This window comes from Spermophilus citellus, assembly GCF_964194105.1.
Source record: "Spermophilus citellus genome assembly, chromosome: 7".
NCBI classification, from domain to species: domain Eukaryota; kingdom Metazoa; phylum Chordata; class Mammalia; order Rodentia; family Sciuridae; genus Spermophilus; species Spermophilus citellus.
Genome location: NC_138188.1, coordinates 31409499 through 31531394, shown reverse-complemented (window position 1 = coordinate 31531394; position 121896 = coordinate 31409499). Strand labels below are relative to the sequence as shown.

Sequence of the window (121896 nt, the reverse complement as noted above, 5' to 3'; positions counted from 1 at the left end):
CTTTGCCATATGAACATTAGGTTCCATCCCCAAATCCCCCAATACACAGGCAGATGCAGATAAAGAGAATGGGGATATCCACTGAATGGGTCAAGAGGCAGAAACCAGCAGATCCCTAGGCATTAGCCCAGGCATTCAGGACATCCCGTTGACTTTCTTTCCTTCAGAACTGCTGGCTGTGATAGCCAGTGATAAGATTCATATATATATAATCTCTCTCTCTCTCTCTCTCTCTCTCTCTCTATATATATATATATATATATAACATATATTATATATAATCCACATATATAATATATATCATATATATGTATGTATGTGTATATATACATATACATATACATATATATATATATATATATATATATGTATGTATTTTCAGGTGGACCCAATATCTTTTATTTTTACGTGGTGCTGAGAATCAAACCCAGTGCCTCACACATGCCAGGCGAGGGCGCTACCACTTGAGCCCCATCCCCAGCCCACCACCCAGGCGGTGGAGTCTGGAAGCCCTGGATGCAAACTTAATTCTACCATTTACTAGCTGTTTGATCTTGAACAGATAGGAGGCAACTGACAGGTCTTTCTAGGAAGGGGTTGAAAGCAGATTAGCAGAGCCAGGCACCATGGCTTACACCTGGGATCCCAGACCCTGTGGAGGCTGACACAGATTTGCAAATTCAAGGCCAGCCTGGGCAACTTAGTGACACCCTGTCTCAAAATAATAAATAATAGTAATAATAAAAAGGATTGGCACTCAACTTCTCTTAGGCCTCGCTTTCGTACCTCTCTAAAGTGGAGATGGGACGACTTGCTTTGGTAAATTGAATTATCAAATCACACCAAACACGTTTTGGTTAATATAGGGTTTCTGCTACACTGCCTGCACCAGGAAGAGTAACTCCCTCTGCCCCTGGATTATTATTTTATTTATTTATTTATTTGAGAGAGAGAGAGAGAGAGAGAGAGAGAATTTTTAATATTTATTTTTTAGTTCTCGGCGGACACAACATCTTTGTTTGTATGTGGTGCTGAGGATCGAACCCCCATGCCAGGCGAGCGCAATACCGCTTAAGCCACATCTCCAGCCCCACCCTGGATTATTTTGAACGTGCAGGACCTTTCCTGGCCTGCGACTCCAGCCCAGGAGCCAGGTCGCCCCTCTAAGCCTTAATAAAACGCGAAACAGGCCCAACCTTCCCGCGAGCCGCTGGATCTGTGGACCGCCTACTCCCACCTCGCAGATCCCGCCCTCCGGTCCAGACGCCGATGGCGTCACTTCCGCCGGAAGAGGTAGCGCGTCCGCGCGGTTGGCGCGAAAGTCGGTTCCTAGTCTCTGCAATTTCCGGGTTCTCCAGCCTTTGCTTGGGCCTGGGGGCGCCGCCCGGTGGCGGTGGGGGCTGTGCGCCGGGCTGGCGCCCGACCCCAGCCGCTGTCCTGCGGGCTGCGCGCCCCCCAACTCACTTCCCGAAGACCCCCAGGCTCCATCAAGGTGAGTGAGGACCCAGCTCCTCCCTGCCGCAGCCGGGGGTCGCGACCTCTCCTGGGGCCTTCGTGGGGGACCGTGGTTTCCCGCCCTTGTAACCGGCCCTGGGACCCGCGGGTGGGCCTTTGACGCCAGAAAGAACGAGGCTACGGTGTTCCAGCAAGGCCTTTGTCTGGGAGCTGGGGAGCAGGAGCATCCAACCTTTTGGGAGGCACGACCTGTCAGCTGGCTGCCAGGTTTATATTTAAAAATCTATTTACTTAGGGGTGAACAAACCTCGCGGGCCGTGGGTATCAGCAGCCACAGATGCGATCTGTGTATCCTTAAGCCAAGTGCATTTGAATGTCCGCTGGCCCTGACTGTATTCAGTTCAGGGACATTAATTTCCTTCTCGGATTTGCAAGATTAGTGTGTCATCTTTTTCCTTGACTTCGCCCACATTCCAGGGTTTCTTGCAAACATCATGGACGAATTCATGAGCAAGGCCTGAATGTCTATCCTTAGGCATTCTTGTCTGCACAGAAAAAAAAAAATAGGTGCGTTGAACATTTTAACTTCTACACAATGCATTTTTGTTCTTGTTAATGGTTCCTTTATTTTGACAGTTCAAAAATGTCCAGAAATGACAAAGAACCGTTTTTTGTGAAGTTTTTAAAGTCTTCAGAAAATTCCGAATGTTTTTTTAAAGCTCTTGAGGTAAGAATAGTTGAAAAAAATTTGTCTGATGCTGTGAATTCATTTGCTTGTTTTTAAGTATTTTTGATCTGTTAGGCTTTATGTCTTAGAAATAATTTCTGCATAGTTTTGCTACAGTCTGTGCTACTATAGACAAATCATTGCTGTGTAATTTTGAATCGATGTAAGTATTATCTGTGCATTTTGGTGAGCTTGAAATATATTATGACATTTTGGTTTCATATGGCTAACCTGAAGTTCTTAAAAGTTAATAAGATTTCTTTTGTCTACTAATCAGAGCGGTCTCTTGCGTGTTGAAAAAAAATTGAGTCCTATACTGTTCACACTTCAGTAGTTTTGGTTGTTAAAAGTATGTTTCTTTGTGCACTGTATAAAATACGATGGTACAGAGCCTTGCTGCTCACAGATCCTAGCAGCATTGGCATTGGCCTAGGACTCTTTAGAAATGTAGAATCATAAAATGGATGTGGTAATGCACACCTATAATCCCAGCCACTTTAGAGGCTGAGTCAGCAGGATCACAAGTTCAAGGCTAGCCTAGGCAACTTAGTGCCATCCCATAATTAAAATTAAAATCTCAAAATTAAAAACCAAAAAGAGTTATGGATACAGCTTGGATATGGATATAGTTAAGACTACTTACCTAGCATGTGTGAGGTCCTGGGTCCAATTCCCCATACTGCAAAAAATAGGGGCCCCCAACCAGGACTTGAAATTAGAATTCACATTTTAAACAACATCCCTCAGTACACATTAAAGTTTGATAGGCAGTTGTACCAGGGTTTTCCATAAAGTACATTGATTCAGCAAATATTTATCAAGTGTCTATGATCTGATCTAGGAGTTGGAATACATCAGTGGTCAAGAGCAAGGAAAGATTTCTCCTCTCTCAGAGCTTACATTCTAGCAGCAGGAAATAAATATGAATCAGATGATAAATGAGAAAACTACATAATATATTATAAAATATTGATTGATATGGGAAGAGAAGAAAAGCAAAACAGGTTAAGGAGTTCTAGAGGATATTTTGGGGAGGAGAAGGAAATGAAAATGGGAAAGAGAGCTCAGAATATGGTGGCAACAAGATACGTCATGAAACTTACTTTCTTAAAAGCAAGACAAGAAATACATGCATTCATAAAATATCAATGTTATTTTTCTTCATAAAATAGACTAAAGGGATGGAGGAAGGATATTTTAAAAAGTATGATCAGGAGGCTGGGAATGTAACTCAATGGGTAGAGTGTTTTTGCCTAACATGTGCAAGGTTCTGGGTTCAATACTCAGCATCAAAAAGAAAAAGTATGATTAGGAAAGGCATCTCTAAGGAGGTGGCGTTTAAGCAGACCTGACTGAAGTGAGGAATCATGTCAGGTGAAGACCTGGCAGAAGAATATTCTCTGCTGCAGGTATAAGCTAAGTCTAAATGGGGTCATGCTTTGCCTTTTTTAGCTTAGCAAGGAAGTGGGTGTGCCAAGAGCAAGCCAGGGAGATTGGAGGTAGGAGATGAGTGTGGGGAGATAGACTAGGGCAGGATCAGGTGGTCCTGTAGGCTGTGGTAAGGAACGAGGATTTTATCCTGAGTATGATGGGAAGTTATTAGAGGGTTTTGAGCAGAACATAATATGATCTAATTTGTTTTTTTTAAAAGATTACTAATTGCTGTGTGCAGAGTAGATTTATACTGAAGGAAGGAGAGAAAAACCACTTGGGAGGCTTCTGCAGTGGTCTAGGTGAGAGATGATAGTTGCTGTCTATAAAGAAAAGGTAGTTTGAGGTGGATTTCAAAGACTTGGTAGGACTTAAATACAGGGGGCTGACTTGGGGTTTATTCTTTTTTACTTTTTTCTTTTAGTCTATAAAAGAATTCCAATCAGAAGAATATCTTCAGATTATTACAGAAGAAGAGGCATTGAAGATAAAGGAGAATGACAGATCACTTTATATTTGTGACCCTTTTAGTGGTGCTGTTTTCGATCACCTTAAAAAGGTTTGCTGACTTATATGGTAGATGGTTTTGGTTTGTTTTTGCTTCATAAATTCTTTACTGATTATGAAGTATTATGCAAATCATAAATACATTGGTATTATTTTGGTTTGGGAGACCAGAATAATGTTTTTTAAAGGCTAATTTTGTTATTGTAGGCTTTTATTGTATGTAGTTTTTGTTTTTAAGGGGAATATAGCTTCAGTTAGTATAAGCAAATCTAAAGTAATGAAGAATTTTAGTGATAGAGCTTATTGTGCTAAAAATTTAGGTTGCAAAACATTTAGGGGAAAATAGTAGAGTAGGAAAAGATCCCAATAGAATGTGTGGTAACTTCCTGTCTTTTCTGTGCGCTCGTGCACATAGAATTTTAGTACCTCTACTCTGTACTGAGTTTGATAAATTATCTTAGAAGGGAGCATTTTGGGTATTACTACTGCTAACATACCAATGAGCCATCTTATTTTTTTTCGTTGTTATTCTAAAGTCTACTGACTCATTACCTTTTGGTGTCTGGACAAGAGACAAGCATTGAAATAAAATTAAACTGGCTGTGATTTCATCCAGATTACAACGATATGATTTTTGTTTGAAGAAGAAAACATAGAAGAGTAGGTCGATGCAGTATCTGTACCATTTATGGAAGGTCAGTGCACATCTCGCCCAGAGCACTGTTGCTGTTAGTCTCCTTTGGAAAAAACACTATTCATCAGGTAGAAATTAGTAACATCAGCCAGGTGCCATGGCGCACACCTAATTTTAGCAACTCAGGAGGCTAAGGCAGGAGGATCATAAATTCAAAGCCAGCTTTGTCAACTTGGCAAGGCTCTGAGCAACTTAACGAGATCTTCTCAAAAAAATTATTTTAAAAAGGGCTGGGGATGTGGCTCAATGGTTAAGCACCTCTGGGTTCAATCTCTAGTACCCAAAGAAAAAAGATAGTGCTAATGCTTTTTCTGTAGATTTTTAAATCAGTCATGCAGTGATGACTTTGGCAACAGTAGGCTTTTTTAATGTGACTTGAGTATGTTGTTGAGCAAGACTTGTCAACTCTATGAACTCAATATCTTTGAAAAATGAAGTTTGTTTTTTTTTTTTTAAATTGTAAATCTTTGTGGTTCTTCCTTGAAAGGATGTTGAGGTACAAAGTATATAAAACCCAATGTAGAAATTGCCTAGTGTTGTTCATTTTTTGTGATAGTGGATTTCTTAGGATTATTATAGGCTCTTACACTCTGAAATTGCTTCATTGGCTTAGTGCTTCATTTGAAAAGCATATGTAGATGTTTCCTAGTTGTTATAAGATTATTGTATTAAGATTATATTTCAGAGATTAGAATTTTGATAGCAGTTTTGAGTGAAGGTCTCCTGGAGGCTTTTTCTTTTGACTTGTATTGTTTATTTGGGTTTTATATCTGCCTATTTACTTAATGTATAGTGTGTCTCAGAAATTATATAATGGTCATGATTTTTTTCTAAAATTTGGTGGTTTTTCTGCAATAGTCATCAACTTTTGTAAATAATTGGTAAATATTACCAAATGTAATTTTGTAAGATGGGTGGTCTTTTCCTTCTCAGCTCACAAAACCTTCTCTTTTTTTATAGCTTGGCTGCAGAATTGTTGGTCCTCAAGTAGTCATATTTTGCATGCATCACCAGCGATGTGTCCCAAGAGCTGAACATCCTGTTTATAATATGGTAATGTCTGATGTAACTGTATCTTGTACAAGCCTGGATAAAGAAAAAAGGGTAGGTGTCCATAATGTTCACAGATTTGTAGCAACTAAAATAAATCTCATTTTTTTCCTTAGTGAATTTCTTTACTAAGGAAACTAATGTTTACTTAATATTTTTTCATCATAGATGGATAATCTTTAAGGCAGGATTCTAAGAACTGTGTAAAATATTTTTTACATGGATATAATTTAGACTTTTAAAATGATGTGTATAAGCATGTAGAATGTAATGTTTATTATAGGAGCAATATAGTTTAATAAATTCATGGAGTTGAAAAGAGTAAATACAATCATTTGTTGCTTAACAGTGGGAATATAGTCCTAAATGTGTCCTTAGGTAATTATATCATTGGGAATACTTATACAAACTTAATGGCTATAATGTCATGAGGCAGTACAATCTTATAAGCCCACACTATTGAATATGTGTCTGTTGTTGACCAAAACATCATCATACAGTGTGTGACTGTTCACGGAAATAGAATTTTATTGTTTTTGTACTAGGCGTTGAACCCAGGGGTGCTCTACCATTAACCTTTTCTGAGACAGGGTCTCGCCGAGTTGCTGAGACTGGCCTTGAACTTGTGATCTTGCCTTGGCCTCCCAAGTAGCTAGAAGTATAGGTGTACATTACCACACCTAGTGAAAATGGTTATTTTAAATTTATAATTTGTATTCATCTTCTAAATGTAAGTTAATTATTTGACTTTATAAAGTAAGAAACACTTATGTATTCAGGTTATCGATAACAAAGGTATTTATGGTATATTGTATAAAAATGGAAGAGCTAATATTTGCTCTTATATTAACATATTTTCTTTTGGGGCTGCAGGATGAAGTTCATAAGTATGTACAAATGATGGGTGGACGAGTATACAGAGACCTTAATATATCAGTAACTCACCTTATTGCAGGAGAAGTTGGTAGCAAAAAATATTTAGTTGCTGCAAATCTGAAGAAACCTATTTTGCTTCCTTCTTGGATAAAAACACTTTGGGAAAAGTCACAAGAGAAGTAAGACAAGCACTATGTATTTTCAAGATTTTGAAAAACTGATGCATTCAATTATTTTGGGGTACTCTGTATTTTTAAAGAGAAGCTTTATGGCATCCTCTTTAGATTTGTTATGCAGGGAAATGGGGTCATTACTCTTTTCTCCAGTGGAAACTAGGAGAATCTACAGGGGATTGTTATCAGGGTATAAGTTGAGTAAAATGGGCTGTGGGTTTAACACTAGTAGAATGTAAATGCTTTGATACTAAAGTTGTTTTCCGCAGCAAATATTTCTAAACTGAGAAAATCAGTTTGGTAACTTTGTAGCTTTTTTGTTGCATTTTCCTTCATTACTGTGCCCATATGTTAAGACTGAGAATAAATGAAATATTTAGGTAGTTTTAGTCCCTCCTAAAGGAGGTATATGTAAGCCATCAGAAGGTGTGATCACTCAGTAAAGGTAAATTGATCCTTTGCACATCTGGCCTGCGTGAGACATTAGACTTCGGGAGCAGGATGTGTCCCTTCCCTTGGGGAGCTTAGAGCCAGTTTCAGGAAGCATGCAAGTTTTTCCTGAAATTAAATTAACAACTGTAAGCCCAGGCACCACAGAATTATATTGGCATTTTTCTGGGATTGTTTTCAACATCATCCAACACATCTAAATATGTCTCCATGTCAGTTCCTGCATTCCCAGTCCATCTGCCTGGCATGACAACAGAATAATAATGATGTTTTTGTTGCTATTCTGCCAAAAATAATTGTTTTACTTATATTGAATAATAGAATTTAAAAGTCCATTTTATCATAGGCAGCCAAATAACTTTAGGTTTGTTTTGGCTTTTTTTTTTTTAATTTTTAAATTTGTTTTAATTAGTTATACATGACAGTACAATGACTTTGATATATCATTCATTTGAATCAGATGGGATATAATTTCTCATTTTTCTGAGTGTACAGTTTGCAGAATCATATTGGTCATGCATTCACATATATACACACGGTAATAATAATGTCTATTTCATTCTATCTTTCCTATCCCCCCTCCCCTCCCTTCCCCTCCCCTCCCATCACTTCTCTCTACCTAATCTAAGGTAACACTATTTTTTTTTTTCCTCACATCTTCATACATGGCTTTTTTTGTATGTGTGTATGGTGCTGGGGATTGAACCCAGAGCCTTGTGCATGTGAGGCAAGCACTCAACCAGCTGAGCTATATCCCCATCCAAACTTTAGGGTTTTTAAGTAGTGTTTTTGGCATTTAATTTTGGAAAATGTACCACTTTGACTAGCAAGGGTTTAAGAGTACTGAAATACATATTTTTCTCTTATACAGACAGTAGCTAAAAACATCACTTTTTATTAGCAATATGTATGGAGCTAGATGAGCAGTTAGTATAATTCTAAAGTATTTGTCAGTTCTCCCTTTCTTAAAATGATTATAAATTCTAAAATGAGGAAAGGTGATATTTCTGTTTGTCGTTGTGCTCCTAGTAAATGTAAAACTACCTGGTATATTTAATATATTCATTTTTATTACTTTTTACCATTTAATTTCTCCAGAAAAATAACTAGATATACTGATGTGAACATGGAAGATTTCAAGTGCCCTATTTTTCTTGGTTGCATAATCTGTGTGACAGGCTTGTGTGGCTTAGACAGGAGGACAGTCCAGCAACTCACCATTAAGCATGGAGGCCAATACATGGGACAGTTGAAAATGAATGAGTGTACACACCTCATTGTGCAAGAACCGAAAGGTAAAACTTTTATAAATGGACAAATTCACAATTTTCTCTAATATCTCATGTTTTACAATCTTTTAGAACAGGCTTTGCTTCTGATGTCATTGATCTAGTTTGCTCCCCCTCATACTTTTATTTATTTTTTTAAATTTATTTTTATGTGGTGCTGAGGATCGAACCTAGTGCCTCACTTGTGCTAGGCAAGTGCTTTGCCATTGAGGTACAGCCCCAGGTATCTTAAATACCTGGTGGCTGAGTATGGTAATGTACACCTATATTTCTGGCTGCTCGGGAGACTAAGACAGGAGGATCTCAAGTTCAAATGGCAAGACGCCATCTCAAAATAAAAAATAAACAAAAATCTGAGAATGTAGCTTAGTGGCAGAGTGCCTGTGGGTTCAAGTCCCAGTATTGGGAAAAAAAAAAAGATATATCTTGCAGATGATGAGGCAGTTTAAAGAATAAAAAACATTACTTAATTACTTATAGGAAGAAATTTTTAAACTTACATTAAATTTTATATTCTGTAACCTTTATATTTATCCTGGAGAATTTTTTTTAACCCTCTTACCCTCCTACCTCCCCCCAATCTATTCTGGAGAACATTTTTTACTAGTACTTTAAAAATATGTACAAATGAATGGAGAAGAGTTTTGTTAATGTGTTTTTTGTTTGTTTATTTTTTTGTGGCACAAGGGATTTAACCCAGGAGTGATCTGCCACTGAGCTACATCCCCAGCCTGTTTTTATTTTTTATTTTGAGAATCTCACTAAGTTGCCCAGGCTAACCTCAAACGTGTGCTCTTCCTGCATCAGTCTGTTGAGATGGCTGGAATTACAGGTGTACACCACTGTACTCAGCTTTATCTCTTTATATTTGTACTCTGTTTAGACTAAATAGATAGGAAAAAAATTTGAGAAAAAGCATTAAGATTAATTGGTAGTTTTCAGAACTTTGGGTATGGCAGCTGTGGAGCGCTTGTGAGGAGAGTTGATGCTGCTGCCTCCTCATGAATTAGAAGGAAGTTCATGTGGTGACTCTAATGTTAGGTATTGACCTTAGTTTTTCTGGGATGCTGTTTTAAAATATATCGTGTTAAAGTTTTTTAAGGTAATAAAAAGGTATATACGTAACATGTATCTGCTTCTCCTTGACTTTAAGTAAAATCCTGTCAGTACTGGAATAGTCTATTCAATTCAAAGTTGGTATTTATTAATTCGCATACATTTGTAATTTTCCCAGTTGTCTGATACATTCTTGTTTAAAAAGCCACATAGTAATTCTTAGTATTCCCATTTTATAGATTAAGAAACTGGTTGAAGAAAATTGAGGGAGTCTGGAGCTGGAGTTGTAGCTCAATGGTAGAGTGCTTGCCTAGCACATGTGAGACCCTGGGTTCGATCCTCAGCACCACATAAAGATAACTAAATAAAATAAAGGTATTATGTCCATCTACAACTACAAAAAAAAAAAAAAAGAAATTGAGGGAGTCTCTATGCAAACAATTTAGTATTATCATTTGCCCCACAGTTATAATTGTTTTCATGCAATTTGTTTAAAAGATAAAGTCCTTCATGTAACACTTCTATTTATGTAACACCTAAAGAATATGTTTAGGTAATAACCTAAAATACTGCCCTTTTGGGGGGCGGAGTACCAGGGATTGAACTCCAGGGCACCTTGGACCATTGAGCCACAACCCCAGACCTATTTAGAGACAGGGTCTTGCTGAGTTGCTAAGTGCCTTGCTAAGTTGCTGAGGCTGGCTTTGAATTCATGATCCTCCTCCTTCAGCCTCCTGAGTTGCTGGGATTACAGGCATGCACCACAGTGCCCAGCTGAAATATTGCTTTTTAACACATTATTGGCATACTGAAAAGTAAGAGTAATTACTGGTAACCCTTAATTTTGTTTCAGGTACATTTTTGAATTACCTATTATAATTCGAAAATTTCTGCAAAAACGGATTTTAATGGTTTGCATTTCCCTACACAACAGGTCAGAAATATGAATGTGCCAAGAGATGGAATGTACATTGTGTCACCACACAATGGTTTTTTGACAGCATTGAGAAAGGTTTTTGTCAGGACGAATCTATATACAAGATGGAACCTAGACCAGAAACAAAGAGTATGCCTGACACTTCAACTCCCACTGGCCAAGTCCATACAATTGATAGTAAGTCTGATCATTTTTCCATGTGTGAATTGATATGTCATGCTGGGGATGTTGGTCAGTGGTAGGTTGCTTATGTAGTATGCAGGAGACCTGGGTTCAGTCCCCAACAAAGATTGGTTAATAGGATCCCTGAAATATGGTAGGAAATTTTTATATTTTCCCCTATGCACCTAGGCAAAAATGGTATAATAAAATAGCCAAATTATATAAAAAAATGAGTTCAGAACCACTCCTATTTCTTTTTAGAATGAATGATTGCTTTCTTCCGTATTCTAATATAATGCAAAAACATTAAGAACACAATGGATGGAGACTTAAAATAAGATAATTAAATTTTTTTTTTTACTGTGATTGTTATAGATTATTTATCTATCTATCTAAACCTTAAAACAACTCTTATTTTGTAAGCTCCATGTTGGCAAAATATTGTTATAAAGTTTTTTCAGATGTAAGCTGTTTGGACCTTAAGGCCAGCAGGTTCACATTTTCATGGGAAAGAAACCATGATTATGAACACATATTTAAATATTTTTTCATTTAAATAAAGTAGGAGACTTAATTTCATTTTTTTCTTTTCATATTTTGACACAAGATTTCAGTAAAAACCTGATTCTTTAGGAATTGTTAATAATCCTTTGATTATAGGAAAAAATAGTTTATAAGAAAATATTTAATCAATTATTTTATCTCCAGGAACTTATCTTTTCTTGTTGTTGTTGTTTTTTAATATGTAGGTCGTACTCTTTCAGATGTTAGCCATATTTCAAACATAAATGGAAGTTGCATAAATGAATCAATATGCAGTTCAGTTCTTAATAGCAAATTGGAGTCTTCGCTTGACAGTCTAGAAAATCTGGATGTCAGTGCATTTCAAGCACCTGAAGATTTATTAGATGGTTGCCGGGTACGTCTTTAGTATGTAATAAATGCAAAGTGATAACATACTTCTGCACTCCCTAGCCTGACTTTGATTTTTTGTTTTGTTTTGTTTTTGGTACCAGGGATTAAAACCAGGGCACTTAACCACTGAGCCACATTCCCAGCTCATTTTATTTTTTGAGACAGGGTCTCGCTAAGTTGCTTAGGGCCTCTGTAAGTGGGTGAAGCTGGTCTTGAACTTGTGATCCTCCTGCCTCAGCCTCCTGAATTTTCAGGGATTATAGGCATGCATCACTGTGCCTGGCTCTAGCTCAACTTTGAAGATCCCTCATAGTTGGGCTTGCTCTTTATCTGTATAAATGGTCTAGTAAACTCAGAAGATACACTTGCCATGCCCATTCCTTGGTTGTGAACATCCCCTCATCCCCTTGTCTGGGATGTACCTTTTTGCTTTTGTTTTTGTTTTTTGTGGTTCTGGGGATTGAACTCAGGCCTTGTACATGCGAGGCAAGCACTCTACCAGCTGAGCCATATCCCCAGCCCTGTACCTTCGTTCTTTATCCTTTGAAGTTCATTTCACTATTTTCTTTTTTAAATCTATTTTTAGTTGTGAATGGACCTTTATTTATTTATATGCTATGCTAAGAATTGAACCCAGTGCCTTACACATGCTAGGCAAGTGCTCTACCACTGAGTTACAATCCCAACCCTCATTTCACTTTTTTTTTCTTTTTCTTTTTTAATTACCCTCATTTCACTTTTTGAAGTTTATTTCATTTTTCGTCTCTGAACCCTTCCAGTTACATTTATCTTTGTGTTTACTGTATTTTGAGGCTTTATCTGAACTATTTACTTTTCATTTGTAACTCATTTGTTAAGTGTTTACAGTGTATTAATACTGCTAATCATTTTATATATGTTAATATGCTGTTTATACTCTCACTTAATTCTCATAAGTAACTCTTAAGGTGTATATTATGTTGAGCTTAATACTTAGAGTCTTAAAATTCTTGTTCAGAGTCACATACATGGATCATTAAAGCCACTACTTTGTTTAGTACTTCTTAGGTTATTTAATGTTTTAGTATATGAATAACTATCTTGTAAGTTCCTTGAGGGAAGCATTATATCATGTTTTACTTTTTCAGATTTTCTTGATCTGAATGCTTACTTAATGTATTTCTATTTGTAGAATGACTTGGCTCTGTGTTATTTCTCACAGAGTGGCAAAAATTTACCATATTTTATTGTTAAGAAGGGAAATTGGGCAAATTACCTTACCCTTCTATACTTTTAAAACTTACCAGCTTATTATGGGCACTGCAAAGAACAAGAAACTGCTAAGTCACAGTGTTCAGCTTTATAAAATGTTAATTTTTTTTTTTCAAAATGGTTGTAGTTATAGTAGTATGAAAGAAGAAACCTCAACATCATATGACAGGGCCAGGCCTCCTAATTTTTGTTTATAATTTGTGTATAAGATGACATTAAGCTTAGTTTGGATTCTTGTATTACTTGTGAGACTTAGTATTTTATTATGTCTGTATCACTGTTTTCCTTTCTTTCTGAAATGTTTGATAATGTCTATTGACCATTTTTCTGTGGTATTGGTTGTTTTTATTTTATTAACTTGAAAGTGTGATTAATATTCATATATCCTTGATAAGGTCCTTTGTTGGCTATTTATGTAACAAATATTATTTCTCATTTGGGAATGTGTCTTTTCTTTTTCTTCATGGCATATTTTATTAAACAGAAATTTTTACATTAAAAAAAAAAACTTACCAGCTTATTGGTGAACAGAAAGTTTTTTAGGTATTCTTTTAGCCTGTGTTATACTAAGTTAGATATGATTTACACATAGGAAGTATATATTTCTTGATTTTTGTTAAAATAGATTCTTGTAATGCAGCTGATTTAGTTTGTATATAAACACAGTTAGGAATAGATTTGTCATTTTTAATTTCTTAAGATATTTTATCCAGGCTTGCTGGCACACACCAATAATCTCAGCAACCCAGGAGGCTTAGGCAGGAGAATTGCAAATTCAAGACCAGCTTCAGCAACTTAGTGAGACCCTGTCACAAAATTAAAAATCTGGGGTTATAGCTCAGTGGTAAAATGCTCCTGACTTCAATCCCTTAAAATTTTAAATTAAGAAAGACATCTCTTATAAAATAGAGGTAGAAAAGATTTTTATATTGATTAAATAGGCTTAAATATATGAATATCCTAAAAATAAATTAGAATCAATTATCGCATACATAGTATCCTCAAAGCATTATATTCTGCTCTTTGACACTTATTTTTTGTTTAATCAATTCTATGTGGGGAGGGAGGACCTCAACTTTTATGTAAGTAAACTGACAAAACAGCTTAAGGAACTTTCCACAAGTCTATAATCAGTGGCATCTGAAAACAAGAATTTAAATCTAGATTTTCTGAATTTACAAGCAGTTACAGATTGTTTCTATAATTACTTTAAAACCTACATGTAGTGAGACCTTCACAATTTAAGAAGCTATCTGAATAGTAGAAATTTTTCTGCACTAATATAATAATACTGTGGGATTATAAAGAAATTATTTTAAAAATCAGTTTTATAATATACTTCATTTTTTAATGGATCCTAAAATGTACACAAGTTGTCTTATTTATACACTGTGAATTTAGATGTTTTTGAGAAGTTTTTTCCTCTTAAGAAATAAAGCATCTTGAATACATTAAAACAAATATTTTCTTTCTTTACAGATATATCTTTGTGGTTTTAGTGGAAGAAAGCTAGATAAACTGAGAAGACTTATTAACAGTGGAGGTGGAGTTCGTTTTAATCAACTTAATGAAGATGTAACTCATGTTATTGTGGGAGATTATGATGATGAATTGAAGCAGTTTTGGAATAAATCAGCCCACAGGTTTTGCCAATTTTTAATTCAAAACAATTTCTACTATGTAATGATTTTTGTTAAAATTGCATGTCTGAAACTGGGCATGGTGGTGCATACCTATAATCCCAGCGACTCAGGAAGCTGAGGCAGGAGGATTGCAAGTTCCAGGCCAGCCTGGGCAACTTAGCGAGACTCTGTCTCAAAATAAAATTAGGGGGAAAAAAAAATGCATGTCCATGCAACTATGGGAACTACGTGGCAAATGGGATGATGGTCTTCGTGGCTTAAACTAATATATAACTATGTGCTGTTTTTGTAGGCCGCATGTAGTGGGAGCAAAATGGTTGCTAGAGTGTTTTAGTAAAGGTTATATGCTTCCTGAAGAACCATATATTCATGCTAACTACCAGCCAGTAGAAATTCCAGTTTCAGATCAGCCTGAAAGCAAAACAGCTCTTTCAAAAAAGAACAACAGTAGCTTTTCCAAGAAAGACTCTGCTCCTAATGAAAAGCATGAACAAGCTGATGAAGATCTGCTTTCTCAATATGTAAATAATAACTCCTCAATAGGTAAGAACTTCTTGATTAGTGCTTGCAGTTAGTAAATATTTAGTAGCTGAATATATACATAAATGATTTCTATCAAATTTTATAGATTTTAAGTTTTTTTTAAATTTTTTATTCACTTAAAATTTTTTTTGTAACTTTTCTGAGCAAATGAGATCATCATTCTTTGAATCTTTGTTCTTTTTTTTTAATGTTTATTTTTTAGTTGTAATTGGGCACAATACCTTTATTTCACTTATTTATTTTTATGTGGTGCTGAGGATTGAACCCAGGGTCTCACACATGTGAGGTGAGCGCTCTACTGCTGAACCACAACCCCAGTCCCATGAGTCCTTTAATCTTCTCTTTTCACTAACTGGCTACATTTTTTTCTTTCTTAGTTATAGATGGACACGATACTTTTATTTTATTGATTTAGTTTTATGTGGTGCTGAGGATCGAACCCAGTGCCTCACACACGCTAGGCAAGTGCTCTACCACTGAGTCACAACCCCAGCCCTAACAGGCTCCATTTTGATGTGTTACATATGCTGGCATTGCTAGCTTTGTTTGTGAGTTAGTAATGGCATGGGCTTGGGTAGTGGGGGCGCTGGGGATTGAACTCGGGTACTCCCCTGCCCTATTTTATATTTAGAGACAGGGTCTCACTGAGTTGCTTAGCGCCTCACTTTTTGCTGAACTGCCTTTGAACTCAGAATCCTCCTGCCTCAGTCTCCTGAGCCGCTGGTATTACAGGCATGCACTGCCATGCGTGACTTGGCATGGGCTTTAACAAATACCTCTTATTGGGTCATTGATGTCTTTAATTAATGCATGCTGTGCTGTACTGTGAACCACCACTGCTGTGTAGTTTTGTTCATCTGGAGGTAAGGTAAACTACGAGTGAAGAATTAATGAACCCCCTTTCTTTTTTTAATCATGTGAAATATTTTATGTATCCAAAAAGACATAAAGAAAAATGCAATGAATAATCATGTATCTGGTTTTAGAAAATAGAACATGAGTTGGGCACAGTGGCACATACCTGTAATCCCAGCAACTTGGTAGGCTAAGGCAGGAGGATCACAAGTTTGAGGCCAGCCTAGACAACTTAGTGGGACCCTGTCTCAAAATAAAAAGGACTTTATATCTCATTGGTAGAGCACCTCTGGGTTCAATTCCCCAGTACAAAAAAGAGAGATAACATTACCACTATACCAAAAGCCTTCTGTGACTCCTCTTCATTTTCTTTGTAATTTGTATTAAGTGTGTCTATCTGTAAACAATATTTGTATTATTTTATAACTATTTTAATGTGTTTGAATGATATGTACTTTTATGCTGAGCCCCATACCCAATATGCAACATCATGTAATCCAAGTTATCTAGTTATGAATATAACACAGTGATACAAATATACTATGGTATAGAATACTATATACACAGAATAATATACTCTTGTCCTATAGTATTTTATTCTTTTTTTCACTGATAGACATTTTTGTCATGACTCTTTTTTGCCATTATAATCAGTATTGCTGAAGTTTTATTTTTCTTTTATATGAACCAAAAAATAAGATGGTTAATTCATGGGATATATACATCTTTAACCTTCTTAGGTAATGCAGATTGTTTTCAGAAGTGTTTGGCCTATTTTACTAATTTATACGTCATTAACAGTGAGAAAAGGTTCCTGTTGTTCCACATCCTTCCAGGGTATGGTATTATAATGCTTGTAATTTTTGCCCAATTGGTAGGTGTAAAGTAGGATCCTGTCATGGTTTTAATTTCATTTTATTGTTAGTAATACAGTAGAGCATTTTTATTTATTTATTTATTTATTTTAATTGTAGTTGGGCACAATACCTTTGTTTATTCATTTATTTCTATGCGTGCTGAGGATCGAACCCAGGGCCTCGCACGTGCTAGGTGAGTGCTCTACTGTTGAGCCACAACCCCATCCCCAGTAGAGCATTTTTTTAGTGTTATTTGATTATAATGTTAGTTGTAGTTGTATATATAGTTTTTCAGTGTATTCATTTGTGGTTTTTGCTTTTCTATTTTATATAAGAAGTTTCTCTACTCCATGGTCAAAAGTTATCTTGTATATGTTTTATTTAATTTGATTTTGGTACTGGGGATTGAACCTAGGGGCACTTAACCACTGAACCACATCCCCAGCCATTTTTATTTTTTATTTTGAGACAGGGTCTCACTATGTTACTTAGGACCTTGCTAAGTTGCTGATGCTGGCCTTGAACTTGCAATCCTCTTGGCTCAGCCTCTGGAATCGCTGGGATTACAGACATGCCCCAACATACCTGGCTGTATTTTTTAGAATCTTATTAAACTTTTGCTTTTTCACGTTAATCTATCCACCTGGAGTTCATTGTTGATGTTTGATATGAAATGTTCTAATTTTATTTTTTTAATCTCTGTGGATGTACAATCAATTCTCCTACAATTTTTATTGAGAAGTTCATTTTTTCTCCACTATGTTGCAATGCCATCTCTGTCATATGCTGTAGAGTGGGATCTGTATTTAGACTACAATTATGAATTTGTAATCTGGAGAATTGAGATCTTTACAATTAAAAAAAACAGAATACCTCCTTATCCACAGATATGCTATGTAGTTTTATCTTTTTCAATATCTTCCAATAACTATAATATATTCATAAAATCCAAGACATGCTATGTGAGATTTATTTATAATTTCTTGTGTTTTTCATTGTTTTAGCAATCTTAATTTATGTCTTTTCAAATTACATTTTTTAATAATAGGTATATAAGAACAAAAATTACATTTATTTATTTATTTTTATTATTAGTTGTTCAAAACCAAAATTGACATTTTGAATATTGATCTTAATTATGTTTGTGTAAACTTTTCTGAAGATTGCTTTAAGTATTGGATTTTAAAGAATATGTCCCATTTCAAGTATTAGAGTTTTTGTGTTTAGGTCTTTGAGCTGAGTGTTGAATTCTATTAAGTACTCTTCCCTGCACTTGACAGAATGATCATCTCTTTTCTCCTTTAATGTGATACATTATACTCATAGATTTTATACCACAAAATTAACTTTAAATTCTTCTAGATGTGGTGTATTCATCTTTGATACATTACTGTAGTTAGTTTACTCATTATGTAAGTTTTTATCTATTCAGTGTGAAACTGGCTATATATTTTCCTTTTCTGTTGTCTGTTATTCGTAAAATTGATTGGTAAGTCTTTCCCTTAACCTCAGAAAGAGTTAGTAATTATTCATTTTATATTTATTATTATTTTTTATGTATTTAGGTTATTTTGTACCATCTCATTTTGTGTTATTCTCCCCATATTCTATGCTCCCCTGCCTGTTTTGGGGGTAGGGGTACCGGGGATTGAACTCAGGGCCATTCGGACCACAGAGCCACATCAGCCCTATTTTGTGCTTTATTTAGAGACAGGGTCTCACTTAATTGCTTATTTTTTTGTTCCCCATTTATTTTTGCATCTGACATCTCTCTTCTGAAATAATTTTCTTTCTTCTTGCAATATTCTTTAGAAATTCCACTAGTTTCTATTCACCTGATAATGCCTTTGTTTTGCCTTTGTTCTTAAAAGACAATTCTGCTAGTTATGTAGTTCTAGACAATTGACTTTGTTTAAACACTTTAGCAATATGAATCAGATGTCTATATTCCTGTCATTCCCTCTTTTTTTTCTTTTTTGCTACTAAAGATTGAACCCAGGAGAGCTACATTCCCAGCCTTTTTTTTTTTCTTTTTTTTAAGAGACAGTGTCTTGCTGAGTTGCTAAGTGCCTCACTAAGTTGCTGAAGCTGGCTTTGAACTCAGGATTCTCCTGCCTCAGTCTCCCAAGCCGCTGGAATTACAGGCATGCGCCACCGCACCCGGCTCTGCCATTCCATTTTTTCCCCCTCAGTTTAATACCTTCCTTTTGTTTTTAATGTCTAGAGTTTTACCATTTATTTTTCCTACTTGTAATTTACTGTTTTTGAATCTGAGAATGAGTGGGGGTTTTGTTTTTTTCCTTTGTTCTAGAAATTTTTCGTCTATTATCTTTTTGAATATCATTTCGCCTCCATTCTCTTACTTGCTCTGTGCAAGGTCACTTAACCATCCTTATTTTCTGTATTTATCTTCCTTTGGTTCATTATATGTAATTCCATCAGATTTTTCTTCATGGTCACCAATTCTTTGTTCAGCTATTATGTAATCTGTTTAAACTGCTCATTAAATTTTCAGTTTTTAAAAAACGTTTATTTTTTAGTTGTAATTGGATGCAATATCATTATTTTATTTTTATGTGGTGTGAGGATCAAACCCAGGGCATCGTGTTTGCTATGCGAGCACTCTACCAGTGAGCCACATCCTAGCCCACATTTTCAGTTTTAATGATAAAATTTTCAATTCTATATAGTTGTTTTCATAGTCTTTTTTTAAATTAATTTTTTTAGTTGTAGATGAACACAATGTCTTTGTTTATTTTTAGGTGGTGCTGAGGATCGAATCCAGTGCCTCACACATACGAGGCAAGTGCTGTACCACTGAGCTACAGCCCCAGCCTCTCTTTTCATAGTCTTGTATTCTGTATTCATGTTTTTGTTTCTTTTTTTTTTTTTTTTTTGGTACCTGGGATTGAACTCCAGATCACTGAGCCACATTCCCAGCCTAACTTGTATTTTATTTAGAGGCAGAATCTCACTGAGTTGCTTAGCTCCTTGGTTTTGCTGAGGATGGCTTTGAACTTGTAATCCTCCTGCCTCAGCCTCCTTAGCTGCTGGGATTACACGTGTGCACCACCATGCCCTGCTGTATTCATGTTTGTTTTTGTTCTTTATTTCTTTTTTTTGTTTTTGTTTTTGTGGTGCTGGGGATTGAACCCAGGGCCTTGTGCATGCAAGGCGAGCACTCTACCAACTGAACTATATGCCCATCCCTGTTCTTTATTTCTTGAATCATTAAACCTGTTCCAACATCTGAGTAGGTAGGGGGTTAGTTGTGTTGTTTTTTATTCATGGTGGCTATTTTTCTCATGGATTTTAGATTTTTTTTAATTGTGAATCTCATTTTAGTAACAATAACAAACCTCAGTTAAAGGTTTGTTCTTTTAGAAAAGGATCATGGATAGGTCTCCTGAGTGCTCAGGAGTTTTCCAGCTCTTTACATCTCTAAATTTTATTGGCTGGAGATTTCTTGGACCATCAGGCAAGTGTAAATTTGTCCCCTAACCTAGTTGAGGACTAGCCTGTGATAACAAATTCTCAGGAGTGATGCTTTTGCCCTTGAACCAAAGCTGAGTGTACTTATCATCGCCCTTTGCAAATACATACATAGCTCGCTCGTTCTTTCTTTCCTTTCCTTCTTCCTTCCTTCCTTCTCACTTTCTTTTCTTTCTTTCTTTCTTTCCTTTCATCTCACTAAGTTGCTTAGGGCCCCCCTAAGTTGGTGAGGCTTGCCTTGAATTTTTGTCTTCCTGCCACAGTCTCCTGAGCTGCTGGGATTGTAGGCATGCACCACCATGCCTGACTGTTAAACCATTTTCAGTTACCTTGTAGAGAGGAGGTGATGAGCTTCTCAGAGCTTCCTGCAAGGCAGCTGCTGGTTTACTGATTTTATGAGGATTCGTGACAATAAATCTTCGTAGATCCTCAAGCACCTTTGAAATGATGTGATAGTGCACAATTAATTCTTAAAGCAAAATTGCTTTTGATTTAAGAGAGCTTTTTTTCAATAATAGGCTTATCAAGTATTGTCTGTTGGGCTTCAGGATGAGATCTATTTGAAAAAGGATTTCTACTGCTAAAGTAAATGGAAATCTCAAAATGCTTTTTAACTTACTGAGTCTTTTTAGGTTTTACCTATAATTTTTAAGAACTTAATTTTTATGGTTTATATATTTTTTTGAGGTAGATTGGAATTTCTTTTTTTTTATTTTTTATTTTTATTTTTTTTTATTTTTATTGTTGGTTGTTCAAAACATTACATACTTCTTAATATATCATATTTCACAGTTTGATTCAAGTGGGTTATGAACTCCCATTATTACCCCGTATACAGATTGCTGTATCACATCAGTTACACTTCCATTGATTTACATATTGCACTTCTAGTGTCTGGTGTATTCTGCTGTCTATCCGATTCTCTACTATCCCCCCTCCCCTCCCTCTCCCCTCCCCTCCCCATTTCTCTCTCTACCCCCTCTACTGTAAATCATTTCTTCCACTTGTATTATTCTTCTCTTACCCCTCATTTCCTCTTATATGTAATTTTGTAAAACCCTGAGGATCACCTTCCATTTCCATGCGATTTCCCTTCTCACTCCCTTTCCCTCCCACCTCTCATCCCTGTTTAATGTTAATCTTCTTCTCAAGCTCTTCGTCCCTACCCTGTCCTTGGTTACTCCCCTTATATCAAAGCAGTCATTTGGCATTTGTTTTTTAAGGATTGGCTAGCTTCACTTAGCATAATCTGCTCTAATGCCATCCATTTCCCTCCAAATTCTATGATTTTGTCATTTCTTAATGCAGAGTAATACTCCCTTGTGTATAAATGCCACATTTTTTTATCCATTCATCTATTGAAGGGCATCTAGGTTGGTTCCACAATCTTGCTATCATGAATTGTGCTGCTATGAACATCGATGTAGCAGTATCCCTGTAGCATGCTCTTATTAGGTCTTTAGGGAATAGACCGAGAAGGGGAATAGCTGGGTCAAATGGTGGTTCCATTCCCAGCTTTCCAAGAAATCTCCATACTGCTTTCCAAATTGGCTGCACCAATTTGCAGTCCCACCAACAATGAACAAGTGTACCCTTTTCCCTGCATCCTCTCCAGCACTTGTTGTTGTTGGACTTCATAATGGCTGCCAATCTTACTGGAGTGAGATGGTATCTTAGGGTGGTTTTGATTTGCATTTCTCTGACTGCTAGCGATGGTGAGCATTTTTTCATGTACTTATTGATTGATTGTATGACCTCCTCTGAGAAGTGTCTGTTCAGGTCCTTGGCCCATTTGTTGATTGGGTTATTTGTTATCTTATTGTCTAATTTTTTGAGTTCTTTGTATACTCTGGATATTAGGGCTCTATCTGAAGTGTATGGAGTAGATTTGTTCCCAGGATGTAGGCTCCCTGTTTACCTCTCTATTGTTTCTTTTGCTGAGAAAAAACTTTTTAGTTTGAGTAAGTCCCAATTGTTGATTCTAGTTGTTAACTCTTGCGCTATGGGTGTCCTATTGAGGAATTTGGAGCCCGACCCCACAGTATGTAGATCATAGCCAACTTTTTCTTCTATCAGACGCCGTGTCTCTGATTTAATATCAAGCTCCTTGATCCATTTTGAGTTAACTTTTGTGCATGGCGAGAGAAAGGGATTCAGTTTCATTTTGATGCAAATAGATTTCCAATTTTCCCAGCACCATTTGTTGAAGATGTTATCCTTCCTCCATTGCATGCTTTTAGCCCCTTTATCAAATATAAGATAGCTGTAGTTTTGTGGATTGGTTACTGTGTCCTCTATTCTGTACCATTGGTCCACCCACCTGTTTTGGTACCAGTACCATGCTGTTTTTGTTACTATTGCTCTGTAATATAGTTTGAAGTCTGGTATCGCTATACCACCTGATTCACACTTCCTGCTTAGCATTGTTTTTGCTATTCTGGGTCTTTTATTATTCCATATGAATTTCATGATTGTTTTATCTATTTCTACAAAAAATGCTGTTGGGATTTTGATTGGCATTGCATTGAACTTATAGAGAACTTTTGGTAATATCGCCATTTTGATGATGTTAGTTCTGCCTATCCATGAACAGGGTATATTTTTCCATCTTCTAAGGTCTTCTTCTATATCTCTCTTTAGGGTTCTGTAGTTTTCATTGTATAAGTCTTTCACCTCTTTTGTTAGGTTGATTCCCAAGTATTTTATTTTTGGGGGGCATATTGTGAATGGAGTAGTTGTCCTCATTTCGGTTTCAGAGGGTTTGTCGCTGATATACAGGAATGCATTTGATTTTGCGTGTTGATTTTATATCCTGCCACTTTGCTGAATTCATTTATTAGCTCTAATAGTTTCTTTGTAGACCCTTTTGGGTCTGCTAGGTATAGAATCATGTCATCTGCAAATAGTGATAATTTAAGTTCTTCTTTTCCTATTTTTATGCCTTTAATTTCTTTCGTCTAATTGCTCTGGCCAGTGTTTCGAGGACTATGTTGAACAGAAGTGGTGAGAGAGGGCATCCTTGTCTTGTACCAGATCTTAGAGGGAATGCCTTCAATTTTTCTCCATTCAGAATGATGCTGGCCTGTGGCTTATCATAGATTGCTTTTACAATGTTGAGGTATGATCCTGTTATCCCTAATTTTTCTAGAGTTTTGAACATAAAGGGATGCTGTACTTTGTCGAATGCTTTTTCTGCATCTATCAAGATGATCATATGGTTCTTATCTTTAAGTCTATTGATGTGGTGAATAACATTTGTTGATTTCCGTATATTGAACCAGCCTTGCATCCCAGGGATGAATCCTACTTGATCATGGTGTATAATTTTTTTGATGTGTTTTTGTATTCGATTCGCCAGAATTTTATTGAGGATTTTTGCATCTAGGTTCATTAGAGATATTGGTCTGTAGTTTTCTTTCTTTGAAGTGTCTCTGTCTGGTTTAGGCATCAGGGTGATGTTGGCCTCGTAGAATGTATTTGGAAGTTCTCCCTCTTTTTCTATTTCCTGAAATAGCTTGAAAAGTATTGGTGTTAGTTCCTCTTTAAAGGTTTTGTAAAACTCTGCTGTATACCCATCCGGTCCTGGGCTTTTCTTAGTTGGTAGTCTTTTGATGGTTTCTTCTATTTCCTCTATTGTTATTGGTCTGTTTAGGTTGTCTATATCCTCCTGACTCAATCTGGGCAGATCATATGACTTAAGAAATTTATCTATGCCTTCACTATCTTCTATTTTATTGGAGTATAAGGATTCAAAATAATTTCTGATTATCTTCTGTATTTCTGAAGTGTCTGTTGTGATATTGCCTTTTTCATCCCGTATGTTAGTAATTTGAGTTATCTCTCTTCTTCTCTTCGTTAGCATGGCTAAGGGTCTGTTGATTTTATTTATTTTTTCAAAGAACCAACTTTTAGTTTTGTCAATTTTTTCAATTGTTTCTTTTGTTTCGATTTCATTAATTTCAGCTCTGATTTTAATTATTTCTTGCCTTCTACTTCTTTTGCTGTTGTTTTGCTCTTCTTTTTCTAGGATTTTGAGATGAAGTATGAGATCATTTATTTGTTGGTTTTTTCTTTTTTTAAGGAATGAACTCCAAGCAATGAATTTTCCTCTTAGAACTGCTTTCAATGTGTCCCATAGATTCCGATATGTTGTGTCTGTGTTTTCATTTAACTCTAAGAAGTTTTTAATTTCCTCCTTGATGTCTTCTAAAACCCATTGATGATTCAGTAACCTATTGTTCATTCTCCAAGTGATGCATGATTTTTCCTTCCTTCTTTTATCGTTGATTTTCAGTTTCATTCCATTATGATCAGATAAGATGCATGGTATTATCTCTACTCCTTTATATTGTCTAAGAGTTGCCCTGTGACATAATATATGATCTATTTTTGAGAAGGATCCATGTGCTGCTGAGAAGAAAGTGTAACTGCTTGATGTTGGGTGGTATATTCTATATATGTCAATTAAGTCTAGGTTGTTAATTGTGTTATTGAGTTCTATAGTTTCCTTATTTAACTTTTGTTTGGAAGATCTGTCCAGTGGTGAGAGAGGTGTGTTGAAGTATCCCATGATTATTGTATGGTGGTCTGTTAGACTCTTGAACTTGAGAAGAGTTTGCTTGACGAACATAGCTGCACCATTGTTTGGGGCATATATATCTATGATTGTTATGTCTTGTTGGTGTATGGTTCCCTTGAGCAGTATGCAGTGTCCCTCTTTATCCCTTTTGATTAACTTTGGCTTGAAATCTATTTTATTAGATATGAGTATGGACACTCCTGCTTGTTTCCGCAGTCCATATGAGTGGTATGATTTTTCCCAACCTTTCACCTTCAGTCTATGTATATCTTTTCCTATCAAATGCGTCTCCTGTAGGCAGCATATTGTTGGGTCTTGTGAGTTTAAGCCATTAACATTTAGGGTTATTATTGAGATATGGTTTGTTCTTCCAGCCATATTTGTTTATTAATGTTACTAAACCTGATTTGTTTTCCTCTTTGATTACTTTCCCCCCTTTACTGTCCTACCTCCCACTGTTGGTTTTCATTGTTATTTTCCATTTCCTCTTCCTGTAATGTTTTGCCAAGGATTTTTTGAAGAGATGGTTTTCTAGCTGCAAATTCTTTTAACTTTTGTTTATCGTGGAAGGTTTTAATTTCATCTTCCATCCTGAAGCTTAATTTCGCCGGATACACGATTCTTGGTTGGAACCCATTTTCTTTCAGTGTTTGAAATATGTTATTCCAGGATCTTCTAGCTTTCAGAGTCTGTGTTGAAAGATCAGCTGTTACCCTGATTGGTTTACCCCTAAATGTAATCTGCTTCCTTTCTCTTGTAGCTTTTAAAATTCTCTCCTTATTCTGTATGTTGGGCATCTTCATTATAATGTGTCTAGGTGTGGATCTCTTATGATTTTGCACATTCGGCGTCCTGTAGGCTTCTAGGATTTGGGATTCTGTCTCATTCTTCAAGTCTGGGAAGTTTTCTCGTATTATTTCATTGAATAGATTGTTTATTCCTTTGGTTTGGAGCTCTGTGCCTTCCTGTATCCCAATGACTCTTAAGTTTGGTCTTTTAATGTTATCCCATATTTCTTGGATGTTCTGCTCATGGTTTCTTAGCAGTCTTGCTGAGCTGTCTATGTTCTTTTCAAGTTGAAATACTTTGTCTTCATTGTCTGATGTTCTATCTTCTAAGTGATCTACTCTGCTGGTAGTATTCTCAATTGAGTTTTTAAGTTGGTTTATTGCTTCCTGCATTTCTAGGATTTCTATTTGTTTGTTTTTTATTACCTCTATCTCCCTGTGTAATTGATCTTTTACTTCCTGGATTTGTTTCTGTAGTTCCTTGTCAAAGTGATCTTTCATTGTCTGATTTTACTGTCTCATGTCTTCCTTGAGACTCCAGATCATCTGAAGCATGTATATCCTGAACTCTTTATCTGACATTCCATCTGTTGCAGCTATTACCTCTTCTAAAGTTGAGTTGACCTGCATTGCTTGTGGTCCTTTGTTTCCTTGTCTTTTCATACTGCTCGCGTTTCTTTCTGCTTGGTGAAACTGTTGTGTTTTTGAAATTTTCCCCCTATTTATTTATATTGCTCTTGTATAGTTGGAAAATCTCCCTTGCAGGGCGGGTAGTGGCTGTGCTCCTCCTCTAATTAGGGTGTTCTGTCTACCACTCTGGTCGGTCGCAGGTCTGCCCACCCTGCAGGCGCGGGTGGCGGCTCTGCTCTGTCCGCATGCCAATTGTGGTGACGTAACTACCACGCCCTCGGGTCGTTGGTCCTGATCCCGATGTGGGCAGCGGCTCTGCTCGGCCCCTACTCCAATTTATGTGACGTGTCTACCACGCTGGCAGGCCTCTAGGCCTGTTCCGCCGGTGGGTCGCAGGTCTGTGTACCTTGCGGGCTCGGGCGGCAGTTCTGCTCAGCCCCCACTCCCAATGGGGGTACCTGACTGCCTCTCCAACGGGTCGCTGGGTGCTGGGCCTTTTCCGGACACGGGTGGCGGCTCTGTTCCATCCCTGCTCCAACCAGTGTGACGTGACTGCCTCGATGCTACGTGTCCACCACGCTGGCAGGCTACCAGGCCTGTCCTGCCAGTGGGACGCAGGTCTGCCTACATTGCAGGCTCAGACGGCGGCTCTGCACAGCCCCTACTCCAAATGGGGTGACTTGGCTACCACGCCATCGGGTCGCTGGTCCTGTTCTAGGTGTGGGCGGCTACTTTCTTCGGCCCCAGCTGCAGTTGGGGTGTCGTGATACCACGCCGGCGGGTCACTTGGCCTGCTCTGGGCGCAGGCGGCAGCTCCACTCTGCCCCCCTGGCCCCCACAGCACCCAGCAGGACCCGGACCGAGAAGCAGTCACCGCAGGTTCCCCAACCCTGGGCCAAAGCAGCTTCGGGAGCCAGAACCCGGCCTCTCCGATCCCGGCTCACGCTCTGCTAGGAGCAGGCTCCAAGGAGCGACCCCCGCGGGTTCCCCTGCCCCAGGCCAAAGCAACTCCGGGAGCCAGAGCCCGGCCGCTCCAAGCTCTCCTAGCTCAGTGCACACTCTGCTGGGAGCAGGCTCAAAGACTCTGTCCCCGCGGGCTCCCCAGCCCCGGGCCAAAACTGTTCCGGGAGTCAGAACCCAGCCGCCCCGAGCTCAGCGCACGCTCCACTTGGAGCTGGCCTCAACCCGCAGTCTCCGCAGGTTCCCCAGCCCTGGGCCTAAGCAGCCCGGGGAACCAGAATCCGGCCGCTCAAAGCCAGGAGCGAGCCCCTAGGAGTATTCTCCACTGGTTCTCCAGCCCCGAGCCTGAGCGATCTGTCTGCGAGACGCAGGCAAATACCAGCCTGAAATCACCTGTTCCATAGCTGAATGAGCTGAGATCAGTAGAAAACAGGGATGATTACATCAGCTCTCCAAGATGGCGGCTGCTGTCCTCCTCCGTGGTCCGACCGGTGTCAAGAACCGAACTGGACCGCTTCTCTCCTCTGTCTCAAAGCCGGAACTCAGCACTAAGCACGGCCATTGCACCACTGGCAGGAGCCCCCAGAATCCGCATTGCTGCACCCCTGCTCCGGCACCTCGCCGCTTCCCAGCGCGCGCCGCAGACTCCAGTTGTGGGGCGTGACCCTCCGTGCGGAGAAATCGCCTGCATCCGAGCCCCCGCAGCCGAACCTCGCGCGATGGAAATCCGTCCACTAGATTCTGGAGCACCTCAATTTCACTGGAAATTCCCAACAAGATAGCCTTCAGCTGTTTCACCTCGTCTTTCTCCCGCACAGTGACACGGCGCACTGGGGTGATGCACTCCCTTCGCCGCCATCTTCGGTATCCCCTGGTTTATATTTTTAGTAGTAGATTAAAACTCCATTAGTTTTCTTCCTTTGTCCCATATCATCAGCTATATATAGACATCAAACAAAGCTGTTATTTTTTCCTATATGTGATTTCAAAATTTGTTGTAATTGCAAAAAGAATTGATTTTACATTTAAAACAAGCTGTTGGGGGCTGGGGGGTGTGGCTCAAGTGGTAACGAGCTCTCCTGGCATGCGCAGGGAGCTGGGTTCGATCCTCAGTACCACATAAAAATAACGATGTTGTGTCCACCGAAAACTAATAAATAAATATTTAAAAACTCTCGAGGGGAGGGGAGGGGAATAGTAGGGGATAGGAAAGGCAGCAAAATATAACAGACACTAGTATGGCAGTATGTATAAATGTGAGTGTGTAACCAGTGTGATCCTGCAATCTGTACATGTGGTAAAAATGGGAGTTCCTAATCCACTTGAATCAAATGTATGAAATATGATATGTCAAGAGCATTGTAATGTTTTGAACAATAAAAAAAATATCTCTCTTTAAAACAAAACAAAAACTCTCTCCAAAAAAAAAAAAAGCTGTTTTGGGCTGGGTCTGTGGCTCAGCAGTAGCGGGCTTGCCTAGCACATGCAGGGTCCTGGGTTCAATCCTCAGCACCACACAAAAATAAATAAAAAATAAAGGTATTGTGTCCAACTACAACTAAAAAAAAAATTAAAAATAAAAAAAAATAAGCTGTTTACCTTTTAACTCTTAAAAAACAGACCTTGGACTGAGGATATAACTTGATGGTAGAGCACTTGCTTAGAATGTGTGAGGCCCTGGGTTTAATCCCCAGTACCACACCAAAAAAAAAAAAAAAAAAAAAAAAAAAAAGAAAGAAAGAAAGAAAAAGTAGAGGTAAAGGAAGGAGGTGTTATTAATAATGTTAGGACTCTAGAGTCATATTTGGTTCATATGCCACTGTATAACTGAAAGCCATATAACCTCTTTGAACCCTGAGATTCTGTTAGAAGAAAGGGCATCTACTGAAAGTATTACCTGTACAGTTAGCATTGTGTGAGCATGTACAACAGGCAATACAGCACCTGTATAAATACAGAATGAGTCCTTGACAAACTTCCAGCTTGTCAGAGCAAACCTTCTCTCTGAAGAGTGTTACTTTCCAATGTGGCACAAGTTAAAGATTTCCAAAACATACCAAATTATTATTTCTTGTAGTTTGAGCCTGAATTTGACAATTTTTTTACATATTAGGGACTGTATATTTTAATTAGTGACATTTATGGGTTTTTAAAATAGTCTTTTATATGTAGATGAACGCAATAACTCTATTTTATTTATTTATTTATTATGTGGTTCTGAGGATCGAACACAGTGCCTCACATGTCCTTGGGAAGTGCTCTACCATTGAACCACAACCCCAGCCTGATATGTTTTTATATAGGTGTATTTTTTTTCTACTACTCATCAGTCAACTTTATCTTAAAATGAAATAGTTGAGGTCATTTACTTGAGTCCTTGATCACTTATTCTCTTTAAGAAATTTGTACATGTGCTTCAAGTTCAATAGGTAACATTTTAAGAATTTAAAAAAAAATTGTAACCATGTTAAGTGCTTGACAGACCTCTAAGATTTGTGAATTTTGCTTTTCTCTAAATATTTTCTCAATTCCGTTGTAAATTACCTAAACCAGTTTGGGAACCAAGGCAGGCCTATTGGAGTGTCATAATTTTCAGTTAATTCACGATTCTAGTGCTATAGGAATACTTAAAATAAATGTGATTGCTTTTGTCCTTCCTGATGGAAGATAATGATGCTGGTAACATTCTTGGTAACCTGGAAGATGGGGTGGGTACATATCCCTTCTTCATTATGTACATTTAAGCCTGAGTTTTCTATGTGTCAGAATTATCAGACTCCATGTAACATTAATATCCTTGCTAGGAAGTAAGCTGTGACTATAAGATAAATTATCTTTTTCTCTTCTAGTTGAAGCTAAAATGACGGAAGCTGCAGAGTCTGCAGTTGGGCCCTGTAATGGTTCTACTCATGTTGAGCCCTTTAATGATTCTACTCACACTTCTCTGCAAGAAGAAAACCAGTCTTCTGTCACTCATTGCCTCCCTGACAATTCTACGATTACCGAAGAAGGCTTATTTAGCCAAAAAAGTTTCCTTGTTTTGGGTTTTAGTAGTGAAAATGAATGTAATATTGGAAATATCATAAGAGAACATGCTGGAAAGATTGTATCCCTTCCGAGCAGAATTGTGGCTGATTATGCTGTGGTTCCTCTGCTGGGATGTAAAGTAGAAGCAACTGTGGGAGAAGTGGTCACAAATACATGGCTGGTAAGAAAACACTTCACAGCTGAAACATGATATTGAAGGATATTTGAATGCTATTTATTCTTAAAGCACTTAGTTTTGACTACTGTCTGAATGTTGCTTTTAGCCAGGGGAAATTGTAAAATAGGAAAATATGCAAGTGTCTTGGTTCTAATTCTGGTAGAGTAGAGGTTACTGTTCTAGCGCCTCAGTAACAACATTGCTTCACAGGAGGACACTCCTGGTTAGCTCTCTCATACAGTTTATCTTTTCTTAACAACCAGAGCCTGACATGCACTTTCTAAACTTCTCTAGAATTAAGAGAATTCTAATGTGAAGGAAGGCTATTTAAGGCAACTTTCAGTAACTCCAATAATAAATCTTATTGATTTTAGGTATTTGAATATGATTAATTGATGTCTAAATTTCTTTAAATGGTATTTGAAATGAATTGAGAATGAACATATCCAGGTTTGTATTAAAGTAAAATTTTTTGTGTATAAACTAAAATTACTGCTGCTATAACTGAACCAGTGTTAACCACTGGTTTCTTATTTCAGGTTGTTTTTCTTGTTTCTCTTGTCTTAAAAGGTTACTTGTATAGACTATCAGACTTTAATTGATCCAAGGTCAAATCCTCTCTTCACACCAGTCCCAGTAATGTCAGGAGTGACTCCTTTAGAAGATTGTGTTATTTCATTCAGCCAGTGTGTTGGAGCAGAAAAAGATTCTTTGATATTCTTAGCAAATCACCTTGGAGCAAGGTATGTAACATTTTCAGTGTAACTGCTGTCGTGGTATATCTTGTCATTTGTTTTGACTTACTGGAAGGCATTCTAATTAAAATTTGGCCAGGCATTTTTGCTGCATTTGTGGGGTGGGTGGTGTATCTTTGTGATGGCTCAAGGTGGAGATGGTACTTGATGGGTGTTTGGCAAACCTGTTTTAAGACTATAGGCATTAATGCTTTCTTTACTTAGCCACCAAGAAAGGGAATATTTAAGACTGATTCATGGGCCATTATTGAGTAGTCCTTGTCTAAGCATTATACACCTTTCCATGTGTCATATGGGTGATTTATTATTTTTTTCAGTACATTTGTCTTTTCAGCCAGAAATGCAAATGGTAAGCAGGAGTAATGAGTACTTAGAGGGACAAGAAATGAATTTAAGTTACTTCCAAAATCCATATTAGCCCAATCCCTAATTGATCATTAGATGATGATTGTTTAAAATAGAAATACCAAACCATTTTATCAGTAAATGTAAATTAACTAAACTTTATGTTAAAAGAAGAACACTATTTTATTAGATCATAAGGCAACTATACTTCTAAAGACATCTAAAGCAAACTGATTCAGACTTTGGTTGGGGGGAGATGACAAGCAAAGGTACAGAAATTCAAACAAAAGGAGGAGAAGGGAGTGGCAATTTTACAATCAGACAGGTTCAAATTCAAATCAGAATGCATTAAACAAGAAAAAAGAAGAGCACTGTAAGTAAACAGTGCTATTGACACTAAAGATAAAATGTATGGAGCATCATTAATCATAAGACAGAACCAACAGGAAGCTTGAGGTGGAATTAACAGAAACATTTATAGTCTTTAATTCTCATGTTTTACTTCATGACATGTCAAATAGACGATATGAGGAAAGACATAGACTTAAATAGCATAGTTAATTATATATCTACCATGAACATAGCATGTAAGAACAAAATTGACATTTTGAATATTGGTCTTAATTATGTTAATTGAAACTTTTCTGTCCATTGCTTTGAGTATTGAACATACCTGTAAGTCCCGTGGAGCACTTGTGAATATTGCTTGTAAGACAGATTTACCACATCATTGCCTCAGTAAATTCCCTAAAGTAGGAAGACTACAGACTGCATTTTCTTATCACAGTGCAAAGAAAAAGTAGAAGTGAATAGCAAAAATAGAAAATTGAGCTGGGTGCAGTGGGACACACCTGTAATCCCAGCAACTCAGGATGCTGAGATAGAAGAATCCCAAGTTCAAAGCCAGTTTTAGCAAATTAGTGAGGCAGTTATCAACTCAGTGAGACCCCTACTCTAAATAAAATACAAAAAAAAAAAAAGGGCTAGTGATATGGCTTGGTGGTTACGTGTGTCCGTGTCGTGTCCCCCCCACCCCCCGTGGTGATCACAGGCATGTCCCACTGCACCTGACTTGATTGTAATCTTAAAGTGCTATTTCCCCACTAAAAGAAAGCTTGGAGAAATGGTTAACTCCAGATCTGGGAGAAAAAAATGTGTGTATAAATCTAGAACATTTTTTTCATTCAGATAGCAAAAACATTATTAAAGATAACAAGAAGGATAATATTCAGAGTATCTCCATTGACCAAAATAGGATTATGTAAGTATCATTAAAGATAATAGCATGTAGAGAATGCATGCGTGGCTTCATAATGGTACTAAAGAATCTAAGGTAATTGATCACCTCTTTAAAATGCTAGGGAAGCAGCCCTTTGTTCCGAAAACTGGCAAGGGGAAAGAATCAGCTATTTATCCTGCTTTTCCTGTACAGACAACATTGGGAACATGTGAGTGGATAAGGCAAAGTTTCCTTTTTTTAGAAATACTCAACAAATGGAGAAGGAATGATGGAATTATGACCCCAAGTGAATGAAAGAATCTATGCGTTGGACATCCAGAGTTATTCAGCAAAGAGATAGCCAGACATGTGCCTCCTGATGTGTCAAGAAAGCACAAGCAACTTGAAGTAGTCTTGTCAAAATAATCAAACCTCAATCCGATAATGCTGCTCACTTGAACTGCTGATTTATAGGAAATACAGGAGAGTAACATGTTAAACTGTACCACAGTAAAAATCAGCAAAATCTAGATTTGAGAACAACTTTACAGTATAAAGATTCCAGTGTCTTCAACTAATATATACTAAGTGGTGAAGAAAGAAGGGAGGATCCTGTAAGCTAAGATATAAAAAACTGAATGTACAGTTTCAGGATTCTTATATGATTAAAGAAAGGTAAAGAGGTGATGATCATAAATGTCCAAATAGTGGCTACTATTAAGAGGTGAGGAAAGAGGGTTGTATGGCACACTGGAGAAATTCAGGGATAGACTGCAAGATTCTGTCTTCTGACATGGATGCTGGATCTAAGGGTTTGTACTTTAAAATATTTCATTGAGCTGTGTATGTATATATATGTATATATATTTTTCTATGATCTGTATTTGAATTAAGCAATAAAAAGTGTTTTTTAAAAACTGAGATTACAGAAAATAACAATAACAAACATGACAACAGACTCCATTGGATACAGCTAAAGCAGTGCTCAAAGAAAAGTTCAGTAAATGGCTATGCAGAAAATTAATATACAGAAATCAGTGACCTTTATTTAAATAAACAAACAGAAGAGCTAATGGAAAAAAAGGCAAGTTTAACATAAAACTTGAAAGAGCTACAGAAAACTTATAAGATGTCCTTGAGGGAAACAAAATAGTCTTGAATAGTAAGGAAAGATTACATGTCCTTGGAAAGGAAGACTAATATTCATGAGATTTCTGTTATCTTCTATGCTAATGTGTAAATTTAATATGATCCCAATAAATGTACAGTAATTCTCTCTTGTCCTTGAGGGAAACATTCCAGGATCCCCAATGAATGCCTAAAACTATGATAGTACAAAGACCTTTGTTATTTCCTATACAGAATATCTGTGATTAAGGTTAATGTATGATTTAGGGAAGAGATGAACAATAATAAGAAAATAGAACAAACATAACAACATATCGTAATTAAGATTATGTCAGTGTGGTTTCTCACATGTGAACATAATTGCAATTCCACCGAAGTTCATCTGGTAACTGATGTGACTGCTAAGTGACTAATGGTCAGATGCTGGACAAAGGGATGATTCATGCTCTGGGTGGGACAGAGTGAGGTAGTATGAGATTTTATCATGCTTTCAAAATGGTATACAATTTAAAATGTATGGATTGTTAATTTCTGGAGTTTTCCATGTAATATGTTCAGGTTGCTATTGACTAGGTAACTGAAACTGGATAAGGGGGCACTACCAACAATATATATATATTTTTTTTTTTTCTTTTTTTAATTAGGGAGGGCACTAAGCAAACTAATTCTAAAAATCTTATGAAAAGATGAGTAAGCAAGAAAGTAAAAAATTCTGAAATAGAAAAATTGGGGCTAGCCCTAACAGTTATTAAACTATATTTTGTAATATCTCACTAAATAACAGCGTAGTTCTAAGTAGCAAAAATCTCAATGAATTAACAAGACTAGCAATAGATCTAACATAACTAGCAATTTATGACAAAAGTGAAATTCAAATTATTAAGGAAGAGATGACTTCTTTAGTAAATGGGATTCAATAAATTTGGAGCCATATTTCACATCAAAATAATGGATCACTGAGTTAAAGTAAAAAATAGAACCATAAAAGTACTAGGAAAAATTTGGGAGATTAAAAAATCTTAAAAGTCAATAAATAGAGCATAAAGATTCAGGTCAGAAAAAAAAACGAATCATTTCTATTTCAAATGATAGACCTCTGTTTCTTCCCCTTGTTCCCTGTTTAATATTTTATTATCTTGATCTACTCGCTTAGATTCTTATTTTTTTCCATGTCTCTAAAATATTGCTAATTGATAAATATGGAGAAAATCAATTGAGATTATGTATAAAAATGCTTTGGGAAGTTATAGTGGATATAAATAAATAGTGTTATTGGGGCTAGGATTGTGGCTTAGTGGTGGAGTGCTCACCTGGCACGGGCGGGACCCGGGTTTGTTCCTCAGCAACACATAAAAATAAAGGCATTGTGTTGTGTCCATCTACACCTAAAAAATAAATATTTAAAAGAAAAAGAAATAGTGTTATTAATAGTTTGCTCCTGTTATTTGTTCTGTGTATCCTTTTAGAATGAAAGGACGGGTGGGTAATGACTAAGGAGGTAATTTTTCTGTCCTTTGAAAGTCTAATTTGCTTATGATTTTTTAAAAGTTTTTAATTATTGTAATAGTACATTTTTATCCTAGAATTAGCACTTGTGAGGGAATTAGCTTAATTTAAAATAGAAAAGGCTAACTTTAGTCAGTGTGTATTTTCTTAAACCTACATGAACTTTAACGATACTGTTGTATTAGAGATTTGTTCTTAGTTTGCTGACTTATTATGAGTATGACCATTTGCTTTTCTTTAAATATAAATTTCAGTGTTCAAGAATTCTTTGTTCGCAAATCCAATGCAAAGAAAGGCATGTTTGCCAGTACACATCTTATATTAAAAGAGCCTGTTGGTTCTAAATATGAAGCTGCAAAGAAGTGGAATTTGCCAGCAGTCACTATAGCTTGGCTTTTGGAGACTGCTAGAATGGGAAAGAGAGCAGATGAAAGCCACTTTCTGATTGAAAATTCACCTGAAGAAGGTTAATACTTTTATTCTCTCTGTATATATACATATATATGCTTTTATTTTATTCTCTGTATGTACATATATATGCACATATGTGTTTGTACATGTGTGTATATATATACATGTGTTTATATGTACACACATATATGTGTATTTTTCAACTTGATGGTTTCTAGGATATGAATGTTCCAAAGCTGCTTTTAAGGAAGACCATTTCTACTTTTCATGTTGAAGAATGATGCAGTGAGGCAGGGGTGGGAGGACACAGCCTCTTCATGGCGGCATCCCTGGACAAACTTCAGGAACAAATTGGCAGCTTGGGTACCTCTCAGACCCATTGTTTATTTACCCAGACATACAGGAAACTTACAACTGAGGCAAAAATGAGTTTAGGTCATATGAAAATTTCATTAAGGACTTTCTCAAAACTTGAGTACATGTAACTTGGATTTTCTTTTTATACTACCACTCACTGGTTTGATAACTCATTGATATTCTTGGCAAGTGGGCTATTGAGACCATTTTAATATCTAACAAGATGAAATAAGAAATCTGTTTTCATTAATTATTTGTTTTCAACTAGTGTGCCTGTCTAACTCATGTGGTTTACTACATCATCTGGTTTGCTTTTTGGAAAGTAAACTACCTGAGTCTTAACATGAAAAAAGGAATCACTTCTGGTGTACCTCTTTAGAGGAAAAAGAGGGATATTGGGTAGCTCATATTTGTATCTTTTCTAGAACAAAGATTGGAAACTAAAATAACAAATGGGGAGAATCCAAATCCAGATACTCCTACATATCCTTGTATACATGTGGAAACTCACAGAAGAACAGCCATTACACCACTGGATATGAACCGCTTTCAGAGCAAAGCTTTCCATGCTGTGATCTCACAACATGCTGGGCAGCTCTCAGCCTCACCAGCAGTAGAACAGCCACTGCAGAAGGAGCCCTCATTGCACCTGGACACACCATCAAAATTTCTGTCCAAAGACAAACTCTTCAAGCCTTCCTTTGATGTAAAGGTAAGGTGTAAAGGAAGTGGCCTCCAAGTTACCAGTATTATAGTTCGTGAAGGTCCAAATTCTATATCACCTCTGAAGTTTGCAGTAGTAAGTTTTCCAGAACATAGTATTGAATCCTAATATATACCTGGGTGGCAGGTATAGAGCCATGAGGTGAAACTAGGACATCAGGTTCAAGTCTCAGATCTCTCGCTCCAGGCAGATCATTGAGCCTATCTGAGTTTCATTTTTTCTTTTCATACAATGAGGATAATAGCACTTGCTCTGAGAATCCACAGGTTTACTTTAAGGATCAATTGAAATAATATGATGAGAGGATTTTTATAAACTACAATAATGTAAATATATGCTACTTTGTGTATTGTGCACTAGTGCACCCAAGGCTTGGATTCTCCAAATGTCTGCAGTATCACCTTTTAGCTGGTTTCTTTAGAGGAGAAAAGCTAAGTCTGTTTCTTTGATCTGAACAGGGTAGTCTGGTTCTCTTTTTGAGAACTTCATTTGGAAATCAAAGACTAATGTAACCTTTTCAAATGGTTTCTTTTTATTTTCCAAAGATAATTTTCTTCATTTTTCCTTTAGTAGTTTTGGCCTTTCAAGTGGCTGTTCAAAGTATTGCCTATGGTTTCTTTTGGGGGTGGGGTGGGGGAGGTACCAGGAATTGAACCCAGGGACTCTGCACTGAGCCACATCCCCAGCCCTATTTTGTGTTTTATTTAGAGACAGGGTCTCAGTGAGTTGCTTAGTACCTTACTTTTTGCTGAGGCTGCTTTGAACTCGAAATGCTCCTGACTCAGCCTCCTGAGCCGCTGGGATCATAGGTGTGCGACATCGTGCCTGGCCTTATGGATTTTTATCCAGGAAGCTTTGCAAAATATTATACTCATTCATCTCTTGCTGTTTTGTTCAAAAGGAATGAATAAGCTACATTTTAATAATTTTTTGCTTAGTGTGTTTCAAAGTAGATTGTTCATGTTTGAGAATTTATTTTTCAAACATGAACAGTTTAAATTTTATGATAGGGCTGGGATGTGGCTCAAGTGGTAGTGCGCTCACCTGGCATGCGTGCGGCCTGGGTTCGATCCTCAGCACCACATACCAACAAAGATGTTGTGTCCGTCGAGAACTAAAAAATAAATATTAAAAATTCTCTCTCTCTCTCTGTCTCCTCTCTCACTCTCTCTTTAAAAAATAAATAAATAAATAAATTTTATGATATTCTCCGAACTAATTTATATCTTTATCTTGGATCAGTTTCAATGATCCACATGAAAAAAAAAGTCTAACAGCAGACTTAAAATCTTAAGCTTTCATGTGAAATCTCCTCTAAAGTAATATTTTGTAAGTTGTAAATTGTGATTATACTCTCCTTGTACCTTAAGAAATGGAGGGAAATTACTGTCTCGGGAACTGTGAGGTCTAGGTCAGGTCTCTTCTTTGCCTCTTGTTGCCTTTACAGCACATTAACCTCTTGGGGCTTCATTATTCCTGCCTGTAAAATAATGGAGTGAATCCAGGTAATCTCCACAGTCTCTCAGCTCACAGACTTTTTGAAGACTAAATGAAATAATATTAGAAGGCAAGAAAATAATCAAAATTCTCTTATAGGTTCCTTGTAGTAAAAGCTTTGTAGTTCTGAAATAGACTTAAAATGGTACAAAACACAAAAGAGTTTTCATTGTTTAGACCCATAGTTTATTTAGCAGTATTTCCTCTTTTCCTTTTTTGGTGATACATAAACTAAAGAAATGGATTACATGCATTGCTTTGCCAAACTGATGTAATACATATATTGAATTATTGACTCAAAACACAAAAAGGGCCTATGGAATGATCACAAACAAGAAAATGGACATTTATCAGTCCTCACAGACAGCAAAACAAAAGACCCACCTCTTATTTAAACTTAATTGTTGAGTTGATATACATCCAAAATACATAGTAATGTATTGCTAAATGAAATACCAGTGCTAACAATGGGGAAGTTTCCATCCATGTTCAAATACACACCCTTGACAACACCGCAGAACATTCCTCATGCTCCCTTCCCACTGCTGCTTCCTTGCCAGAGGTAGCATTCCTGGCTTTTCACACTATAGTTGTGTTATGCTTGTTTTCACTTTTAAATAAATGGCATGGTAGCATGTATTCTTTTCAGTCTGTTTTATTGTTTTTGTTCATCCTCCATTTAGGAGATTTGTCCATGCTGTTGGTGTAGCTGTAGTTTGTTTATTTAGTCCATTGTGTGGCCATGCACAATTTACATTTCCAGCATACTGGTAATGAAGAGTAGGTGATTACTAGGTTTTTCCAAAATAATAATTTGTAATATCTTGCAAAATGATGTTATTGTGAACATTTGTATGTGTGTGTGTATATGTATGTGTGTGTGTGTGTTATTTGGTATATACCTAGAAGTAAAGTTGCTGGGCTACATTTCAGTTCTAGTAGAAAATGACAAACTGCCAAAGTGGTTTTACCAGATAATCCTTTCACCAATGGGGTATTGATGGTATTCAGTATAGCTCATTCTTGCAAATACCTAATATCATCAATTGTTTTGTTTTCCAGTTTTTTACTTGGAAATAATTTCTAATTTTACAGAAGTTAAAATAGCACAAAAAGTACATGTATTCTACTAACATGTAGTATTTTGAATGTATATAAAGTCTTTTAATTTCCAGATGAAAGGACTTACTTTGCTTGATCTTTTTTTGGGGAGAGGGGGTGGTACTGGGGATTGAACTAAGGGATACTTTGTCACTGAGCTATGTCCCTAGCCCTTTTATATTTTTTTTTTTTGAGACAAGCTCTAAGTTGCTGAGGCTTTCCTTAAACTTGCGATCCTCTTGCCTTAGCCTCCCTAGTCACTGGGGTTACAGGCTTGTGCCACTGTCCCCTACTTAATTGCTAGTTCTTTTACATTGTGTTCAGAGTAGTGTTTGTAATATTTTATTTCATAGAACTTACTCTGGTATTTGTGCTCTGGTGTTTGATGGATTTTTGAGAAGATGGTACATTCTCTATGTAAAGATACGGTGTTTGATACATATCATATATATCCAGAGAGCTAAATTATTGATTATATTGTTTAAATCTTTTATTTCCTTTCCTATTTGTTCATTTCATACACAGAAATGTTTTCAAGTTTCTTATATTTTTGTTTCTTTGGAATCTCATCTGGTTTTTGTTTAATTTTTTTATTTAAAAAAAATTATTTTTTAGAAGTAGTTGGACACAATACCTTTATTTTGTTTTTATTTTTATGTGGTGCTGAGGATTGACCCAGGGCCTCGCATGTGCTAGACGAGAACTCTACCAATGAGCCATAATCCCGGCCCCTGGTTTTGTTTTAAATAAATAGTTGCTGTATTTTTTGATACATAGAATTCATAAATTATGTTAGTTGGAATGTGGAATGTGCCTTTCAATATTATAGAAATCAACTTTGATATTAGGATTTCATTCCCTGTTCCCTTTTTACATTTGCCTCATAAATAAATATGCATTTTTAAATTTTTAGCCTTTTTGGATTGCTTGCATTTTAAGTATATCTCCTCTGACTTAGTTGGATTTTGCTTTATGGCCAATTTAAAAATCTTCTAATTAGGTAAGTTAAGCCTATTCATGTTCAAGATGACTAACTTGATCTTAGTTGTCATAATTTGATGTAATTTATGATTATGCATACATATTATGTGTCTTTGCTTGGCATGACCTCTCTATTTTTCCTTTTGGTATTTAGGGTAGATCATTTTTTCTTCTCCTGGTTATTTTTATATTAATACCTTATAAAGTACCCTTAAGTCACCCTTTTCTTTAATTATTTGTCAGTTTTGGGGGGGATGAGTACTGGGGATTGAATTTGGGCACTCAACCACTAAGCCACATCCCCATCCCCAGCCCTATTTTGTAATTTATTTAGAGACAGGATCTCACTGAGTTGCTTACTGCCTCACTCTTTTATTGAGGCTGGCTTTGAACTCACTATCCTTCTGCCTCAGCCTCCCAAGCTACTGGGATCTTAGGCGTGCGCTGTCTTATTTGTCGGTTTTCAATTGTGTCTTGACTCCCACTTGTTGCCTCTGTAGCAGTGATCTTATTCTTCTTTTCCCCTAGCTCTGTTCTACTTTTTTTTGTTGTTGTTGTTGCATTTTTCTACTCTGTCAGAAAATAAAGTGTTTATGTGTTCTTCAACCCATGGACCTCATGGTTGTTGGGTCCTAATTCTACATTCAAATATATGAAATGCTTACTGTCCTTTATGAAGTCTTCCATCATCTTTTGGTAGGATGAAGTTCATTCTCTAGTAGATCTCTCAAGATTAGCACATGTGCACAATATTCTCTATGTTCGGCGTGTTCACAGATTCTGCTATAGCCTTAATTCTTCAACAGATTGCTTGCTTGGATGTACCATTCTTGGTTTGCAACTTTTTCTGGAGTTTCCTGTACATGTTCCTCTACTACTGTCTTGCTTTGTATGTGTCAACAAAATCCATTTTGAAAAAATTACATATCGTGTCTTTAGAGATATTAGACAAAATTTTCAGAACCTGTTTTGTGTCACTTATAATAGTGACTATGTATCTTTTTGCCTAGAAGCCATATGAATTTTTCTTTTATCTTCAAAGTCTATTGGTTACAAGAATATGTCTCCATATTAATTAATTTCAATCAGTTCTTCCCAGGATGTGATAGGTTTTCAAATGTTTAGAATTTGGTTCCTTCACACCATTTGACCCAGCTATTCCCCTTCTGGGTCTATTCCCTAAAGACCTAAAAACAGCATGTTACAGGGACACTGCTACATCGATGTTCATAGCAGCACAATTCACAGTAGCAAGACTGTGGAAGCAACCTAGATGCCCTTCAATAGACGAATGGATAAAAAAAATGTGGCATTTATACACAATGGAGTATTACTCTGCATTAAAAAATGACAAAATTATAGAATTTGGAGGGAAATGGATGGCATTAGAGCAGATTATGCTAAGTGAAGCTAGCCAATCCCTAAAAAACAAATGCCAAATGTCTTCTTTGATATAAGGAGAGTAACTAAGAACAGAGTAGGGAAGAAGAGCATGAGAAGATGACTAACATTAAACAGGGATGAGAGGTGGGAGGGAAAGGGAGAGAGAAGGGAAATTGCTTGGAAATGGAAGGAGACCCTCAGGGTTATACAAAATTACATACAAGAGGAAGTGAGGGGAAAGGGAAAAATAATACAAGGGGGAGAAATGAATTACAGTAGAGGGGGTAGAGAGAGAAGAGGGGAGGGGAGGGGAGGGGAGGGGGGATAGTAGAGGATAGGAAAGGCAGCAGAATACAACAGACATGAGTATGTCAATATGTAAATCAGTGGAAGTGCAACTGATGTGATTCTGCAATCTGTATACGGGGTAAAAATGGGAGTTCATAACCCACTTGAATCAAAGTGTGAAATATGATATATCAAGAACTATGTAATGTTTTGAACAACCAATAAAAAAAAAATTAAAAAAAAAAAGAATTTGGTTCCTTCAAATTTTTGGTCTGAGAGTTTAGAAGAATGGAGCTACCTATCAACTGAGTGAGTAAAACAGGTTGAAACTGCCATCTAAATATTCTGAGTTCACATTTAGATACCCGAAATTTGAGATACTTGTATATATCCAAGAACTATTTTCAGGGCAATTCCATATAGAGCCTGAGGTTGGTCTGGACTTGATAGAAATTTGGGAAGATGAATTCATAGATAATATTTCAAACCCTATGAAAATAGTATATGCCTAGAGAAACATATACATATACTAGGAGAAGACAAAGAAAGAAAGAACACCTCAAAGTGTTCAACTTAGAAGAGAAACCAGCAAAGAAAGCTGAGAAGGCACACAGCGGGCAGGGTTTGGTGGGGAATCAGAGTACTAACTATATCTGATGCTACTGAGAGAATAAGAAAGGTAAGAACAGAAAGTTTATCACTAGATTTTTGCATTATGAAGGTCAATGATGAGCTCAACAGTAAAGATTTTGGTGGTATGGTAGATAGGTATGAAATCTCTCATGGGTTTCTAAGAACTGGAGACATTGAAGTGGGATGTAATATAATATGCCAGTAGTCCCACCCACTCTGGAGGTTTAGTTGGGAGCATGCTGGAGCCTAGGAGTTCAAGACCAGCCTGAACAATATGATTGGGAGATCCTGTCTCCAAAGGAAAAAAATGGAGTTATGGACTATAAATTGTGCCATTAAGAAGTCTTCATTGTAAGGGGGGCCAGGAAATGAGATTATATTTACTAGGGCAAAGAACTGTTAAAAGACTGTTTTGTGTTTAATATAGAAGAAACTTACGTATGCCAGTGTGACTGATCTAGTAGAGAGCCAGGTGATGGTGCAAATGAGAGAAGGTGGAATTGGTGGAGCCACATCCTTGAGTTGGTGAGAGGGGTCAAAATCCGGTGCTTTGGTCAAGGAAAATACCAGGAGGGCAGTAGTGTTGGTGGCATAGGTACTGAAGCCAGGTGTTTATGGTATGGGAGCCTCTAATTTCTTTTATGTATAAAGAGTCCTCTAAAATTTCCTGAAAAAAATTTTATAATTACCATCTAGAAAGATTTATCATTGTTTTTGGAATATAGATTAAATATTTTAAAACTATATAGAAATAATGTTGATCCTATTAAAAACATAGGCAGAAATAGTGTAAAAAAATCTGAAAGGAACGATTGAGGGTAGCCATTGGTGCTGCTGGTTATAAACCTATAAAATTGTAGTAACTAAAGCAGCATGTTATTGTCACATGAATACTCAAACAAATATACAAGATTATGCCCTGTTGATTAGAAAATTTATTATGTGATAAAGATGGTGCTCAAATCAGACAGAGAGCAGCCATCTGAAAACACAATTGAGATTAAAGCCCAGACTTTACATCAGAATAAATTTTAGATGGTCAGATATTTAAATGCAAGAAATGAAGCCATAAAAATTCTAAAATGAGGGCTGGGGTTGTGGCCCAGTGGTAGAGTGCTTGCCTAGCATGTGTGAGGCACTGGGTTCAATCCTAAGCACCACATAAAAAAAAAATAAATAAAAGGCATTGTGTCCGACTACAACTAAAATAATAATAATAATAATAATAATAATAATTCTAAAATGAACCATGAGTTAGTTTTTTTAAAAATAATTAACATATGCCCCAAAGGAAATAAAAGATTCACATGAATTTGACAGCATTAAAAATTTTTGCAGTTGGCAAAATTTGATAAATGATGAATTGGGACTGAATATGTGGGAAGTATATCACAGTAGATATATACATTTATAAATGAACATGAAGGAATGTGACAATGTATTCATATATGTGAATATTAAAAAGACTAACAACCCAATAGAAAAATGGGCTATGATGGGGCACATAGTTCTCACAAAAAATTAAATTATGCATGCATAAATATATTTAATCTTAGTAAGTATAAAGAGTGAAAATTAAAGCATACAGATAAAATTATGTAACCTATTAGACTGGCAAAAAAGAAAAATCTAAGCCAGGTGTGGGTGGCATGTGCTTGTAGACCCAGCTACATGTAAGGCTGAAGCAGGAGGATCTCATGAGTCCAGGAGTTTGAGGCCAGACCGGGCCACACATAAGACTGCATCTTACTGAAAAAAGAGAAAAATGTGATTATGTTCTGTACTGTCAGGCATGTTTGGAAACATTCTCACACTTTGGTCATGAGAATGTCAGTGTTGGTGAATTAATTTTACTTGAAAAATTCCCTTTTTTCTTAGTTTTTCTTTTTATTCTTCTCCTTTTTCTCTGTCTTTGCTCTTTCTTCCTTTCTCTCTTCTTCTCTCTTCTTCTTTAACTTTCCCTTTTCTGTATATATGTAGGATGCACTTGCAGCCTTGGAAACTCCAGGAGGTCCCAGCCAACAGAAAAGGAAACTGAGTACACCACTCTCAGAAGTCATTGTCAGAAACTTGAAACTCGCTTTGGCAAATAGTTCTCGCAATTCAGTTGCTCTTTCTGCCAGCCCTCAACTGAAGGATGCCCAATCAAAGAAGGTAGACTTAGTTTTCTTATCAACTAGAAGTTTTCAACTAAAATGTTTAGAATAATAGTGGCTGATATTTTCTTTTATCTTTTACATATAGGAAGGCACTCCAAAACCCCTTCACAAAGTTGTGGTGTATGTTAGTAAAAAGCTCAATAAGAAGCAGAATGAACTAAATGGAATTGCTGCCTCCCTAGGAGCAGATTACAGGTAGTTGCCCATCTTTGTTTTTGGTGATGACATGGACTGTGTTTATGAGGGATTCTAAAAGTTATCATGAGTATTTACAAGAAAATGTTTATTTCACCTTTCAGTCACATTTACAAAATGACTTTCAAATTTCCACATCTTTTGAAAATATTATCTCACATATCAATTCATTCTTCCATGTATATATATTTTTAAATTTTGATTTGTTATATATGACAACAGGATGCATCATGATTCATATTGTACATATAGAGCACAATTTCTCATATCTCTGGTTGTACACAAAATAGAGTCACATCCTTCAGGTCTTCATACGTGTACTTAGGGTAATGATATGAACTCCAGATAGGGCAAAGGGGAAAAGGGAGGGAGGGGAAGGAGGGGCATAGGGGTAGAAAAAACGATAGCATCCATGTATATTTTTTAGAGATATTAGACAAATTTTTCAGAGCCTGTTTTGTGTCACTTATAATAGTAATAGAAACTTGGGATACATGAATGATCAATACAGTTTAAAAGAATTCCTACTTTCTTTCTTTTTTTATATATATATTTTTTAGTTGTAGTTGGACACAATACCTTTATTTATTTATATGTGGTGCTAAGGATCGAACCCAGTGCCTCACACATTGGAGGCAAGTGTTCTGCCACTGAGCCACAATCCCAGCCCAGAATTCCTACTTTCAAGCCAGGCTTCGTAGCGCACACCTGTAATCCTAGCGGCTCCAGAGGATGAGGCAATAGGATTGCAAATTTAAAGCCAGCCTCAGCAACTGGGCGCTCAGCAACTCAGTGAGACCCTGTCTCTAAATAAAATACAAAATAGGGTTAGGGTTGGTTCAGTGGTCAAGAGCCCCTGAGTTCAATCCCTGGTACCCCCCCCCCCCCTTGTATCTTTTTCTCCTTCTTAAGAGATAGGTTCTTGGGCTGGCATGTACCTCAGTTGTGGAGTGCTTGCCCACCATGGAGGAGGCTTGGGTTCAAACCCAGCAATGCAAAAAAACAGAGAGACTTATTATGTTGTCCTGGCTTGCCTCAAACTCTGGGCTCAAGTGATCCTCCTGTGTCAGTCACCCCTGTAGCTGGGGCTGAGGCCTGGCTAATTGGTGTCATTTTTAGGAATTTGGAGACTAAGCTGTCAGATGTGCCTTCAACCTAAAAGTCTTAAGCTAGAGACAGGTCCCAAGTACAAATAACCTGAGTATCAGGGACTAAGAGACTCTTAACTGTCCCAGCTACTGTTGTGCTGGCTTTGTTGATCATTTGTGTTCATCCACTCATGGGTAGTGGTTGGTTTTATAAATGACAAATAATTTGAGGAATATGATTATTAGTTTTATCTTCTTCTTTTAATTAGTTTCCCATTTGATAAAGAATTAAGTCAGGAGAATATAAAAATAAAATTTACCTGTAATAGGGGCTTGGAGTTGTAGCTCAATGGTAGAGCACTTGCCTAGTACGTGTGAGGCACTGAGTTCAATTCTCAGCACCATGTAAAAATAAATAAATAAAAGTATTGTGTCCACCTACAACTAAAAAAAAATTTTTTTTAATTTATCTGTAATAGTTATAAGCTTCTTAGTATTTAATACATCTTGTGAAATAGTAGAACTTTCTTGTTTATTATTTGTATTATCTGTTATGTTGTTCACCTGTTGATATATTTTTATTTTATAAGATTTGAAATGTTAGTCCCTCTCAGTATTAAAAAAATGATAAAATTTATTGCTGAAATTCCTAAACAGAATTTAACTGTTCAGTTGTATTAATTTTAGTTAAAACTGCAGAAAATAACTTATTTATATAGAGAGCATAACTTTTTATATATAAAACATTCTAGATTTCATCTAATTATAAACAACTAATTTTGCCTATATGATTTTTGTGGAGACATTACAAATCATACAGAATATGGAATAATTGTGTACGCAACTGTTCATCAGAATTCTAGTATCCCTGCACCCTGTTCCTTACCCCCCATAAAATACTAGCACCCTCCAGCATATGAATATATTATTGTAACAACCAAAGTTTTTCTTCATACCTCTTAAAGTAGCACCTGCTGACAGGTCCCAAGTACAAATAGCATGAGTGTCAGTGGAAATACTGGTCTAGACCAAGGGTCAGTGACCCATCATCTGGGTTTTTGTAGTAAAGCTTCATTGAAGCATAGCAATGCCTGTTCATTTGTAAGTGGTCATTGACTGCTTTCACATAACAAGGCAAGAGTTGAGTAGTTGCAAAAGACATTTGCCTGTAGAGCGTAAAGTGTTTACCATCTGGCCTGTTTAAAAAAAAAAAAATGATAGGAACTATCTATAGCTACTTGTTCTTTCTTAAAGGGCCTCTGAGGACTAAAACTCGTAGTTTCTATATTATCACAGTGGAGTTGAATGGTAAACCCAAGATGATTGATTCTGTTTTTTCTGAATTATCTTGATAGTTTATTTAGATATTTTTATTTTACTGTTTCTCCCTCTGCTGACATACTAGTGATTAAATAGTGGTCCTTATCCATGATAGGCAAGCATTATACCACTAAGCTACACACCCCGCCACCAACCCTTTTTAAAATTTTATTTTGAGACACAATTTGCTAAATTTCCAGGCTGGCCTCCAGCCTCAGCCTCCCAAGTAGCTGAGATTACAATTGTATGCCATTATGCCCAGCTAAATATTTTTAAATATATATAATTAATTACCACTACAGCAGAATTAGAGGTTGTTGCTAGGAGCACTTACAATTGAATTAGGGAAGATGTGTGTCTGTGATCAGTAGGAAAGAGAGATGCTTATCATTTAGAGAGAAATACTACTTAATTTGCTTAACTTGGCTATTTTAAAAGATTCAGAGATTTCTTATTTAGGAAATGGAAAATATCAAGCATCCATGAAAAGGATTTATTTTGGTGATTGTATTTAGAAACCCAATTTGTATTTTCTTCTCTTTCGGTTTTACTTAAGCTTTTGAAAGATGACTGTTTTGTAGATTTTCCCAGATTAGGAGAATCAGGAGATTTTAGTGTGGCACAAGAGTTAAGAACAAGGATTTTGAAGTCAAACCTGACTCTACCACTTATTGAATGTTCTTGGACAAGTTATTTTACTGTGTTCCTCCAATGTTTTAGGATTTTTGGGAAGTAGGAAGAGTACACCATCTGTTGTGAGGCATATCAAATGCACAGTGAAGAGTGAAGTCTAACAACTGGAAGACAGACTTGGATGTTTTGCAACATTTTATGAATTTGAAAATACCTTTATGGCTACTATAAAGTGATACATATTATGACAACAAAATTGAAACAATTAGAAAAGTATAGACTAATATATTTTATTTCTAGTACTAGGGATTGAACCCGAGGCACTTTACCACTGTGCTACATCCCTAGTCCTCATTTTTTATTTTGAGGTGGGTCTCCCTAAGTTGTTAAGGCTGCCCTCAAACTTGGGATCTTCCTGCCTCAACCTCCTGTGTTGCTGGGGTTATAGGTGTGTACCACCATACCCAGCATACAGTAAAATTTTAAAGGATGTTCTTCTAAACATTTCTCCATATTTATATAGCTAGAGATACATAAAATTTGTTAAAAATTAAAGTTTTAATGTTATTGCTTACTCTAGTTCTGAATATTTTCTATTGGTTAGAATATTCTGTTCATAGTGAATAATGATCACCTCGAACTAATGGGATATTTCTTTTAGTTATTTGCTTTGTTGCATTTGATTGTTTCAGGTGGAGTTTTGATGACACGGTAACTCATTTCATCTATCAAGGCCGACCAAATGACAGTAATCGAGAGTATAAGTCTATAAAAGAAAGAGGAATACACATTGTTTCTGAGCACTGGCTTTTAGAAGTAAGCAATGCTTTATTGTATCCCTTCTCTGTTAATTGAAAATGTTTATAGCCTGGCACTGTGGCTCATGCCTATGATCCCAACAACTTGGAAGTTTAGGGCAGGAGGATTGCAAGTTCTAGGGAAGTCTGAGCAATTTAGCAAGACTCTGTCTCATAATAAAAAGTGCTGAGGATATAGCTCCTGGTAAAGCATCTGTGGGTTCAATAACTACTCCCCCCCAAAAAAAAATGTATTTACAAACATTTCAGAGCACAAAACAGTTTCCATGTCTGTAAACAAGTTTGGTAATCTTGGTAAGCTGTGTGTGGCAGCATGTCATGGCAAGAGCATGTGTTAGAGCAGAACCACTCACCTCGTAGCCAGAAAGTGAAAGAGAAGCCAGGCCGAGAGGTCCAGACCTGTAATCCCAGCGGTTCGAGAGGCTGAGACAGGAGGATGGCGAGTTCAAAGTCAGCCTCAGCAAAAATAAGGGGCTAAGCAACTCAAGTGAGACCTGGTCTCTAAATAAAATGCAAAATAGGGCTGGGGATGTGGCTCAGTGGTTGAATGTCCCTGAGTTCAATCCCCAGTAGCCAAAAAAAGAGAAAGTAAAAGAAAAAGGAAGGAGTTGGAGTCCCACTCTCCCTTTTGAGGGCATATCCCTTACTCCCCACCAAAGACCTCCCATTAGGCCCCAGCTCTTAAAGTTTTTATCACTTCTCAATAGAGCTAAGCTGGAGAGCAAGCCTCTTAACATACCCACCTTTTGGGGACACTGAAGTCCAGACCACAATACATGTTTCATCTCTTTGGCGTCAAAAACTTTTTTATTTTTATTTGATTTTTATTGCCTTATTATTTAACAAATCTTCCATGGGTACTCTTTCTATTCTGATTCTTTTCACTAGTTAAAAACAGTATGAATAAGTTGGACCTGGTGGTACACACATGTAATCCCAGCTACCTGGGAGGCTGAGGCAGGAGGTTCACAGATTCTAGGCAAGCCTGGGCAACTTAGGAGTCCCCATCTCAAAAGATCAAAGGGGTTGGGGTATAACTCAGTGGTGGAGCACTTAACCTCCATGTGCAAGGCAAGGGTAGAACAGAATCACTCTGCATGGATTCTGTTCCTAGGATTGCCCCCACTCCAAATGTGTATATATGTGTGTGTGTGTGTGTGCGCGAATGAAAATTTTATAATAATTTGAGAGCAACTAATTTAACAGAGTAATACAATTTAGAACACTCTTTTTCCTTTCCTTTCTTTGTATTCCCTGAAGTAATTGATACCTCAGCAAAAGCACAAAAATAGAATTAGATTTTATACTTTAGTGGCCATGACATTTAAAAAGGACAGTTTGGCTGGGGATAGCTCAGTTGGTAGAGGTTTTTTCTTTTTCACTGTAAACTCTCCTTCCCACCCCTTCTTAAGGGGCGCTTAACCACTGAGCTACATCCCCAGTCCTTTTTATTTTTTTACTTTGAAACAGGGTCTTACTAAGTTGCTGAGACTGGCCTTGAACTTGTGATCCTCCTGAGATTACAGGCATGTACCACTGTGCCCAGCCATAAACTGCTTTCTTTTTAACTGTAATATTGTGAACTTTTACCATCTTACCACAGGCTGTATTGGTTGTTCTTTTCCTCCTTAACATCTTTCAGTCAATTCTGTTTCAAAACACTATTGTATTGCAGTGTGCCCAGGAATATAAGCGTCTTCCTGAATCTCTTTATCCACATACTTATAATCCCAAAATGAGCCTGGATATCAGTACCGTGCAAGATGGCAGACTCTGTAACAGCCGAGTGCCCTCAGCTGTCTCTGCAGCAGAGGATGAAGAGGTAGGCAATGTGCACAGTACATCCCACCCCAAGCTGTATATGTAATCATAGATTGCTGTGGAACCTTATCCAGTGGCTTCATTTGAGCAATTATAATTTCTCTCTTTGAACAGCCAGATCATTTGCCTGTAGAAGAAAATGGTACAGAAAACATGACCACCAGTAATAAAGAATCAGCACTTTCAGATGGAAATGAAAAGGATGATTCTAAAGGAGGTAAAGCTTTTTAAATTACAAAAAGAAAAGGTTAAAAATACATGTTTGACACAGTTGTTTTCTGTTACTGAATACTGGCAAAGCATGTGTGTGTGTGAGTGTGTTTGAAGATTAAGTCAAGATTCTATGCCATTTGATGAAGTTTAAGTGATTTAAGAGTGAGACTTGTGGAATGGAACCAGGTATTTTACAGAGTCACTGTGATATAATTGTTCCATTAAAGATAGGAAGAGTTGTTTGTTTTCCTTTCTTGTCCTGGGGATTGAACACAGGGACACTACCACTGAACTACATCCCCAGCCCTTTTTGTTTTTTAGTTGGCGACAGGGTCTCACAAAGTTGCCGAGGCTGGCCTTAAACTTGGAATCCTCTCATCTCAGCCTCCACAGTTGCTGGGATTACAGGCAATTGATGATTTTTTAAAACTTTGTGCTTTATCAGAAGCAGTGTCATATGCGTATAATCCCAGTGACTCAGGAGACTGAGGCAGCAGGATCACAAATTTGAGGCTAGCTTCAACAATTTAGCAAGGCCCTAAGCAACTTAGACCTTGCTTTAAAAAATAAAAAGTAGTGGGAATATAGTTCAGTGGTAAAGCATCTCAAGTTCAGTCCCCAGTAACCCCCCAAAAATGCTCTTTGGTTCAAGTTTTTTCAGTGATTTCCGAACAGTTTTATTACATGTACAGTATACTTGACGTATGATTTTAAAGGTCTGGAAGAGTTTATCCTGCCCCTGTTTCCCTTTGTTACCAGTTTTGGTCTGTTTGTTTTTTGATACTGGGATTTAAACTCACTCAAACACTGAGCCATATCCCCAGCCCTAGTTTGTATTTTATTTAGAGACAGGGTCTCATTGAGTTGCTTAGCCCCTCGCCATTGCTGAGGTTGGCTTTGAACTCGAGATCTTCCTGTCTCAGCCTCTTGAGCCACTGCGATTATAGGCGTGTGCCCCGGGCACAGCTTGGTACTAGTTTCTTATGTATTCTTCTAGTGCTGTTTTCTGCATGCATATACAATTATAAATGTGTGTGTGTGTGTGTGTGTGTGTGTGTGTTTTCTTTCTCTCACTTTTTAAAATGCGAAAGTTTGGACTATTCCACATGCTTTTCTTTTTGTTTAATGGTTCACCTTAGGGCCTTGTTATCTTAGTACAGGTATATCTTGGAGATATTGCAGGCTTGGCTCCAGACTCCTGCAATAACCAAATGTTACAATAAAGTGAGCCAAATGGACTTTTTTGTTTCTCAGTGCTTATGAAAGTTATGTTTACATTATATTGAAATCTGTAAACTGTGCAAAAGCATTATGTCTTTAAAAAACAATGTGTTGGGGCTGGGGCCGTAGCTCAGCGGCAGAGCACTTGCCTAGCATGTGTGAGGCACTAGGTTTGATCCTCAGCACCACATAAAAATAAGCAAATAAAATTAAAGGCATTCTGTCCATCCACAACTGCAAAAAAATTAAAAAACAAAAACAGTGTGTACTCTATAATTTAAAAATACATTATTGCAAAAAATGCTACTGATCATCTGAATCTTTGGCAAGATATAATCTTGTTGAGAGAAGGTCTTCCCTCTGATGATGGCTGCTGACTGCTCTGGATGGTGGTTGCTAAAGCTCTGGTTGGCTCTGGCAATCTCTTAAAATAACACAGCAGTGAGGTTTGCCATAATGATTTTTTTGTTTTTTGTTTTGTTTCATGAAATATTTCTCTGTAACATGCTGCTTTTGATTCCTTTTTACCCAGAGTAGAACTTCTTCAGAACTGGAGCCAGTCTTCCCAATGTTCACATCACCAGAGTAGATTTCATCTCAGGAAGCTACTTCTTTGATCATTCATGAGAAGCAACTCCTCATCCATTAAAGTTTTATAATAAGATCATAGCAATTCAGACCCGTCTTTAGGCTCCACTTCTAATTCTGGTTCTTTCTGGATCTAGACAGAATATTGTGGGATGTGATAGATAGGGAAATTGACCTTGACTGGTGTACTTGTTTGTTTCAAGTTCTCACACAGACCTTGGAGATGAGAGAAAATTTCCAAAAGCAACTGCAGGAGATCATGTCTGCCACCTCCATCGTGAAACCCCAGGGACAGAGGACTTCCCTTTCAAGAAGTGGCTGTAACAGTGCCTCCTCAACCCCTGACAGCACGCGCTCCGCTCGAAGTGGACGAAGTAGAGTCCTAGAGGCGCTGAGGTGTGTGCCTGTCATTGAGGGCAGAAAGATTTGGTGACTTGAGAGAAAGGGAAGTCCTCATTTAGGTACCTGGTGACTCATGAAAATGAGTTAAGCTAATTTTGCCTTTTTGTTTTAAAATTAGTGATAAAGCAGAAGTTTAGAATATCAAGACCAATAAAAGAATTGTATTTCTAGGCCTATTTATCACAAATGTGTCATATTCTGTTATCTGTTGGCTTTGGCTTCTGCTGCCTAGGTTTTTCTCCTTCCTTCCTAGTGTTCCCCTCTTTCCCTTCCTCACTCGAAGCAATTTAAGAATTGAGAATTCTTGAAGGCAGGAAGCCAGCACAGAGGTTAGTCCCAGCAAGCACTGGCTTCAGGGAGACCACAATTAATGCTTTTTATTGCCACCCCTAAGACAGAAATGATTTTAAATTCAGTTTGAAAGTGGAATCACTAGGCAGTCAGTCTCCTCTTTAGTATTAAACAGTATTAAATGTTTTCTGTTGGTTGGTTTTGGTTTGGGGTTTTTGTTTTGTTTCGTTTTGCTTTTTGGTGGTAGTCCTGGGATCAAACCCAGGGCTTCATCATTTGTGTCACACAATCATTCTACCATTGATCTACACCTCTAGCCCTAAATAGTTATTTCTTATTAGAGCTTTGTGTGTGCCATGGGGAGTGGGTACCAGTGCATTGAACCCAGGGATGCTTAACCACTAAGCCACATCCCTGCCCCCTTTTAAAAATTTTTTTTGGATTTTTTATTTGGGTCTTCCGAAGTTGCTTAGTCTTTGCTAATTTGCTGCGGCTGGCTTTGAACTTGCAATCCTCCTGCCTTAGCCTCCTGAGCTGCTGGGCTTACAGGTGTGAGCCACCATGCCCAGCTCTTTATCGGAGCTTTGCTTGCAATTTCTACTCCTTATGAATTTGTTTTCTAGAAAGGTGATTGTAGTTCTTAGGGCAGTTTGATTTAAGTTCAGTAGCATAGCTAACCTTTTCCAGATAGAAGAAAAATCTGTAACTGTAGGATGAATGTTATGGGATTATATTATCTAATTGATTAATGGAACTATTCATTTATCCTATACTATTTATTTCATGAGGCCAGGTCTTTAAATAATGAATAAATGGCTTTTTAATATACTGCAGATCATGTTTTGTCATTATAGCGAACCCAAATCCTATGCCAAGTAGGAGTAAATAAATATACTCAGAATAAAAACTGTCTTCTTTGTTTTTGAGGCAAAGGGACTTTGGGGATACTATGTTTGGATAAACTATTTTTGCTGAGAATGCGTATGTATGAAAAAACGTAGCTAGGGTTCTGTTTACTCTCAGATGGAATGATTATGATTTTACCATAAAATGTGCTTTATAATTTAGTAAATGGTTGGTCTGCCTTCTACTCTGGGAAGTTTGATCAGAATACCTTCTTAGGAGGCAACCTTTACAGTAAGCTTCCCATTTAATTATAGTTCCTATAATTTCAATTTTTAAAAATACAACTGTTAGACTGAGGGTATAGCTTAGAGATAGAGTGCTTGCCTGGCACACATGAGGCCTGGGGTTTGGTTTCCTGCACTGCAAAACTGTTAAGCAGAGTAACCAGCTTTCTATACATGACCATGTTTCCTTAACCTATATAATTAAGAGAAATCCCATGTTCAAATATAGTAATTATTTTTGAATTAAAAAAAAATTCTTACTATTGAAATTTACCTTTGACATTTTATATCTGTAAGTATTTGGTCAAAATATTTGTTTAAATTTCTGGCAGAAACATTTAAAAAGAAAAAAGAATTTCCCTAGGCTCATTTTTTCAATAACTATTATCAAGTGCCTGTCTGATGCTTGAGGGTGGTCACTTAATGTGAACCTCGGTGTTATAATCTCAGGGAGTTTGTGTTTTGGATTTTGTTTTGACTATTCATTATTTAAAATTGTCACTTTTATTTTGTAGGCAGTCTCGACAGATAGTACCTGATGTCAACACAGAGCCCTCCCAAAATGAACAGATCATTTGGGATGACCCTACGGCAAGAGAGGAGAGAGCAAGGCTTGCCAGCAATTTGCAGTGGCCTAGTTGTCCCACACAGTACTCTGAGCTTCAGGTTGACATTAAAAATTTGGAGGATTCTTTTCAAGAGCCTTTACGTGGTTCAGAAATTGCTGAACAGGGTAATGAGAAAATAATCTGTTTACTTGTTTGTATTAGGTGCATGTTGAACTTGTTAAATATAAGTACATCGTGGTTCTGACATTTCTGATTTGGGCCTAAACTTGAGTAAGAAGGAATTTTTAATTGAGATACTGTTGTCCAATAAGTTGAAAATATATTTTCTTTAAATTTGGAAATGTGGGAGTAGGCACTTTTTTCCAGGCATGGCTTTCAGGGGCTTTTTTGTTTGGTTGGGTTTTTTTTGGTGGGGGGGATTGTTTTTTGTTTTTTTTGGTATGGGGGATTAAACTCGGGTTCTCGACCACTGAGCCATATTCCTAGCCCTATTTTGTATTTTATTTAGAAATGGGGTGTCACTGAGTTACTTAGTCTCACTTTTGCTGAGGCTGGCTTTGAACTTATGATCCTCCTTCCTCAGCCTCCCAAGCTGCTGAGATTACAGGTGTGCACCACCACACCCGGCTTATCATTGTTCTTTGGTCCATATTGTCTCATTTTTATTTAATTAATCTAAATCATACCCAGCATATATCTGTCTTTGTTCTTTGGATTATATGAGTTCCTTTCCAACATATCCTACTTTTTTCTTCCTTGAGCTTTACCTTGAAAATGAAATGCTTCCTGTCATCTTTCCCTTTTCTTTTTCACACACTATGACCATGTCCCTAAACTAGACATGTAGATTTGTCTCTGCCTGTGATTTTCTCCAAATGTAAAATTGCTTTCATTTTATGAATTTGGGTTACATTTTACTGATGTAAGTTTAGTATTTAAAGAAAGGGTTGGAGAAACCCAGATAATACATACGCCCTTTAAAGCATTAATTGCATTTATTTATAAGATCTAGAAATAGGATATTTTCTTTTGCATGTACTTTTTACATTGCAGAGTTTGTGTTTAATCTGATTTCAGCCAAGGCAGAGGAAAAGTGTGTTGGGCAGTATCACATTACAGCATTTTATTGCCCTCAGCTGTCAGTGATCCTGGAAATGGACGTGGGACTGAAGCCCCCAAACACCCCAACTCTGAAGAACTGGAAACTCCAACAAAAGACAGTCACCTGATCCCTACTCCTCAAGCCCCAAGCATCGCCTTCCCTCTAGCCAATCCACCTGTGGCTCCACACCCTGGAGAAAAGGTGGGTTGATCCTATTGTAGTGACATGGCTTTTGGATTTTGCTGTTGTGTTATAGTAGAAATTTATTGATATCAATATCAAAGGTTCATCAAATGGTGAAAACTGCATTTTATTGCATTGTACTGTTTGTGTATTTGATAACTTGGAAGACTAAGAACAATGTCAATGTAAAAATAACTGTATATGATAATTTTTGTTAATTTTTTCTAAAATAAAATTCTTATATTCCAGATTGTAACGACAGAGGAGAGTCGTGAAGAATTAAAAAAATACATATTTCAGCTGTCGTCTCTGAACCCTCAGGAACGTATTGATTATTGTCATCTGATTGAAAAACTAGGTACTAATATTTAAATTAAAACTGTCCCATTATAATTACCTTAGTTGGAAGTCAGATGTTGTCAATATTGATATTATGATGTAGAAGTTGAGAAAAAGTATGGGTAGTCTATCGGAGGCTATACGTGAGCATTAGAGCTTTGATTTTATTAACTGATCTGAATCTAAAGTAACTAGATCATGGGCCTAAAGGTTTAAATTGAAACCAACACTTAAGAATCTGCACTAGAGCATTTGTTGATGAAAACTTGGACGAAATCAATTAAATTGCAGGCCTACAGTATAAATAAAACCACACATAGGTGAAGTTGAAAGTGTAACATCCAGTGAAGACTTCTTGCCCTGAGTTTCCCCCCTGGTCGTTGGGCTGCCCGTCTGACATCTGGAAGCAGTCCAGGTGTGTTGTAGCAGCACACTGGGAATACAGCATGAACCCCACATGTCATTTTATATTTTCTAGTAGCCACACTTAAAAAATAAAATGAAACAGGAGAGATTAAATGTAATTTTATTTGCACTAGTATATGTGAAATAGTGTCATTTAGCATGTAATGAAATGTTTTACATTTTTTATATTAAAGCTTTGATGTACATTTTACGTTTTAATAAGAGAACTTAGTCTGACAGCTTGACATGGAAAGAGAACATTAAGTGGGATGTGGCTCAGTTGGTAGCGCGCTCGCCTAGCATGCAATCCTCAGCACCACATAAAAATAAAGATGTTGTGTCCACCCAAAACTAAAAAAATAATATTAAAAGAAAATTCTCTCTCCCTCTCCCTCTCTCTCTCTCTCTCTCTCTCTCTCTCTTTAAAAAAAAAAAAAGAGAGAGAAATACTCTTCTCTGTGCCTTCACTTTCTGAAACTCTGCCAACTCACATGGCATCATAGTAAAACTCTGCCAACTCACAGAGTTAAAAGAAAGAAAGAAAGAAAGAAATACTGGGGATAGGAAAATAGTTCAGTGTGGTAGAGCACATGCCCAGCTAGATTCCCCAGCACTGCAGAAAGAAGATTGAAGTAAGGATGGTGAGGTTTTGATAATTTTAGAACCTAGGTGGCTAATGTGTGTGTATTAATTTTACTATTTTAACTGCTTTTACATTCAAATTTTTATAATGAATTTCAATATATATATATATTAATGTCAGAGTTGTGTGATTTAAATAGTTCAGTGCATTTTATTTATAAACAATTTTTATGTATAGTTGAGATTACATTTTTTCCTAGAAAGAAGAATAAAAATGCAAACAATTTCTCTTCACAAAGGTGGGCTGGTGATAGAGAAGCAGTGCTTTGATCCCAGCTGTACACACATTGTTGTGGGGCAGCCACTTCGAAATGAGAAGTATTTGGCCTCCGTGGCAGCTGGGAAGTGGGTGCTTCATCGCTCTTACCTGGAAGCATGCAGGACTGCAGGACACTTCGTGCAGGTGTGTGTATTCACATTCATGTGAAGATTTGTTTTTCTTGAAAAGTAAATATCTTAAGGTTTCAGTTGGGTGCTATGATATGTGCCTGTAATTCCAGTGACTTGGAGGCTGAGGCAGGAGGGTCTCAAATTAGAGGCCAGCCTCAGCAATTTAGCAATACCCTTTTTAAAAATAAAAAGAGCTGAGGATGTGGCTTAGTGGTAGAGCAGCCCTGGGTTCAGTCCTCAGGCCAGGGTCAGGGGTAGAGATCCCAGTATATACATCAACCATACACGTAATTGAAATAACCACATGTGAGTCAGGCTTGCTGGCACATACCTGTAATCTCAGCAATTTGGGAAACTGAGGTAGGATAACCACAAGTTCAAGGCCAGTTTAAGCAACTCAGCAAGACCTTATCAAAAAATAAAAAGGCCTAGTGATGTAGCTCAGAGTTAGAGTGCCTCTTGGTTCAGTCTCCAGTACCAGAAGAGAGAAAGAACACCATGCATGGCCAGTTAGATTGTATCAGCTGTATGAGGTTCTTGGTAACAAAGCAAAAAAAGAAAAAAGATACTATACAGCCATATTCAGTTTATTTTGTTTGTTTGATACTGGGGTTTGAACCCAGGGGCACTGTACCACTGAGCCATGTTCCCAGCCCTATTTATTTTTTGAGACATGGCCTTGCTAAGTTGCTGAAGCTACCTTTGAACTCATGATCTTCCTGCCTTAGCCTCCTGAGTTGCTAGAATTACAAGCATGCAACACCACATCTAGCTTTATTCACTTTTTGAATTATTTAATTTGAATGTCATTTTTTTTCTTTGAAATAAAATGAGAAAGTTTCAAAATTATCTCATTGTAAGCTTTTATCTTTATTACTTGCCCATTAAACTAATTATTGAAAACTGGCCATTACCATAGCATCTACTATGTAGTTTTTGAAGTTTTCAATAAGAGCCTCTTAGGGATCTTTTCTACAGACAGATAATCAAGTTCTCATTACATGCTCCTCTGAGACTATCCTTGTACAAAGTAACTCTTACATCAGGTGAAGCCCAATAACCTAAATATTGCCAAGGTGTAGTTATGTTTCTTAGAAATGAGTGCAATATCTTTTCTGATTTTATTAAAAGCTAGGATACATTTGACTCTAGAGTATTTACCTACCCCCTGCTCACAAAATATTTACTTAACTGCTCTCTGTATTTATAACAATTCAGATGGGCTGGGAATGTAACTCAGTGGTGGGACACTTTCTTAGCATGTGGAAGATCCTGGGTTCAATCCCTAGTACCACCAAAAGAAGAAGGAGGGAAAAAAAAAACAGATTATAACAATTCAGTGTTTAGCTTTAATCTTCGCTGATTGAAGGCTTCTTGGGGTCAGAAACACATGTTCTGTCTGCAGCACAGATTCCCTGGGCTTAGGAGCTCAAAAGTATATTGGATTCATTCTCTAGGAAGAAGACTATGAATGGGGAAGTAGTTCCATACTCGATGTTTTGACTGGCATCAGTGTACAGCAACGGAGACTAGCACTCGCAGCAATGAGATGGAGGAAAAAAATCCAGCAAAGACAAGAATCGGGCATCATGGAGGTATTAGCATATATGATACCAGTGGCTTGGGAGGCTGAGGCAGAGGGATGACAAGGTCTTGGCCAGCCTTAGCAATTTAGTGAGATCCTGTCTCAAAAGGTGAAAAAAGGACTTGGATTGTGGTTCAGTGGTAGAGCACTGCTGGGTTCAATCCCATGTATGTATATAATTATATAAGTAATGTAAAGGGCATTCAATCATGTGGCTTCTTTTTTTTAAGAGTATATGCTTAACTAAATAATAATTCTACTTCTTTTATCCCTTGATATGTTTGTTTGATTTGGACATTCTAAATTGCACTTAATGTATATTTCTAGTGTTTCTAATTATGTTTGACAGTAAGATACATATCTTGAAAACTCTTTTAAAAGTAATTTATACTGGGCATGGAGGCATCTACCTGTAATCCCAGATGCCCAGGAAGCTTAGGAGGGAGGATCCCAAGTTGGAGGCCAGCCTAGGCAGCATAGAAAGACCAGAATGAAAATAAAATTTAGAAAGGACTGGAGATAAAAATCAGTGATTGAGCACTTGCTTAGCATGCACAAAGACCTGGGCTCAGCTCAAATGTCTACTGAGGAATGTGCCAGAGATTATCACGTTGTGGCAAAAGTAAAGGTCATGAAATTATTTACTAGCTGGGCTCAGTGGCATATGCCTATAATCCCAGTGACTTCACAGGCTGAGACAGGATCCACAAGTTCAAGGCCAACTAGCAAATTAGCAAGGCCCTAATCAATTTAGTGAGACCCTGTTTCAAAATAAAAAGGACTGAGGATGTGGCTCAGTGGTAAAGTGCCCATGGTTTAATCCCTAAGGCGCCCCACCCCCAAAATTTTATTTGCTGACTTAAAACAGTCTACAGATAAAATCATACATTATCAGTATTATTTTGTTATTTTCTAAATCATTTCAACACTGATGAATAGTTTTTGTTTACAGGGAGCATTCAGTGGTTGGAAGGTTATCTTACATGTTGACCAATCCCGAGAAGCAGGATTCAAGCGTCTTCTTCAGTCTGGAGGAGCAAAGGTTTGTTTCACATCAATTTATTAAGTGTCTTACATGAATTATTATCCATCCATGCTTGCTGTGATCAATTCTTCATTTCCTCTACTTTTCAGGTTGGTAATGCTTAAGTATATATTATCTATTTGAATTGCTTGGGAACACTGGCAGATTAAGTTTCTTTTTGTATTTTTCATTAGGTGCTACCTGGTCATTCTGTTCCTTTATTTAAAGAGGCCACACATCTCTTTTCTGACTTAAATAAACAGAAACCGGATGACTCAGGAATTAATATAGCAGAAGCTGCTGCCCAGAATGTGTACTGCTTAAGAACAGAATACATTGCTGATTATCTTATGCAGGTTGGTGACATTGTGTCCTTGATTTTCTCATTAGCAAAGATATACTTATCTGTACCTCAGAACCTTTGGCTTGTTATTAATGGAAGATCAATCTTCTGCTAGTCTTGATTTAGCCTCCTCCAATTTTGTTCTGTTTTTTATAATGACACATAAACATTTAGCATGAGAGTTAAATATGACAAGGTAATACAAATCTAGCGTGCTTTCAAATACTGGGATATAAAGAAAGTAGAAATTGATTTAGGAATCCAAGGAAAATCGTTTATCCAAGGTCCTTCTTAGTTTTCTTGACCTTTGTGTTGATTTTCAGTAAATACCTATGTTAGATATGGTAATAATTAGGCATTTGCTATCTGGAGGGCAGATTTTGTGTTCAGAATCAGCTTATACTGTGTAAGATTTAAATGGACAAAGAAAAATCTTCCTGACAGTAGAGTGCCTGTAAGCCCGTCAGGAATCAACAAGGATGGATAAAATCCTAAATGTCTTCATTACAAAGTCTTTAGAATAGATTGGCATAGAAATAAGGGGAACCAAAACAGCCTGCTTCGTGATCTTGCTGCTTGGGTATGGGGGTTGCTCAGGGTTTAACAGCAGGAATGCTTGAAGCCTTTGTTATAAAGTGGATATACTGATTAGGAATTAGTAACCATTAATAACACTCCTGGAGCAACTTGTAAAGAGACTTTTAAAGATTCTTAGTGTAACAAGCCCCGGAGTTTGAGACCATCCTAGGCAATGTGAGACGCTGTATTTAAAAAGGTCAATTTACTGAGACATGTGAGGTTAAAAAAATTTATATAATGAGGGAAAATGACGGGGGTTAGGAAGATATAGAGAGCTGAAGATAGGGTCTTATTTGAGTTATTAACCTGGAGAAGGACATCTGGGTTGTTTTGTTTTGGACTACCATGAATAGAGCTGCTGTTTTTATGTGAATATGTTTTCATTTGACTGTGACACATGCCCAAGATGTTTCCAGAAGATCCATATTGGTTTACATTCTCATCAGCAATGTAAGTGATCCAGTTTCTGTCTTCAAGATTTAGTGTTGTCACTATTTTTTTCTCTTAGCCATTTCAGTAAGTATCTTACTGTGGTTTTAATTTGTGTATCTCACGTGACTAATGAAGTCCAACATCTTTTGGCGTACTTATTTGCATGTTTACATAGTCTTCATTAAAATATCTGTTCATATATTTTGCCCATTTTGTTTTTCGTTTGTTTCTAGTATTGGGGACTGAACCCAGGGCCTTGTGCATACTGGGCAAACACTCTACCACTAAGCTGTTACATCCCCAGCCCTCCTTTGCCCATTTTCTAATTGAATTGTTTTTATTGTTGAGCCCTAAGGGTTTCTTGTTTTAGATGATAGTCTTTAATTGCATGTGTGGTTTGTGAATATTTTCTCCCAGCTTATTTATCTTCTTAGAAGAGACTTTTGCAGAGACAGAGAGGTTTTCTTTGGCTTTGTGGTATGGAATGGATCCCAGGGCCTCACGCATGTGAAGTAAATTTATTGGCCACTGAGCTCCTTCCTCTGCCAAAGAGTTTATATTTTGATGAGGTCTGATTTGTCAATATTTTGTGGATTGTGATTTTCATATCAAGCCTTTACCTAGCTTTAGGTCTTAAAAGATTGTTTTGTTTCTTCCTAAAAGTCTTCAAAGTTTCGTGTCTATGATCCATTTTAAGCTAATTGCTACATAAGATGTAAAGTTTAGGTCAAAGTTTGTTCTGGGATTTCTTTCTTCTAAGACTGTGCAGTGGCTCCATTTGTCATTTGTTCAAAGAACCTTCTCTCCTCTGTTGAGTTCCTTTTGTACCTTTGTCATAGTCTGTTGGGCATACTTGTGTATGTCTGTTTCTGGTTTCACTGATCTGTGTCTTCCCCTCTGTGGTGGTCTGCTGCTGTGATCCTACAACTCTTATTTTGTTAGCCCTGATATCAGCCAGTGATAGCTTCTACTTACTCCTCTTTTTAAAGATTGTTTTAGCTACTTTAGGTGTCTTTACATTTTTCTTTCAGTTGTATCTTTTTTCCATAAAGTTTTAAAATAAGCTTGTTTATACTCATAAAAAAATCTTAATTTTGATGGGAATTGCATTCATTAGTATTGATCTCTTTAAGTGTGTTTTGAGTCTTCCATCCGTGAACATGGCCTGTCTATTAATTTAGTTCCTTGATTTTTCATGAACACTTTGTTAAATTTATATATAAGTATTTCATTTTTGTTTTTTTTCTTGAGAATGAATTATGTTCTGCTTCTACGTATGTAGAATAATTCTGAATCTGTCCTGCACGTTATGAATAAGTTTAGAAACTCTGCATTCTGCTGTAGCCCTCTGAAAACTACTGTTTTTATTTAGCAGGCAGTTTACTAGACTGACATAAAGCAGCCGCAGCTTAAATCTCAGTTCAGTGTCTTTGGTCTTAGCACACACATGACATGATTTAGAGGTCAAGGGAAGATTTGGGCAGGGTTCCTCCCTGAACTGGGTCCCCCGCTTGCTGTTTTTTTCTGGGATTTCCCCACCTTACTTTCCAGGGGGTGTGGTTCTCATTGTGTCTTTCTTCAAGCCTTTTTTTTTTTTTAATTTTAGCCAGGCTGCACAACAGTCTGGGGCCCTCTCCTCAAAGTCATAAAAAAAGAGAAAAATGCTCCATACTATTTATTCTTCTGAATGTCAGCTCTTCTTGATTTGTTTATTCTCCAGTTTTCTGGTAGTTGCCTTTAATTTATTTTAGTCAGAATTTATAGTTGTTATATATGGAATGACCACCAATTTTATGGAGCTTTATTTTCAGGTCACCCAGTCTACCATATTTGCCAGAAAAAAATTGATGTTATTACACTTAGAATAAAGGAAGAAATCTTTTCTTCAGTATTGTAAAATGGCTGTGAAGGAGAAGAATGTGTGGGTTTGAGAAGGGAAGGAACTCTGTAGCTTTCCACTTGCTTGTTAAGTAACATTGGTTGTCTTTTAACTTTTTAAATTGGAATATAGAGAGGATGTTATGCTAAGCTTAACAACTTGTGTTATGATAGCTATTGGGCATGTAATCCCCATGAATTTCTGAACAGGGATTCTTCCTCTACCTGAGCTGTACTCTCATTTTTCTGATAAAAGGTGTATGCTGATCCAGCATACCATGAGAGACAGGTTTTTGCAAGAACCTAGAAAAGAATATGCATTTTCCTTTTTAAGCTTTTCTCCTCAAAAGGCAGAGTGAAGGAGTCTTTGACTTGATTGCCTAAAAGTTTGAAATCTTGGGGAGAAAAAAAAGAAAAAACATTTCCTTTGCTCTTATAGGAATCTCCTCCTCCTGTGGAAAATTACTGTCTACCAGGAGCTGTTGCATTTCTTCAGAATAATAAGGAGCCTGCACCACTGTCACCACAGAAGAGGAGAGCTGCTGCGGAGAAGAGCAAGGTCAAACGACCTCGAATACACTAGTCAAGTCTGCCCCTTAGTTACCAAACAGGAAATGTATATTAATTGAAAAGCCTGAATGTTGCTGTGATGGATTGTGTAGCAATTTGAAGATATGTACCTACCTGAAGAATTTTGCTTTGGAATGTAAAGATGATCCCCGCCTGAAGTTTTTAACATCTGAAATTTTAATCACTGAAATATTGTTTTTTAATGAAAAGTTCCTGAAATAACAGCAAGAAAATACAACTCCTCAGCTGGCTTGTTAAACCTTGTGGATGTGTGCAAAAGGCTTTTGTTTATCTTTCTTGTAAATATATGAGGCTGTAGCTCAGTGGGAATTTTAGCAAGGTGATGGATTTTGCTTCATAATGTCTCCCTTGATCTGTAAAAAGAGTTATCAATTGGGCCTTTTCATGTTTTCCCTGATTTTTATCTTCTTATCATTTTACCTCTTTTTAACAGGAGCCTGAGCATAAGGTTTAACGAGGAAACTGGGGCTTTAAACTTCTGTGTGTGTGTATATATATATATGTATATGTATGTGTGTACAGATCTCCATGATGTTTGCCAAGTTTGGGCACCAAAACTTGGAAAATGTGACAATAAAGAATAAAAATAGTGACTCAAATTAGTATTAAGATGTGTTCTGTTAGCTCTGTTAAGGCACTAAAAGAGTTGTAAAACTTAGCTTAAAAATTAAATTGCTAATTACATTTCTGATATTTGTTATTTATGCAGAATTTTGTTCTATTAGATTGAAAAAAAAAAAAAAAAAACCTTCTGCTGAAACTGTAAAACTGCATTAGCTGTTATGATGCTAGACCGGAACACCACATACTATATGCATTAGCACCACCTTCTAACTATAAAAACACCTCATCTTGTCATAGAACAAATGAGAAAGTTAGGACTGTAATTTTGATGTTAACTATTTGTTTCCTAATGAGTCTTTGAAAGGGAAACTCAAACAGCAAAGGGGAAGAGTCTCAACTTGGACATGAACCCCTTTTGTGTTTATCAGAGGAGGAAGGAGTTCTGTCCCTGCCCCTTAAGTTTTGAGTTTCATCACAGTTGACACAAGGAGGTAGCATCTTAATGTAAACTATACTCCTGCCCTGCTCCAAAACCACATGGGCCTAGTTTTATCAGAACCATTTTTAAGTTAGCTAAATCACTTTGTAGATTGTAGGGGTTTTTTTGTGTGTGTGTTTTTGTTTTGGTTTGGTTTGGTTTTAGTTGCAGTTGGACACAATACCTTTATTTATTTATTTTTATGTGGTGCTGGGGATCGAACCCAGTGCCTCATGCACTAGGCAAGCACTCTACCACTGAGCTACAGCCCCAACCCCTGTACTAAGTTTGGAATCGATATTACTTCTTGAGGGGGCAGCTGAGCCTCCCTCCCACCCCCGCCCCCGCTGCTGCCATCTTGGTTGTGGTACTCACATGCTCTACCACTAAGCTACATCCTAAACCTGAACTTCTTGATGATCACACTGTTTCTTTCCATTCCAGATAAAATTACCTAATCTACTCTTTCTGCAAAAACTGTACTGTTCTCTTGTTTACATCTGACACAGCTGAGGCTCCAGACATGGTGTCTCCTCCCTAGCATCTGCCCATCTCCTCCCTCATGAACCACTTCAGCTCTGGCTGTGGTTCTTTTTTTTTTTTTTTTTTTTTTTTCAAAGAGAGAGTGAGAGAGGGGGGGAGAGAGAGAGAGAGAAAGAGAATTTTTAATATTTATTTTTTAGTTCTCGGCGGACACAACATCTTTGTTGGTATGTGGTGCTGAGGATCGAACCCGGGCCGCACGCATGCCAGGCGAGCGCGCTACCGCTTGAGCCACATCCCCAGCCCTGGCTGTGGTTCTTTATCTGTAAATGTCCTGATGCCACCAAAAATATCCTCTCATGTGCAAGGAGTACCAAGCATAGGTAGTTGTCTGTTTTTAAAATAAAAAATACTTATTCTTAATTTACCTTCAGAATTGTTACAGAATTTTAATGTGATGTTTAAATTAGCACCTTATAGTCCTCTGAATTTTTTCATGCATTAGTCTGATCTCCTCAGCACTCATTAATTCAATAACTAGTACTCATTAGCCCACAAGGTAGAGCCTGGGATTCAGGAGTAAACCACCTAGAAACATGCTCTCAGCACTTGGAGGTGGGAACCCTGAATGCAGACCCTACTTAATTATGCCCAGATTCAGCATTTATAGTAATGGACTGAATTGTGTCCCTCCAATGTTAATAGGTTGAAGTCAGCCCAACCTTGTGTATAACTAAAGCCTTGAAGGAAATAATTAAAGTTAAATGAGGTCAGAGGGTGGGACCCTAGTCCAGCAGGATTAGTGTCCTCATAAGAAGAGAGGGGAACATGGTGGCACATGCCCATAATCCCAGCTACTCGGGAGGCTGACGCAAGAGGATCATAATATCAAGGCCACCTTGAGCAATTTAGCTAGACCCTGTGTTAAAATTTTAAAGGGCTGGGAATATAGCTTGGTGGTAAAGTGCCCTGATACTAAGGGCAAGAGAGTTTAGAACTCTCCTGCCACCATCACCCCCAACTCCCACCTGCATGTACACAGGAAACTGAGGACAGGGACAGGCAGACATCCATATGTTAGAAAAAGCAGCTCCTGAACATAAATTGCTTTTTAAGCCAACTACCCTGTGGACTTGCATTATGGCAGGCCCAGCAAACTACATTACAGCGCACGACATCCTGGGGTGGATGCAGGCACGGGTTTGTATGTTCCTTTTGAGGTTAGAGCTGTCATAAAGCTAGATTCTAGACATGTGACTCCCCACCCCAATATGCCACAAATCCATGCCTATTATTTCACAGGCCTCTCGCCTGGAGGTTTTTAAATACACAGTTTGCTGATGTTACAAAGAGAACAAATATCTTGTTTTGTGGACTGGGTCTTTGTATCATTTATCCCCAAATCTTTCAAAAATGTAAAAACCCGGCTGGGGTTGTGGACCAATAGTGGAGTGCTTGCATAAGGCACTGGATTCAATCCTCAGCACCACATTAGGTAAATAAAGGTATTGTGTCCATCTACAATTAAAAAAATTTTTTAAACTTGTAAAAGCCATTCTTAGCTTGAGGCTTTGCAAAAATAGGTATTAGGCCACATTTAATCAACCTTTTCTTTCTCCCTAAGAATGTTCTTAAATTTAGATGGGTCAACAAGCAAGGCACACAGTGTTTTTGTTTTTTATACCAGGAATTGAACCCGGAGATACTGAACCACATCCTTTTTTTTTTTTAATTTTGCAACAGGATCTCACTCAGTTGCTTAGGATCTTGCTAAATTGCTGAGGCTGGCTTTGAACTTTCAATCCTCCTTCCTCAGCCTCCTGAGCCACTGGTATTATAGGCATATGCTACTGTGCCTGGCCCAACTGTTTTGCTGCCACACTATGATTAGTATTAACCACTTTGCAGAACAATTTCAAGCTTAGCATTTGAGGATGTGTAATGAAAATTGTTTTAATTTGAGGTATCTACTGGAGGAAGGAACCTTGGTACAGGTATCTATTTATGCATTTTCATGTCAAAATGTTCAAATTTAACCCTAATACCAAAAAATGAAACAGCCAAGAAGTAGAAGAAACACAAATATCCATCAAATAAATAAATAAATGAACAAAATGTGTTCTGTTTTACTATGTCAAGTTATACATAAAATTATTTGATGCCGCAGTCTTGGCTGGGCACAGAATCACGAGCCACTCAAGCAGGAACAAAACTTTATTTTTGAAAAAGCCGCCAGTACTCCGTAGGCGCCTGCAAGCCAAACCGGGTCCTCCCACTCGGGAGTCTGCCGGAACCGCGTGTCCCCCAGAACGGGGCCGGACCTCCCCCGGAATTTCCTCCTACTATCCTTCCGTAACATGAGTCCGGTAGCAGGCCAAGGTGAACAGCAGGAGCCCAATTTCCATATGAATGTAAATCTTAACAATCATATCATCTCAGTGGCTAGCTGGCGTCACTTTACAACCAAAGGTGCCATGCATCATTTATCTGCTTGTGGCTCCTAGCAATTTGAGACTCAAAATTTCCAGGGAAGAGCATAAATTCTTTTACATACACGCACACACGTGTATGTATGTGTGTATGTGTGTATATATATATATATATTTATATACATACACACATACATATACGTGTGTGTATATTAGTTTTAGGTGGACACAATATTTTTATTTTTATGTGATGCTGAGGATCAAACCTGGTGCCTTATTGCGTGCTAGGCAAACACTCTACCACTGAGCCTCAACCCCAACCCAAAAAACACAAATTCTAATAATAAAAGAATATTGAATATTCAACCTTAAAAAGAAAATCCTGGGGCACATCTGTAATCCCAGCAACTCAGGAGACTGATGCAGAAGGATCCCAAGTTTGAGGCTAGCCTCAGAAAATTAATGAGGCCCTAAGTAACTTATCGAGGCCCTGTCTGAAAATAAAGGGGCTGGGGATGTGGTTCAGTGGTTAATGCCCCTGGATTCAATCCCCAGTACCAAAAATAAAATAATAATAATAATAAAATAAAGAAAGAAACTAAGGGCTGGGGATATAGCTCAGTTGATAGAGTGCTTGCTTTGCATGCACAGGCCATGGGTTCAATCCCTAGCACCACCAAAAAAAAAAAAAAACTAATAAAATCTAGCAATTACCTTCCTATGTCAGAATGAACCTCCTTTCAAGATGACAGCTGAGGAAAAAGTTCTCTTTACAGAATAATTCCAGACAACAAATGATAGCAGCATATGATTTCACAACTCCAGGGATCACCAATAACTGCCCAAACTGCTGCACACAAGGCAAGTGGGGAATTTCATGTTAGATGAAGCTGATGACTCCTGAGCTCATTGCTTACTCAGGACAACCAGGTGTGTGGCCCTGAAGTAATACAACAGGAAGTAAAGAACAATACCTGTGAAATATTCTTTCACCTACACCTGTGAATCAGGCTCGAATTTGATCAAGCCGCCAAATATTAGGACCCACGATCAGTCAACACTGAGGAGACAAAAAATAAAGGGAGAAACTTTTTTAACACTAAAAGAAGTTATTCAATTAGTAAAAGGCAACTGCTACAAGGAGATTTAACTGCTGGCCAGTGGTACACACCTGTAATCCCAGCAACCCAGGAGGCTGAGGCAGGAGGATGGAAAAAAGTTCAAGACCAGCCTCAGAAATTTACTAAGGTCCTATGCAACTTGGCAAGACCCTGTCTCAAAAATTAAAAGAACTGGAGATCTGGCTCAGTGCAAAGCACCCCTGGTTTCAATCCCCAGCACGTGCGCGCGCGTGCACACACACACACACACACACACACACACACAAGTGCAGAAAGCAACTACTTCCCTAACCCTGAGAAGGGACTGGAGGGGTGGAGTCCAGAAAATTAAGGCTTCAGGCCTCAAATGACAGCAGTAACATCCTGACAATGGAGGCAGAAAAACTTCTAGGGGTCACAGCTGACCAAGCATGCCGCTCTACGAATGGGGGACCTTGCAGGGGAGGGGTGGTGTGGGCTGTTTCCGAATCATGAAGGTGAGCCACTGTGGAATACAGCACGCCTGGAAATAGTCCTTCGTCCAGCCCTGGAGTCTGGTGTCTCTATAGTGCCCTCTACTGACAATGTACTGATGATGGCTCCAGGTAAGGGCTGCTCTGAAATCCCACCTCCTCACTGCAATCAGAGCCTATCTCAGTGGCACCGGTAGCTAGCTAGGCGTGGTTGTGCACGTCTGTAATCCCAGCACCTCAGGAGGCTGAGGTAGAAGAAGCACAGTTTGAGTCCAGCCTGTGTGAACTCTTAAAATATTTTTTAGTTGTTGATGGACATTTATTTTATTCATTTATTTGTATATGGTGCTGAAAATCAAAACCAGTGCCTCACACAGGCTAGGCAAGTGCTCTACCACTGAGCCGCGCCCCGAGCCCCTGGATGAACTTTTAATGAGCTCCCATCTGAAAAGAAAAAATGCTGCGGGCCCAGCTCAGTGGTAGAGCACTCCTGATCAATCCACATGACCACCCCCCAAACACACACCAAAAAGAGGGGCACAGTAGCACCTTGCTGTAACTATAATATTCCAGAATGACCAGGTTTCTTCAATTACTTCAGTGGAAGAAAAAGTGGAGAAATTAACGGGAAGACTGGAAGAATTGCAATCCACTGCCAACAAACCAAATTCATTCAAAACAGCACCAGGAGAAAAAGGAGAATAGCAACACCAATGGGATATGTGACACTATGGAAATTTTTTTAAGGTATGAAAATGCTGATTTGGTGAAATATGGATGAAACAGAATAATCTGGGAGGCAGGGAAGGTGCCCTAGGCTGAGTTGCCAAAACTGGTAAGTTGGCTTAGGGAGCACAGGCGTTTACTATATACCATGTTGAGAGCCTGGAGCCAGAACTCCGCGAACTCCACCCTGGCAAAACGCCAGGCGCCATCCCGACTCGGCTCTCAACAGGCAGGGGAGAGGAAGTGCCAACTCCAGGCCCCAGTTCTCGCCGAGGGCTGCGTCTGAGCAGCTGCAGGCTCGCAGCCCCCTCTTGCAGGGTGCGAGACCCAACGCTGCTCGGACGCGGGCGCCGGGGCGTAGCGGTGGCCGCCAACGCCCCGCCCCGCAGCAGCACAGCGCCGCGCCGCGAAGCAGAGGCGACCCGGCTCCCGGCCTGTGGCAGGAGAGGCCAGGCAGCGCGCCCAGGGACCGATTCCGTGAAGGCTCTAGGAAGACAGGCGCAGGGATCGCCTCCTCCGCCTCGATCCTGTCCCTTCCTCTCCCGGGTCGCCGCTGCAGCTGAACCCAGTAGCCTCTTAGCGCCCCGCGGCTCCAGGTTCTCAACAATACCATTCTCTGTTCCCCTGTATTTGTAATTTTTCATCGTAAAACATTATAGACACTAAAATTTCACCGTTGGCCATTTAAAAACAGAGTAGTATAATTCGCCCCAACATTAGGGACTTTATGCTACTTTGAGAGACTAAGAGGGCAGACTCCCAAACATCCATACTGACCTTGGGTGAACAGGACAGAGGGCTCCTTCAAGCCAGACTCAAAGGAGTTTTTTCCTTCACTAGCTTTAAATCTGGTGGGAGGCAAGGAACAAAGCCTTATGGTTCAGAATATACTGAGTCAAAATACCTGTGTGGCAAGCCTCACTCCTTCCTTACTAGCTTGAATTTCGGCAAACTACTTAACCTTTGAGGACCTATTTTACGGGGCAGTCAGGAGGTCAGGGATAAACCAGTCAACATTCCTTACCTGTTCACTTGATTAGAACAGTACCTGGCCCAAGATAAAATACTCTATTTATTTTGTACTGAGCCATGAGCCACATGCCAAACCCTTTCTTTTTTTGAGACAGGGCCATCCTTGCTAAGTTGCCAAGGCTGGCTTTAAACTTGTGATCCTCCTACCTCAGCCTCCCAAGCTGCTGGGATTACTAGTGTGCATCATCATGGCAGCAGTGATTTTTAAAAATTCCAATGACTGCCAAGCATGGTGGTACACACCTGTATAATCTCAGCAATTTAGGAGGCTGAGACAGGAGGATTCCAAGTTCAAGGCCGCTTCTGCAATTTAGCAAATTCCTCAGCAACTTAGTGAAACACTGTCTCAAAATTAAAAATTAAAAAAAAAAAGTATGCAGCTTAGTGGTTAAGTGCCCTTGGGTTCAATTCCAGTATCAATCAACAAAACCCCAAGGTCTGATACAACATTCTTGTCAGGCTGGAGTCAAGGTATTAAAAAAAAGATGTTAGGGGAGAATGAAGGAATAGAACTTTGCAACCTGCTCTTCACCCACACTATTATGGTACCACTGAGGTTGGGAGTCCTTGACCTCCAAAGTTCTACTCAGTTTCAGATTTTTAATAATAATATAAAAAATGTACTGGGGATTGAACCCAGAGGTGCTTTACTACTAAACTATATATCCCCAGCCCTTTTGAGAAAGGGTCTTGCTAAATTGCTGAGGCTGGCCCTGAACTTGTCATCCCTTCTGCCTCAGCCTTCCAAAATTGCTGGGATCACAGGCTTGAGCAACTGCATCTAGCCCCACATGACTTTTAAAAAAGCAGAGACTGGTAAAAAGTGACCTGCATGCCCAGTTGTGGTGGTGCAAGTGGCTGAGGAATTAGATGGTCACAGGGTTCTGCTGCTCTCATGCTTGTCTCTGATAGTTAATAAGGGTCATTTCACAGTCACCAGGGGGAAATGCAGAATTAACAAGTAGCCAGGAGTAGTGTAAGATAGATAAACATTTGTAGTAAGTGAAGTCTGCAATGATCAGATCTACTGTCAAGACAGAAGCCAAACAGAATAAAAGTATTGTTAGAGGAAATGAGCAGCTACAGAAATTATATTAAGAAGTGATCTAGAAATTAAGACAAATTTTTGCCAATGGTCTTTATAGTGATAATTACTAACTAGAGACATGTGTACCTATCAAAAGAATTTAGTATTAGTTACAGGTCTCCCCCATTGGCTTTATTATCCATTTCCACATATTTAGCAGTATTCAAAAATGCATTTAGAAACAACCCTTTCTGGGCTACTGATGCAATTCAAGTGATTTCTTATGTTCTCAAATTAGTCCCATGACACTTTTCTGATGCCTTCTAAGGAAGATAATTTATTGACATAATAATTTCTAAACTTTGCTGTAATTTAGGATAAACTTCAGAACTTGAAAGTCTCTAAACTCAGGCCATACCCATGCTAATTAAACCATGTCTGGAGGTGGGAGTCGAACAGCATTTTAAGGATCTTCAAGTTATTCCAAAATGCAGGTTTGAGATCATGAACATGATCTTGCAGAATTGTACCACTTCTCATGAAGAAAACTTCTCACACAGGTAAAAACCTTTAGAGATTGGCTTCTTAGGGCAGAATATGCTGTTTTCAACTGCAGATTAAAAGGAAGAATGTGGTCATGTGCACCTGAAATCCCATGTACTTGGGAAGCTGAGACTGGAGGGCCGAAAATTAGACAGCAGCCGGAACAAATTTGTGAGGCCATTCTTCAAATAATAAAAAGGTCTGGAGACCTAGGAGACCAGATCCAATCTCCAGTACCACATAAGAAACTAAATCAATAAAGGTGCTGGGCAACTGGATATCCACTTGCAGAATGAACCCGGACCAACAAAATTCACACACCAGAATGACTCAAAGATCTAAACAAAAAAGCTGAAACAGACTGGACTCAAAATGGAGAATTCCATGCTTCAGACACATGGGAGAAAGTATTTGCAAACTGTGTATCTGATAAGGGAGGGACCTAGAATATATAATTCTTGGCAAGTCAATAAAGACAAATAACCCATTTAAAAACTGGCAAAAGATCTCAATATTTTTCCAAAGACAAATGGTTGGTGAGCACTTGAAAAGATGTTCAACATAATTATTCATTACAGAAACATAAACCAAAACCACAATGAGATTCCAGTTTACACCCTCTAGGGAGGCTAGAATCAAAGATTCTCAGACAACTGAAGAGGATACGGAGAAGTAGGATTCCTCAGACTAGGTTGTTGGGAATTTAATAGGGTGCAGCCACTTTGGGAATTTGGTAGTTCCCCAAAGTATCATATGACCCAGCAATTTTATATCTAGGTACATATCCAAGATAATTGAAAACAAGTTCTCTTTCTCAAATACCAAAAAAAAAAAAAAAAAAAAAAAACCTTGAAAATTTAATTTAACATTGATCATAACAAAACAAAAACCATCCAAATGTCCATCAACCCAGGAATGTATAAACATGGTATATTTATAAAATTGACTTAAAACCACTGATCTGATACATGCTACAACACAACATGGGCAAACCTGAAAAATGTGCTAAGTCAGTTAAAATTGATGTCAATATCCTGAATAGGGAAACTGAAAAATCCTCTGTTGCCTAAGGTGGAGGATTTGGGATTGGGGTGACAAGTAACAGTTCAGAGGTGGGGAATTTCTTTCTTGGGTGATGAAAACACTCAGGAATGAAGAGTGAAGGTGACTGCATGTCCTTCAGAATATGCTAAAAACTACATGAACTGTATTTTTTTTTTTTTTTACTTTTAAAAAGCGGGGTTAAAAAAACTTATGGAGAGGGCAGGGGTTGTGTCTCAGTGGTAGAGCACTTGCCTAGCACATGAGAGGCACTGGGTTCGATTCTCTGTACCACATAAAAATAAAGGTCCATCAATAACTATACTTATGGGGGAAAAAATCAGTAAGTTTATAAGGTGGCCAAGAAAAAAGCCTCAACTGAGTACAATCAAATAATAATCAACAAAGCCTGAGATAGGAGGATCAAGTTCAAGGTCACCCTCAGAGACTTAGCAAGACCCTACCTTAAACTCAAGTGCTTAACTTGTTAACAAATATTTAAATATTTATTACCAAAAATGACTGAAAATATGCCGATTTAGAAATTCAGGCACTATAATTCAAACTCTGCTGCTCTAGAGAAATATGTACGTTTCAAGTAAAGTGTCAAACTTGCAGTGTATGGAATGAATTTCCTTGCTGTAACCTAACATTTAATATTTCAAGAGACAAGTAGATTCCAATACTTCTCCAAAGATAAAGAACATTTATCACGGTTTTGCAGCCATTTTCATTCCCCATCTTTTTAACATCGAGTATTCTGCAAGCACTCTTCCAACACAAGGGTCACTCTCCCATAGCAAGGAGGCATGACATTAATTCACCGTTTACCAAGACAGTTTAGAATAAATACTGTCACACCCCATGATCCATATATTTACTTTTTATTGAATTTGTTAATGTTACAGAGTTCTTGCACTGCCAAACCATGCCTGAGAATCCAAAGAAGGAAATGGTATAATGGACAACCTCATCAACCCATCATACAGTATATTAAAACTTGATTCATATTCATTTTGAGAATTTCACAATCTTTTATAAAATTATAACAAGAGTTGGAATTTAAGTCTACTGCAGGTCTTCAAAATTTCCAGTACAGTATGCCATTAAATAAAACCACCTCATATTCATCTCAGTTCATTCCTCAACAATATAACCCAACAAAAGTTTGTGGGAAAAACGCATACTTTAAGGAAAATATGTGGCTCAGGGTCCAAGAGATTACTTGTTAAGGTTTTTGGCTCCCAAATTATGTCTTCAGTATAACCAAGAATTTAAAAATTCTCCTTTAATCATCCTACCTCCCCGAAACTGGCTCAGCTACTCATCCAAATAAATCAGAAGGCAGGCTGTCCTACCTGCCATCTCAAATACCAACATTATTGCCCAGAAGTGGTAGGCAGGTCCTGTCAGGAGATACTATAGCCCTCCTAGAAGTCCAATTCCTGCACCAACATATTCACCAAGACCAAACTCCTACAGAGAATGGCCCCACACCAGGACAGCTGCCTTCACTCATGTACTTCACACCTGCCAGCAGCAAGCCCACAACTCCTGCCTTTGGTGAATGGATTTATTACAGAGAAACCCAGGCTCTGCACCAAGTGGTCACACACCACTACAAATATTTCTACTGAATCACAGATATGAAACTAGGAAATTGCTAGACTGTCTCATTAGGTAGAAAGAAATGTCTCAGTAATCCTGGGGCACTTCCACAAGTCCCTTTTAAGAACTAAGTACTAGTGGATAGCTTAAGCTGTAATTATTAAAAACAGCAGGGCTATATCACTGTCTTTTGCCCTGCCTTTCCAAATGAACACTATTAGAGACACTCTAAAAGGCTGGTAACAGAGCTAGTGGGGACAATCACTGTATCTTTAGAATGTTTTAATACCTTAAAAATTTGGACACAGGTATGTAAGGAACTCTTATCAACACCCATACAAGATCCAGGACACTTAAATGGATTGTGGGTGGTTTTGCTCACATTGCTTGAATCCCTCAGTTTGAGTAGAAACCGCTGTCTCCACAGCAGTGTACTGTAAATTTAGACCTGATTGGAGGCTTTAGCAGCACCTGAAGTAGAGTGTCCAGCATTTGCTGCCCCTTATGTCAAAGGCTATTTGGTTCCACTCCAGGGATTGGCAAATTGAGGAGACATTTCACAATTCTAATGCATATTTCAGGTTACTTACCTAACCAAGCAATATGCTGTCAACGAACTTATTCCAAGTCAAAGCAAAAAAGGCCTTAATGTGGAACACAGAAAAAGCACTATCCAAATAAAAAATGACTAAGAGAAACGAGATTATTCCCTCCCCCACCCCTTTTCCCACTTGGTGGACCCAAGTTTGGTTGAATTCAATTTGTAGTTTACCTCAGACTATAACTAAAAACTTAAATTATAATTCACAGCCCTACATAGATGATCTGAACACAGTTCTTTTGAGCGGCATGTTCCAGGAAGTATAATATAGCCACAGCCTACTACAGAGTATTCCTTAGGGTGGGGGACAGGACAGGTTAATTAAGGTCACTTAAATCTTCATCTTTTACAGCAGATCAGAACCCAGATGGCTGACTTTCTGCAGGATTTCTGATAGGAATCCAGTAGAGCTGGTTTCAAGGTTCATATCGACACCTTAATAGCTGTAACCTTCTTATCCAGAAGTTGTGATCCACATGAAGTCCACAATGAGTGCAGCAAATCTGAGGTAGTCAACCCTTACGAAGGCTCAGTATCTGAACATAAAAAGATTTTTGAAATGACCACTGCTGCAGGTTTTGGTTTTTCGTATTTGCAGAGCAATTATGAAATAACACTGCTGAATCTAGTCCACACATTTATGTAACAATGGAAGCTCTCCTAAATCCAGTATACATAAAGAGCAGTTGTGACACTTTAAACTTCCACAGTGCAACAGAGCCAGTCACTTAAACCGAGGGGTCTGCATCAGCTGCTGTAGGTCCAACAGAGATCGGATGAAAGGTTCATGGTGATTAGCAGTGGTCTAGTTACCTCAGAAGGGTTAGCAAAGACCATTCCTCAATTGTACTGTGTGTGGCTGCGATTTTCAAGCACAGCATACTGGTTGTCTAGCTGAAGTTTAAGGGCCTGGTTTTTTGAAACCTCATCCCTACCTCTATTTTTGTGTCTTACTACTTCAAAGTTCTTCTCCATTTCTTTATCCCTAAGGGAAAAGAAATGTAATCAGTAAATATTCTTCACTAGGGTTTTTTGAAAATATTCTTCCTTGGGGGTAGGGGGAAAGGCCACCCCTAAATATCTTGGAGAGGGACAGAAAAGGAGAACTGGTATATAAAATTCTTATCAAACCATTTTAAGGCTTCAATTGAACAGAAAAGGTAATACTGTACTGAAGCTCTATGGTCCCATCTACTGAATAGCATTAACTGCAAACCTGTTTGGGGACCATTTGAAGACAGCTGGAAAGAAGCTGTGCAATGAGATTCCTCCTAGGACTCACTTCTAGATTTAGCAATTAGTAGACAATACATCTCTTTCTTTATGCATAAGGTAAGGGTAACAATTTTCTCATTCAAGTAAAGTTCTCATCATTCAATGATTTCTCCCCACTTTTGTTTGTGGGGGTTGGACTAGATCAGGCAAAGAAAGCTGAGTGTGGTGAGTCACTCCCCTCCCAGAGTCCCTTACGCATTCTGTAGGAGAGCAGAGGAGCAAAGTCCAAGTGGAGGTTTAAATTCAAGCCAGCTGTGCTCTCAAAGAGGCGAAAGGCTGGGATTTACTTTAAAAGCCACCCAAAAAAAATTTCCATCTGATGTCATTTACATTTCTTCCCATTTTATTTATTTTTTAAAATTCATGTCCCTAAATAAGATGTAGATGTGCCATATGTGGTCATTAACTCCAGGTAGCATTCATTTTAAGTACCTGCTGAAATAAGATTATTTTAATATTAGATTTATAAATGTCAACATCTTTCATCTATTCACATTTACTGGGAAATACAATGAAATACTGCTCTTACATTTCTAGTTTCCATATTATAAGGAACATAAGCTAGTAATAATGTATTTATAAAAAATTTTAAATGAGACTTGTCACCGCCACAAAACATACCAAGCATCGGAGAATCTGTGACAGCAAAGTGTCTTCTATGCTCTTCCCCCTTGCCCTCCCTCCTGGGCCTCTAGTCCCAGCTGGTTCTCAGCTGCTTGTCAGTGGCAGCCTGGGCCTTACCAACAGGGAGTAGTCTCCCTCAAGCGGGTTTTCATTTCCCCTACACCCCACTCCCTGACAAGAGCCCGAGATCCCACGTGAAATGCAATAATTACAGTACTTACTTTCGGCTTTCTACATGCTTGGCAGTGGACTGCAGGGATGGGAACTGTGTGTCGCTGTATATTTCTGGTGGTCCTTGTGGTGTTTTCCTTGTTGTGGTTAGCCTGGCACCAGGAGGCCTATACACACCACTAGTCATTGCTGGTTCTGGGGTTTCTGTAACTAATATTTTGTAAGAGCTTAGAGAAATCATTTACATGGATAGTGTTTTAATAATCTATTCCTGCATCCTCAACCATTTAACAGTTATGGAAAAAAGCAAACCCTGATATGGAAAAGGTCTCTGGATTAGACAACAAAGTTATCTGGAAAAAAAAAAAAATTTTTTTTTGGTACCAGGGATTAAACCCAGGGGCCCTTAACCACTGAGCAACATCCCCAGTCCTTTTATTTTTAAAAATTTTGAGATAGGATCTTGCTAAATTGCTGAGACTAAATTCAAACAAGCAATCCTCCTGCCTGAGCCTCCCAAGCCACTGGGAATACAGGTGCAGTGCATGCCACTGCACCCAGCCTGAGGAAATGTTTTAAAGTAAAAAGAATGGTTATCTTTTTAGGGTAGTTTTCTTTCTTTCTTTCCTAACTGGGAACTTAACCCAGTCCTTTTGGTTTTGATAGGGTCTCCCTAAATTGCTCAGGTGTGTCCTTGAATTCGCAGTTCTCCTGCCTCAGCCTCCTGAGTAAACTGGGATTACAGGTATACATGGTGTACTGTTTTAACTTTTCCTGTACATTTTTTTTTTCTCTCAAACGCATAAACAGGCTTATGTGGGAAAAGTAGATATAAACTCAAGGGAGAACTCAGGCCATCTCTGGAGGAAAGACAGCCTCCATGTACAATTTTAATTCTTTATATATAAACAAATTCTATAAGCCTCTTTATGGAATATGAGAAAGAATTTGCTGGTCCTGGGATTACCTTTCAGAATGACTATTGTAGTCCTCAATTTCGTATTAGTAAAAGTGAAAGATCACTTCCTTACCTGGATCACAGGCTAAACAAGATGCCAGGTGTAAAAGACTTAAAATGCTTGCAAAGTTTGTTAAAAATCTAAAAGTTATATTAAAAATAATGAACTAGATATCCTTATTTATTTAATCCTCTTCCACAATGACTTTTAAGGTTCTTGCCTTTTTTCCCCTCTTAAAAAACAGGAAAAAATTAAGCAGCTGAGTAGCCCCAAATTTTCCACTATGGCTAACATTATAGGGACATAGGTTTTCCCTATAACCCCTACTCCATCCTCAATATGTATATAGAGTGGATCTTCATGTTTGCCACCTTTTAAAATTTTAATTTTGTGCTGGCAGTGTAGTTTAGTGGCAGAGCATTGACCTACTATGTACAAGACCCTGGGTTAGATCCCTGGCACTACAAACCTTGACCCTTAATTTCAAATAAAGGTCTATTATCATTCTCTAGCTGAAAAATAATATAGCCATTTAACATAGAAATTTTTTTTTTGGTGGGGGGAGCATACTGGGGATTGAACCAAGGGGCACTTAACCACTGAAACATTTCCCTAGTTTTTTTTAATTGAGACAGGGTCTCACTAAATTGCTTAGGGCCTCACTTAGGTTGCTGAGGCTAGCTTTGAATATCTTTTGAAAATCTCCTGCCTCAGCCTCCCTCACTGGGATTACAGATGTGATGCATGCCACCATGCCAGGTTGCCATTTGAGTACTACTATAATAGGATTATTGTTTTGTAGTCTTTTGACTCTGTGGGTGAAAGCTCATACATACATTATTTCTGAGTACCTAAGCTGCACTCAGATACAAACATTAACAGAATAAGAGCCTGAGGATATAGTTCAGTTGGTAGAACGACTGCCTCACATGCACAAGGCCCTGGGTTCAATACCCAGCACCATCAAAAAAACAAAAACAAAAACAAAAACAAAAACAAAACAAAACAAAAAAAAAACAAACAAACAAACCCACAAGCCTTATTATTTTAACCATTAGCCACATGTGACTATTTAAGTCAAATAAAATAAATTCAGTTCCTCGACCACATCAGCCACACTTTAAGTACTCAACAAGCCACATGTAGCAAATAATCACTGCACCACACAGTGCTATTCTATCACTGTAAAAATTCTATTGAACATGGTTTTCTAAAGGAAGGAAACAACTATGAAGAGATAGGTACTATAGCAAGGAAGGATTAGTGAGGGAGTAGAGGATGGGTAAGGTGGTAGTGGCGGGAGGAACTATGATTTTAAATAAGAATGGGGGAGGGTGGTAAGATGAAAATTAAGCTAAGACTTGAGAGCAAGTGCAAAACACACACAAAAAGCCAGCACTGGCAAACCAGCAAAGCCAACCCAAGTGATTCTGTAAAGTTCTACAAAAATATAGCTCCAACAGCAGAGCCAAGAAATCACATCAGAGCCTGCATGGCCCTCCACCCCATGTTATTTACAGAAAAAGCTTGCAGATTCCTGACACAAAGGAAAGAAAATTCCAGACTGAACACACAGCACAAAGGGTGTGCAGTAGCAATGTGTTCAGTGCATCTATAGAACAGCATCAATGAGGATCAAGTTTTAAAAAAGAAGAGAAGGCAGACGCACAAGGCCTTGTAAGTCACTGATAACTTTTAGCTTCTACTGTGAATCATAGTGATATGCTCTGATGTATTTTAAAAGGAACTGGATGCTGTGCTGGGAGTCTGTGTGTACATGGGCGTGGGAGGATTGCAGGGAGAAGCAAGCAGACAAGAAGTGCTACTTCAGTAATCCACATAAAAAAATGATGATAGGGTTAGGTGTGCAGCTCACTGCAGAGCATCTGCTAAGCATGTACAAGGCTCTAGGTTCATTGTGAAAACACAAAAATAAGCAAAATACATAAAATTTAGCAGTCCACAGAAATGTCTCTTAATTTCCAAATTCTTCTGTTAAGGATTTAAAACTCTTTAAGACACATATACAAATCCCCTCTGCCAGGAAAAGAAACACCACTGCTGTTAACCCTATCTCACATATATTTAGTTGAGCAGAGACCACATGTAAAATTATACACAAATAAGACATCTCCTAAAACAGAAACAGGAAGATTACCAACTACTGGAGCAGGAGGCGCTTGTACCGGAGCTGTTTTATTCCAGGGACCTGAAGATTTTTCTATACCTCCACCACCTCCTCCTTCTTCCCAGTTATCACCTGGATCTTCTCTCTTTTCATTGTCATCTTCTTCTTTTTCACTATTGGAAAAGCAGACAAGTGAATTCAATTAAAGAACTACCAAGAAAAATATAAGTCCAAATCCTTAGTTGTAACAATGCTTATCTATGTCACTTAACTTCTTTGAAGCCTCAATGCTTAAAGAAAGGCGTGTGAAGAGATTAGAAGATTTTTATCTGTTTTATAGATAAATACTACTACTCGACTTCATATGAAAAAAGGATTTCATTCCTTAAAAAGTTGAAGTTCAAGACTACCCCGACAACGTGGCAAGACACCACCTCAAAATGAAAAATTTAAGGAATGGGGGTACAGCTCAGTGGTCTTTTAAACAAACAAACCCAAGTTAAATCCCAGTACCTTAAATAATTAATTAATCAACTAAAGGGCTGGGATGGAGCTCAGTGGTAAAGCTCTTGCTTAGCAAGCACAAGGCCCTGGATTCAATCCTCAGGACATCAAAAAGAAAATTCAAAAAAATCTAATACACTGGTAGGCTATGTAACAGCAGCATGATTATTTGTAGGTGTTCAGCCTCTAGTGCAGAACCTCAACTGACAAGAGGAAGAGAAGCTGACATAACCTGAAATGCAGAGAAAAGGGTGACCTGAAGGGCTGAAGGCACAATTAAGATTTTTCTGGGACCAAAGTATACAAATTAGCATTTATGCCAAGTGTACCTTTAGTAAGCAAATAAAGGATTTTGGAAAATGTGATTTTGCTTATTGTTTATCTTGGTACCAGGGACTGAACCCAGGAGCACTTAACCACTGAGCCACATCCCCAGTCCTTTTATTTTTTAAAATGTTGAGACAGGATTTTATTAAGTTACTGAGGCTGGCTCTGAACTTGTGATCCTCCTGCCTCTGCCTCCCAAGCCGCTGGGATTATAGGCAGGGACCACATGCCCGGCTTATTTGCTAATTCTTTAGCACACTACAAAAATGCTCTCAAAATGAAAATTTTCATTCCCACAGAGGAAAGCAAGACTACGTCCATGGTTCGTATCAGAGTTAAAGTATCTCCTTAGTACCAGCCTCAAAGTCTGACACAAAGAATCCAATAGAATTAGTCCCCTAACATCAAACATGTATCTGTCACTGTTATAAAAGGAAAATATAAAAACTACACCTTTGGTTCTTCAGTTATATCAGTGTTATCTAATCATCTTAAGACTGTCTATAATGTTCATTTTTGGTGACTGGGTCTCAATGTGTTGCCCAGGACGGCCATAAACTCCTGGACTCAAAGGATCCTCCCCCTCCTGCCTCAACCCCCTGAATGTTGGAATAAAAGGCACCTGTGTCAGGGCTCCTGATTACAATGTCTTTTTTGTTGTTGTTTTAAAATATTTTTTAGTTGTAGATGGACACAATACCTTTATTTATTTTTATGTGGGGCTGAGGATCAAACCCAGGGCCTCGCACGTGCTAGGCGAGCCCTCTACCGATGAGCCCCAGCCCAGCCCTACAATGTTTTTTTAATGTCAATTTTTATTACTTTATTCTTGAACTGACTTGAATCAGAATCTACCATTTTTTCAAGGTACCCTTATCTTTCCTTTTGCTGAATTATTGTCACTTTATGTAAAGTTTAATGTTCTAAATTATCAAGTACACATATCTTGTCTCCCCCTACAGTGGCTAGACAGCAACAATACTCAGTACAGTAACTGTTCAAACTTCCTTTTGCAGGCCAGGGGAGGCAATGCATGCCTGTAATCTTAGCTAACTGGGAGGCCAAGGCAGGAGGATCCTGAATTCGTGGTCAGCCTGAGCAACTTAGTCACCTCCTATCTCAGAAACAAAACAGAACAATCTTCCTACTGCAATTCTGACCTTGTGAATAATATACCTGGCAGAGTACTAGACTTTCCTGATCATGACATTGGTGGTCCTTCTCAGGTCCTCAGCTCCTCAGTCTCATTTGCCATCCTATCTTTCTCCCCTCCCATGAAAAACTTCAGCTGTTCCCCGAGGCTATCTATTCCTTAGACATTTTCTCCTTCTGGTATCTAATATCTAATCCACAATTATTATGGCCATAACATGGTAGAGGTGACCTCCACCCTGACCCTCTGTGTGAATTTGAGAACATGACAATCATTCCTGGCTTCTACCTAAGGGTATTTAGAATACATTCCCTCTACTTCTATTAAAATGAGATACGTCTGGCTGTAAAACAAATTTCTTGACCAGCTTAACAGGCCCCTTTAAAGATACTTTGAATAAAACTTCAAAGATAGTGGGAGCATCAAGTGAAGTACCTAACAACCAGAGGTGACGCCAGTATTTAGAAGCCAAGGCTGGCAATTAAGAAGGTAGAGAGAAACAGCTCTATCTTCAAGCCTACATTTACTTAAGACTGTTTCTGAGGAAGACGATGGTATAGCCAAGCCACTCTTCAGTTTTCTCGTTTATTAACGCACAATGGAATCATATGCAGCCACTTACAATGATGCTAGGCCTAAACTTCCGTGGGAGTAATCTTCATGTCATATAAACCAGTAATTTACTAAATCATCATCTATATACCTAACATAAATAAAAAACATTTTGAGCCTAATTTTGAGACAGCATCTTGCTAAGTTGCCCAGCCTGGCCTCAAACTTGTGACACTATTGCCTCAGCCTCCTAAGTAGCCAAGTATAGGCATGTGCCATCATGCACAGCTGAACACGTATACTTTTAAAAAGGATTTTAAAAATCAAATGCCAGACAGCATGTCCCATTTTCTAAAGGTAGCTTATTAAATCTGATGAATGACACCAAGTAAGGACAAGAAGGTAATGATTTATCCAGGAGTCTAACTAGTGGCATCCAAACATCAAAATTATCCCCAAAGGACTTTTTAAAATCACTTTTGAGTAATTTCATTTGCTTCATTTAAAGGGTAAAAGTATAGCTGCTATTCATCTAGCTATAAACAACTAATAATAATAACAACGTCCTCACAACCAAATCAGAGACTGGTGAAGAATCCACAGATGTTCATGACAACTTTTCTATACCTGAGCTGTCACAGCTTTCAGTTGCTCATTTAAATCTTGAAACAGCAGTTAACTTACCAATGCACTAAATTGCCATTATTCAAATGTATGTATACATGTTATTCTAAATTATGCTTCCCCTTTAATATTTGGTAACTATTATTAAAATTATTAGTTTGCAATAAACCTTCAACTGAAAAGCAAAAACTTTTAACAATGATTGTCTTTGAGAAGAGATTATGAATAATTCTCTTTTTTTAACGTTTATTTTTTAGTTTTAGGTGGATACAATATCTTTATTTTATTTTTATGTGGTGCTGAGGATCAAACCCAGTGCCTCACAGGTGCTAGGCAAACACTCTACCACTTGAGCCACAACCCCAGCTCCATGAATAACTCTTATACATTTCTCTATGCTTTTATATTTTCTCAAATGGTCTAAAAACAAGTATATTATTTTTCTAACTAAAATGTTAAAGAAAAAATTTGTTTGACAGATGAATAGCATTTCAAGTAAAAGTTGTTTACTCAGTACTATTCTTTCTACCACCTCCTTACCCTCAGAAGCAAAGAAATGAGTAAAATAATCATAAATTTAAAAACACATCTAGGTTACAAACTATTAGTAAATAAAAAGTACGATCTGTTTAATTACTGGGTAAGTCTATCTTTAATAAAAGGCACCAACAGATAAAATAATATTTTTAAGATTATGAGATATTAGCTAAACTAAAACTGGAAATAGTCTAATCAAGAACCTTTATTTTGAGCTAGCATGTAGCACATGCTTACCAGCAACTGGGGAGGCTGAGGCAGGAGGATCACAAGTTTGAAACAGCCTCAGGATGTAAGAATCTCTAAAAAATAAAAATACAGGACTAACCAGGCATGGTGGTGCACGCCTGTAATCCCGGCAGCTGGGTAGGCTGATATAGGAGAATCCCGAGTTCAAAGCCAGCCTCAGCAGAAGTGAGGCGCAAGCAACTCTGTGAGACCCTGTCTCCAAATAATATTACAAAATAGGGCTGGGGATGTGGCTCAGAGGTAGAGTATCCTTAAGTTCAATCCCCAGTAAAACACACACACACACACACACACACACACAAACAACAAAACAAAACAAAACAGGACTAGAGATGTCTCTCAGTGGTAAAACACCCCTTGGTTTAATAACCAATCCCTCCTCACCAAAAGGATCCTCTATCTGTCAGATGAAGAAACTAATGCCCAGAAGTCTAAAAGACTGTTCTAAATGCCATTGTACTAAAGGCAAAATAGAAGTAATTTACATAGCCTATTACATTTTCCTATTTGCATATTTCAGAAAGTGTCAGTCAACTCTCCAAATGCCAAAGTCAGAACAAGGAACAAGTTGCATTTATTTCCACAGAAAATAATTAGACTAAAATGCAGTTTTTGACCCAAATCAAGATAGTTTCTCATTAGCCACGTTTTGTTTTTAAACACTGCAGTGTAAATTCAACTTCATGATCCTGTTAAATACATGTCAGTTGGTGAGCTAAGGGGAATAACCATGCTAGAAAAGAAACACTATTGACCAGATCCTGTGCAGGCAGAATTCTACCAGCTTCACAGTGACACCCAGACAGTGGCCAAACCCAGAAGCTGACCCTCAGTAAGTACCTTCTCCTGGGCTACAAAGCAGCAGACCTCAAAAGGACTCCAGAGCCCATTCTTTCACCTTGCCTCTTGATGCATTTCATCCTTTTCACATCTCTTAAGTTACAACACAGAAATTTTCTTTATTTTGAGATTTGAGAAATTCTATTTCCTTAGTATGGATGATCAGGACAGAACATTTTACCTCCAATTCACAGGAGATAACATACAATTCAATCCAAGTCCCATTCCCAAACACTAGGGGGAAGCAGCTGAAACAAAGACCTGACCAAGCTGCTGGAAAACTGGGCATCTCCATAGGCTTGTCTTCACTGTTACACAGTAAAATGGGGAGGTTAAAAATGCCTCATGATTGATTCCTGGCCTTGAGCCTTGAAATATCACTGTACTTCATCCAAAGATTTTTTGCCTGACTCCTTCCTGGTACACAAAGTGTCTCTCCTCTATGCCCCACAGCACCTTCCACATATCACATCTCTTTGAAGTTTTTTTTTTTTTTAAATACTGGGGATTGAACGCAGGGGCTCATGCATGCTAAGCAAATGTCACACCATAAGCTACAGCCCCAACCGCTTTTCTAAAATTTTACTTGGTGGCATATCTCTTTGAAATTACCTACCGGTGTCTATTAGAGTACATTTTTATAACCCCCAAACAAACCTAACACTTTGTATGCCTGGCACACAACAGTCACACACATATTTGCTACGATGACTCGAACATGGATTCAGGAACAATTTCTTCTCTTCAAAGTACAACTTGACCATTTTAACCAATAGGTTTAAAAATGTTGATTTCTCAAGAAGGTTCCTAGAGAACCACTGGAGACTCCAGGACTCAACTCTGTATTGACACTTGACAAACGGGCAATATTTTTGTAACCTTGAGAATTAATGAGATCTTTCTTTATCCCCCAAATCTATTTTTAGAAGTCTACAATTAACCAATCATTCCATCTCAATGAGGTCACTTTCATAACCATCCAATGGCTTCTCACCCAAGAACTTGTCTAAATGACTTGACCTTAAATAGGACTAATTTTGATACATTAAATATTCTTGGTACTTAAATCTTAAGCTGGTAGGTAAACCTGTTTGCTGATACTGAAAATATTCCTTTAAAATATACACTTATCTTAAATAAAGGAAAGCATACTAATCTACTAGTGTCAGGTTATTTTATGAATGTCCTGTTAATGAAATCCTAATAGTACTAGCAGTCTCAGCTTTGCAGATAAGGACCAACACCAAAAAGTATGAGATGAGTGTAGTAGCACATGCCTGTAACCACAGGTACTCAGGAGGCTGAGGCAGGAGGCAGCTGAAGCAGGAGGACCCCAAACTTAAGGTCAACCTTAGCAATTTAGCAAGACCCTCAGCGACTTAGTGGGATCCTGTCTCAATGTGAAACAAACAAAAACAAAACAAAACAAAACAAAACAAAACAAACAAAAAAAAAGAACTGGGGATGTAGCTTGTACCCCTGGGTTCAATACTCAGTACTGTAAAACGAAAATAAAAAAATGTGACCAAGATCATACAAGTATTAAATCTCAGGCCAAAAAGTCCTTTTTTCCCTCATAATCATCTCCATCCTTTTTGTGAGTAACCTACTTCCTACTTACCTATGAACCAATGTTTCTTTCATTAGAATCCCCACTATATTGAACCCAGGGCCACACACATAATAGGCAAGCACTCCACCGCTGAGCTACACCCTAATCCAACTATCAAGAATATTTAATACAAAGTTTACAGGAATACTCTATATGTATATAAGGCACAAATTTTAGTCATTATCATTAAACCTCAGATGATTTCTCACCCTCAAACTTTTTCTGGAAGCCATTATATTCCACTTTATTGCAAGATTTATGAGGGGAATGGAAATAAACAGACCCCAAACTTCAGTTTCTAAGGACTCAAAAGCAACACCCTGAAAAAGGAGTGATTTTTCAATGTTAGATTAACAGAAGTTGTGGACACTAGGCAATGATTAGATGCTAAGGGGAATGAAAAACAAAAATATAAAAATGTCTACTTCAGGTCAAACAGAACTCAAAACACTCACACTAGCTGAGACCTATGTATGCCTAAGAAATATTTAATATTTTACCATCAAGAATAGTCAAGAGGCTGGACCATGGTAGCACATGCCTATAATCCCAGCAGCTTGGGAGGCTGACACAGGAGGATACCAAGTTCAAAGCTAGCCTCAGCAAAAGTGAGGCATTAAGCAATTCAGTGAGACCCTGTCTCTAAATAAAATACAAAATAGGGCTGGGGACATGGCTCAGTGGTTGAGTGACCTGAATTCAATCCCTGGTGAGAGAGAGAGAGAGAGAGAGAGAGAGAGAGAGAGAGACAGACAGACAGACATACAGACAAATAGACATAGGAGAATCACTTGAACCCAGGAGTTAAGGGTTCAGCCTAAGCAACATAGCAAGGCTCTATCGTAAAAGAAAAAATTAAAAGTAGGCTTGGGGTGAAGCTCAGTAGTAGAGCATTGTCCTAGCATGTGCAAGGTCCTGGGTTTAACCTAAAAGCAGCACACCACCACCACACACATACACACACACAAAAAGTAGCCAAAATAGAAGATTTGGAACTTTATTCAGTGACAAACTTTGGTTCAGTTTAAATATTCTCCTTACTTTAACAAAATCAGTTTCTAATATTTTGTGAACCTGAAACTTTGCCCTTCAGAGTGCTACTCCTGCCCGGTAAGTCAACATACCAAATGCTATCCTTCTCGTCATACAAGTCTTTCAGAACCTGCAGTCAGGAAAAGCAGACCAAGAAGAGATAACTTTACTATAGAACAGGAGCCACACAGAGGCAGGCAGTTCCACAACCTTAAAGGATAGGAACCTCACAACCCTTTCCCCCATTTCTAACGGTCAAGCCCCAGGAGAAAGAAAAATGGAACAGGGATAATTTCCAAATCATACCTCTTCAAAAACATGAAAAAAATGGGAATAAAATCTCCAGTCGAATCATTTCTGCTTATCACTGCTCACAACAATCTCAAAGAGTGGAAAGGACATATTTCCTCAAAATTTCTATCAATCAGGTTTTGCTTTGGTTAATCTCACAAAATGATGGAATAACACCCAAGGAAATTAAAGTGTGGCTGTGGCAGCTATTAAAACAAAAAAATTTAGCTCTAGCTTTAAAAAAAAAAGTTAATCAAGGGAAGCTGAGGCAGGAGGATCACAGTTCAAGATCAGCTTCAGCAACTTAGTGAAACTCTGTTTCCAAAAAAAGGAAAAAAATAAAGGTAAGGTATACCTCAGTGGTAAAGCGCCTATGTTCAATCCCCATAACCAAGTGGGAGAGAAGCTATAGAACCACATATTCCCCCTTTCCCCCTACTTTACAAATCCCTCAAAATATGACATTTATTTATCTTTTTAACTTTTTTTAAATGGACACAATACCTTTTATTTATTTTTTATGTGGGGCTGAGGATAGAACCCAGTGCCTCACACATGCTAGGCAAGCGCACTACCACTGAGCCACAACCCCAACCCCATGACATTTATTTAATATAAATCCAAAACTAACTACCAGAGACCAACCTTGATAAAATGTTATTAATTTCAAATCCTTCAACCAACCAATCCAATTTTTATAAATTACTGTTTTCTTGAACTTTAAAAATAGCACACCTATTGGACAGGTGGCAAACCCCAGTAGTTCTGAAAGCTCAGGTAGGAGGATCACAAGTTCAAAGATGTCTCAGCAACTTAGCAAGGCCCTAAGCAACATAGACCCTGTTTCAAAGAAAGGACTGGGGATATTGTTCAGTGGTTAAGCACCCCTGGTACCCACCCTCCAAAAAAGTACACTTAGTTCAATTTCTTGTCCTTGAGGCCAATATATTCACTGTGTGAATACAAAATCTGTACTTTCTCTAAGTATCCTATATTTCAACTTGCTTACTAAGAGGAACTGAAAAACACAGACGTTATTTTTGAAACAGAAAGAAAAACGAAGTTCAATCACTAATATTAAAAGTTGGAATTTTGAAAGGACAAAATTCATTCTGGTTGCCTCAAATAAAAAAGACCTAACCAGAACTGGAGTAACCAAACTCTCACAGGATTTTAGAACTGGCAACTAATTTGATGAACATATAGAAAGGACTGCCTTCAGAGAGGAAGAACAGACATAATACATTACAGTTCTAATCAGCACATCTAAAGCACAAACTATGATGTGGCTTTGGAGCTAAAGAAAAACCAAACCTGTGTCCAATTCCTATCCTAAATAAGGTTATCTAAACCCATTTGTAATCACACCGTACCTTATCTGCATTGCCTGAACTCTGAGTCCGCTGTAATCAACCTCTTTCTGCTCAAATTCTTTCCATTCATCTTCATCCTGTGAAAGAAATAACATCAGATCAATTAAAGCTCTTTGGAAATATACAACTAAGCAAATATCAGACCCCGAAAAGCGCTGGAACCCCAAGTAATTATGGACTCATTTTATGGCCCAAGTCCTTGCTAGATTCCGTGATATGCCTAGTCGCCTAACATACTAACTGCTGCAGGGTTCTGCAGGAACTGTTAGAGTAACCAGGGAAAGCCGAGCAGGGGAAAAAAAAAAAAATCAATAGTAATTCCACAACTAAATTTTAACTCAATGCTGCCGTGGCTTTTTTTTTTTTTTTAACCAGTTTAGGGACCAATTCATGCCAACAGAGCTGCTACAAATACGACTTAACACGTTAAGACAAAATTCAGCCACAACTACTGGGCTGAAGTCAGACACCAAATTACTCGGAGCAGACGTCACTCGATAAATGCTGCCGTGCTGGGCACTGCGGTCCCAAACCAAGTGCCCCAGGAGAGTGCCGCGACCTGGGTCAGGGCGACGCGGCGTGGCACCTGGGGGGTCCGGGTTCTGGCGAGCCCGGCCAGACGTGGGAAGCCCACGTCACGTGGCCGGCTCCGCGCCCGTCCGCCCGCCCGCGCGGGGCCCCGCGGCCCCTCCCGGACGCCTCCCCAGCAGGCGGGGGCGAGCACATGGGGCCGAGCGCGCGGCCCGCGCCCCAGTGCCCGCCTCCCGGCCCCTCACCTTGGTCACGGCCTTGGTGGCGGTCCCGGGGCCCGTGGCCCCCGTGCCTGCGGTCCCTCCATCGCCCGGCCGGGACCCTGTGCCTGCCGTCCCGCTGTCGCCCGGCCTGGTCCCCGCGCCCGGCCCGCCGCCCGCCGTTCCGCTGCTCCCGCCCGCGTTGCCCGCCGCGCCTGCGGCGCTCGCCGCCCGACTGCTCCGCTCCTTTTTCTTCTTCTTATCCCTCTTGGCAAAGAAGTTGTCCAGGCTCCGCTCCTCCGTCTCGGCCATGGCCGCGGCCTCCTCGGCCCGGATGGGTGGGGCCGGCGGCGGGCGCGGCCGCTCGGAGCTCGGGGTCGAGGCCGGCTCTGCGCTCACGCTGCCGGGCGCGCAGACGCCTCAGTCCCGCGGGGTCGCCGAGGCGTGTGAGGCGGGGCGGGCGGCTCCCCCCGCGTGCTGTCGAGCGGTGGTACGCTCCGCCCTGGGGCTCGCGTGCCGCTGCCTTAACTAGCCCTGGCTGCCCCGACGGCGGTGCAAGATCCCGCCTGCTCCACAGCCGGGGGGAAAAGGAACGCGCGGGCCAGAGGCTCCGGCAAGAGTGCTAAGCTAGCGGCGGCGCGTGCTGGAGGAAGACGCGCGCGCAGGCCCGGAGAGGAGGGGAGGGGACGGGGAGGGGAAGGGGGGGGAGGAGGGAGGGCGGGCCTCCAGCCGAGAGAGGCAGCGCCCGCGCCTGCGTACTTAGCTCCGCCCGCCGTTGTGGGCAAGCCGAGGGGCGGGCGGCGGGAGGAGACGGAGGCAGGGCGGGACAAAGAGCCAATCAGAGGCCAGGACGAAGCACTTAGGTGACAATCCGTGCTTCCGACGGGGCGGTGCCACCGTGAGGGCGGGAATATGCAAATTAACTGACGCGGCTATCGACTCTCTCCGGATTGGCCGAGGGTTTAGCCTTGAGGGCGGGTATTTAGAGGGCTGGTTGGTGACTTGGCTAAAGAGGACCCGCGGGAGGGGCGGTATGTCTCGACTGGGCGCATGCGTGGGGTACACGTGTGTCTGCTCGCTGAGAGGGAACTGTGGCCTTGTAGTCTTTTGAACTTTCACGACACGGAAAGGCGCTGTGTTAAGCCAGCTGCGTTAGAGCTTGCTCCTCCCCCTCTGCTCACCTGTGTACTTTCACCTTCTCTGGGCTGGTAACCATTACTTTTGACCTGTTGTGGATGATTATTATCAACTTGAGATAATAATCTTTTCTTTTAAGTCCCGTTTACTCTTAAAATAAGCCAGTAGGCATATGAAAGGAAAATGACTGAACTCCATCCACTACTAGATATGTTGATCAAGGTCAAATAATTTATCTGACTCTCAAACTTCTAGTCTGTAAAATGGGGACACTACCTCTTGCAACATATGGGGGGAGTACCTCTTAGTGCTTAACATGCATTGGAGGCGAAATAAGTGAGTCTAAAAATACAGTTAGAGTGCCTTCTGCCCTGGAGGGAGTCTAGATAATGATCTCAGTTCATCTTCTGCTCCTATCCCTGCTAAATGGAGGGGAATGGCCTATCATAGGGGTGGGAACCAAATTCCCATGCTACACCTGGCTTTACCAAGTTAAGGACTCTTGGGGCCTTGAGAACGACATGTGTCCTTGTATATGAAAAAGGTGGTCCGTTCAACTAAACTGTCTACTTCCTCCTTCCAAGAGCAGAGGACAGAACTGTTAAAACCACTGAGGAAATGACTCAGATGTATGTTAGGACCCTATGGGACAGATAGAATCCAGCCAGAAAATGGAGCGATTTGTCTTTTCCTTTACAATTTTTTTCACTGAAGGTATTTTTCCTACCTTCCACCACCACCTGCTATTGAAGATCTAAATTCTGAATATGTCCATGAAGTAAATCAAGGGCCTAGCTTTAGCCAAGAAGCTTCATATCATTCCTCAAATATAAACTGCCCCAACCACCAGGATAGGTCCTTAGGTCACTTCCTCTGTGACACCACATATCTTCCTATGATGCTGGCCAAATTCAGTACTGCCCATTACCACCACCCTCCCTGAACATCTCTAATCAGATTTTCTTCTTTCTTCCTTCTTTCCTTTCTTCCTCCCTTCCTTCTGTATCTCTTGCCTTCCTCCTTCTGTCTCCCTCCCCCTTCTTTGTCTATGAAGCATTTATTTACCTATATTTAAGACAGCATCTTATTTAAAGTTGAATAATTTGTGATTCCTGCCTTCAATTCCCTTAAAATCTAGAAGAGATAGATACCAGTAACTGGCATGCGGTCCCTTTCTTAAGTCCCATCAATAACACATCATTACCAAACCTGACATGAGGGCACAAACCTGTAATCCCAGGGACTCTGGAGGCTAAGGCAGGGGGATTGCATGTTCAAGGCCAGCCTCAGCAATTTAGTAAAACCCCAAGCAACTTAGGGAGATCTTTTCTCAAAATTAAAAGTAGAAAGGGTTGGGGATGTATTTCAGTGGTAAAGTGCCCCTGGGTTCAATCCTCAGTACAAACTAATAAATAATACATCATTGTCTTGAAGGAATTAATGAGAAAATGTGAAGAAGGAAGAGCAGTCAAGGGCTTACAGCAAACTTTCCCACATTTTTTCAGCATGATTCATGGTATGCTTGCAGAACTTGATCATGTGTAAGAAGTTCAGGTCAGGCCAGCAGAGAGGCCAGTGTATTTGTGGTAGGGTCATTGTCTGTAGTTATTCAGTCCTCTGTGTAGCTGGTCCCTTCCACGATGACTCCCCTGCCCTGAAACCAACAACATCTATCTATTCCTATTGGTTGTTCAGAAGTCTCCCCTGCCCACACTCCTCTTGATTGGTTACACTGGGCTCTGAAACCTGTTTTCACCACCTCCCTCATCATTACCTGGCCCCAATGTCCAAAGCATCCTCCAGCTTTCTCCTGATGAAGAGGTCTTCCCTTCTACCTTCCAAAGGGTTTGGACCTTCCCATCCTTAAAGCAAACAGGCCTTCACTTGTCCTTTCCAGGTGAAAAAGTTGAACCCTGACAAGGACCTCAACCATTCCCAGACATTTCAGCATGTCTTTGGGGGTTCTTAATGCTGTCCTAACATGGGGATTTCTCTGTGGGTCCTCTGAAGTGGTAAAATTCGGTGGACAAAAGTTATCTCCCTTGAAAAGTCTTGCTGAGCTCAATATTCTGTGAACTCAAGAGCTGGTAAAGGGCAGCTGGGCCCAATCCCATTGTCCCTGGGTTCTTTTCTGCTGAGCTGTATGTTCCAAGTTCCATTCTGCTACCTAGGCTAGAAATCCCACTCTCTCTCAGCTCAAAAGAATGCAGCCCATGCTGGCCAGAGAGCGCACTAAGAAGCTGATGGCCAGAATCCGCCTTTTCATTTGTGGCTTCCTCTCTAACATCTGTGAGACAGACTGTGCTGCTGCCTGAGCTATTCTTTTATTTTCCAACTGGCCAGCAACTACTTACAGATCACCTCCTGGGGGCGGGACCTCTCTCTCCTGACTTTTCTGTCAGTGTTGTGGTTTCCTGAATTTTAGAGGCCCAGAGCTCTTTCGTTTGATATATTTGATGCCTTCCTGGTATTCCCCTGGTTTGTTTATTGTTCAGTCACTTTCATTCATTCACTTATTCATTCACATAAAATCTTTGTTTAACGAGCACCTACTATGTTACCAGGCCTTATGAGTTAAGAATCAGTAGGTTGGGTTGGGGGTGTAGCTCAGAAGTAGGTACTTGCCTGCATTTGTAAGGCCCTAGGTTCAATCCCCAGTCCGGAAGGAAGGAAGGAAGGAAGGAAGGAAGGAAGGAAGGAAGGAAGGAAGGAAGGGAGGGAGGGAGGAAGGGAATACAGGCTGTATCCTTACAGTTTATTCTACAATAAGCTGGTAAGTAGAAGCAGATACACAGTATACATATAATTATAACACGTTAAAACTCTTGAAGGTAGGAATAGTATTGGGCATACAGCTCACATCACACAAGCTTTTGACTGATGTTTGTAAAATGAAAGATATCTCCATTAATCCCCAGTTTTCTATATTAACAGAGAAATGTGCAAATTATGGGCTATCTGAACACATGCTCTCACATACAACAAAGAATTCAACCTTCTCCCTCAACCTCCTCTCTGGCACTAAGTCCCTGGTCAAAGTAGGCAGGGGAGCAGAAGAACAAGGCATGCATGCCCCACCCTCATACAGACACATCCACTCCTACCAGCAAAGCTTGGGAAAGGGAGTCCAGCACAGTAAATCCACTCCAAAGGGGTCTGGTTTACCCTTAGTTGAGCCATATGAAGTTGTACTTACTCGATTGTTTTTTTTTTTGTTGTTGTTGTTGTTTGTTTGTTTTAACAGGATCTCACTATGTTGCCCAGGCTGGCCTTGAACTCCTGGGTTCAAGCAATCCTCCCACCTCAGCCAGAGTAGCTGGGACTAGAGGCATGCCCAGCTGTTGGACCATTTTTGACCAAAACATTTTGTAAAGTTCAAGCTAATACAATGGCGAATAAACCAAAATGTTCCGTAAACGAACGAAGAGCTGGGGAACAACTAAGCCATGGGGTGTGTCTCTCTGTGTCTGGAGAGGGGAGGCGGGGCTGGAATCTGACAACTGAAGGAAGAGCAGCCTACTTGCCTTTATGATATGGAGAGGGTGAACTGAAGGTTGAGGAATGAGGCTGGAGAATAGAGAGGAAGGAAAAAGAAGAAGATGAAAGCAAAGAAGATGGAAATTGGCACTTCCCACCTCTCTCCAGGAAAGAGCAACAGATGTGCTCACACAGATGTGGCGTGCTGTGAGGTGGAGATGAGTCACCCGGCCCCACCCCGACTTGGATAAAACAGCCCCCAAATGTCTGCCTCCCTAAACTCTTGGGATATACTCACCACCCAGCCCACTGATGACTAATTTAGCTCTCTGGGATTGCTCATGTTGGGAAAAGGGTAACCCAGCCAACAAGAGAATTCCAGTTACTGAAGGCGTAACACCCATTGTCAATGAAAACACTGGTGTGTGGCTATAACTTCAGGCTCCTCTGATTTGGATAGCTGGGAGTCAGGCTTCTGCAGGTAGATGAGCCCCTACCCTCCACCAAGATGATGATTTGGCCGTGAATCAAGTTTAGCTCTGCTGTAAATTCACTGAGGAAAAGCCACCCTGAGTGGCCTCTTTGGAAGCCAGTCAAATGATTCTGGCACAGCAAGATCTTCTGACTCAAGCACTTTGATCATAGAATGCAAGGGATATAATTATGTTGGCAAGGCACGATTATCCTGTCCCTGACCCCAACTCCATTCCTGATCCTACTTCATGACCCAACAAGTAGGTGTGAAAATTTTCTAGCATTTTCTGCTTCTGACTCAGCTCCCCAAGTCCTGGTTACCAGGTCAGTAGGCCAATGATCTTGTCATCCTCTTGGGAAGAAGAGCAGAGAGGACAGGAGGGCAGAGTGCAGGGACATCTCCCTATACCTAGTTGAAGGCAATTCCTTTAATTTCCCTAGGTCCATTTTGTCATTTTTGGCTTTTGGGGGGGTGGGTGGGTACCAGGGTCTTAGCAGCTGCCCACCCTGACGAGATGAGCTGGGTTCAAAAGAGCTGGCTGCAACATTAAACTAAGAAAACAGCGAAGAAATCACACAACACGCAGACATGAGTTTCTAAGGTTGAGGGTGGGACTGCTCTGTGACCCGGGAAAGAAAGCATGCACCAGAATCTCTTTATTTTATAGGGGGGACCCACAAGGGAGATTCGATGGAATGTTCTTCACCAAATAAGGGAGGCGATGATGCTTCAAAGGTGGAGTCTTACTTTGTGATGTCTTGTGGTCAGCAAATTGATTGACATCTTGGCAAGTCACACCCATCTCAGGTACAGTGTAGGATCACAGACGGAGCAAGAGGAAAGCGCGCTTGCATCACACGCCCATTCAGTGTGCAATGCCAGCACTGTCCCCTCATATAGTTCCAATGCACATAGCTCACACACACAGCCCATGGATGGCTCGAGACACCGGGGATTGAACTCAGGGACCCTGGACCACTGAGCTACATCCCCCACCCTATTTTGTATTTTATGTAGAGACAGGGTCTCACTGAGTTGCTTAGTGCCTTGCTTTTTTGCTGAGGCTGGCTTTGAACTCGCAGTCCTCCTGCCTCAGCCTCCTATAGGCATGCACCACCATACCTGGCTTTTTGGCATTCTTTTGTTGTTGTCTTTTTTGTACTGGGAATTGAACCCAGGGGCACTTTACCACTGAACATCATCTTCAGCAACCCTGCTCCTCCCCTGCCTTTTTTTTTTTCTAGACAGGGTATCATCAAATTGCTGAAGCTGGCCTCAAATTGCTATCCTCCTGCCTCAGCCTCCTGAATAGCTAGAATTACAGGCATGTGCCACCATGTCTGAGTGGTTCCCTTGGACCATTTAGATTCAGCCATTTTTGAGGTCATAGTCAGTTTTTGTATGAAGGCTAATAAACTATATATAGTCAGAACATTTAAGAGCCCCAAATAATAAGCGATTTCATATTTAGTAATTGCAAACACAGAGCATGAATTTTTAATTCTTTCTTGGTTTTGTTTTTTCCTTAATTGTCAACCAGTGTTTATGGATGGCCCACCACGTGACAGTTACTCAGCAGGTATGAGGATCCAGTGATGAATGAGGATCAGAAAGAGGACAGATAAAAGGATGCTCATCAAAACCCCTCACATAAATCAGAACACACACCATCATCACCGTCATAACCCTCCCCACCATTAGGTGTAACTAACATTCATTGGAGTTCCCATTTGTCAAGCTAAGAGTTCATAAATTCTTCCTCTCATTTAATCTTCACATCTCACAAGGAAGATGTTTATCATCCCCAATTTACATATGAAAACACCTGAGATGCAGCAAGATCGAGTGTTAGGAAGAGACAGAGCTAATTTAAACCTAGGTCTGATTCCAGAAAGCATGCACTTGACCATGGGGTGATGACCTGTGCAAAGTTCTCTGTGTGTCTGTGACACTGTGGCTCCTTCTTAGTACCACACTGCACCTGCTTTCTCACTCACCCTTTCTGAGACTTGGGAGTCACTCTACCTCTCAGCCTCAATAGACCTGGGTTTACTGGTCTGCTCCCAAGTCATGGTTTGAGAGAGAGGGTGAAACAGCCTCAGGTAATCATTGATGATTCTCCTGTCCAATGATTACATAGCATTTTGATGATTGTGGCCCAAATGCCCTGCATGAATTCAGTCATAGATGGTAGGGTCTGGACTCTGCCCCTAAATCCATGCCTGGTCTCAGACAGGCTTCTCCTGTCTGATGGGAAGTCCAGACAAGGGAATGCAAAAAAAGGATAGAAGTTGGACATTTTGGGTTTTTTGCAGAATTTCGGGGGCTTTCTCTCTTGTCACTGGTAAAATCTCATGGGCATCTGCCGTTCTAGGCCCCAGAGGAACAAAGTACATGCTTTGTTCTTGTAAACCATTGTGAGTTTATATAAATCAATAGGATAGAATGATATTCCATATTGAACCTGCTTCCAAACACAGGTCAATGAAGAATAGCTCAACTTGTAAGTCTCTGTAAAATGACCATGTCAATCAAAGGTTCTGCATGGTGGTGTCTCTCCCTGCCCTCTACCCTCATGTCCATGGCGGAGCAGCACAGATCTCAACCTCCCCTTCCCCTCACTGCCTGACTATAGCAAACCTGCAATTGCTGCAGGACTGGGTATCACTGTATCCTAACCCAATCCCAGGCCCTCATATCTCCCAGGGTGTCTGGAGCTCCATTTTCTGAGTGTAGAAAATGTGAAAGCTAAAAATCTCCTCTCTTACTGTTGACTATAGTATCTGGTTGAAAATTACCTTGCATCTGGTCTTACCTGACCAGCCTCAGTAGAAGACAACCCTCAATGAGTGCAAGGAGATTTTAACCTGCTGAGGTCCCCAAGGACTTTCTGTGCTCTATTCAATTCACTGGAAACACTGTCCTCAGAGTCACAGGCTTGCCCAGGCTTCCTCTGTCCTGCATTTCAGTTAGAGTTGTGGACTTACCTATTAGGCTCTCTGCTGGACCCTGCCTGTTCTGTCCCATCTGTTTTCATCCATGAGATCATGGGATGCCCTTGGTGTCTCTGAAAATTTGGTGGATACTAGATTTGTTTTGAAAGATAATGTGATACTTTTCTTTCTTTTTTTTTTTATTTTTAATATTTATTTTTTAGTTCTCGGCGGACACAACATCTTTGTTTGTATGTGGTGCTGAGGATCGAACCCGGGCCGCACGCATGCCAGGTGAGTGCGCTACCGCTTGAGCCACATCCCCAGCCCAATGTGATACTTTTCTTAGGTACTGTGGATTGAACCTAGGGGCACTTTAACACTGAGCTACATTCCTTTTTTTTTTTTTTTTTTAATTTTGAGAAAGGGTCTTACTAAATTGCTGAGGCTGACCTCAAATTTGCAATCTTCCTGACTCAGCTTCCTAAAATACTGGAATTACAGGCATGTGCCGCAGTGCTTAGGCTGATAATATAATACATCTAATGTTATATAGGGTTATTTATGTACTTACCTCCTCCTCTAAAGGCTTAGATAGAAGACAAATGGAAAAATACAGGAAGGAAATGAAAGTCAGGTGCAAAAAGACATGAGGCGACTACAAAAAATTGCATGTCTTTATGTTCTGGAAACTGGCTTCTTGGGGTGTGGGGACAGGGCAAATTAGGGACTGAGCTTCCTAGCATTTTCCCTAGATGATGTCACTAGGAATTTCTATCTTGCCACTGAATATGATATTGTCTTCAGAGCTAAAGCTAGACTATTGTCCCAGATCCTCACAATCTTGCAAATCTGGGCAATACAAACAATTCTATCTCCTTACATCTAGTGCCTTTCAAAGCTCCTTGGGCTCCGATTTGCCTTATATTCTTCTATCTCTGGATCCTTAGGTATTCCCTCTTCCAAGAATGTCCCGCTCTCCTCCTGTCCATCTGAGGAAGCTGGATCTTTAAGGGCTAGAGGAAGCCTTCCAAAACTTTCCAGATTAAACTCTAGGTCTCCCAGGCTTGCCTAGGCCTTAACCACACACACTCTTTTTCTTTTCTTTTTTTTTTTTGAGGTACTAGGCATTGAACCCAGGAGTGCTCTACCACTGAGCTACACCCATAGCCCCTTTTAGGTTTTATTTTGAGACAAGATTCTCTCAATTGCTGAAGGTCTCACTAGGTTACCCAGGGTGGCCTTGAACTTGTGATCCTCTTGCCTCAAGGATTACAGGTGAGTGCCTGGGATTACAGGTGTGTGCCACCGTTCCCTTCTCTCTGCACTTCTTGTAAAGCACTGACCCAGATCTGCTCCATGTTTCCATGTGGACACCTGCCTCCTGCTAGCAATAGACTGTACTGTACTGGGGGGGGTGGTGTTTTGCTCAAGTATAAAGAATTTAAGAAAAACAAATAAAAAATTTTAAAATAGGGCTAGAACCAGGTGCAGAGGTGTGAGCCTGTAATCCCAGCAACTGGGGAGACCAAGGCAGGAGGATCACAAATTTAAGGGCAGTTTGGACAATTTAGTGAGACCCTGTGTCTCAAAATAAAAAGGGCTGATGATGTAGCTCAGTGGAAGAGTACCCCTGGGTTCTATTTCCAGTACTGGGGGGAAAATAGGATTGGGAATTTAGCTCAGCCAGCACTGAAAAAGAAAAGAATCTCTCCGAATCCTTGAATTGAAAAGCTCCAGGGACTTGAAAACCTAAAACTCAGCCCCTAAATGGGGTAGCTCAGAACTCCCTACTGGGAAAAGATTAGCAGTCTTCTTGATTTATCACCTTCATGATGTTAGAATCTACCTGATGTCCCACTTTGGCTGGGCCAGCTGTGGCTTCCCCAAAGCCTCAGTTCCCTGGGCTGGACTGGCCTGTGGCCTGGGTCTATATGACCAAGCAGGCAGCTCACAGAGCCCTGGGTAGGGAGCTCCTGGAAGCATGCATCATCTTTATTAGTGGCCTCCCCTGGGGACCTCAACTCATCTGGCCCAGAGGGAGCTACTTTGCTGTCATTCCCTTCCCTCTCCTCCCCCCCTCCCATTCAGCTATCCTGGGCAGAGTCCTGGGGTCCTGCTGTCTCCCCCACTTCCTCACCTCCATCCTATTAATCACTAAATCCTACAACCGCCCTCCAAGCACGGTATTCTTTCTAGATCAAAAAAATCTGATCAGGCCATTACTCCTCTGTTTAAAATCATTCAGTGGCTACCCATTGCCCTTAGGATAAAGGCTCAAATTCTTAATGGGATTTTCAAATCCTTCACCTGGTCCTTTTGAGATAAGAGGATTTATAATCTTTTCAAAACCAATAAGCATTCTGAGACAATCTTAATTTTTCTGGCTGTCCAAGCTATTTAAGATTGACGAGGTCAGTGCTAAATTGTTAAAAGGTGATTAATTCATTGGGTCTGAATGGTGTGTGAATTCCAAAAGAACTGTTCTCTCCGCCTTCCTTTCTCCACCCTGCAATTTGAGGTCAGGACACTCCTTGGGTGATGGGGGACCCAGGTGCATTAAGGCAGTGGGGGCGGAGAAGGAGCAGATGTGTGGGGGGGAAGTGATGTAGATGAGATTCCTGATAATGCCAAATAATGGTCCTCCTCTCCATCTAGAATTTCTGCTTTGTATTGACATAGCACAACTTGTTCATTTCAAAATTCTTTTTAATGGCAAAACATTTGGGAGGAATGTCAATACTCAATGGGGGAATAGATGTAAACTGTAGTTAGAATAATAAACAACCAATTAAAGGAAGAAGTTTAAAGTCTTTGTAATAAAATTAAAAAGCACATATGATTCCATATTCAGTGACTGTAAGCTACCATCACCTTGGGATCCTGCACAGATGCAGGAAGGGTGTGTGATGGCAAATAAACTTGACTTTTCCAGCTGCATAGACCAGACTGGGACTTTAGTTCCCATTCCCAACTCATAAGCTGGGTGACCATCTGCAAGTTCCTTAACTTCTATGGGTTTTGTTTTTTTCCTTTTTACAATGTGGATAATAATCTGAGCTGGATTGTGTTGAGTATTATAAGATAATGCATGTAAAAATGCCCAGCAGAAACCAAATTAGAAGTTCAATAAATAAGCATGTAGGCACAAGCAACAACTTTTTTTTTTTTTTTTAAAGAGAGAGTGAGAGAGGAGAGAGTTAGGAGAGAGAGAATTTTTAATATTTATTTTTTAGTTCTCGGCGGACACAACATCTTTGTTGGTATGTGGTGCTGAGGATCGAACCCGGGCCACACGCATGCCAGGCGAGCGCGCTACCGCTTGAGCCACATCCCCAGCCCGCAACAACTTTCTTAACAGGACCCTAAAGCTTAGGTAATAATGCCAAGAGTTAATAAATGGGACAGTATCAAATTTAAAAGTTTCTGCACAGCAAAGGAAATAATTAGGGATGTCTTCCCGTCAGAAAACCTACAGAATGGGAGAAAATCTTTACTAGTTGTCCTCAGACAGGATCAATATATAAAATATATACAATGGATTTAAAAGACCAAGTAACCCAGTTAATAAATGGGCAAATAAATGGCACTTTTCAAAAGAAGAAATACAAATAGCCAATATGAAAAAAATATTTAATATCATTAGCAATGAGGGAAATGCAAATCAAAACTACACTGAGGGCTGGGGATGTGGCTCAGTGGCAGAGCACTTGCCTGGCATGTGTCAGGCCTTGGGTTCAATTCCCAGCACCAACAAAAAGTAAATAAATAAATAACAATAAAGTTTCAAAATATATTTAAAAAAACTAACTACATTGAGATTTTATCTTACACCAGTCAGAATGGCAATCATTAAGACTAAAAACAATAATTGTCAGAGAGGGTGTGGAGAAAAAGGAACACTTCTACTCTGTTGGAATTGTAAATGACTATAACCACTGTGGAAATCAGTATGGAGGGTCCTCAAAAGACTAAGCATGGAACCACCGTAGACCTAGCCATACCTCTCCTCAGTATTTATTCTAAAGAATAAAATCAGGGCTGGGGATGTGGCTCAAGTGTTAGTGCACTGGCCTGGCATGCGAGAGGCACTGGGTTCAATCCTCAGCACCACATAAAAATAAAATAAAGATGTTGTGTCCACCGAAAACTTAAAAGTAAATATTAAAAAATTCCCCCCCCCTCAAAAATAAATAAATAAATAAAGATATTGTATCCACCTAAAACAAACAAAAAAATATATATATATAAAAGGAATAAAATCATCATACAACAGTGACCCATGCATACCCATGTTTATAGCAGCACGATTCACAATAGCCAAACTAAGGAACCAGTCTAGGTGTCCATTAATGGATGAATGGATAAAGAAAATGTGGTATATATACACATGGAGTTGTATTCAGCTAGAAAGGAAAATTAAATCATGTCATTTGTGGGAAAATGGATGAAACTTGAGATCATTATGTTAAGTGAAATAAGCCAAGTTCAGAAGGTCAAGGGTCATATGTTTCTTCTCATATGTAGAAGCTAGAGAGGAAAAGGGAAAAGAAAGGTGGGGGCAGATCTTAGGAAAATCAAAGGGAGATCAGTAGAGGAAAGGATTGGAAGAAGGGGGAAAGTGCTGGGGAGCCATATTGGCCGAATTATATTGTTACATTATGTGCACGTACAAGTATGTAACAACAAATCCCATCATTATGTACAACTATAATGCACCAGTAAAAGATGTGGAAAGAGACAGGTGCGGTGGCACACGCCTGTAATCCCAGTGGCTTGGGAGGCTGGGACAGGAGGATCTCAAGTTCAAAGCCAGCCTCAGCAACTGTGAGGTGCTAAGCAACTCAGTGAGACCCTGTCTCTAAATAAAATACAAAAAAGGGCTGAGGGATGCGGCTCAGTGGTAGAGTGCCCCTGAGCTCAATCCCTGGTACCAAAAAAAAAAAAAAAAAAAAAAAAAAAAAAAGTGGAAAGGGAAAATAAAGAAGTTCAATAAATATTAGGCATCAGGCAGGCATTTGTTTTCCCTATGAATGATAAATAGGAAAGCACTTTCAGAATCTTAACATTTTCCTGCTAAAAATCCCGAGGACAGAAAAATAAAGAGACTTACTGAGAGTCACTTGCCAAATTAGAACAAGACCAGGCCAATAGCCCAGATCTGTGCCTTTTAGCTAACGTGAGGGCGAATTTTATTATCTTTTGTTTTGCAGTATTGGGGATAGAACCCAGGAGCACTCTACTACTGAACTACATCCCCAGCCCTTTTAATTTTTTTTTTTTTTTTGAGACAGAGTCTAAGTTGCCCAGGTTGGCCTTGAACTTGTGATCCTCTTTTCTTAACCTCCCAAGTGGTTGGGATTACAGGTATGTGCCACCATGCCCAGATTTTATTTCAATCTTTAGTGATTTTTTTTTAAAGAGAGAGTGAGAGAGGGAGAGAGAGAAAGAGAGAGAGAATTTTTTTAATATTTATTTTTTAGTTTTTGGCAGACACAACATCTTTGTTTGTATGTGGTGCTGAGAATCGAACCCGGGCCGCACGCATGCCAGGTGAGCGAGCTACCGCTTGAGCCACATCCCCAGCCCCTTTAGTGATTTTCAATATATAACCTAGATCCTCCCACCATTTTGGTTGAATTCACCAGAGATACCATTAGGGCCTGGAATTTTAAACTACAAATTCAGTTTATATATATATATATATATATATAGAGAGAGAGAGAGAGAGAACTATTCTGGTTCCTTTAATTTCTGGACATGAAACTGAGGGAAAAACCAAAATAAGCCATCCAGCTTCACTTGCTTTTAGCTTAGCTAAACAATAAAGTAATAATAGATCCCTACTACCTTTGCTACAGATAACACCCGTGACATACGGTCGCTATGATAACCGTTGTTCAGGTTGTTTTTCAGAAGTGGCCTATCTCAAACCAGTTGCAATCACCCACTGATCCTTCACCTGGGTCTGTGCAAGTGTCCAGTGGGTGACCCTTTGACATCAGGGGACCAAAAACTCTACCTGCAGCTCATGCCAACATGCCATTTTCTCAAAACGAGTCCTAGGAAGAACCAAGAAGCTTGACCACACATGCTCTGACCACTGATTACTTCCCTTTTCCTTACCACCTTTTCTCATGTCTTAGATCACCCACAAATGCCCCTAAACTGTATGCCTGGGGAGGTGGATTTGAGACCAATTCTCCCATTTCCACATGCTTGGTAGCCACACAAACAATCCCTTTTGCAGAGCTTGTCATCTCCATGATGGAAAAGAGAGCCTGGTTTGGTAAAAGACAATGGTGTGGGGCTCTAATCCTGGTCCACATCAAATGTGGAAGGAACAGATGGCCACCAGTGACTGAGGGAAGCTGGCTAAAGCCTTTAAGCCCAGTCTCTGTTCTCACCATTCTAAGATAGAGGAGGGTGGCTGAGGTAGGAGACAAGGTCAGCCGGGCCATTCCATCTCCTGAATCCCACCGAGAAGCTATCTATTTGCCACTGTGACCATCTCCCAAGCCTGGAATCACCTCTCAAGGGTCTCCGAATCTTGGAAATTATATCATGAATCTGGTTGTCAAGGCTGCTGTTGCTAGGCCAACTGTGCCATCGGAGGCAAATAAACTTCTTCTTCACAGTTCTCTTCTTACCTGGGTCCCCTATAGAGATTACATTGATAACCTGGAGGGTAAAGCTGGGAGAGGACTTGGGGCTGGGAATTTGATTGTCTATTGTTAGGTAACAAACTACCCTAAAGGTTAGCCACTCAACAATAGTTATTTACTATTTCTCACGATTCTGTGAGTTAGTTGTGCTCAGCAGGGTGGTTCTTCTGGTCTGTATGGTGTTGGCTGGGGTCCCTCAATTGACCACATTCAGGTGAGAGTCTGGCCAGGGAGAGAATGTCCAGCAGAGAATGTTCTAGAATGTTTGAAGACTTCAGTGGGGGGCTAGGAAATAGCTAGATGGCTAGCTCCCTCTGTCTCCATGTGATCTCTCCTCATTGAGCAGGGTGAGCTGTGTATTCTAAGGAGACAACTGGATCTCAAGAGGCAACAGTGAAACTGTAGGCCTCTTGTGGCCCAGGCCTGGAAATGACGCGGTATTATTTAGATGGTGTTCTTTGTTTTGTTGAGGTGATGGGGATCAAACCCAGACTTAGGCTGCATTCTGTTGGCAATGTCCTGGGGCAAGTCCAGATTCAAGGGTAGGACAAATAAATTCCACTGCTAGTTAAGAGGAGTGGCGAGTACATGTAGGGACATGAGGAATTATTGGCAGCCATGTTTGGAAAGTTGGATTAGACAAGGGGATATCGATTCTGTGCTGGGCCTTGCAGGAACATGGAAATTATATCATGAAAAGAAAACTCCAATTAGCCAACACAGTGGCCAACTGCTGTAATCCCAGCAATTGGGGAGGCTGAGGCAGGAGGATTATAAATTTGAGGCCAGTCTCCACAATTTAGCAAGATTCTGTCTCAAACTAAAAAATAAAATTAAAAAAAAAAAAGGCCAGAGATGTAGCTCAGTGGTAGAGCACCCCTGTGTACTGTGTTCACCCCCACCAAAAAAACAACTGACAACCTTATGGAATGAATCCTCGAGGAAAGGTCATGTAACCAACATATACGTCATTTATGGGTTGGTTTGTTCATTCATTTCTTATTTATTGAGGACTTGAAAGATAAACAAGACATAGTCCTTACCCCGAAGCCCACAGACTGGTTGAGAAACAGATTCCCACAAATAATTATACAAAAGTAGTGCCAATGCAGAGATAGAGAGAAGCACTTGGCAACCTTTACTGATAATTTAGCTGTGTTGCAACTTATCTTCACGAGAACCCTTTGTTATAGATTTTATCATGAGCATAGCCATTTGTATATGGAAGCAAATGAGACTCAGACAATTAATTCACTTACAATCAAGCATCTTGTAAATGGTGGAGCTGGGATTTTTTTTTTTTTTTTTTTTTTTTGCCCTTAGTACTGGAAATTCAACCCAGGGGTGCTTTACCATTGAGTCGTATCCATAGTTCTTTTTACTTTTTATCTATCTATCTATCTATCTATCTATCTATCTATCTATCTATCTTTTATTTATTTATTAATTTGTTTGTTTGTTTGTTTATTTATTTATTTATTTGAGACAGGGTCTTACTAAGTTGCTGAGGGCCTTGCTAAATTGCTGAGGCTGGCCTTGAATGTGCAGTCCTCCTGTCTCAGACTCTCCAGTTGCTGGGATTACAGGCATGCTTCACTGCTCCCTGTTGGAGCCAGGATTTGAACCCAAGGTTTTCTGTCTCCAAAAACCATTTTTTTTTTTTTTGGCGGGGGAGAGGGGTTACCAGGGATTGAACTCAGAGACACTCAACCACTGAGCCACATCCCAGCTCTTCTTTTGTATTTTATCTAGAGACAGGGTCTCACTGAGCTGCTTAGCATCTCTCTGTTGCTGAGGCTGGCTTCCAAAAGTCATTTTCTAAGGGCTATATATGTACACATATATATATGAATATTGTGTAATATATATATATATATATAAAATATGTGTTGGATTAGAGAGGAAGTAAGGAAGGCATTGGAGCTAAGGAAATGTGGACTTGAATTTTGATCACAGGTTGGAGAAATGTAGCTCAGTGGTAGAGCACTCGCCTAGCATGTGAAGGCCCTGGGTTTGAATCTCAGCATTACAAAACAAAACAAAAAGATTGGATTCTGCTACTTATAAAAACAGCCACCACAAGTTCAGTGATTACTGTGTTCCAGCTCTGTGCATTGTCTTTTAAAAATCCTTATACCAACTCAGCATGGGTGAAGGTATGATTATTATTATCCACATATTCCAAACAGAGAAACGGGGGCATTGAGAGTTCAGATAGCTTCTGTGTGGTTTCCCAGGTAAGGAAGCCCGGCCTATCTGATTCCAGAGCCCACACTTTCTAACCATGTAATCTAGGATCAGTCCCATAATCTTTCTAATGCTTGGCACCTACAGCTATAAGGTGGAAATCTTTGTGAGGATTAGGAAAATAAATGTATATAAAATAATTATCATAGCAATGCCTGGCATTTCATGGATATTAACTGAATGCTCTGTGTCATGGGTTTATGTCCCCCTGAAGATGTTGAAATTCTAAGCGCCCTCGGCTGTGAATGCGACCTTATTTGGAAATGAGGTTTCTGCAGATGATTAAGTAAGGATGAAGTCACCAGGGTGGGAAATTTGGATTTGGAGACAGATGTGCCCATGAGGAGAATGTCACATGGAGGTGCAGGAAGGATTTGGGCTGATGCATCAACAGACCAGGAAAAACCAAAGATGGCCAGCAAATCCCTAAAGCTGAGAGACGCCTCCAACAGATTCTCTCGTAGCCTCAGTTGAACCAACCATTCTGACACCTGCCGGCAGAATACATTTCTGTTGTTTTAAAACACCCAGTTTGTGACACTGTGCTAGGAAACAAATATGCTCAGCACATGTTAATTGTATCTTGACCTACTTTCTGGGTCTCTGGGTCCCTACCCTGAGCTTTCTGGGATGCTCTACATGACTGCAGCCCAATGCAATAGACAGGATTGGTCTAACCTGATACTATGGTCTAACCTGACACTATGGGTTGGAGCCAAGATCAGCCTTTTGGGGTCCCTCCTATCTTCTGTGCTCCTTCTGTTGCTTTCATGTGACCTGGGGCAGGGAAGGTCTTCAAATAACTCATTCAGAAGAACATGTGGGTGAATACATGAACAAATACTCGAGTGAATGTCTCACCGTGGAAAGGTAAAATTTCAGAGGCCAAGGTACCTGGTTGGAAGAGATTTGAGGTCAAGGAGGGGCCCGCCCAGGCCCTGTCAAACCACCTGCATGCCTTATGGGGCCTCCACGGTGCTGATTGTTATTTGTCTGCACGCAGCCACCTGTCCTACTGCACGTCAGGGAGATTTCCTGGCTGTTTAAGCCGCCCAGGTAGGCACCTGAGGCCTCCAGGGAAATTGGACCGCTCAGAGTGCATCTGGAAACGGAGCCTCAGGAGCCCTTGGGATTTATGCTAAAAGTTTAGAAAACAATTACACTGCAGTGAGCTCACTCAGCTGCAGCCAGGGCCTGCTTGGCACTGCACTCTAGGAATGCAAGGAGTCAAATCCCCTCAAGGTGGTTTTTAGGAAAGCAAAAGAAGGCCCCCAAGTGAAAAGATCATCCCAGCTGGGGGTGGGGGACATGTCCAAATAGAGGGGATCTGTCCTCTATTTCTATTGTGTTGGATCGTCTATATAAAATATCTAATGTCATTTAACAAATGACCCCAAATTTAGTGGCTTAAAACAACAGATATTTGTTATCCCACATTTTGTGAGGGTTGGGTTTCTGGGATCAGCTTAGAGAGTGGTTCTGGCTCAGGGTCTCACACAGGATGCTGTGAAGAGGAGGTTCAATCAACCCAAGATTTGGACTGGAGGACTTGCTTCCAAGATGGCTTCCCCGAGTGGCTCTTGTTGGGAGGCCTCAGTTTCTCAATCATTGCTGTACAGATGCCTCGGTTTCTTGCCACATGGGCCTATGGTGTCCATTCGTCCTGGTTTGTCCAAGACTGAGGGAGTTTCACAGAGTGCAAGACTTTTTGTGCTAAAGCCAACATAGTCCTAGGTAACTCTGGGACGTGTTACCTCTCCTGTGTACCTCTCCTTGGGGCTGCTCACAACATGAAGAGTGAACTGAGATAGTGACAAAAACAGTAGTCTCAAGGTCTTTTATAGCCAGGTGCAGTGGCACCCACCTGTAATCCCCATGATTTGGGAGGTTGGGGCAGGAGGATCACAAGTTGGAGGCCAGCTTCAGCCACTTAGCAAGGCACTCAGCAATTTAGTGAGACCCTGTCTCAAAATCAAAAATAAAAAAGAACTAATATCAGAAGTCCTTGAACATCTTATGATGCATTCTGTTACCAAAGCAAGTATAGGCCAGGCCAGATTTAGGCGAGGAGAGAGAAATACTATGATGTGAGAATCTATCTATCTATCTATCTATCGTTTTCTATTTCTATGTCTATCTCTATATCATATATATGTATGTGTGTGTGTGTGTGTGTGTGTGTGTGTGTGTATGGAGAGAGAGAGAGAAGAAGGAGGAGGAGGAGGAGGAGGAGGAGGGAGAGGAGGGGGAGGAGGAGGAGGAGGAGGAGGAGGAGGAATTAGAATTATATGGGATTATCATACTCCTTAAAGATCATGCTTTCTGGTCTTTTACTGGTAAATGTAAAAATTCCACAGAGGCTCAGGGGTACCAAGAACTCTTAAAATTATGTGTCTCCACAATCATAATCCATTCCTGTTTATGGTACACTGTGTGAAGAGCTTCACATATATTATCTCAACTAATTTCTGACATTCTTTTTGTTTGTTTTGGGTACTGGGGATTGAACCCAGGGTTTTGAATATACTAAGCAAGCACTTTACCACCTATTTCCCATTTTTTCATTTTACTAAGTGCATCAGAGTTATAAATTATATGGGGATTCATTTTAACATCATCATACATGCATGAAATATAATTTGTTCCACTTCAGTCCCCAGTACTTCCTCTTTCCCTCCCTTCTTCTCATATTCCCCTTCCTCTACTGTATTGGTCTGCCTTCTATTTATTTATAGTTTTACATTAGTACTTTATAGGTAGCATAAAGGTGAAATTCACTATAATATAAACTTATATGTACATAGCATATTTTGATCAATTTATTTTTTTATAGTTTTTGGTACCAGGGATTGAGCTCAGGGGCCCTTAACCACTGAGCCACATCCCCAGCCCTTTTTATTTTTTATTTAGAGACAAGGTCTTGCAAAGTTGCTTAGGGCCTCACTAAGTTCCTGAGGCTGGCCTCAAACTTGCGATCCTCCTGCCTCAGCCTCCAGAACCTCTGGGATGAGCCACTGTGCCCAACTCCTCATTCAATTTTCATATCAATCTGATGAATGGGGAGACTGAGCCTCCAACAGATTAATTAATTGAATCCTAAACCAGTGCTTTGAAGCACTTCCTCCCCTTTGGAACACTTGCTCATAGGATACTCTCCTCTCAATCCCAGCTGCTACATCATGGGAAACCCAAGACCCAGGAGGAGGCCAGGTGTGGATGTTTTTATCACTAGTTGAGCTCCCAGCTGACAGCCAGCATCAATTACTAGCCATGTGAATGAGCCACCTTGGGCTTTTCAGCCTAGTTAAGTCCCCAGATGGTTACAGCCCCAACTGAGATCACATGGAACAGTTGGCTGAAGTTGAGCCATCAATCCAGAGAGCTAATAAAATGGTGTGTGGTTAAAGGCTGGGGATGAAGCTCAGTGGTAGTGTTTGCTTAGCATGTGCAAGGCCCTGGTGTTCAATCTCAACACCACAGGGAGAAAAGGAAAAAAAAAAAGAGTCTATGTAGGGCACAGTGGCATATGCCTGCAATCCCATTTACTCAGGAGCCTGAAGCAGAAGTATGAGCTCCCATCCTGGGCAGTTTAGCAAAACACTAACTCAAAAGAAGGGGAAATGGTGGTTAAGTCATTACGTTTTGGCAAGATTGTCACACAGCAATGAGTAACCCAAACCAGGCAGCCTCATTCTTAGATGAGTCCCAGTAGAGTCTGAAGAGGGGATTTCTATTCTAGGATGTGGCTGGAGTGGGGACCTTCAATCATACCTAATGAGTTCAGTGCACACGGTGGGGTCTGTATAATATGATGGCTTTTCTTGTTCCCTGCCTGGGCTGGGTAAAACTTCTCTGAGTCATAAACTGAGAGGAGAAACTGTATGAGCGAATTAACAAAAATCCAGGCAAGATTCCCAAAGTAAATAATGTTGATTTTTTTTTCAGCACAAAAGAGGCATTGCCTAATGCTTCTTAAACTCACATAAACAGTCTTTGCTTCATGACTGACTTCCTATTTTTGAAATTTTCCAATTTCAGAAAAGTAACCATTATAAGCATCATTAAAAAAAAAAAAAAAAAAGCAACACTTGGAGAAGCCTAAACACTGTTGTGCACAGTTCCCAGGGCATGAGAAGGCCCTTGTCCTTGGGGACTGGTCTTTGTAGTCCCGTGGACAGGGAGTGGTTCCAAGATGACCTTGAGGCAGTCCCAGTTGGCATCTGGATCCCCAGGGAAAATCCACCTCCTCCCTTACACTCAGTTAACCAAGAAGTATGCTCACAATGGCTTTGGAAGATGATGGTTTTTCAACATTCGCCAGCCTCAGTCATTTACTCCCACTTTCACCTCCCAGTGTTTTCCGGTTCAGTGGTTCTCAAATTTTAAAACATCACTATCACCTGGAAGTAAATTTAAAAAATGCAAATTCCAGGGTTCTTCCCAAGAAGATTCCCATTGTACAAGTCTAGGGTGTGCCCCAGAATTCTCATTTTAATTAGAACCAGGTGATCCCTTTATAGCACATCTTGAAAGCCAGGTGCGTAGCTTGAGATGCACTGTAACCTCAATTAATCCCTAAAAGCAAGAAATCAGGATGGGGAAAACCTTGGAGGGAGTTGAGGCCTGCAGATTCTAAGCATCGAAGGATCTAACAAAGCCATTTGGAGCAAGGGGTTTTTAGCCCCAAAGGGGTCTTCAGAAGTTCCATCACTACCATCTCAGCAGTTTAATCGGCTTTATTATTTTATTTTAAATGGAATGCTTCACAAATTTGCCAGTCAACTTTGTGCACGGGCTATGCTAATCTTCTCGGTATGGTTCCAATTTTAGTATGTGTGCTGCTGCAGCAAACGCTCCATTTTATTGTAGTGGATTTCTAAGAAAGATTTTATTAGAAGCAGAGATGTACAGGCTGGAGGCCTAGCTTGGTGGTAGATCACTTGCCTAGCAGGCATGAGGCTGAGTTCTAATCCCCAGAACCACACACATAAGATGTTGAATCTTTTTTGGGAGGTACTAGGGATTGAACTTAGGGGTACTGGACCACTGAGCCACATCCCCAGCCCTATTTTGTATTTTATTTAGAGACAGGGTCTCTCACTGAGTTGTTTAGCACCTCGCTTTTGCTGAGGCTGGCTTTGAACTTGGATTCTCCTGCCTCAGCCTCCTAGTGGCCTGGGGCCACTGTACTGGGATGTGGTTGATTTTTTTTTTTTTTGACAATTTTTACAATATGGTATTTTTAATTATTTCTGAAAACCAGAAAACAAGAATTTTCTTACCAGTTGAGTTCATCTCTTCTTGGAATCACAACTGATGGTCTTTCCCCCCCGACTAATTTTGAAATATTGAATATTGAAAACATTGAAAGAAGTCAGATACGAAAGACCACATACTGTCCATTTATATGAGATATCCCAAATAGGCAAATCCAGAGACAGAAGGCCAACTAGTTGTTGCCAGAGGCTGGGGGGAGGGAGTAATAAGGAGTGACCCTTAATAGATATGGGATTTCTTTTTTTCTTTCTTTGGTACTAGGGATTGAACCCAAGGGTGCTTAACCACTGAGCTACATCCCCATCCCTTTTTATTTTATATTGAGACAGGGTCTCACTAAGTTGTTGAGGCTGCCCTCAAATTTGCAATCCTCCTGCTTCAGCCTCCCAAGCAGGTGGAATTTCAGGCATGTACCACCAAGCCCAACTAGATATGGGATTTCCTTTGGGGTTGATGAAATTTCCTGGGACCAAACAGTGATAATGGTTGTACAACATTGTGATACACTAAATATTGGTAATGATACATTTAATTGTATATGACAACCGTTAAAATGATTCCCAATAGACAGATCTAGAACAACCATTTTACTTTTTACCCACAAAGAAGTTGAGATGGCCCAGCTTTGTCAAAGGTAAGACCAGGACCACTGATCTTCAGTCCACCACAGCAGGCTCTCTTCCTCAAATCCCCTCTCCCCACCATCCCCTGCCCCAAAAGCAAAGTTTCAGAGACATGCAAAGGCCAGAGCTGCATGCCTGCCTTGCCCACCCACACTCCACTAGTCTCTCTTCTGCTATCCCCAGAACCTGCTCCCTTCAAGTATGATGAATGAAAGATAAACCCGCTTTTAACTTCATACTTAAGTAAATCTTCCCAAGGGCTTCAATGGCAGCTGCAGCTGCCTGAGCGGCTGATAAGGACTAGGTGGATGGGATTCCTTACATTGCAGACATTATTCAGTTTCCCAAACTGCAACTGGGCAGACAGCCTGGAGGTGCTGCCGGTGGTTTGGCCAGGATGAATCCCAACCGTGTGCCATTTGTGCACAGTTGGTTCTTGTCTCTCCGGCTGTGAGACCACATGCACCTGTCGTATAGCAGGTGCTTAATAAAGATTCATTGGTGCCAAGGGTTCCTGCCTTGAGGATCATCCTGGGAAAGTCTTCCTCACCCTAAAGAGTTTAGGGAAAGCCTCCAGTTTTCTCAGTGCTCCAGAAATGAGAAATGAGAGTCACCTCGTCTGGTTGATTTCCAAAGTAGAATCATTCACCATTCTGAGAAGTGGTAACAGAAGCAAATAGCTCATTTGCGTTTGCATTTTCTGGGGGAGCTATACCCCCTCCTCAGCATCTCAAGATTTTGCTAAGGTCCCAGATTCGGACATTTTCTTACATCTCCTGTAGTCTCAAAACTTATTAGAGGCTTTTTTAGAAGTTTATTAACATACAACAGGGCAATTGTAAAACCCCGGAAAGCCAGTTCTCTGGAAACTTACTGAACACAGCAGCTGAGAGATCCGTTGAGAAGGGAAAGGCAGCCCGGCCCTTGTGTTCAGGGCTTCTTGCTTTGGGAGAGAAAGAAAGCAAATTCCTGAGAAGGTCATCCACTGTCTCAGCCTCAGAAAATTTTCTAACATCTCAACTCTGGAGACTGGCTTCATGCAGCAGGGATGAATGGGGACTGCAGGACAGAAAAAAGTTCCCATTTGGGATAAAGCAGGAGAGGATTTCTACAGTGCAGGGATTGGGGGTGAAGACTTAGAACTCAAGATTTAGGCTGAACCTGGTGGGCCGCATGCGGTTTCACCACCGTATGGACAGAGGCCTCATTTCCTGAGGCTTCCTTGCTCAACTGGGAAAGCTCTCCCAAGATAAGGAGGTTTAGGAAATGCTGCAGACACAGCCCTCACTGGAGATTTCGAAATGTACCACTATGCTCAAGAGAAGTCTTGCAGAAAAGAAACCTCCTTTGGAATCATTTAATACAGGACTTCTCAAAGTTACTTGACCTCAGAATTCCTTTTCCCTTTCATAACACTCAATCATATGTTTAAGAATTCACTTGGGACATGCCACCCTAGTGTCCAGGGGGAGTTGGTTCTGCCCACTACCCCCTGCAGTAAACCAAGATGAGTCGTTTGGGCAATTCACGTAATATGAAACCCTGCTACAAACATCCAGGAAGTAGAATATGTTTATTATACCTGTCATGGCATTTGCTAATCTTCCTGTGCTAGGAGTTTTTCATTCTCTTTCTCTCTCTCTCTCTCTCTCTCTCTTTTTTTTTTTTTTTTTTTTTTTTTTTTGTGTGTGTGTGTGTGGTACTGGGGATTGAATCCAGAGACTTTCTACCACTAAGCTATGTCCCCAGTCCTTTTTATTTTATTTTGGACCGAGTCTCATTAAATTGCTGAGGCTGCCCTTGAGCTTGTGATCTTCCTGCCTCAGCCTCCAGAGTAACTGGGATTACAGGTGTGCACTAGCACTAGTTTTCCTATGCCCTCTTTGTAATTCTCCCCCATCTTATTATCCACATTTTGCAAATAAAGAAACTTAGACCCGGAGAGGTAGAAAAAGGAGGTCTCTCACATCAGGATGCGACAGAACTGAGATTCTGGTCATGACACACCACCCTGGTATTCTCTTCTCTGTATCACGCCATCTCGCTAATAGGCTGCATTTTATGGCATCGTGTCCAATTCCTGTTCTGTTCTTGGAGAATCTCACCAAATCCCACGAGGAGCTGATGTGCACTTAAGTGAGACATCTGAACTCAGAAGCCAAACAGACAGTTGCAAGTATCTGAAGTCTGGGGCAGATAAGACTGTAGAAAATAAAGTTCATCTTGGATGTCAAGAAAGCTCAGAGGCAGGGCAGCCCCGGCAGATGCTCTCCATATCACAGAATCTGAGGCTTTTTTCTGCACCTTGCCAAGCAGGAGAGGGGCGGCAGATCCAGATCTCACAGGATAATCAGAGCAGAGCCGGCCTCTTTTGGTTTGTCTTCTAAGACCCAAACCCTTCTCCCTGTGTCCAAATATCTTCCTGCTTCTCATTGGCTTACACCATTCAGGACAGAGTCCCCTCTGGCTGGGATTGGGTCAAATTTCTTCTTGTAAAGGAGGAAGGCAATGGATATTGGGACATTGGGACATTGGGTAGTTGACCAGATGCTTCTATATGGGGTGGGGGTGGGGGTTGGGCCAAGACAGTAGCTGTAGCTGTTATCCAGTGTGTCCTTGAACCCCCTCCCATGAGCTGCTTCACACCCTACTTTTTCATTTTCCTGTCCCTCCCTGTGATAGATTATGTTTTTGATCCCTTCCTATCACTCCCCCGTGTAGCCACATCCTTTGTCATGTGACTTCACAGTGCTTTTAACCCTCTGTGAACAAGAACAGCCTCTCTCCTTTGGGTTTGATTGTGTCAATAATGCAGCAGTGAAAATATGAGAGCTCTGAGCTCAAGTCTCAAACGTTTCCGCTTTCCTTTTTACACATCTGCCATCAATATGAAAAGAATGTGGCCCCTCTCGGGCCCACTGGTCCCAGGGAGAGGATGAGGGACACAGTTGCACCCACTGAGTGGCTCCAGACAAGAACTCACGCATGCGCAAATGGAGCTCAGTAGGCCCAAATGAGGTCAGCATAGACGGTCACAGTCTGACCCACACAAGTGAGCTTAAAGTTGGGAATGATCCTTGAATTGGGGGAGATTTGTTATACAGCATTAGCCCAGTCGAACTCCCAACCATCAGCCACCACCACTGGTTGGCATATCAGTGGACTATCATGGACTTGCTGCCCAGAGAGACTTCATTTCTCCCATACTTTTTTCCCTCCCCCTCCCCCTCCCCCTCCCCCTCCCCCTCCCCCTCCCCCTCCCCCCTCCCCCTCCCCCCTCCCCCTCCCCCCTCCCCCCTCCCCCTCCCCCTCCCCCCTCCCCCTCCCCCTCCCCCTCCCCCCTCCCCCCTCCCCCTCCCCCCTCCCCCCTCCCCCCTCCCCCCCTCCCCCCCTCCCCCCTCCCCCTCCTCCCCTCCCCCTCCCCCCTGCCCCTCCCCCCCTGCCCCTCCCCCCTCCCCCTCCCCCCCTCCCCCTCCCCCCCTCCCCCTCCCCCCTCCCCCTCCTCCCCTCCCCCTCCCCCTCTCCCCTCCCCCCTCCCCCCTGCCCCTCCCCCCTGCCCCTCCCCCCTCCCCCTCCCCCCTCCCCTCCCCCCTCCCCCTCCCCTCCCCCTCCCCTCCCCCTCCCCCTCCCCCTCCCCCTCCCCCTCCCCCTCCCCCTCCCCGTTGATGGAACCCAGAACTTCATGCATGCTAGGCAGGTGAGCTACACGAGCTATTCTCCCAGCCACAGTCGAACCTTCAGGTTGTCCCAAAGCCAGCCATGGAGACTCCCTAGCCATAAAGTCTTTCAGCTAAAACCTTCCCTAGTTATTGAGAAACAGGAAGGAGGGGCTGTGGCTGTGGCTCAGTGGAACAGCGCTTGCCTAGCGCTGAGTTTGATCCTCAGCCCCCCATAAAAATAAATATAAAACAAAGGTGTTGTGTCCATCTACAACTAAAAATATTTTTTTAAAAAAGGAAGAAGAATGTACAGAGAGTTCCTCTTGACCTCTAAAATCTCACCCAGCTTAGAAAGAATCTCCTGTTATAGCGGATGAGAGGCCTTGGCCTGAAAAATTATATTTGTATTAAAAGAGAGAGAGAGAGAGAGAGAGAGAGAGAGAGAGAGAGAGAGAGAAAGGAGCCACCCCACTGCACCTTGTCTTAATTCCTGACAGAATTCAGGAACATCATAAAATTGTTGTTTCAAGCTACTAACCTTTGAGGTAATTTATTATGCAATAATAACTGGAATAAACATAATTTTTTTAAAGTACTGGCCAGGGGGTGGGAGGGATTATACCCAGGGCTTTGCACATGCTAGGCAAATGTTCTACCACTGAGCTATGCCCCCAGGCCTATATATATATATATATATATATATATATATATATATATATATTTTTTTTTTTTTTTTTTTTTTTGAGATAGGGTCTCACTAGGCTTCCCAGGCTGACCTCAAATTTGGAATTTTCCTGCCTCAGCCTCTAGAATAGCTAGGATTGCAGGTATATAATACTGTATTTTATAATATTTTTCTTTTATGTATACATGACAGTAGAATATATTTTGACATATTATACATAAATGGAGTATAACATTTTAATCAGAATCCCATTCTTGTGGTTGTACACTATGTGAAGTTACACTGGTTGTGTATTCATATATGAACATAGGAAAGTTATGTCTGATTCATTCTACTGGCTTTCCTATTTCCAACCCTCCTCCCTTCCCTTTATTACTCCTTTTCTAATCCAATGAACATCTATCCCCCACTCCCACCGCTTATTGTGGGTTAGCATCCACAAATCAGAGAGAACATTCAGCCTTTGTTTTTTTCGGATTGGCTTAATTCACTTAGCATGATAGTCTCCCCTTCCATCCATTTACTGGCAAATGCCATAATTTCAATAATATTTTCTTGACTCTCGATATGATTGCAAATTGTTTTCCAAGGTCACTAGCAATGTCCCAGCTTACCCATTTCAGTGACACATTTTGCTGACTTTGAGCATTTTCACTTTAGAAGTGTCCATCCGGTACTAGCTACTTCTTCATTCCTTTCCATAGACTTCATCTGGGAAAAGGACATGGACACAGGTGATTCTTACATCTGTGGACATTTGGAAAATTCATTCTTCTTGGGGGATTCTTTTTCCCTCCTGATGGGATTTTATTTCTCTTGGACTTGGAACACATCTCTGATGCTGTTAAGTAATCTTGGGCCCCTGGGTTTCGGTTTCCTCATCTGTTCCTCATCATTATTCTATTCCTCATTAGAATAATAATCTTCTAATTTTCTCCCTCTGAATCTTTTTATCCTGCTCTTTCTTTTTTCTTCTCTCCTTTCCTCTTCCCTTCTTTGCTTTTCTTCTTTCTCTCTCTCGTTTTTAGTACTGAGGATTTGAACCAAGGGCTTTAGGCTTGCTAGGAGAACTCTACCACTGAGATACTCCACCAAGACTTTTTCATTTTATTTTGAGCTAGGGTCTTGCTAAGTTGCCTAGGCTGGCCTGGAACATGCAATTCTCCTACCTCATCCTCCCGAGTTGCTGGGATTACAGATGTGCACCACTCTTCTTCACCTTCTCTCTCATTTTTCCATTTTCTCCTAAACCCCACCTTCTTCTATTAATTCTCGCCTGGAAGATCCTTAAAACTTCACCATGAGTCCTCCTTAAGGTGACTTGAGGGGCGCTGACTTTTTCTCTGTCACAGAGACCAGTCAGGAAGGCAGCTGCTGATTAATTCTGTGTCCTTCAGGGTGCTCTGTGCTCTGCATCTAGAATAGGGCAGTTTCCAAGGTGACCACGGCTAGTGTGTGAGGATAAGGTGAGGCCCCGAAATTACGAGCTGCCAAACTCGTAAACCACGCAAGCTTCCTTTGAGCCACGCGATGCACACAACTGGCCTAGCAATTTAACAACCGGCTTGCAGCAAACTGTTCCCACAACGCTTAATGATCATTGTGCCTATGAATAGGTTCATAGAACAATTTGGATAGATGTTAATAAATGGGTTTGGTCCTGAAGTGACTAAACCTTGAGTTGTTTTGACCTCAGAGAGCCATCAAAAATCTGCAATGGAACGAATTCTGCAGTGCTCTGTAGCAGATGTTTTGTTCCCGTGTAACGTGTCCTTGTGTGTATAATTTACTCACATGATAATAATGTGCTGTTTGCGATTTACAAAGTGGCTTTGCACATATGTTCTCGTTTGATCCTTGCAAGACAGGCAACATTACTGAGATTTGGGGGAGACAAGTAATTTCCTCTAAGACATCCAGATTGGGAGTGTGGGGAAGGGGTGGGACGGGAGGATGGTGGCAGAGGTGGTGGTGGCTGTGCTGGAAATAGGCTTCAGGCAAGCGGATCTTCCTTTCTTATTCTACCTAAATCCTAATTACCTAGTTTAAAAGACTTGGAATAATCAATTCCTCACCTGCCCTTGCTGGGGACAGTCCTTCAGGATCTAGCACCCTAAACTTTTCTTTATTACTTTACATTAAAATAGGTTTGTTGGGCTGGGGTCGTGGCTCAGTGGTAGAGTGCTTGCCTAGCATGTGTGAGGCACTGGGTTCAATCCTCAGCACCACATAAAAATAAATAAATTAAATAAAGGTGTTCATCTACAACTAAAAAAAAAAAGTGGATTTGTGCCAGGTGAGATTGGGCAAGCCTATAATCCTACGTTTCTGGAGGTTGAGGCAAGAAGATCGTGAGTTCAAGGCCAGCTTCAGCAACTCAGTAAGGCCCTAAGCCACTCAGTGAGACCCTGTCTCTAAATAAAATATAAATTGGGTTGAGGATGTGGCTCAGTGGTAAAGTACCCTTTGGCTCAATCCCTGGTACAAACAAAACAAAACAAATCAGTGGGTTTGTGTGATTTAGCAAATAAAAATATCAGATGCCCAGTTACATTTGAATTTCAGATAAAAAATGAATAAGTTTTACAATAAGTATGTATTTATTTGACAATGGTGTATTTTATATGATAACCCTAACTAGATATTATAATTTTTTTTCCTTAAAAAATAATATGGCGGGTTGGGATTGTGGCTCAGTGGCAGAGCACTTGCCTTGCACGTGTGAGACACTGGGTTCGATCCTCAGCACCACATAAAAATAAATAAATAAAGGTATTGTGTTCACCTACAATTAAAAAATATATTTAAAAAAATAATACGGCATGTGTGATGATCCG

At 39.7% G+C, this 121896-nt stretch overlaps 2 protein-coding genes across 5 annotated transcripts; one reads left to right on the top strand and one right to left on the bottom strand.

Moving 5' to 3' along the window:
• The first annotated feature begins 978 nt into the window (after positions 1–978).
• TOPBP1 (DNA topoisomerase II binding protein 1) lies at positions 979–66424 on the top strand. The gene is made up of 28 exons (XM_081300774.1): positions 979–1492; positions 2092–2182; positions 4038–4172; positions 5775–5918; positions 6738–6919; positions 8462–8658; positions 10643–10822; positions 11557–11726; positions 14453–14616; positions 14909–15159; positions 30170–30528; positions 31096–31268; positions 35733–35944; positions 36672–36958; positions 44834–45007; positions 45098–45207; positions 48941–49064; positions 50742–50888; positions 51002–51104; positions 53113–53305; positions 55248–55465; positions 56438–56604; positions 56836–56944; positions 58212–58375; positions 59820–59957; positions 60900–60989; positions 61166–61327; positions 64643–66424. Exons 2-28 carry the CDS (start codon positions 2099–2101, stop codon positions 64784–64786), a joined length of 4581 nt encoding a protein of 1526 aa, XP_081156900.1. The 5' UTR covers positions 979–1492; positions 2092–2098; the 3' UTR covers positions 64787–66424.
• Positions 66425–75558: 9134 nt separating this feature from the next.
• On the bottom strand, positions 75559–92562 carry CDV3 (CDV3 homolog). 4 transcript variants are annotated; one of them, XM_081300787.1, is made up of 5 exons: positions 91927–92562; positions 91151–91227; positions 82087–82229; positions 79020–79179; positions 75559–77884 (listed from the first exon to the last, which is right to left on the bottom strand). In XM_081300787.1, the coding sequence occupies exons 1-5, from the start codon at positions 92191–92193 to the stop codon at positions 77740–77742; spliced, it is 792 nt and encodes a 263-aa protein (XP_081156913.1). In that variant the 5' UTR covers positions 92194–92562; the 3' UTR covers positions 75559–77739. The 4 variants fall into 4 exon arrangements, with proteins under 4 accessions (XP_081156913.1, XP_081156916.1, XP_081156915.1 ...); XM_081300790.1 differs by having other exon boundaries at positions 75559–77435; positions 91927–92559; XM_081300789.1 differs by lacking the exon at positions 75559–77884 and adding an exon at positions 77907–78606 and having other exon boundaries at positions 91927–92561.
• Positions 92563–121896: the final 29334 nt, after the last annotated feature.

Bases quoted from the DNA above. Each gene is read 5' to 3' on its own strand.
- CDV3 (XM_081300787.1), bottom strand. From the start codon at position 92,193: ATGGCCGAGACGGAGGAGCGGAGCCTGGACAACTTCTTTGCCAAGAGG. The intron at 82,230-91,150 runs GTACGGTGTGAT...CTTTTCCAATAG, and splicing joins GTTCAGGCAATGCAGATAAG to TGAAAAAGAAGAAGATGACA. The intron at 77,885-79,019 runs GTAAGTACTGTA...CTTTTCCCTTAG, and splicing joins AAGCATGTAGAAAGCCGAAA to GGATAAAGAAATGGAGAAGA.
- TOPBP1 (XM_081300774.1), top strand. From the start codon at position 2,099: ATGTCCAGAAATGACAAAGAACCGTTTTTTGTGAAGTTTTTAAAGTCT. The intron at 5,919-6,737 runs GTAGGTGTCCAT...TTGGGGCTGCAG, and splicing joins GCCTGGATAAAGAAAAAAGG to GATGAAGTTCATAAGTATGT. The intron at 56,605-56,835 runs GTGGGTTGATCC...CTTATATTCCAG, and splicing joins CTCCACACCCTGGAGAAAAG to ATTGTAACGACAGAGGAGAG.